This window comes from Aricia agestis, chromosome 6 (assembly GCF_905147365.1).
Source record: "Aricia agestis chromosome 6, ilAriAges1.1, whole genome shotgun sequence".
In the NCBI taxonomy this organism is placed as follows: domain Eukaryota; kingdom Metazoa; phylum Arthropoda; class Insecta; order Lepidoptera; family Lycaenidae; genus Aricia; species Aricia agestis.
Window position 1 is genome coordinate 2,970,161 of NC_056411.1, and position 144,179 is coordinate 3,114,339.

The 144,179-nt window shown below is 36.3% G+C and overlaps 2 protein-coding genes across 3 annotated transcripts; one reads left to right on the top strand and one right to left on the bottom strand.

Annotated features, from left to right (window-relative positions):
• Positions 1 to 3,918: 3,918 nt before the first annotated feature.
• On the bottom strand, positions 3,919 to 80,127 carry LOC121727605. The gene is made up of 8 exons (XM_042115520.1): positions 80,002 to 80,127; positions 34,606 to 34,953; positions 33,214 to 33,695; positions 30,777 to 30,878; positions 29,638 to 29,746; positions 29,163 to 29,309; positions 22,013 to 22,147; positions 3,919 to 4,781 (listed from the first exon to the last, which is right to left on the bottom strand). Exons 2-8 carry the CDS (start codon positions 34,820 to 34,822, stop codon positions 4,657 to 4,659), a joined length of 1,317 nt encoding a protein of 438 aa, XP_041971454.1. The 5' UTR covers positions 34,823 to 34,953; positions 80,002 to 80,127; the 3' UTR covers positions 3,919 to 4,656.
• Positions 80,128 to 88,666: 8,539 nt separating this feature from the next.
• Positions 88,667 to 91,962, top strand: LOC121727604. 2 transcript variants are annotated; one of them, XM_042115519.1, is made up of 5 exons: positions 88,667 to 89,070; positions 89,165 to 89,236; positions 89,318 to 89,401; positions 89,790 to 89,873; positions 89,966 to 91,962. In XM_042115519.1, exons 1-5 carry the CDS (start codon positions 88,980 to 88,982, stop codon positions 91,825 to 91,827), a joined length of 2,193 nt encoding a protein of 730 aa, XP_041971453.1. In that variant the 5' UTR covers positions 88,667 to 88,979; the 3' UTR covers positions 91,828 to 91,962. The 2 variants fall into 2 exon arrangements, with proteins under 2 accessions (XP_041971453.1, XP_041971451.1); XM_042115517.1 differs by having other exon boundaries at positions 89,165 to 89,401.
• The last annotated feature ends 52,217 nt before the right edge of the window (positions 91,963 to 144,179 follow it).

Consider the following 144,179-nt stretch of genomic DNA (forward strand, 5'->3'; position numbering starts at 1 on the left):
TCGATTCTATTGTATTGTAAGTTAAAGCTGTTGGTTTTCCAAAATAAATAAATAAATTTTTGTTACCTTATTGAATGAAACAAACAAACAACATTCCTTATAACTGTTTAAATTACAACAATAAAATAAATAAATTATGTGCCTACAAAATTTTACACCTAAACGTCGAAGCGGAAAAAAGGAGAAAGTTTATCCAAATCCGGGTAACTCCGATTTTATTCCAACACAAATTGTGCTCGCTAACTGAAAATTTTGCAATAAATTTTGATATGAACTTTCATTTACGACTTGGAAATGGCTGGCGAATAATACAAAAAGTTTAAATGACTGTAATAAACTGACTTTTAGATTAGATTGTTTCGATTTATCTTTTAATCTTGCATCGTAAAAACTTTAGAAACTAAATATCAAAAGACCGTCTTCATACTCAACTACTAGAGCACAGTGCGCACATACAAGCGTGATTACAGATAATTAGGGTTCCGTAGCCAAACGGCAAAAAACGGAACCCTTATAGGTTCGTCATGTCTGTCTGTCTGTCTGACCGTCCGTATTTTTAGTATAATAATAATATAATTTTGTGCGTGGAAAATTTCTTTGTGTCAAAAAAAAACTAGAGTAAAATCAGTCCACCCGTTTGGATGCGATACCACGGACATACAGACAGACAAACAGACAGACAGACACGTCATTTTATTTTATAACACCCGCCTTTTTGTCGGGGGTAATAAACTATTCTAAATGAGTTTTTTACTTACTGTTTACTTACCTTTTTTTTTACTTAAGTTCTTCTGTGTAATATTTATGTGATACGTAGGTATCACATAAATATTACACACAAGTAGTAGTGTGACACAGAATAACAAACAAACAATTACAGGCCGATTGCGCTCATACCGGCTTTTTCCAAAATTTTCGAAAAACTGATTAATGAAAATTTATAAAATTATTTTGAAAAATATTCTGTAATATGTAAAGAACAAACAGGCAGGCAAAAATAAGTCGATAAATTATTATGCTTTACATGATTTTATAAAAACTATTCTAATAAATCTAAACGATAAAAATACCATATGCGCGTTGTACATGGACCTATCAAAAGCCTTTGATTTTGTTGACCATAAAATATTATTAGAAAAATTAGCCTCATACGGTGTTAGAGGAAATGTATTAAAATTAATAAAATCGTATCTTAGTAACAGAAAGCAGTGTACTCAGATCAAAAAAAGTATGTAATCTTAACCTCACGGAGACAGACTTATCACCAATTGTAGGAGCAGAAATTAGTGTTCCCCAGGGCGGTGTCCTAGCCCCAGTCTTGTTTTTAATCTATATTAATGACTTACCCAGATCAACTGACAAAAAAATGGTACTTTTTGCTGACGACAGCACACTAATCTTTGCAGGAAAAAATGAAAGCAGTCTAGAAAGCGATATACTTATTTCCCTTGACAAAATTATTAATTGGTTTAAAAGGAACCACCAAAAAATAAACTTAGACAAAACACATTTAATGTATTTTAAGAACAATTATTGTAAAAATCATTGTATAAGGGCAGATATAGATTATATGAACTCTACCATTAAACAAGTGTCAGTTTCTAAGTTTCTAGGGATTTACGTAGACAGCCAACTAAATTGGAAAGAGCATTGTAATTATATTCAAGGAAAAATTAATAAATTATCATATGCCCTATACATGCTACAAAAGATTTTTGGCCTCACAACACTTAGAAAAGCATATCTAACGCAAGTCGAATCATTATTACGATACGGAGTGGTATTTTGGGGCAATTCTATTGACAGAGACCAAATATTTAAAGCTCAAAAGAAGTGCATAAGAGCAATATGTAAAATAAAAATGACCGACAGCTGTAAGACACACTTTATAAGTCTTAAATTATTAACATTCCCTTGCTTATATATTTTAGAAAGTATAACGTTCATAAAATGTAATATATTACATGAATTTGAGTTTTTTAAAAGTCACTGGAATAGCCACAAGATATGTCACCCTAGTAGCAAAACTGCGTTACTAAACAAGAGCTACCTAAGTATGGCGATCCTTATGTATAACAAGCTACCAAAAGATGTTTTAAAGATAAATAATATACAACAATTTAAAAACAAAGTCAAGGCAATTTTGTTAGAAAAAGCTTATTACGATGTCAGAGAATTTTTAGCTGATAATGCAATTGTTGTGGAATAATAATCATCGGATGTACTAAAATGATTTAAATTTATTTAATATGTATTGTTTTTGACATAAGTAATATGAAGTGTAATAACAAATGATTTTGTGATTCTATATAATATTTCGTACAAAAAAATAAAATTTATACATTATTATATAAATTACAATATTTGACATAGATATTCAATGAAATATTTTACCAGTAACTTTGTAAGTAATATAATATAGAATAATGTAATTGTACTTTGACAATAATAATAATTTGCATGCCTCAGATAGGCTAGAATAAGTTGCACCTCTTGTATTATAATTGTAGATTTGATGATTTAATTTGAATAAAAAATTAACTCCAAGCAAATTATTAAGTTAAGAGTCCGAAATAGCGACTTAAATCAAAGTCATTAAAATGGCGAAAACATTGCAATGTCCTGTAAAATTGTGTTGTATCTCGTAAACACAATATTATGAAGGTTCATTCATTCATTCAAGGTTTATAATTATTAAAAACAATTTATTTTATTAAGTAGCAGCTGCGCACTTTAATATATACACGAATTTAATATATTGCGCGAAACACAGCGCAAGCGCTGTTTCACGCCGGTTTTCTGTGAGAACGTGGTATTTCTCCGGTCGAGCCGGCCCATTCCTGCCGAAGCATGGCTCTCCTACGTATGACGTGATTGAAATATTATTATTTCAAAGCTAAGTTGTCATTTCGTAAAACAGTTTTTTGTCATTTTCTATATAAACTGCGATTGACAATATCTGACACTTTTTTGTCAATCGCGGCTTACATAGAAAATTACAAGTTTTTGACAGGGAGTCAATGACCGCCACAAATATTATAGTTTCCTTTTAAGTTTAGTTAAAAAAAAAATGAAACGGACTTAACCAGTTTATACTGGCACGTATAATTTAATTTGTGTAAGGGGTTCAAATAAAACTAAAAGAGGTTGGCACGTTAAATTCAAAATCTTATTTATTATCCCATGACAATTAATTTTATTCATATTTATGTTTTAAACATGCATATTTCACATTTTATTTACATTTATAATTATTGTACTCAATTGGTATACATTATAAACTGCGTTAAACTATAAATTATTTTACATTTTCAAATCACCATAGTATAGTGTTATTTCAATCGATATAATTTTTACATTAGTCGAGTTAGTATGATAATAATAATAGTCTATTAAACTTAGAAATTAAAATATGTAGTAATTAAAAACTAATACTTAACAGAGACATTTTTATTGAAATCGAAAAGTGAAATAATGCTAACTTATTCTAAAACAAATATTGCATGACAAGAATCTATAGATTCGATGCTTTACATAAATCAGTGATAATATGTCTTTATGGTATGTATACTGCAGAGTCTAGATCAGCTATTCTCAAAGTGTTCTCCGCTCTGCAAGGCCTTTTAGGGGTTCCACGAGCGATAGATACTTACATTGCTTTTAGAAATGACACCAGACACCAGAATGGAGGCAATTCATTCAAAATTTCCTCCAAATTTTTTGGGGTTCCTTTAAAAATTTCACTTCTTAGAAGGGTTCTGACAAAAAAAGTTTCAGAACCACTCTTCTTATAGAGTCTAGCTGATGAACTAAATATTCCACATACTGTTGTGTTATTTAATTTAAATACCAAGTACATAACAAATATTTTCACTATTTAGTACAATTATTTTTATAATATGGTTAAATTGGTAAAAAATAGCTTTTTTTGTATTGGATCACTGTACACAGCACTATAAGCAAATTAGTTTCTTTTATTTCTCCTGTAAAAATCTATTTTTTATATTAGCGCTTCGATACCCGGGGCCAGCGATAATATTATCACCCATTTATTTAACATCGTACAACTTATGTATTATTGAAAATGCAGTTAATTTTAAACGTATAATGACAGTTAATCTTGTTGTTTAGAAATCGTAAATATCAGGAACCACAAACAACGACGAAACTGGAATCCGTGTTAGTTATGTTAACAAAATATAAACATATTACGCTAATCGTGTCGAAATGCCTGGCATTTTAAACAAAATGTATTTACAGTGCGCGTGACAGAATGTAATAAAATAAAACAAATATTAAAATACTCACAGGGAAACAGAATTGTTTAACGAATTTTATTTAATCTCTGGTATTTATTAAAACGACGAAAAGAATTCAAATTGTTTTGCTGTATATTGTAATACTATTCCAAACGTGATTGTAATTAAAAAAAAATAAGCCACGTTTTCCGTTCTATCTCGCAACAATAGCAAAACACAAACGAACGTTACTCATCCGACGAAATAAACGAATAAACGAATTTCGATGACAATAATGAATTATCATTTTAATTAAACACAACAAAAGGCGGACAAACAATGCAATCGTACAAAACACGTATATTTACAACTAAAAACACTTACAGAAATATACAATGTTCATTTTTATTATGAATCGTTATCCGACCTCTTGGAAGCCATGATTCATTATTAAAGTTAATGATATAAATACAATTAATGATACGGTCAAGTGGTCTCGAGCGCTCGAGTTGTTGCCGTGTTGCATTGCAGCCGGGGTCTCACCTGAAAAAAAAATACATTAAAATATATTTTGCTTTAAAATATGAGCATGACCGGTGGGTCTAACAGAAAAATGGCGTAAGATACGTTTGTTTCAAGTATCCGGGATATCAGTAGAATTTAAGGGGCAATAAGATTGACAGCGTACTTGTTTCTGGTATTCATAATAATAGTGTGGTCGTCGGCAGTAACGAACCGGAGATATCTTTGTACAGCTGGTTTACGGCCGTTCCCAATATTCAATCTATCTCTGGTTTTGCCCTACTAGAGATAGGAATAGCTCACATTAGACATTAGAGACATATACTTTATGTCAATTCAATGTTAGCTGCGATCGATTGTACTCGTATGTCAAACCAGAGATAGATTGAATATTGGGAACGGCCGTTAGTGTTTAAGTTCGAGACAAAGTCGTTGAAGAGACTGACAGAGCACAGGTCTGCTGCTGCTGTTGCAGAGGTTAGCACGCAGCGAGCCTGACTCGCTAACGTTCGAATCGTGTTAAATTATAGTTTCATGCAACTTCGCAGTTGCCACAATATATAAGGCAGGAAAAAAAGATGTCTGTGGCATGTCCCTAGCCAAGACTTTTTTTGTCGCTTCTGTATAGAATCGCCGATCAAAATGTATGGAATTGACATTAGAAGAATCGAACGTCAAATTTATTTTAAAGAACGCTTGTCAATCCCACACAATATATTGATCAGCGATGTTATAAAGAAGCGATAAATAAAAGGTCTTGGCTACAGGCCTGCAGGGCAATCGCGTTATTTTTAAACGTTTCAATTCAGGTTCACATTTACTTTGGTTGTGGTTCAGTTACGGTTTGGTTCCGCTGCGTCTGAACAAATTTCAGTATCGTGCTAACGTTCCAACCGTAACTCAACCTTAGATGGAACTCGAACGAAGCACAACGTTTGACCTTTAGACAGACATTGCAGCGAACCAATCAGCGCCCTTATGATTTAATTTTGATTGGCTTAAATATGGACAAATTTTTTCCGATGCGTTAATTTGTTCAATTGACAAATTGTTGATTTACGGATGAATATGATACGAGTGAAGTTGTTTTGGTACTAGTTATGAATGTTACTTGGAGTTTTTAGTTTATTATTTACGTAGGTGAATTCTTATTGTTTTACTATTAGACGACCTCTGTGGCTCAGTGGTGAGCGCGTCGGTAGCTCAAGCCGGGGGTCGCGGGTTCGAATCCCGCTGACGGAACAAAATTTTCAATGTTCCCGGGTCTGGATGTGTATTAAATATGTGTATGATATAATAAAAATCTTAAATATATGTATAGTATAATAGTATTAAATATATTTCCGTTGTCTGGTACCTGTAACACAAGTCCTTTAGGTACTTAGCACGGGGCCAGACTGACGTGGTGTGAATCGTCCATAGATATATAAAAAAAAAAAAAACTATATTTTACAAACGCCGTACTAGTAATTGTAGTGACTTGTGTTGTGAGATGTGACTTGTGACAAGTGTTTTGTGGCGCGGAAAACATTTACGTAAAGAAGTAATGTCAAAATTCAATTCACGTTTTAACAAACTCAAATAGTCCGTAGTGTTATTTTACAGCTTTGAAGTAAAACATAAGCTTATATTATAATTTGATTATAGCTTATGTTAAATTTTTCCATTGATTTTCGTCAATTTAACACACCAAAATAAGAAAGCCGGGGGTCGCGGGTTCGAATCCCGCCGACGGAACAAAAAGTTTTCAAAGTTCCCGGGTCTGGATGTGTATTAAATATGTGTATGATATAATAAAAATCTTAAATAATATGTATAGTATAAAAGTATTAAATATATTTCCGTTGTCTGGTACCTGTAACACAAGTCCTTCAGGTACTTAGCACGGGGCCAGACTGACGTGGTGTGAAGCGTCCATAGATATTTAAAAAAAAAAAAACGCTTCAGAAACGTGCGAGTATATTATATCAACTTTTTGTTTTGACAGCGTTTGCGCTTAGGCCGAGGTTCAGTAACGTCTCAACTGGCTGTCAAAACGTTAGCGCGATACCGAATCGTACCAAAAGTCTATCAACGTCTGAGTTTCATTTGCGCTTCAGTTGAAAAAAATTAGCGCGATTGCCCTGCTGAGCCATTAATTAGCCAAAATTTTTTCGGTATCGCTTTGTTATAGAAGAACCAACCAAAATGTATGGAATTGACATAAGCGTTCCTTAATATGACGTTGATGTTTGACTCATCTTATGTCAATTCCATACATTTTGATCGGCGATTCTTTAAAGAAGCGATAAAAAAATCTTGGCTCTGCCTGGTCTGTGTTCACCATTACTTTGAAGGTACATGAATAATCAGCATTACCGCATATTCTTCCTGGTATGAGAATATTCATTACAATAAAAGTTCGGCTTTCGGTCACGTAATGACAAAACGGTCGACCCTAACAATTATTTCTAATATCGATATTATTGATACAGCCCGACTGAACCGGAGATGTAATTATCTGATACAGCCTTTGGGTTCCGACCGACTGAGTACTTAGGCGTCTGTAAAATTACTATAATAATTGTGTAGATGTTTGGGAGAATTATTCAGAGCGGATTCGGATCGGTAAAGGTATTAGGCACTAAAAACGGCCAACTACGAGTCGAATTCACGAAGGGTTCCGTACCGTTATAGAGCAAAAAACAAATTTAAAAACACAAATATAATACAACATAAAAAATATATTTATGTACAGGGTTAAATATTATTTTATTTTTAATATTAATTGTTGTTATAGCGGCAACAGAAGTACACAATCTGTGAAAATTTCAGAAGAATAGCTATAGCGGTACTTGAGACAGACAGACATCGAAGTCTCAGTAATAGGGTCCCGTTTTCACCCATTGGGTACGGTACCCTAAAAAGGTTATCTGTTTGATGTCTACACTTAGTCCTTCATATAAAATAGTCGTTATACGACACTGTATTACTCGATAATGCTACTGAAACAATTTTATGTATCTAGAATCGATAGTGGGGATCATTGAGCCATTCAGACAGAACAAAATTAATACCACTTTCGATCCCAACTTTCATATTTTTATTTGTAATCTTATGACTAAACGAAGAAGGGTAAGAGAGAGATCAAATTGTTTCGCAAGCAAATTATTGTAGACTTACTTCGTAATTTGGTTGGGTTATGTCAAGTCGATGTTAGTCGTAATCAATCGCCTGATATCTATCACGATAAAGATTAAGGCTGGCCGCATACATACGTGTTCCGATTTCATTTTCCGTATTAGGAATTCCGTGACACTAGAGCAAACGTTCGATTTTATCACGCGCAAATGGCTTGCAGCCGGCGCGTTCGGAAACTTTAAACGTATGCGGAATTCGTTACGTTCGGAAAAAAAATAATGTTTTGTGGCAGTTAATGTAGCGTTTCTACTGATTCCATGCATTCGGATTTATGTATACGGGAAATGAATTCGGAAATCAATAACGTAAAACGTGCGTTTGCTGCCAATATTATAACTTGATTACTAAAATAATGTTAGACAGAAAGTTATTTTAACAAAATTCCCAAGAATTCAATTTTCCTTCAAACCAAACAAAATTGAATTAAGATTTTTTCTGCTTTCTTTTAAAAATGTTAAACCGAAAATAGCCAAATTGTATTAAACTAATTGACCCAAAAGGCCACTGATTCGGAAACGTTGGAACAGATCAAGTCCTAGATCAAGAAGGAAAATGAGCCGCCTTTTGACGTAATTTGATTTTTTACTTCCAATACAGTCTTTATTCCAATACAGTGTTCGTAATTTAATTTGTGAGTAAAAAAAGATCGGTCCGTTCTGAAATCCTTCTGCTTTACGAGTCCGAACTAGTCGATAATTTCTTCATCATCATCAGATAACAACCACTCATTTATCACGGTTAAACACTAAAATAAAACCGGAACCTGTTACTGAACACAACGAATTACATACTTAAGTCACAATCTAAAAATCTCAGTTTTGACATTACAGTTAGATGATTTAACCCTCGGTGGGTTAAAAATTTAGAATATTAATATGAGGTTCTCCTAACTCTTGGTGGTGCAAGACATGATGAGAATTTAACTGCGAAGTATAATTTAACTCAGAAAGTTAACCGTGATAACCCAGTCTGGCGCAAGTGGGTCTTAAGCGGTTAAAGCAATTTTAATGTGTACGTACATTCGTTAGGTCCGAGAATAGGTTTTTGTCTACTTTTATATTGACAAGTACTACAAATAATTTATAATATGACAAAACAACATTTGCCGGGACAGATAGTTTTTTTTAATAAAAAAACTATCTGTCCCGGCAAATGTTGTTTTGTCCTGCATAACTTTTGCCTTGTGTTTTTTCGGTGTTAATATAATACCTAGTGTCAATATTATTGTTGTTTTAATTTTTAACATCATTTTTTCTATGAAAAATATCAACGGAACACTAAATAGCATTCAAATGATTTTTCTGAAGTTAATTTCCTTGAAATTGATAGCGCCGGCGATTTGTCATTGAGAAAAAATGTGAGATCTAATTGCGCCAAATAGCCACTGAGTCGGAAAGCAATATCCGCCACTGCAGCTCTGATATCGACTAACTAAATCTAGTACTCATTTCTAGTGATTTTAATTGACATTTAAAGTGAATTTAAGCGTTTTTAATAAAATAGTAAATGACCGACAGAATATGCTGATTTTGATAATTTTATGAGGCAAGAGATTTGGGTCTATGATAAACCAAATAACCACAGATGCAACATTTTACGGGCCAAATCTCATGACGTATTAGCGTTTGCCTTGAAGTTATATAAAATTCAAATATTATGATTTGTAGATTTGTTAGACTCCGAGAGTTAGACGGTGTTTCTTTAAGGGTTCACCGCAATATGGAACACGTTAATTTATTCATAATATATTTTAATAGTTATATTATCCCATATATATTATCCCAAAATAAGATAGTAGGCAGCGGAACTAGCATTATAATTATAATAAGCTACTTAATAATGTATATTAACTACATAACTATGCGGGATTTGACTTGGGAACAATTCCCCGCGGCCCTGTCAGGGCGGCCTGTCGGAAGCAATAAACTCAACATTTGTGTACCTATAACTTTAACCATTCTCTAATTATAGATATAACCAGAGATTTTCATGGAAATTAGGTTATTTTGTAAATTTAGTGGTAGCTATCGTACAATGATACGGAACGTAAATAAAAGTCACTTAAATTATTTTTAACTTTAGAAGTGCTCTACTTTAATATTTCGTCTGTTTGGTACTTCATATCTACTAGAAGTACTAGATAACTATACCAAAAGGGGGACCACCAGGATAATAAAATAGAAAACACAAAAAAAGCATGTAATAACCAAAGACACGTGTTATTTGCATACGCTTACGCACACATGCTTATGAGAGAACATTGAATGGCATGATCTTTCTTACGTGATTGGTCGACTGACCAAGTTTAACACGCACATCTAAAAATTTTCGAAAACTATCTATAATTTTATTATATATCTGAATTTCATGAACATAACCAAATCTTTGGTAACATATCATAGGGATGCTTAATATAGTGTGCCAATATTTATGAGTCCTGTCAGATTGGAACCAAAACACACAAATGGAAATAATTGGAAACAAACACAAAATAATATTTCATTTTGTTTTCCCAAGGCCATAATTCATATTTATGTCAGGCAGTCTTTTATTTTCCGATCAGGTAGGTGACTCGTCGAGCTGTAATACTGTGACGAACATAACATATTTTAAGGTCCCGTAAAATTTCGCCCAACATTTTTGGGGTGAGATATTGTTTTTCCTTGCTTTCTATTGCTATACACTGGTGATTTTGATCGGAAAACATTTTTATGACTGCTATGACTGTTATACATGTTACTAATGTAAAACAGTTAAAAAATATATGAATTACGAGCTTTTGCACGCGGTTTCGCTCGCGTTAAGAAGTATTATTATATACAAACTTTCATCCCCTATTTGAACCCCTTGGGGTTGCAATTTATCAAAATCCTTTCTTAGCGGATGCCTACGTCATAACATCTACCTGGTGCCTTACTCCTGAAACTGATATCGATTTCGATTTTCGATTTCAACGGTTTATTGACATTTTTTAGACATATTTTAGACGAGCTTTTGCCCGCGGCTTCGCTCGCGTTAAGAAGTATTATTATATACAAACTTTCATCCCCTATTTGAACCCCTTGGGGTTGGAATTTATCAAAATCCTTTCTTAGCGGATGCCTACGTCATAACATCTACCTGCTTGCCATATTTCAGCCCGATCCGTCCAGTGGTTTGGGCTGTGCGTTGATAGATCACTATGTCAATCAGTCAGTCAGTTACCTTTGAGTTTTATATATATAGATATCAGTTATTATTCTCAAACTTTTTATAAATTACAATATATGTAACTATGATAGAAAATCTTATTTTAACCTATCAACCCCCATAAGGACAATAGAATAACAATTGTTTTCTAAGAATCCGCGATCGAAAGATAGTATAATATTGGGTAATGCATTTTAAAGATCTAACAAATTATTAATCTTATACCAAAACCAACGCACAGTAACGCACAGTCTATATTACACACATAATCAAAAACTAAATCAATAATAGTGACTTTTATTTACGTTCCGTATGTAAAAGTCACTTAAATTATTGTATGGTATAAAAACTATATTATTTTATCCGTGACAAACTATATTTTCCTAAACAACTTATTCCAGAATATTGCTTACAAATCAAATTTTACTTCCTTCTTTCCTTCGTTTACTTTAACAACGTCAATATACTAGGATGTAGAAAAAGAATTTCCATAAAGATAAAGAAAATATTTTATTGGAAAGACATAGAGTCTGATCGCCCAAGGAGCTCTGTGTAAACGTTGGTTGCATTTTCTTATTATAAAAGAATTTTCTTATTGCCCTATTACGGTGGAAAAACATCACAAAATGTTATCATAATCATTGTCTTATTTTCATAATAATGCAGTATATTTCTTTGTATTATTTTAACAAGTTTTTCTATATAATTATATAAAACTCAAAGGTGACTGACTGACTGATTGACACATCAACGCACAGCCCAAACCACTGGACGGATCGGGCTGAAATTTGGCATGCAGGTACCTTACTCCCGAAACTGATTTCGATTTCAACGGTTTTTTGACACTTTAGACATATACATATAAAAATCAAAGGTGATTGAACGGATCGGGCTGAAATTTGGCAAGCAGGTAGATGTTATGACGTAGGCATCCGCTAAGAAAGGATTTTGATAAATTCCAACCCCAAGGGGTTCAAATAGGGGATGAAAGTTTGTATATAATAGTACTTCTTAACGCGAGCGAAGCCGCGGGCAAAAGCTCGTTCATAATAATTTTATTACCTCTTTAGTCTTTACAATCGAACCGATGAAACGATATTGAAATACTTAAACCTAAAACGGAACGGGAGTATGCTTCTTTTAAGGTCGGTATTACAGAAAGTAATTTTGAGAAGTTATGTGAACCGGATGTGTGGCCTCTTAAAGTAGAATATAGCGAATGGATTTGGTTTCGCCGCTCAACCAAACCAGCCCAGCTGCAAACCGAATAAACATCTCAACATTTTATATCAAAATGTCAGAGGGCTGCGTACCAACTACCAAGACTACGCAATTCCTGTCATTTTTGGAGTCGTCGGGCGCAGATTTATTTGTAATAACAGAGACAGGATTAAACAGTGCAATAGAAAACGCAGAATTTTCACTTCCCGGTTACCGCGTCCTGAGGTGCGATAGGGCAGATGGGCGGAAACACGGTGGCGTACTTTTAGTTGCTAAGCCGCGCTACGAGCTACGCCAGGTGATGGTGACCGATGTTGATGTTGACGCTCATAGCTTTGAAGTTATTTGTGCCACAGTTCATACCCAAAATAGATTTTTATTTGCCTGTTGTGCAGTTTATATTCCGCCTCATACTGATGAGAGTGAGTACATGGTAATGTTTAGTGTATTAGAAAAAATATGTATAAAATATGGTAAAAATTTCGTTATAATAGGCAAATCGCCTATTATAACGAAATTTTTATTTAACTTGCTTTCGTGTAATATAAATGTAAGTAACTACTATGAATACTTTATGGCCTTTGGTGAATTCATTCAATATAACGCGGTACCGAACTGCAACGATCGTCAACTGGACCTGGTACTGAGCGCGTTCGACGGCGTCTCCGTGAGCGCGACGGACGAGGGGCTGGAGCCCGTGGACGCGTATCACCCGCCGTTCGCAGTGCGCCTCGAGCTAGGCGGCCACGCGCCGCCCCCCGAGCCTGCGCGCCCGCCGCCATCACTCTCTCAGATAGCAGCGGAAAGTAAGCGTTGGAACTTTAACAAAGCAAACTTTTTTCGATTATATAATTTACTAAATGACATAGACTGGTCTGAAATGTACAATTTAAGCGATCCTAATGTTGCGTTAAATCTTTTCTATGACAAAATTTATCAAGTTTTTGACGTGTGTGTTCCACAGAAAAAATGCTATTTAGATTCTAGAAAGTATCCCCCTTGGTACACTGCTGATATTATCAAAGATGTTAAACAGAAGTACGAATTACACAAAAAATACAAATCGAGTAAATCGCCTGCAGACTACTCGGCTTTCTCTTAGTGTAGGGCGAGAGTAAAAATTGAGACGGTTCGAGCTCATGATCGGTATTGCGAAAGGATACAAAGCCATCTGGCGGCGGATCCGCGGGCCTTTTGGAGTTACGTGAAATCCAGGAAAAGCAATTCGAGAACAAATAAGTTAGTGAGAAATGGTCGGCAATTGACCGAGCTCAAAGCCGCGAATGAGTTCGCTCGATATTTTTACTCTGTATACAATCCGGAGCCGCCGGAGCTGAGCGTGGGGGCGGTGAGCGCAGCGGCGTCGTCGGCGCCGGGCGCGCACGTGCAAATCACGCGGCTACGCCCTGGCGACGTGCACCTCGCGCTCGACCGCCTGCCGCCCAAGCGTTCGGCGGGTCCAGATGGTATACCAGCATATATTTTCAAGGACTGCTGCAGAGAGTTGAGCCTTTGACATACTTGTTTAATACGTGTATAGAAACCGCGCAGTTTCCCGAGCGCTGGAAGCTATCGCGTGTTGTGCCGGTACTGAAAGGCGGGGGTGGCCCCGAACCCAGCGATTATAGGCCAGTGGCGATCCTCTGTACTCCAGCTAAGGTTTTTGAGTCGGCCATTCATCGTGACCTGTATACTCAGGTTTGTAGCCAGTTGAATGACGCTCAGCATGATTTTCGTCCTGCGCGAGGAACGACAGGAAACTTACTGGACTTAATGACGCATCTTGTACCTGCTGTAGACGCTGGTGAACAGGTAGATGTGGCATACTTTGATTTTAGGAAGGCATTCGACACAGTCGACAATGACATTCTCTTGTCAAAATTGGCTGAAGCAGGTTGCGCCCCGCATACCCTGGCTTTCTTTGCTAACTATCTGCGGGATAGATGCCAGTATGTGGATTGTGGCGGATGCTTTTCTGAATCGTATTTCACGAGATCTGGAGTGAGTCAGGGCAGCAATTTAGGTCCTCTTCTGTTCATTTTAACTTTGAATGACCTACTTGAAGTTGTAAAAAAAACGATAGCCTTACTGTTTGCTGATGACCTTAAAATCATAATGAAAATAATAGAGGACGCTGATCACATAAAATTGCAGCAGGATATTGACAGGATTGTGAAGTGGTCCATAGACAATAAGCTGTACTTCAACACGACTAAGTGCTGCGTATTGTCGTTCAGCCGCGCTCGCTCACCTCATCAGAATCAATACTGCATAGAGGGAACACCACTAAAACGTGTCACTGAAATTAAAGATTTAGGAGTCAGCTTCACATCCGATCTAAACTTTAGAAAACATGTAGTTGAAGTATGTAAAAAGGCTTACCGCAATTTAGGGTTTCTGCTACGGCAAGCGCATCACTTCTCTAACATCGCAGCTTTGAAAGCCCTCTATGAGGCTCTAGTGAAAAGCCACTTAGAAGGCAATGCCGTCATTTGGTCCCCGTACGAAGACAAGTACATTAAAATGCTAGACCGTATCCAGAACAAATTTGTGCGTTTCATATACCTCAAGAGGTGCGGGGCTTACCCAGGTTACCCTTTACTGTATCCAACGCTATTTGTTCTGGGTATGGTCGGATATTACAAATTAGAAGCTAGGAGGGAAGTAGCTTTAGCTACTTATGTAGTTAAAGTTTTGCGCGGTGAAACGCACAATCCAGCTGTGCTGCAAGGAGCCAGACTGAGTGTGCCGGACGGGTACGCGGAGCGGCGGCGCCGACCGCCGCTACTGGAGGTGTCACGCGCGCGCACCAACCTGCTGCGGATGGCCCCGCTCACGCGGGCGCTGCGGACGCTGAACACGGTCGCAAACACGGTCGATTTGTTTACGTGCTCATTGAATGAGTTCACCAAGGTCACATATTGTGTAGCAAGTAAGCTAGAATATAATTTTATGTAAGTAATAGTAACGCTCTATTGTATTAGGTTTTAACCTGTAATGATAGTTGTGATTTGTAATAAATAAATAAATAAATATTGATAATAATTGTTGCAGAGATGTTTTTGAGCCCTGGAAAAGGCCGTACGACTTTTTATCAGTAATTATTTAGAGCTTTCCTGCTTGTCATCCGACTAGGGGTGAGTTTTCACAGGAGCATCGGTGCGAGTAATGTGTTTTTGAAGACCAAAACAATCACTTAGCACAGCGATTATATTGAACCTTAAAAAACATAAACACAAACACTGATCATTCTCGAGATATCGAATTAAACGCGTTTCCATCGAAATGACCTTGAGCTGACCTCAGTAGAACCCCTCAAATTGGAGTTAATGCTCAGAATACACCCCCTATCGATCCTTAAAATCCCTAAACTATGTTCGTTCATGTTTATTTAACCCATTTTGAGCCGTAATTTTATTGGACTATATCTAAGGCTCAATTTAAATCCGTCCGCCCAAACGCGCGGTTTGGCGGTTATACCGCGAGATCATAAACAAATGTATGTAAATGACAGCGCAACATGGCTATCAAATATCCATACTAATATTATAAATGCGAAAGTGTGTCTATCTGTCTGTTACCTCTTCACGCCCAAACCGCTGAACCGATTTTGCCAAAATTTGACATGGAGATACTTTGAGTCCCGGGAAAGGACATAGGATACTTTTTATCCCGGAAAAATGTACAGTTCCCGCGCGATTAACGATTTTAGGCACAACGGAGTTGCGGGCGTCATCTATTACTTACATAAATCGTAACATAGCTCGTGTTCTCGCGGTATAGCGGCCAAAACGCGCGTACGCGCTATAAATTCAGCCTTAAATAAGTGCGTGGACGTTATTGTAGTAGCCCAAAAACATTTGCAATTACCGACTCTTAATTATACAGATAGAATAGATGTCACGAGCTTTTGAAGTCGTGACCCAATGGAAGTCGAACTCGTGTTGCCCTTTGTCGGCTAACTTTGCCGATATTAATTGAAATCTCGCTGAACAGTGACAATATCGAATCGGGATATATTTAGATAATTGATTAGTTTACGGAAGTCAGTTTGTGGAACTGCTAATTTAACTAACTTAACTGATGCTATTTCAATGTTATTAAGTGTAAAACGAAGGAAAATTTCATTTTGAATACTTTTGTTGGTAATACTGTAAAATATTCATCGTTGGGGAAACAATTTTCATTTGTATGGTAGACATTTAAATTGTAACTAGCTATTTGACCGAGATTTGCTCGGTATTCGATAAAACACGAATAAAATGACATTTTCTAAAAATGATTCCTAGCTAGATCGATTTATCGCCCCCGAAACCCCCTATACACTAAATTTCATGAAAATCGTTCGAGCTGATTCCGAGATTCCAATTAAATATCTATCTATTACATATCTTATATCTTTAAACGAGCAATTCTTGTATATATATATATATACAAGAATTGCTCGTTTAAAGATATAAGATATGTAATAGATAGATATTTATAATAGAAACAGACGTTCACTTTTAAGAAACTTTTAAATTAGAAAAAACTACTTTCAAATGATTAAGGAATTGTTAATTCTTTTTGACTGCAATTTTACTACCGCTGAAATGTCATTATCACGAGATACCCGTACATTTTGCCACGATGAAATCATCTTGGTGTTCTCTGTTGTTACGTACGTTTTAACGTAAGAAAATTGTACCTACGTCAGCTAACGGCCGTTCCCAACATTTGATCTATCTCTGGTTTTGCCCTACTAGAGATAGGAATAGCTCACATTAGACATTAGAGACATATATTTTATGTCAATTGTGAGCTATTCCTATCTCTAGTAGGGCAAAACCAGAGATAGATCAAATATTGAGAACGGCCGTTAGTCATTACTCATTCAGTACATAATTGTACAACATAATGAGCTATAATAATAAGTACCTGGATGACCGAGCTTTGCTCGGTATAGCAAACACTCATTGACTTCGTCACATTTAAGTAACAACTTAATAACGCCATCTACTGGTCGTTAAAACAATTAGTTGCTTACAAAATAGTATTATTATTCGCAAATATATGTCAGGAAGAGTAATATTTTTCAGTTTATCGATTATCGATAAAACAAAAAATAAAAAAACACATTTTCTGAAAATAATTCCTAGCTAGATCGATTGATCGCCCCCGAAACCCCTATATACTAAATTTCATGAAAATCGTTGGAGCCGATTCCGAGATTCCAATTATATAGATAATATATACAAGAATTGATCGTTTAAAGATATAAGAAGATTAATGATAATATGGCAATAATTAATAATTATAGAGCCATACATTACCGCCCTGTGTCAGACTGATGTGTACAGCTTAGCGCCTATGTTGGCAGGTGATAAAAGATCAAACACGGCATTACCACGGTAAATATCCATATTAATATTGGTAATGCAAAAGTCTATTTGTTATCTCTTTACACTAACGCTGCACTGATTTTGAGTCCCGAGAGAGGACATAAATAGTTTTTATTCCGGAATATTTTACGGTCCTTGCGTGATAAACGATGCAGGGACCGTAAAATTCGGTGCAACAAAGTTGCGTGCGTCATTTAATCTTTTTATCCCAACTGTGGTATTACTATTTTGTTTGAGTACGCCTCTGATTAAGTAAGGCTGATGTCCTGCGATGTGAGTTTTAGAGTGGCAAGGCCATGTTTCGCCACGAATGGGCTGGCACGGCCGGAGAAATACCACGAACTCACAGAAAGCCGGCGTGAAACAGCGCTTGCGCTGTGTTTCGCCGAGTGAGTGAGTTTACCGGAGGCCCAATTCCCTACCCTTCCTTTCCCTATTCCCTTCCATACCCTGTAATGCTATTCCCACTTAAAAGGCCGGCAACGCACCTGCAGTTCTTTTGATGTTGCGTGTGTCCATGGGTGTCGGAAGTTGCATCCCATCAGGTGACCCGTTTGCTCGTTTGCCCCCTTATTTCATAAAAAATAAATAAAAAAAAAACATTTTTGAATTGTCGCTTCAGCGATGATATTTGATACGTAAAGCGGTAGCTTTGTTACTAGATCAGATTAGCTGGCTTCGCTTCATTAAGTATATTAAACTAGCTATTTGACCGAGCTTTGCTCGGTATACGATATAACACGAATGAAATGACATTTTCTAAAAATGATTCCTAGCTAGATCTATTAATCGCCCCCGAAACCCCCTATATACAAACTTTCATGAAAATCGCTATAAGAATTGCTCGTTTAAAGATATAAGATTATTAGATCGGCGACAACGACACTAATCTTCGAATAACGATATTTTTCTCAATATTATATTTTCTAATCTTTTCATTCGGTCGATACATCAATGCACTGCCCAGTGCCCATGGATATATCCATACTAATACTATAAATGCAAAAGTTTGTGAGAGTGCATGTCTTTACGTGTAAACGGCTGGAGTGATTGATGGATTTTGGTATGGACGTAGATGATATCCTGGATGAACACATAGGCTACATTTACTGCGGAAAAAACATCTTATCGGAAATAACTCAACTACACTACTAAGCTTGTTATAATATAAATTTAGAAGTGCTTTTAGAAGCGAAGTAGCATTTAGCATAATAGGCTGAAATAGGATAATAGCTCTGCAATGGTAATTTATTACAGAACGAGAAAAAACAGTCTGAGCTTGCAATCGAAGAAGTAAAAATCAATTTATCACTCGCCTTCAAAGGGGATCGCGAATCGGAGCGTTCAATAGAAACAAGTATTATATGGAGGTAAGAGACTAATGGTTTAAAATCTAAACTGTCGAATTTCGTATAAACTAAACAAAATATCGTTTAAGCGACAGTTTTATGCAACTTTTTTGGTTCGGTGCAGACGGACCACTATTTCTCAACGTTCATATTCACAAACGGAAAAATATATTACACGAACCCGCGTATATAATATGGCCGCTTAATTTTACTTCTAACCCTAAGTTAAACTGGAGTTAACATTGAAACCTGACGTCTCGATGTAATGAGTATTTTAAAATGATATATTCAAAACTGAATTTATTTTGTTACACAAGAAGATGCATGTCGAATTAACAGAATTGCTGCTCGCAGTTTCGGGCTGTCTGTTCCAATTTTTATGTTTCATTTAAAAGTACATATTAGTTATCATCTACTTTTGTTTGTACAGTGTGAACTGAAAACTTACGCGCAAAGCTTCCGTAACGGAAAGTGTGAGGTATCTTTTTGAAAGAACAACGACCTGAATAAAATAGGATTATTTTGTTCAACGATTGACAACGTGTCTATAAATATTCTGATGTGCAACAATTGATTTTAGTCGGACTATTTACTATATTTGATAGTAGCCCCCTCTGCTCTGACCTTTGTACAATATTCTCTACTGTCGCGCTGCTGGTCGCCCGTCTACGCGAAACTAAACAAAATATAGAAAAGCGACAGGTTTATGCAACGCGGCTTTTTTTGCACCACTTTTATGCGAGGTGCGTATTTTTACAATAACGTTGTATTTTATTTACAACGTACAATTTTATTTAGGTTACATTTCATGCTCGCTGCCTTCAAAATGTTCGTGTTATTAGTACAGAGTACTGCATTCGTATATTTCTGTATGCATCCGTTACTTACTTCCGTCAAATTAATTTTTCAGTACAGCAAATAGTCACTACATTTTACATGCTATTTTACAGGAAATGTTTAATAAGCAAATATGTTTTACTACTGTTTTACTGTACAGATATTTACTGGTTCTGTTTGCTTAAAATCTCTACAATAAAAATGAAAATAAAGTGTTTATAGAGTGGTTAAAAAATAACCGTATATGCTCAAACATTTTTGCGCTTAAAAATACAAAAGGTTAAGAAGACGTGTCCTCTTAAAATCTACAACAAAATTTCTTATTACGGTACGATGCTACTGGCAATACAAACTCAGAGCACACCTCTTTTTGTTACTCAAAACTTCTGTCCCTGGTGGTTCCAAGTCGCGGAAATTTCTGCAAAAATCTCTAATTCAGTCCCATCGGGTTGCTACGTCATAGTTGAACAAATCTTCAGCCACTTCAAACCTCCAGAGGTTCGCTGGCAAAACTTGGGCCGTACCAGCACGTATACGACGTTCTTCAACTTTAATTAAGACTATTTTTGCGTTAAACTTAGTGGACTAGGTTCAAGTAAAGTTACGTAGCTCTATACAGTTCGATGAAAATGTTTTGAGATTATGTTGAAAGTGTTATTTTGTGTATTTGTCTATCGGATAAATTGATATATAATCAGTCCTCAGACAGACAGACAGACATGTTAATTAAGTCTTGATCTGTCGATAGGTCTTGACATAATTCTGCTAAATTACGTAGCTATAATTACACTATCTGCCTGAGGCTGGAGTATCGAAACCAGCCTAACAATATTATGATTATGTTGCTTACTATTGCCTTGTTATCTCTTTTTACATGCGTTCAGGTATTTCTAATATTATACTGCATGACTGGTGAGACATGTTCTATACTCGAGGATGTGATATTTGGCTATTATAATAGATGAAAAAAAATATATAAAAATAATATCAATTGATCACTGAGTAGTAGTAGCATGGAAACCGCGCGCGAGAAGGGATGCGGCGCGGTGTTTTTTTGATGGTTTACGCCGCAGCGCCGGTCGCATAGTATGCCTACTTGCCTAGCCACGTACCTAATTTTATTACACAGTTATAATGAGAATCGAGTACAGAGTACTCTCCTTAAGTATTGAACATGTCTCACCACTTACCAGTCATGTTCTATAAATAAAAACCCTCATATTTATTTTTGCAAAATATTTTAATCGTTAGATATGTCCTACTGCGCCTACATTGTAACGCGCTTTGTACGGAGTCTCGTATTTCTCGCACTCTATTTTTTGAGCCAAAACAATTTGTCGCTTTACGAGTAAATCTGCAAAGGCCGAGACTTATGGACGGAAGCGTGGGTGGGGTTCCTCGGGCGTTAAATGTTATCGCTACTTTGGTTTACGAGTTGGGGTTCCGGACAAGGAAAACTTTTCCATCTGTTTATGTAATATATTTCGGTTCTTTTAAGTTACAGAGAAGGAAGTAACACGGCATTCTATGGAATAAAATATAGATGAGAGTGTTGCATTTGAATTTCCGTGTGTATTAATGATTTTAATTTCCTATGAAATGAAATTTTACTAGGTGAAACTGTGAAACTTCAAATTGTGCAATATCAGTTTTGCTAGTGCTTAGTTACATTCGCTAGTTTCTATAGCAAAGTTGAAAATATTACAAGCACCAGGACCGACTTAGCGATGCCGTATGCCTAATTCCATATAATATATTTTATGATAACTAAATTCGCTGTCAAAACTGTGAACTTTGCTACGTCTCTCCACGCCGCTTTACGCCGCTCTACGATGCACTACGATGTTCTACGTCGCCGTGTAGCACTAATCGCTACGAAGTTCGTAGCGCTACGAAATGTCTTGCAAATTACTTATGACTAGTGCGGGGAATACACTAGACACATTAGCCAGACTGCCCGTGACAGTACTACACTGCATAGGCCTCATATTATTGGAGCCTGTCGGAGATGACCACGGATATGTCTGCGGGCATGTTCGTCTAGTCACTAGTGTATCTTCTTATTATCTCTTCATAAAGGTTCATCTATACTCACTCTGCACAACATGTACGGTGACGGAGGCGGCTTTAGCGTTAGCGGGCACGCAGGTGTAGTTGCCGGCATGTCGCGGCTCCGCCTTGCCGATCACCAGCTCACTCGTCTGACGACCGTTGTGGACACTGACGCCATCTGTGATGAAATAATTATTATTAATAACTAGCTATCCCGGCGAACTTCGTGTCACTTTAAAACCTTGCCTGGACTTCAAAGATTATTTTAAGACTAAAATTAGCAGAATCGGTCCAGCCGTTATCGAGTTATAGCGTTTCTAACACAATTAGAAATGCAGTTACGCAGGAGTAATTTTATAGTGCCCAAGTGTGTACGCAGTACACAAGAGTCTCTATTCCTTTACTCTCATAACCAAGTGGAACGGACGACCGATATGACGACATCACGATTATAACAAAGATTACACAATTAGAGGTACAGCACAAAAACCCTGCTGAGGGTTAATTAACAATTTAGATAGCAATATCACCAGGTGCATTTAAATACACTTCGTCTTGCAAAGGATCAGTTTAACTCGCGACGTCGCGAGGCGTTGCGCTGCATTTTGAACGAGACATTAAAATTTGGAACATGCAGTCCTACACAGCGTACAGCAAGTCTGTCAATTCTATCCACACTGTGCACTTTTAAATTTCTATTTTCTTCATCAACTTTCATATTGGCGCATTCAATAATGAACGCAACGCCAATATTGTCATTTTTTAAGATTTGGATACGGTCAGAGGGCATGCGTCGCGGGCATGTCTCACGTTCGCTGTTAACTGCGCTATAACGCATGCCCTTGACAGACAGAAAAAGGCACAGTGTGGACAAAGCTGATGGGTATCTTCTTGTGTAGTAAATAACTTTACGTTATCACGTTCTTAAGCTGATCCTAGATCATATAGCAAAATTGTTTGCTGTTTGATGGAAATGGCGTATGACAAACGACCACAAACTAAGATTTCTGATCACTATATTGACCCGGCTAAGGTACTGTCTTCATTTTTCTCTGGATCTTTTAAAGATGTGTTAATACGTTTAAAGTGACCTAACTCGTTGCAGTATCATAAACTTATATTTACACAAAACATGGGAGAGCCATGCTTCGGCAGGAATGGGCCGGCTCGACCGGAGAAATACCACGCTCTCACAGAAAACCGGCGTGAAACAGCGCTTGCGCTGTGTTTCGCCGAGTGAGTGAGTTTACCGGAAGCCCAATCCCCTACCCTATTCCCTTCCCTACCCTCCCCTATTCCCTTCTCTTCCCATCCCTACAATCCCCTGTTACCCTATTCCCTCTATTCCCTCTTAAAAGGCCGACAACGCACCTGCAGCTCTTCTGATGCTGCGAGTGTCCATGGACGACAGAAGTTGCATTCCATCAGGTGACCCGTTTGCTCGTTTACCCCCTTATTTCATAAAAAAAATTCAAATAACTTTACTATCTGTAACGGAAATTGGTTCACCACACATTCTCCGCACCCACCACTACAGCGGTATCAAACCAAAAAAACCCTTTTGATATGATTTCGTGTATCCCGGGTACAATTAAGCTGTCTTAAGACCCGTGAGGAAACCCTTGTAATAGGAAAAATTGTGTTGCTATCTAGCCAATCGCCATTTAAGTCTCAGAAAATAGTCAAGTCTCTATTGTGCCACAAATAGATACTAGTACTAATGATGCATCTTCTCATTGCGTATGATGGCCCTTATAATAACTATCGCGGACAATGGGATCAAATACATCTGTAACTACCTCGAGAAGAAAAAAGATACCCTTGTCCAACCCTTATTGGATCGATCGCCTAGTCTCTATTTGTCAAGTTCCTGCCTCTTACAGGTCTCTAGAGATCTGAACAAGTTTTTCAAGTTGCAATTTATTTTTGTAAGTTATTGGCTTAGAATAAAATCGGCAAAGTGCGAGTTGGACTCGCGCACGAAGGGTTCCGTACCACAATAGAGCAAAAATAGGCTGAAAATTGTATCTTTTGTATGGGAGACCCCCTTAACTATTTAATTTATTTGAATTTTATAATATCTAATAATAATAATATCTATGGACGCTTCACACCACGTTAGTCTCGCCCCGTGCTAAGTACCTGAAAGGACTTGTGTTACGGGTACCAGACAACGGAAATATATTTAATACTTTTATACTATACATATATTTAAGATTTTTATTATATCATACACATATTTAATACACAACCATGACCACAACCATGAACTTTGAAAACTTTTTTGTTCCATCGGCGGGATTTGAACCCGCGACCCCCGGCTTGAGCTACCGACAGCCTACCCACTGAGCCACAGAGGTCGTCGAATTACATTTTTACTAATTTTAATATTAGTAAAAATGTAACTAAGTATTTTATGAATATTTCAAGTGCCTATGTTGTGCCATTATTGCTATCGAGCAAAAAATAGCAATAAATCACCTTTGTTGTATGAGAGCCCCCCTGAAATATTTAATTTATTTTATTTTTAGTATTTGCTGTTATAGCGGCAACAGATTTACATAATCTGTGAACATTTCAGCCTATAGCTAGACTTCTGAATTTTATAATTAATTTTATAACCGCTATTATAGCGGTTCTTTAATTACAGCCTGGAGACAGACAGACAGACGGACAGAAGGACAGACGTTGAAGTCTTAGTAACAAGGTTCCGTTTTTACCCTTTGGGTACGGAACCCTAAAAAGAAATTTGAGGCCATAGAAAAACTTTCCTATTTATCTTTAGCCTATGCGCAACACAAACATTTGCTGAAAGAACATCAACATAAATGACAAAAACATAGTTAATGTAAACATGACGCCATTGTTTGACGGTTCTACAGCTTAGTCACTAAAAATTTTACTCAAATGGTCTATTACTGCAAACATTTTCTCAGCGGAGTAAAATAAAAGCAAAATATAAGCAGGTAGTGAGATACTGCAGAGAATTTCAGCACATCTAAGCCACTATTCACGTAAAACTACTTCCGTACAGGAACAAGACCGTTCACTTGTTTCAAATATCCCACGTACGCGAGACGAGTGCGGAATAAAATCATTTTAAAATTCAATCCGGCTGTTAATGTTGTATCAAATTTGATTTTACGATAGTCTAAGGAGGTTTAAAGGTTAAGAGCAAATCGACGACAATAACGATCGACGATAATAATATATGTCGCTAAATATATCTACTTTATTGACAGGGCTACGGGTAGCTTAGTAAACTCCACGTTTGTCCCACGCGAAAAACATACCATCCTCATCACCTTGATGAGTGGCAGTCTTCCACAGTGCGTTTTTCGCGTAACTTTCTGCCGCGCACTGTAAAACTCTGGAATGAACTGTCACCAGCAGTATTTCCGGACCGATACGACCTGCAAACCTTCAAGAAAAGAGCGTATTCCCTCTTAGAAGGCCGGCAACGCACCTGCAGCTTCTGATGTTGCGAGTGTCCATGGGCGACGGTAGTTGCTTACCATCTGGTGACCCGTTTATCTCGTTTGCCCACTTATTTAATTTAAAAAAAAAACTAAAAACTTGTTTAGCTGGTAGCAATCCATATCTTACGGTGGGTTGCACCAGAGGCGTTGTTATAGTGAAGGTTAAGGTTATCGTCAAATATGGCGTCCATTATGGACTTTTACTAAGGATTTGACAGTTCATTTGATATTTTGTTATGGTTAAAGTTATAGTTAAAGTAAGTTGCTGCAATCCTGCGAAAGTGTATAATCTGTCTTTCTATATTTTATCTATCTCTCTATTACCTCTTCACGCCCAAACCGCTGAACTGATTATGCTGAAAATATGTTGCATGGATACTTTGAGACCCGGGAAAGGACATATAATACTTTTCATCTCGGAAAATTCCCTCGTGGTAAACGAATATTGACTCAAGTGTTTTAGTTGTTGGATTTTAGTTAAACTTTGTTTTTATTATATTTTAGAATCCACAAAACGAGATCGATCTGTGATCAGTCTTGCGAACGGGTTTTTAGTGTTGTAGAACGAGTTAGGAACGATGTCTTACAGTATATAACATAAATGACGTAATAAATTAATTCCAGTACAACGATATTCGGAAAAACATCTAATTCCTAGGCGTTGTGCTATCGCGAACAGTACCAATCTTTCAACAGTAGAGTATTTTTAAAAGTTTACAAAAAATGTGTAGAGATAACAGTACAAAAATGTAGAGATAACATATCCTATCAGTCGCTTGTATGCGTTTAGCTCATATAAGTTACAAAGCGATCCAGAGCCAATTCTCCGACCATTCGATTGAAAATGGAAATAGTATTGTTTCCAGTGTCTATGCCGAAGAATTAGGTCGTCTTTGCCTTCTTTTTTATATTTGTTACAAAACATTGACAAATGGCATCTTTGTACTGTGCTCCAGTTTTATTTACATACGTTACAAAATATTTTCTAATAAGGCATTTCATATATTATTATACATTTAAAATAGGAACATTTCTGAAATCTATTTACTTCATCATGCTGCACTTTAAGAACACTAGTTATTTGACCGATAGAATTGCTCGTTTAAAGATATAAGATTAGGTAGGTCCAGCGTAATATTTTGTTGATACTATGTGAATGTGAAAAATTGGTTATTATATAAATAATACAATGGTTGCAGTAAAAATATTTCATAACTCAACTCAACTCAAGAACCATGGATGTATCTTTATTTTTTTTATATTAATTTAAATAAGAGTAAGTAATTCTAAATCCATACTTTACATACTATTACTTACTAATCTTTAATCTTCAAACAAGCAATTCTTGTGTATATTATATAATTGGAATTTCTGAATCGGCTCCAACGATTTTCATGAAATTTAGTATATAGGGGGTTTCGGGGGCGATAAATCTATCTAGCTGGGAATCATTTTTAGAAAATGTCATTTTATTCGTATTTAATCGAATACCGAGCAAAGCTCGGTCAAATAGCTAGTATTATATAATCAGCTTGGGAGAATCACATGACGTGGTATATTCCCTGCGTAAACAAGAACATGAGGAGAATAAATATTTTATTGCTAAACATATTCAAGTTTACACTTCTATCCAAACCAGACTCGAATTTGCACAAGAGCCATTTGGGACTGGCAGCAAATATCCAGGAGGAAAACGCTGCGAAATAATATATTTTCATTCTAGAAGTCATGTATGTATTAATGGCATCTATAATAAAATCATAAATGCGAAAATGGGTCTGTCTGCCTGTTACCTCTTCACGCCGAAATCGCTGAATCGATTTTGCTAAAATTTGGTATGGAAATACTTTGATTCCCAGGAAAGGATATTGGATACTTTTTATCCCGAAAAAATTTTCGGTTCCATCTTTGCGATAATATATAATTTTGATTAGTTTATAGTTACAGTAATCTTCAAAGGTCGCAATTCCTTATATTATACTTGAGCGCCTGATATAAGTTATTTTGTCCCTATAGTAAATTATATACAGCAATGCAGCATGGTAAGCCTAGTCTAAGCAACGTCTAGTCAACACGTCTGGGACCTTGTGTGGACGGACCACGGACCACGCAAGAACCGTATATTTTTCCAAGATGAAAATAATATCTTATGTCCTATCCCGGGTTTTAAAGTATATCCATATCAAATATAGGCAAAATCATTTTACTGGTTCGGACGTAAGAGGGAACAGACAGACAGACCAACAACTTCGCACTTATACCTAATATTAGTATAGATGCAAGTCTAATTATTGCTATAATTTAAAGCATTTAAGATTGTAGCAATTTCAATTTTATTTACAATAGTATTAATAGTATTCCATTTATTTTACAATAGTAAAATTAATGAAATAGAATAAGATAAAAATTCCTTCTAATAGAAAAAACTATCAGTTGCTACTTCTTACGATGCAGTCAAGTTGCGACAAATACCGTCGACTAGGCTACTTTGTAGTCAAACAGCTGATAGTAAACTTTTGGAAAGAAAATGGCTTGGAAAAATTTTATAGAATAACTATAAAATTTCACCTAAATCAGCGTGCAGAATATAACTGGAGTAAGTAAAATCAGTATGAGTTGTAAATATTATGAATGCGAAAATATTAATTGTTTAATACTCTTATCGCCAATATCTGAACCAATTTTGATGAAATTATTTTAAATCCTTCATAGATTAAAAAAAAATTCATCAAAAAAAGAACATAGTTTTCTGCTTGGGAAAATATCATTAAATGATTTTTGCGCGAAAACTGTGAGTACTCTGCGGCCATGTCGGCCAACGGCCAACGGCCAACATACTAAATTACTCATTGTGTTTGTACGATCCACGTCATTTAGTCGAATCATGTCAATTCAATGTTAATTGTAATATCCTAAGATCCGACCGTAAAATCCTGCATGAATCGTTTTTTTCGATCAAATATATTTTCAAATAATCTTGAGAACGTATAGAATGGATTAATGATGGGTCGCCTTGTTAAAAGTAGCCGCAAGTACCTCTAATTGAGCAAAATGAAAGCCCGTAGTACAAACTTGCGTGTATTCAATAGAAAAGTAAGAACTAAGAAGGAATGACATTGAGGAATGACAGGACACTACGCATAAAAATGCCTGTTAAATAAAAATAGCGGCGGGTTCTCGTCGTCCTCAAATCCTGCCAGGCATATTAATTGTATGCCTGAACATTTGTCATATACAAAAGTGATGGCAACCCCAGTTTGCGGCTATCGTGTAACTGGCAACCTTGGATATTCATGTAAGTACAAAATGCTTAAACCCTTTAATTTGGTATCAAAATTATTAAAAAAATCGATGCTTCAATTTTGATGAAGAACTATGTCTGTTTACGGGCTAGGTTGCGGCCGACTTAGAGCTGGCAACTATTTTGTCTCATCATTTTCTTTCAAATGATGTAAAATTTACTGAAAAAAAATATACATGCAAATTATGCATTTATCTCATGAACATTAAACTTAATTAGAGATACTTGCGGCTACTTCTGACAAGGCAACCCAACATTAATCCATTTAATACGTTCTAAAGATTATATTAAAATATATTTGATCGAAAAAAGCGATTCATGCACGATTTTACGATCGGATGGATCTATTGGCTGGGTTTGACATAACGCGACCAAATGGCGTCAATAAAAATCAATTTCTTCATGGTACTTACTCAGGTCATAGTTGATCATCCTGTTCTCGAAGTACCAGAACACGTATGAAGGGGGTTCCGTAGACCGCTTCACGATACACACCAGCTTCAGCATGGAACCCTCGTGGATTATCTTCTCTGACTCGCCTACGATTTCCGCGTATGCCGCTAAAAGAACAACCATAAAATTATTTACAACACAAAAAATGACAGAAGCTTAAGAAACACAGGTGCAGAAGTTAAACACAGAGATGGATGCAATCGAAATTAAAACAAGTGTATTCCAGAAGTATAGATTTTTTATCACTTGGACTCCTTAGTTTCCTATTGTTGCGATTATAATAATATTATTATAACTTATATGGCTTTCAGAAAAATAAAATGTTTCCTTGAAGGACAGAAACATAACCCCTAATTCTTCTAGTAACAGCTGACTCATATTTTCTGATCCACGTATTAGTTACAAAAAATTTGCCTTCATATGGTTTAAGCTTACCGACTAGGACTAGTTTAAAAAATATGCTGGTGGGGGGATGTGTGGGCACTTGACACTCATAGTAGCCGCCGTCCGCCGACGTCGCGAACCGGATGTGCAGCGCCCAGTCCTGACAAAAGAACAACACATTTAGAACACGGGTGGAAAATTTGGAAAATTTCTAGTCTAACACGGTCACATTAACTAGACGCATGGTTTGTTGACGTCATTATGGAGCGGGCATGTTATTGCATTCCAGCGATGCGTCAAGTTAATGTGACCATGTTGTAGTCACAATGACTTGACAACGAATTCTTCGAACTTTTCCACACAGAGCGCAATGATGTAAACTATATACACATCAGCTTTTCACTACCAAACATAAAAAGTGAAAGTGAATTGATTCTATTATTAATTTAAATAATATTATACTCAGAAAAAGTTTATTAGAATTGTAATACAATTTCATTGCAATTTATAAATTCGCATTTGCACACGAATTCACTTTCAAAGTCTTTATGATATTTATTTCTTCTTCATTCAACAAAACTATTTGCAATAATTAATTATTGATTTATAATTAATCATATTATCAAACAAAACAACATGCTAAAACGGCTGATTTGATACTAAGATATTATACTCGTATTATGGCCTTTAAAGAAAGAAAAAATATAAACGCAACAACTTACAAAATATGGCCACTGTTAAGCATTTGTGTACTAACCCACAATTTTTTTGTTGAATTCTATGCAGTCTTTTTCTAAATGACCTAAAGAACTACAAAACTGCATTCATAACTTAATACGTATTTTTATGGGATGATACACAATTGCTTAACAGCGTCCAATTAAGCCGACCCCTAGACGATCAATATGTATTGTGCAATATCACGCTTCAACTTTATCGAACAATTTATTTGATAATTAGATTGAAGGCGCGTGATGTTCAATATCAACCCTAGACGGTCAATAATATTAACCCATCAAGCCCCATAAGCTCACCGGTGAGCGAGACACAATAGAATAGCAATAGATTTCCAAGAATCCACGATCGAACGATTAAGCAATACTATTCGGTTATTGATATATAGACGGTCAATGATATTGCGCAATAAAATTGATCGTCTAGGGGCCCGCTAAAGTCCAACTAAAAATTACCTTCACATGTCGTCCGTGCGCTGAAAAGAACCTGCTATCGGCGCTGTAAGTGACGAGACCCACCGACAACAGCGAGTAATCTTTCCTCCGTATCCACGTGACCTATAAAACTCACATCGATTTAATCCAATTCGCTTTAAAGTTTCATGACGTCATAAAACGTTAGCTTTAATAATGGAAATGCCTGATTATAAAGTCGTAAATTATAAAAACGTACGACGTATGTCTGGAATATGGATCATAAATGTGAGTCAATTTAGATTTAAGTTGGATATAATTTCATGTATGAAGCTGGTGTAATACTTTTTATTTCACTTCTAATAACATTACTTGAATGCTAAACTTCAATTCCACAAATCAAAATTGAAAATGCGTTGGTTGGACTGCTTTGGTCTTTATAGTTTTAGAACGTAAAGTTCGTTTCAGTAAATACTGACAAATATTATTCAACAATATTATATTATGACTAGCTGTCCCGGCAAACGATGTTTCGCCATATACAGCATTTCATATTATTTCATTGAAGTGACTAAATAGGTATGTCACCATGGCAACGTCCATCGCTATCCCGTCGCACAAACAATGGTCGCCGTTAGTCTCAACTCGTATTATTTATTCAACTAATGCACTTATCAATATAAAAAGGAGCCAGTAGCCGATTCTCATACCTACTGAATATGCATATCAAATTTAGTAAAAATCAGTAAAGCCGTTTCGGAGGAGTATGGTTACTAACATTGTGACACGAGAATTTTATAAATAAGAAGATGAAAGTTTTCCATTATTTCCTTTAAAGAACTGATTATTATAGTGCGTTCAGTTTGATGGCCACATATCGTAATGGCCAATGTTAAAGGACTGACTCAACCATAGAGATATTAGTGGACTCAACAAAGGACACTAATTCATTAATTTTCCGACACGATAGTGCATTAATTGCAATACATGCAAAAAGATTAAATTCAAGTTGTCTAATTACCCAGAAAAGCTATTCAATCAGTTTGGTAGTCTTCAAAATTCAAAAAGACTATTATAATGCGGTCTTTATCTTTTTATACCTTTCCATATCCTGGATTTATTTCAGATTCCATTAAAATCTAAGGAATCATAAATGCAGGAACGGCAAACATTTTATTCCCTAGTAAAGTTTTGATGATAGATTTATTTCACTTCTGAAACTAGTCTGTAGTAAATATGGCTCCGTCCGTAAAGATAACTGTATAATAGTCGGTAAATATTAGATATAGTAAAAATATACAACCCAAATCCAACTGGGTTATGGCGTACAGAAATATTTTTGTAATTAAATAAACAAAGTTATTTGCTTCAAAGCTTGGTAAAATTGGGGTTTACTCAGTGAATGACAAATAGAGGACTTAAAAGCAGTTGAAATACAAATCTGGTAGAATCGCAATTATTATTTTTCGTTGTTCTGGGCTAACGAATAATTATTTTTGTACCAAGCTTCGCTTATTGTGCAGGATATTTTATACGTGGGAGAGCCATGCTTCGGCACGAATGGGTCGGCTCGACCGGAGAAATACCACGTTCTCACAGAAAACCGGCGTGAAGCAGCGCTTGCACTGTGTTTCGCCGAGTGAGTAAGTTTACCGGAGGCCCAATCCCCTACCTTATTCCCTTCCTTACCCTCCCCTATTCCCTTCCCTTCCCATCCCTACCCTCCCCTATTATCCTATTCCCTCTTAAAAGGCCGGCAACGCACCTGCAGCTCTTCTGATGCTGCGAGTGTCCATGGGCAACGGTAGTTGCTTTCCATCAGGTGACCCGTTTGCTCGTTTGCCCCCTTATTTCATAAAAAAAAGGATTTTTCATGAAAAATATTGTAGTTTTAAGGTATACAGCTTACTGTAATATCTTATTTTATATTGTGTTAAAAACTTGAAAAATATTTTTTATGTACTATCAGAGAAATCTATACATAGGCAGATGGCGGAACTACGTAATTTTGCCAAGTGTAGCTGACAGATCACGATGAACATTGACTTGACATAACCCGATTACACAATTTGGCTCAATTAACGCCGCCACGGAATGGAATGGAAACGACTTCTTGCAACGAAACAGCACATAGCACAATTAACTTTATGTCAATGGTTAATACACAAATTAAGTACGAGCCAAAAATTTAGAGGCGTCTTGATTAACGAGGATTCTTCGCCACCGTCTATGGAATCCGCGGGAAGTGGCGCGTACGGGGGGAAGTCTCGTTGTGTAAAAGATTTATATAAATGGGATGTCCTCATGCTTACTAGTGAATTCACGGGAATGCTTGAGCATTCCACAGAATTCCCGCGTCATGAAGCGAAATTGACTCTTCCATTCCGTGCCATTTCGCGGCGGTGCAAATTGAGCTTAATGATATATTATCCTTACCAATAAAACATCAAATTAAAATGTAACAACCTAAAATGCTTACCGTGTTTTCTGTTATGTCACTGACTTCGCAATGAAGTACGGCTGTTGTTCCTATTTGAGCTATAACTGTGGTACAGTTGTCGGTTAAAAATATACCAACTTTTCCACCTTTTCCACCTAACTTATTTACTCCCGACGCTGCTGAGTCTCTGTACATTTTCTTAACTTTATTTATAGATTTAGACAGCGACGTCTCGTCTATATCTAGAACGACTTCTTTATTTCGATCGTGATGGTTGCTATTATATTTCTCTTGATTTGCTATCTCTTCGTCTATAATGTTGTCTATATATATAATGTCCTCGTCATTACTGTTATCTAGTACTGATGATAGTCGGAGAGGTTTCGGTAGTTTGGGGTAAGGTGTATACGTTGAGGCACTAGAGGAAAAAGGCTCCGTGGAATCTTCACCATCAATGGTCGTATAGAGGATGGTTGTCTGAGTGGATGATGTGGTTGTTGTGGTTGTTCTTCTTCTGTGACCTGGAATTTTAGTAGATATTAGCCCTGATACAAAAAAAAGTCTTAGGGCCTGTTTCACCACTTTCTGATAAAGTGCCTAATAGGTTATTCACAACTTCTTTGACAGATTCTCCATACTTGATCAGTCAAGTTAATTGGTGGATAGCCTTATCAGGAAGTGGTGAAACAGGCCCTAAATGTACTATTAAAAAAATTGATTCATTAGCAGATTATGGACTCATTATTTTGGTTAGGTGAGTCACACTCTAGCAACTAGGCTTCGCATTATCCGGTTAAATTACATAGGCGTGCCATCTGCCAATGAATCAACTTCTTTAATAATACAATCAAACCAAAGCTTGTAGCTTTTATCGAAAGTACCACGGTGGCAAATATTGTGCGAACACCTACACCAATACTATTGAAAAAATATTCATCATAAATTTTCTCGAAATAAAAATATATAACGACACACTGATGGATGTAGGGACGGGAAGTCCGCTCTAGATGTTAGAAATGATTGATTTCTACTGTAAAAATGAAATGCTAAAATGAATATTTTCACTTCAGTTCTTATATTTGCTTTCAGTTTCTCTCGTTGTGAACTGATTGTTGGCGTTCGTCGTGTATTTGCTATACCGGAATAAGTACGCTAGCGAGTAATGCAAAACGCTACTTAAAAAGTTAGATGCTCTTTAGAAAATTAAACTTAAACAATTTAAGAGTAACTCGGGACATAATCTAAAGTCTTATGGGGGTGTTTGGGTTTGTTTTGATGACAAGCGCTCAACGCGTTTACAACTAAATACAATAAAAGTACTTTTTTATTTTGGTACAACGGAACCCTGATGGGATTCAAATCCTATTATGGACACGAGCTCTTGACATTTGTATTTGGAATTCATCTTATGAATAGACATGAATAAAATACCTTTTTTGTGGTGTCTCGTGAAGTTTCCGAAAACGCTACCCAGCCTCTGCTGATTTCTGGTCGTGCAGAGCTCCAACGATTTGAGATCATCGGCGTTCTGCGCGACCATCATGGAAGACCGCTTCGACTCCATAGCACCCGTGTTCACTAACAGCTCCGCTTCAAGCAGTAGAACAATAGTTGCATAGAGTAGTTTTAGTTCTTTACAGCAAAACATTGTTTTGGCACTATGTGGGTCACATTTGGGCTAGCGTTTCACATCGCGTTCCACTTAAATTTATTGTCATTATAAGGTTGGTAGTTCGCTACCTCGCTTCGAACGATGTTGCAACCTTTAGTGTGTGCATTCTGTAACAAATAGAAAGAGTTTGGTTAATTTAAAATATTATAATTTAGGTATAATGTACACGCAAATTTTTATGCCCTCAACTTAAACCTGTAATGATTTTGGTGTCGTTACCAATAATGTATAGAATCCGAATACTAGGAACAGGTATTTTATTATAACGTAGTAAGTACTATATTATAAATAGAGACTTGAAAATTTAACAAAAAAAAAAAATTGTTAAGAAAAAGTGAGATAAAAGCTCTACGATGTTTTTGCAAACCACTTCTAACATAATTTTCGTTGATCCCATCAATCTCCAAGCGGCACCCGGCTGTCGCATAACAATTGAAAATCTATTGTGTCTGGTATGAAAAAAAACCTACATTTACACAGTTTTCATTTACAGACTACCTCCAAATCAAACAAATGATGCTCAAAATATTAAACCTAGTACCATATTCTTCAAAGCTTTATGTATTGCCAATAACATTTTCATTTTCAGTTTTTGGGAGTGGAATAAGTTTTTATCCGTCCTCAGTACTCACGTTAATAGGGCTTAGGGCCGTTCGGCTAATAGGACGGGTCCCTTAATCCTCCACCAGCAGTAACGCGTAATTGGTTACTTCTGCGCTTGTTAATCAGACCGGAAACTCATAAATTGTAATAAGATTATGATTAGATATGGATGTCGCCGGCGGCTGTTTAAAAAAACCTGTAGAGACAGTGGCAAGACCTAATTTTGATTTTTGCAAGAGGCCCCCTGATAGATGACGTAAGAGGATTTTGTTGGGAGAAATAATTTTTGACACTCAAATTTTTATTTATAAAAAAAATATTAAAAATATAATTATTAAGTATCAAAACTAGGGCCCGCGGCCTCAGGGGTTGCGAGGCCATAGGCAGTGACCGACGTCGTCCACGCTAGGGTTGCTGAGGATTCCTCTTCCTCTTCCTCATAATGAGGAAGTTCCGCAATATTTTGGGTTCCTCAACCGTTACCGCATCCTCATAAATAAAAATAAAAAAAATCCTCTTCCGCTATCGCTTCCTCAAAATGTAGGAGGAATTTATGAGGAATTTTACTGCGCATGCGCCAGAGCGCGATGCCGGACCGAACGGGCGAGCGAGACCTCCCCTCTCGCCACCCGCGCTGAGCAAGCTTGCTTGTTTGTTTTAATTTTATTGACATAGCCACAGAATATATATTAGTAGTACCAAACATAGCAAGCGTTGTTTTGTTTACGCGTGTACGCAGCTACGCAGTGCGAATAATCTAATAATTTGATTTCTTTTATCGAAATGAGACCGAAGTGTAGTGCTATATCAGGGGTTCCCAGACTTTTTTTGTCCACTGCCCACTTTGAGAACAAAATATGTTTTAACACCCCCATTGTTTCACCTACTTTCTTTTCCTAATTTAAATTAAGGAGCTCTTGCCATAAATTTGTCGGTAATATTAGCCCCCCCCCCCCCAGGCCTCTACAAAACACCGCCATTTTTTCTGAGTTTCCGGTCTTAGTGTCACAAACCCAAGTGGAACGGATTATGGATCGTTTTGAGCGTTTTGAGAAAAGTTTAAAAAAAGAACTATAATTTTTTTTATACATAGGTAAATTGAACTGAACTTGGATATTATCCTTTTCTTCAAGTCGTAAATAAAACTAATTTTATTGTTTATAGTTTATTTATATACATACATTTATTTTACAAATAAAATACATAATATTATATTTGTTTCGTTTTTAGTATTACATTTTTTTACTTAAGTAATCATATTTTAATATAGTTAAACTTTTATTATATTTGAGTTTTCACATTGAATCATATTTTAATAACAAAACCACATACTTTGAATATTGACTATTGTCACAATATACATATAAACGTTAGGTAACAATACCGCATAAATGCTTAGTCAAGTACGAGTAAGTAGTATTAATTATTATATTTTATAAGAAATCATTTGACCTTTCATTTAAGTAAAACAATTTATTTTCCAATCAAAATATTTCACTAAATGTTATTTAATTTATTTAAGTAATTTAAATATTACATATTTGTAATGAAATAATATAAAGTTTTTTTGTCTCTACTCTCTCCTGAAAACTTTCCGAACATGGCTTTCGCGATATAGTTACGTTAAAATTAAAAAAAAAAACTAGAACGCCCACTTTGACCCATCTTCGTCAAGGGTCGTTTTGAGCGAAAATGATGACGTCATGAGTGACGTCATAGCCGCGATCAAAACGACCCCGGTCGCCAAAGGGAACGGCAGAAGGGGACGTTTTGAGCGTTTTGGTCAAAATTAACGTCATCTGGAACGCAGCCACTATATGGACGTACTTCCTCTTCCGCTTCCTCATCCGCATCCTCTTCCTCAAAAAAATATCCTCTTCCTCATCCGCATCCTCTAAATTTGCGCGTGACAATTCCTCTTCCTCCTCCTCTTCCTCATAATCACTTCCTCAACAACCCTAGTCCACGCCTTACGCCGCCTCTGTAGCGGGAAATGGACTATCAGAGAAGTTGATTCCTAGGCAGATGGAGGATTACGTTTATACGTGGGAGAGTCATGCTTCGGCACGAATGGGCCGGCTCGACCGGAGAAATACCACGTTCTCACAGAAAACCGGCGTGAAACATAGCTTGCGCTGTGTTTCGCCGAGTGAGTGAGTTTACCGGAGGCCCAATCCCCTACCCTATTCCCTTCCCTACCCTCCCTTATTCCCGTCCCTTCCCTTCCCATCCCTACCCTTCCCTATTACCCTATTCGCCCTTAAAAGGCCGGCAACGCACCTGTAGCTCTTCTGATGCTGCGAGTGTCCATGGGCGACGGAAGTTGCTTTCCATCAGGTGACCCGTTTGCTCGTTTGCCCCCTTACCTCATATAAAAAAAAACCCATCCCTGTCGGATCACAGCTAACATTGAATTGACATGCCGACCAAATGACATAGGACCGTCAACTGTCTATGAATCGATAACTTCGTTGGTGCTATCGAAGAAATTAATTCACAGGTCGATGGGGAAATTACGCAATTCAGTCGGGTTATGTCAAGCTCAACCAACAGAGTCGACTTACATTGGCCTGAAATAACCCAATCAAATAAAACAGGTACGCCACCTGCCTATGAGTCAATTTCTCTTATAGTACGAGTACGTTTCCTCACAGTATTTCATTTATAAAACAGCCACGGGCAACATCTACTTAACTATAATAAAAACACCAAATAAAGTGGTTACTGGTTACGCCATAAGACTACTTTATTTAGTCGGTTTAATGCCATTTCACTGTTATTTTATAAAATTGCCTTAAGATGTGCGCGTTTTCTGCTGTAGCGTCTGGGAAAATACGCAGTACACGCGCACGTTTGAACGCCTTCGAACTGAGCTTGTTATAACTCGAACAAGATAGATAGATAACGTGGGAGAGCCATGCTTCGGCACGAATGGGCCGGCTCGACCGGAGAAATACCACGTTCTCACAGAAAACCGGCGTGAAACAGCGCTTGCGCTGTTTCGCCGAGTGAGTGAGTTTACCGGAGGCCCAATCCCCTACCCTATTCCCTTCCCTACCCTCTCCTATTCCCTTCCCTACCCTCCCCTATTCCCTTTCCTTCCCTACCCTCCCCTTACCCATTCCCTCTTTAAAGGCAACGCACCTGCAGCTCTTCTGATGCTGCGAGTGTCCATGGGCGACGGAAGTTGCTTTCCATCAGGTGACCCGTTTGCTCGTTTGCCCCCTTATTTCATTAAAAAAAAAAGAAGATAGGCCCGCCAAACGCCTATGAATGAATTTCCCTGATGAATGAATATTGAGGTACACTATGTTCAACAAGAGCGTAACCGGCAAAATTAATGTTAGAAGTTAAATAAATGAAACAAAATTTATTTTATATAATTGTTTATTTATTACTTTAAAATGCTTTATCACTAATATGCGGTCCAGTCCCCTCTACTATGTATTATGGACTGACATCTCCGAGGCATATTTTTGATTAAATTTTCAGCGTAGTCACGGGACAATGTACTCCATATCGCTTTTATATTGCGACTTAGCTATGCAACGGTTTTTGTATTACTCATCCGTAGCTTTAGCTTCATAAGCGCCCAAACATTTTCTAACGGGTTTGCGTCTGGTGACTGTGATGGCCAGTCTAAAACATCAATACCGTGCTCGGTCTTCCAGGCGGTGCAGACACGGCTTCGATGTTCGGGATCATTGTCCTCCTGTAAAATCCATTTTTCGTTTGGGTTTCAGAATATCGTTTCACCTACTTGCTCACGAATGGTCTTGACTTCCGCATGTATTTGGCAGCTTGAGAATGCGACATTTTTTACCCTTTTGGGTGCAAGCAAAGAAACACTGCTTCATATCGTGACGCGACGGCGGCACTCATGGCGAATAACGTGTCGTCAACTCGGCGCATGCGCACAGACTCCTTTGTTTTGTGCTAAGCATTTTAGACAAAGAACCACTGAACGTGTTTCAGTTGTTTTTTTTTAATTTGGTTATGATTTTTGACGTAAAATGCCGGCTACGCTCTTGTTGAACACACTGTAATTGGTACTAACCAATTAGCTCAATATTTCGAATATTCAATTTATTTCATTACGTAACACTGATTGCAAAACAATAAAACACTTTTAATGCTAAAACAATAGTTCGACGTTCAAATTTCGCTTCTTAATTACTGTATTCGTATATTTTTTGGATTCCATTAAAATAATTGGGACTCGAAAGCTAATTTGTATTGTAAATTTTAAGTTACTATAAATTTCAATGTGTTGCTAATAATAATCAACTAATAAGACTATATTTGAGGTACTCTGTTTTTTATCAAAGCAAAATGTATGTTTCCATGGTATTAACCAATCTTTACACTTTTTTGCGGAAAATATCTAGTTACTAATTTATTATCATAATATTATTACTTCACACTTTTAAAGCATTGGACAGTGGCGCTAGATGTAGAAAGGTTCAGAGCATAATATTAATATGCAAAGCAAATAGAACTATGTAAGTTATTATTTATCATTATGTTACATATTTTATTTTAGTTGCTCTGAATATGAAACAAAGTTTCTAGACAAGGCTGAATCACAAAATATTCTAATTTATGCATAGAATATCTTAAGGCGAGGACAAACCCCATTTTGTTTTTTTTTTACTCCTGGTTTACCTAGTTCCAATATAATAAAGAAATGTAAAAAATATGAGATATAAATCACAATATTTAAAAGGGTTTAAATCATAAACATTTTAATAAAACGTAATACTTTTGCTGTAATTAATTTACAAACTCACCTCCGACAAAAATCTTTATCATCGAAATATTATAAGTATTAACTAGGATAACATACATTTTAATTGAATAAAGTGTTAGTGAATCTATATTAGAAAAGTCTGAAATGAACAATTTTTTTTCTTAATATTTGTTTCGAAAGATATTTAAAAAACACATGAAAAATAGAGAAGATCCGCCCCTAGTAACTACAATTTTATGCTAAGCTAAAATGAATCTTATTGCGATGCCTATACCTTGCACACAACCAAAGACCAATCTTTGGTTGTGTGCAAGGTTATCGTTTTGGATTGAGATAAGTCTTAAAGGACTTTATCGTAAAACGATAATGCCGACCTATAAGTTATATCATTTTACGATAAAGTCCTTTAATAAAAAAAAAAGTCTTCGCCAGTAAATTAAGAATTGTACTAAAACTTAACGCTACTTAACAATTCAGTTAGCAAACCATAAATAAAATGCCAGCATTTATTATTACAAGCAAAGTTGCGAAAAAATGATTTATATGACGCATAAAATCCCTAAAAGGGGCTAAAATCTTAACTTCCATTTCAGTTAGAAACTTCTACTCTACTACTCAGACGTTAAATATTTACAAAGAAATGAAAGCATAAAATTCCTAGAAACATAAAAACTGTAGTAAGCCTTTTGAAAGAGTTTCTCAGAATTACTAAAAAGAGAACTTATTGTGGTTTTTCTCATTAATTCATAATAATATCTTAATATTTTTTAAACAACGTTTAAAGTCGGTGCGTACGTGCGACTGCGGAAAATTCCTTTGCGCAAAAATTCGTTCATCGCGCGGGAACCGTACATTTTTTTCGAGATAAAAAGTATCCTACATCATTTTCCGGGACTTAAAAGAGTACGCCAGCACTATTTTTCCATACAAACATTTTCATGGACAATTATGAGTCTAGACAAATGAATTTTATACAATATTGGGATCTGTTAAATCTATGCCTCTACGTTCAATTTTTTCTAAATTTACTGATTAATAAATAAAAAATATGACCCTTCAAAAATCGCAAAAAATGAATGCCCCGTACCCCGTCCACCACCCATAAAACAAATTTGAAAGATATTTAAGATAAAATAAAAACGTGGAGACATCGATTCACTCTTCCTGAATATAGTAAAAAAAAATAGATAGGATAATTAGGAGGAAGCAGAAGACTACGTTGCCGCGATTTACTGTAGCTGTCTCTATCACAATACACGTGCCGGCGCAGGGTGAAGCGTGATTCGTTTAAATTCTACTGCGCGTTCCCTCTTAAAGTATCTATTTAATATACGAAATTTCATCAAAATCGGATACGCAATTTGGTCATGAAGACAGACGGACTTTCGCATTTCTAACATAAGTAGGAAGTATGGAATTGTTATGAAATTATGTGTAACACTGTACTTGTTACGAGCCTGGCGTAAATAAATAACAGACAGACAAATGGTATGAATTTGAACTTCTCCTTCTTCCTCCGCTTACTATCAACAAATACTTTAATTATTATTTCTCCACTTGTTTTCTTAAATGTAATCTTTTGCTTCAAGTAAATTATGAAATCAATAGATATCCCGCGCGGCTTCGCCCGCGTAAATTAGGAATTTTACGGAAACCGTACATTTTCCCATAAAAATAGCTCTTATGTCCCTACTCCCTTCAATTGGTCTACTCTATATCTGCCAAATATTGCCATAAAAATTGCTCCAGTAGTTCGTAATTTCTAATATTTCCCCCGTTTTTCCCACATTTTCCTGAGTTTCTTCGATCGTTTTAGTCTTAGCCTATAGTCTTACTCGATAAATGAGCTATCTAACACTGAAATAAGTTTTTAAATCGGACCTGTAGTTCCTGAGATTAACGCGTTCAAGCAAACATAATCTTAAGGTTTATAATATTAGGTAGGTATAGATTTTTTTTAATTATTATCGCTTGACAAACTCGAGTCTCGATCTAAAAGGCTATGAAAAGTACCAACAACATGGTATAATATGGTAGTGATGATGATGATGATGATGTTGATGATTAATGTAATTTGCATAGTAGCATATGCTTTCCGTTCTTAAAACAACGCCGAAACTCCCAAACTTGTATCTATAAAGAATCAGGAGTTCTCTCAGCACCTTCCGAACCACGATATACCAGGTATATCTCGGTGCAAAATCTTACTTGTTGGTAGCATATGCTTAGAATACTTCTCACGAAACCGAAGTCACCACATGTTTTCCTATAAATTTTGAGGAGTTCCCTCGATTACTTATGAATCCTTCATCAGATCACCACTTTTGTGAATATAATACCAAACTGGGATGATACCATTTATACCAAAAGAAAAATTTTGAAAATCGGTTAACAAACGGCGGAGTAATCGTTGAACATAAGAAAACGAACATAACACCTCCCCCTTTTTGAAAGTCGGTTAAAATTGTAGCCTATGTGTTATTCTGATGCTATATTATTGTAAAGTTTCATTAAAATCCGTTCAATAGTTTTTGCGTGAAAGAGTAACAAACATCCATACATCCACACATCCACACATCCACACATCCATACATCCATACATCCATACATCTATACATCCAAACAAACTTTCGTCTTTATAATATTAGTAGGATACTATCGACAACAGCTTTTCGTAAATACGGCAATTTTGTATAATATAATATGAGGTAGTGGAAATATAAATCCGACATTGCAACAGCCACACTTGCTGCTTAATGTATCTCGTCTGCGCTGAGCCTTAAGAGCCCCCCAGACTACAGACTTTTAGCCTGCCGATAGTTTGACCAAATTGGAGTTTCAGTACATTATTATCGGCCGATACATATCGTTCAGTGTGCGCACTTTCATACATCTTCGTACTGATTCATTCGATCAAACTATCGGCTGACTAAAAGTCTGCAATCTGCGGGGTTCCTTAACGTCTATATTGCTGTGGCGTGTTTGAAACTATTTTTCTTTTTCTCCTACAGGTGCGGAACAGCCAAAGAAATTCCGCCTTTATTGGTATTGTTCCTTTTGTTTCCAATTTGAAATCTTTGCATTGTATAATGTCTTTTCTTATCTTTTATATTGTGTTGGGGATTGTGCCTCAACTAATTATCCAAATGGAGGTACAACACTTTCCTTTATAGGATATATTTTCAGGCAGTTACTTTTATGTATCTACAGATACATAAGCGGATCATTTTTTTTTCAGACTTTCAAACGAGACAATATAAGTGCCAATAAGCAAACTATAGTAGGGCTTATATAATTAAAAATGACTACCTTGTATCTATTGTACAAAATTTCTCATTTATATCAACTAGTGAAGTGGTGGGGTGTCATTTCAAATTAGACAAACTCTATTGTTATTGTAATTTTGTTTATTTATCATGCTTTTTATCTCCGATATCTCCTAGATCATTCCTGATACATTACTCGCAAGCGAATTCGTAGGACATAAAATCTCAGCTTCGCCATCTTGATTTAATGCACGTCCTCAAGACGAATGCAAAAGCAATTTATAAAGGAATCCTGCAAAATAGAGTGTCCTACATTTCGTGCGTTAAAACTCTCGCAGAGGCGCCGGTTTTATTTAGAGCAGCGTAAGAGGGCGCTAGTGTAGCTCGCTGGACGTGTCATGTCAAGAATTCTCAAGCTAGCTGCTAGAATAAATTCTGCAATTTAAATACCGCCTTTAGTTCTTACTTATTCTGCATAAATGTTAATAAATTGGGAGGTAAATTACACTTTCATCTTGGATTAAAGCTTTAGTTGTGTGCTTTGACATGAACGGGTGAGCTATTTAAATGCTACTTCATAGGATACCACAGTGAAAAGTGTACCAAATATTTACTGGAAGGATCACTTCGTATTGCTACTTGACACGTGGATGAAAGGTCTTATATTTTTCAATGACCAATTCAAAAGTTAACTTCGTTTATTAAGCAATAAGATACACGTTTATTACGTGGGAGAGCTATGCTTCGGCACGAATGGGCCGGCGCGGCCGGAGAAATACCACGTTCTCACAAAGAACTAGCGTGAAACAGCGCTTGCGCTGTGTTTCGCCGAGTGAGTGAGTTTACCGGAGGCCCAATCCCCTGCCCTATTCCCTTCCCTACCCTCCCCTATTACCTTCCCTTCTCTACCCTCCCCTATTACCCTATTCCCTCTTAAAAGGCCGGCAACGCACGTGCTGCTCTTCTGATGCTGCGAGTATCCATGGGCGACGGAAGTTGCTTTCCATCAGGTGAACCGTTTGCTCTTATTGCCCCTTTATTTCATAAAAAAAAGGAGAACTGACCGGCTTGACGCCTGTGCTATCTGCAACGGGCAGATATTGCATGGCTGGATTTTCCAAAGGATGGCTCATTTAAAAATGCATCACCACGCAACGTTGCTATGTGAATTGACCCCTACTCCTATCAGGTGAATCGTCTGTTCATTTATTGTTAAAACAAAGTCATCGTACCAGGTGATATTTCATTTTGACACGGCAATTACAAGCCCATTTCAGTGAGAATCAGATTGTGAGCTCATTGTTACCAAATATGGTCATTAGGCAACAAACGTCGCTGTGTCGCGATAAATGATTACAAAAGGTCGTAAGCATCATTAGCAGATGACATTGACCTACCTTCTAACGGCCGTAAATGTGTCAATTTTATGTATAATTAATATTTTCACAAAAAAATCTGATATAAACGAAAAAAGAATTGGAGCCTGCAGATTCATTCATATTCGCAATTATCAATTAATAATTGCGATTATGAATGAATCAGCAGTCTCTAACTTTTTTTCGTCGTTCGAATACAGTTTGTCCGGGTGTTTTTTTTCTGTCTCTCATAAAGTGAAGAGTGGCAAATCTTCCGGGTGATTCGTTACTTATTAGTAATTTTTAATTAATAGACTCTTAATAAATAATAAAGCATTATTATTATATTTATACTATGCTGGCCCATTTCTGCCGAAGCATGGCTCTACCACGTAAAAATTATTATTATTTTTACGTGGTAGACCAATGCTTCGGCACGAATGGGCCGGCTCGACCGGAGAAATACCACGGGCTCACAGAAAATCGGCGTGAAACAGCGCTTGCGCTGTGTTTCGCCGAGTGAGTAAGTTTACCGGAGACCCAATTCCTTACCCTTCCCTTCCCTATTCCCTTCCTTGCCTCCCCTACCCTGTAATCCTATTCCGTCTTAAAAGGCCGGCAACGCACCTTCAGCTCTTCTGATGTTGCGTGTGTCCAAGGACGACGGAAATTGCTTTCCATCAGGTGACCCGTTTGCTCGTTTGCCCCTTATTTGATTTAAAAAAACTTTATTAATAGTGTATATATATTTGAGTTACCGTATATTAAAGATATTGTTTTAAATTGTATGTTATAAAAATTGAAGCATCGTTTTTACCTACATATTGTATGCTAAGTTGAATGATAAACTAGTATTTTTTATATCCAATAACTCGAAATAGCCTGTAATGTTACAAATGTCTGTTTGCCTTGACCAAAATAGCTCTATACAATACCATATTTGCCCTGAGATTCTAGCCACGTAAAAATTTATGAAGGTCTACCCTAAAAAGTATGGCACAGTAAAAATTCTATACATTGCCATATTACAGTTTGTTTGTTTTGCTCATCGGGAAATTCATCATCAATGAGATACGTGGTCAAAAGCTGATAAAAATTATTGTCATTTTGATGACGACCTTGTCACTCAAGAAATAAGTAAACACGTAACAGAAGTTTTTTTTATATAATGAACTCTATGTCGTACTGACTGTAAACGTGCTCTCTCACCGGGAGCATTCGCTTTTAATGTAACGTTACAGAGTCGAGCATCACATCAGTGAGTCATTTTGTAATGATACAAAACCGAGCATTATAATGCGCGTAAATCAAAGTCGAATATTACATTACACGCGAATGCTCATCTGTCAGGGAGGTAGAATTGTAATGTAATGCTCAAAGTCGAATCTAAAACGTTACATATATACGTGAAAACTCGCGGTGAGGGAGCACCTACCAAATGCACGTGGGTAACGAAAGTGCTGATAACCAGAATTCCCAATCCGAAACTCGTATTCCATTCTATCTTGGCATTTGCTACCACCTATACCAGCTACTGAACGTTCCCTAGAAAGAATAAAACAGCGTAAATATAATGTTCCCGGCCCATTTAAAAATTCGCACAATTTCAAATTAAGAATGCCAGAGACAAGCGGAACAGATTCCAATTTGGCGGCTCATTATTTCGCAAATGAGAGCCTAAGTGGCTTATGTGTTTCGAATTAACATACGATAATGTACAGTCGTTGATATATGCGTCGGTAACTCATGTCGGGCTGTTTATGGCTGCGTGTTCAGGTATGAGCGATGTTGTGCGCTGATTACTGTGTACTAGTTATGTATAAGTTATTTTGAGGTTAAAGCAAAGATAGAAAATTAGCGAGAATAATAATATATTGTAAGATAATTGGGATTGTAATGAAAGTGTTTCCAAAATAGAAGTTAGGACAATCCATACTTCCATAGGTACTTAGGTACTAATATTATATATTATACGAAAGTGTGTCAGTCTGTTACCTCTTCACGCTCAAACCCCTGAACCGATTTTGCTGAAATTTGGCATGGAGATACTTTGAGTCCCGAGAAAGGACATAAGGTTTTCATGAGATAACGAATTTTGGCGCAACGGAGTTGCGGGCATCATCCAGTATTGATATAATGTTATTTTAATGTGATGCGTGTAATGTTAAGGTATGGTAAGTTCTATCTTTAGGTAAACAATGCATTCGCCGTACATAAATTAATCATATTGCTAATGAAATTTTCCGTGTCACTGTACATCTTCCGAGGGATTAAATAAAAGATATCGACGTTTTGTGTCAACTGTACAGCGGCGAGAGGCTGATATATCGTTCATCGTTACATAACACTCAGTGTACAGTCGGAAACACAATACACAATGTCAGCTTCAAAAATATACAAATATAGGTACAATCCCCTAGTGCCGCACGGATTTTTTATAGTTTTTTCTGGCATATAATATTATACTATATAGCCTTTGATGTAATATTTTTACTCTATTCTATGACACAGAAAGTAACACAATATACAACAAATATATTTGGCACTAGTGGACTGCCGCGGTAAAGCTATAGCAGTTAGCAGATAGTCTACACGCATACGTCTAGTCGCACCCACACAAACACCTTGACGAAGTCTGTCAAACTGAAACGACGTTAGACGAGTGTTAGGTTTGTTTTCATTACGGATCTTCACTCGGTCGCTGCGCTCAAAGGCCAAAGCCTATTCGTCAGGGAGCCCTGGAACATTTTTTTTAATTACTAGCAAGCTAATATTTTGTGAGTAGTTTTATTTTGATAAGACAAATAACTTTTTTATCTACGAAAAATCTTGAAAGTGGTAGCTAACGGAGATAGAAAGGATTTCATAATATTTTGATATGATGATCCTAAAATATGGATTGTTCTATTTGTAGGACAATGCTACTCTTAAATTATATAACTATTAACCTACGAATATACAAAAAATCAGCTGGTTAGGGTTCCGTTTTAGGGTTGTGTAACCAACAAAACTTGGTGGACTACTGCACTTTTCCATCCATCCTTTCTATCTCTGTTAGCTACCACTTTCAAGATTTTTCGCAAATAAAAAAGTTGTTTGTCTTATCAAAATGAAGCTACCCACAAAAAATTTGCTTGTTAGTAACAAAAAAAAAATGTTCTAGGGCTCCCTGACTATAATATTGTTACGTGCTAGGGTTCGAGGATTTGGAGAGAAAGACCTGGTGACTCTCTTGAAGACTTTATTAACACTGTACTAAACACTAGGTCACAACACTTAGCACTAAGTCCAAACACAAATCACTAGGTCCAATCACTAAGCACTATCACTGTCCTAGGTCGTAGCCAAGTCGCAGGTTTCACTGGTTCACTCACTATTGATCACTCCGAAATCGCCTTGATGATCGCTTAGATTGAACTGAATTGCCGGGCGTGCCTGCGGCTCTTTTTATATGGCGAGACGAATTCCAGAAATTTCCCGATTTCACGTAAACAAGTAAACAACCGTGGGAAATTTCTAGTAGGCTCGGGAATGTGCCACAATAAAACTGCCGTCCTTGCGATAGTGCAGTAGGTTGAATTTAATTTAGACCTTATGGACTCAGTCATAAGGTCTAAATTCAAACACGCTAACAAATAAAGGGTAAACACGTAAACAAACATTGGACCTTTTTAGAAGGTTCGAGTATGTACTTGCGCACCACGTGTCCGTATACCATGTACCGTAACACTACTCCCCTCTTAGAGATGCTCGTCCCGAGCATCATTGTTACTGCCATGGTATCGCGCCAGACGGTCTATGTGTACCACTTTGAATGTCCCTCTTGGTTGCTTTTGAATCCTGTAAGTCACATCATTCAATCGGGTAACCACTTTGTATGGGCCGTCCCACTTGGTCTGCAACTTTGGAGATTTGCCTTTTCGGCGAGTTGGGTTATGCAGCCACACCAGTGACCCTTCTTCGAAGCCGCTTGTATTCGATTTCCGGTCGTATCTGGTCTTCATGTTCTCACTTGACTGTAACCCATTTTCCCGAACCATGGCGTGTATATAGCGCATCTTTTCCCTTAAATCGCAGACATAATCTGGTACGGTCTTTGGTTCTTCCGGTGATCCTCCTGTCAAAAGGTCTACTGGTACTCGTAGTTCTCTACCGTAATTGACATACGCCGGGGTAGCTTTTATGCTCTCATGCTCGGCGGTACGGTACGACAGAAGGAAGAGTGGTATATACTTGTCCCAGTCCTTTTGTTTGTCATCTACCAATTTCACCAAATGCCTCTCAAGGGTCTGGTTAAATCTCTCAACCATTCCATCAGACTGTGGATGGTACGCGGTGGTCCTCGTTTTATGCATTCCCAAAATTCTGCACACTTCCTGGAAGACCTGCGATTCGAAATTCCTGCCCTGATCGGAATGGATTTCTAGAGGCACACCAAAGCGAGATATTACTTCTTCGACTAGCTTAGAAGCAACTGTTGTAGCTTCCTGGTTTGGTATGGCGAACACTTCTGGCCATTTGGTGAAGTAATCCATGACAACCATAAAATACTTGTTTCCTGATTCCGTTACAGGAAATGGCCCAGCTACGTCAACTGCGATTCGTTCCCACGGTGCGCCAACGTTATACAAGCGCAGGCTCCCACGGCTTCTTGTCTGTGGTCCCTTCACTGCAGCGCAAGTAGTACATTTGCGGCACCAATCCTGTACATCGTCTCGACAATGCAACCAGTAGAATCGTTCTCGCACTTTTGTTAACGTCCTCTTTACTCCTAGATGACCTCCTGATACGCCACCATGCATTTCACGGAGAACATCCGGTACTCTCGTACTTGGGACAACTATCTGAAGATGGAACTCTCTGCCGTTGGTCTTCTCCCATTTCCGGTAGAGTATTCCGTTTTGAAGTATCAGACTGTCCCATTGCGCCCAGTACGCCTTAGTGACAGCGCCAGTGGGTGCAACCTCACTCCAGATTGGTTTTTCATCACCCCGTTTCTTCCATGTGATGATATGCCGAAGGTCGTCATCTGTTTCTTGAGCCTCCCTCATAGCATCATTCTCCCATGGGCCCAAAGGACTTGTTTTCGTTAACTTTAATGTTACTTCATTAGATTCCTGCTTAACACAATGTTTGCAGTCTTCCGAACACGGCCTTCGCGAAAGTGCGTCGGCATTCCCATGTGCCTTTCCGCTGCGGTGTTCCGTCTTGAAGTCATACTCCTGGAGTTGTTCAATCCATCGAGCTACTTGGCCTTCTGGGTTCTTGAATTGTAGTAGCCACTTCAAGGCTGCGTGATCAGTTCGCAGTAAAAAGTGTCTGCCGATGAGATACTTGCTGAAATGTTGTAGCGTCTTTACGACAGCCAAGAGTTCTCTTCTTGTCACACAGTAGTTTCTCTCTGGCTTAGATAAAGATTTGCTGAAATATGCAATTACAACTTCTCTTTCACCCTGTTTTTGAGATAACACCCCTCCAATGGCCGTGTTGCTTGCGTCCGTGTCGACTATAAACTGACCTTCAGGTTGTGGATACCCCAGGATTGGTGTTTCACACAGATGTTTCTTTAGTTTCTGAAAAGAATCTTCGGAAGTCTCGTCCCAAATAAACTGTCGTTTATCTTCTGTCAGTCGATGTAATGGCTTGGCTATCTCTGAGAATCCCTTAACAAAACGCCTGTAGTAGGAGCATAGGCCGAGAAATGCCCGCACTTCGGTTTTGTTCTTAGGGGTTGGCCAATTTTGGACTGCTTCTAGTTTCTCCGGGTCCGTCTGAATTCCATCACTGGAGATAACATGGCCGAGATAGTTCACCTTACTCCTGAATAAACGACACTTTTTCGGATTCAACTTTAATTTGGCTCCCTCTATTTTGGCGAAAACTCGTTCTAAGTTTCGCAAATGGTCTTCGAAGTCGCGGCCAACAATGATGACGTCGTCCAAGTAGACTAAGCAAGCCTCTCCAACTAAGCCTGCCAGTACACACTCCATGAGTCGCTCAAATGTGACAGGTGCGTTGCACAATCCAAAGGGCATGACGTTAAACTGCCATAAACCTTTACCGGTGGAGAAAGCTGTCTTCTCTTTGTCTTTTGGATGAATTTCCACCTGCCAGTATCCAAATTTCAGGTCCAGGGTCGAGAACCATTTCATGCCACTCAAGGTATCCAGAGTGTCGTCAATTCGAGGTAATGGATAACTGTCCTTCTTGGTGACATCATTGAGACGTCTGTAGTCCACACAAAATCTTGTACTGCCATCTTTCTTCTTCACTAATACAACCGGTGAGCACCACGGACTTGCAGACGGTTCAATGATCTTATGCCTTCTCATGTCCTCCAAAAGGCCTTCAACTTCTTTTTCCTTTGCAATGGGTATCCGTCTTGCTCGTTGACGAATTGGGTTCTCGCTTCCGGTATCTATCCTGTGCTGAACCATCGACGTTCTTCCAAGGTCGCCTTCCTGACTGGAGAAGATATTCGCGTGGCGTTGTAAAAACTTCTTAGCTTTCATGCCCTGCGAATAAGTCAGATTACTCTTGCAGTCATCGAGTAGTTCAGTCACTATTCCATAGTTGCTGGTGTTTGCTGAGTCTGAGCCTGTGATCGAACTACACTTTCTCATCCAGACAACTTCCTCGCACTTTCCAATGACGTCACCTTTGTTCAAGCAGATCTCGCGATCAGCACTAACAACCTGCTTCCACTAACAAGGGTTCTCGCCGTCATCAGTTTTTGCGCTGATGTCTTGGTAGGTGTGTCTTCGATCAACACGCATCTATTCAACTTCTTCTTTCCAGCTGGCGGTAGTTTCACCAGTACCCGAGCTTCCGCACGTCCAGGTATTATGACTTTCTTTACACATTCAACTTTCCCGCAGGCGCCTCCAAGGATGAAAATTTCTTCTTCACCACACTTGAAAACTCCGTCAGCGACATTAATTCTGCAGTTGTGCTTCTTCATGAAATCCAAACCCAAGATGCAATCATCCATAATCTCAGCCACGATAACGTCATGAGGGTATGAGGACTCCCCCACATTAATCGTAACTGACATTTCTCCCAGGACGGGTATTGGCTGACCGGAGGCGGTAAGAAGCCGACAGTTAATTCTCCTCTTGTGCCTCCTTGCGGCTTTTATCAAATTTGGGTTCACTATTGTTCTAGAGGCTCCTGTGTCTAGAGTCATTTTGCAGTCTATCCCGTTAATAGTCCCCTGAATCACCAGACTATTCCCGCTACTTGCTTGGGAGACAACCGTTATTGGGGCTTCCTCCGTGTCAGCCAGCACTCGCCCCTTAGTCCTGGCTTTTATTCGTTTCCCTGCTCCCGGACAGGGGACGAAGCCCCTTGCTTCTTCAGCTCCTCCATTTGTTCCTCGAGCCTTTTCATTCTTGCCATCTGGGTCTCCTTCTGCGGGCAGTTGAGCTGAAGATGGCCCCTCTCGCCGCACTTGTAGCACATGGCTCCAAAACTTTTCTTCGTGGGAGCCTTGACCTCCTTGACTTCCTCAGAGACCTCGTGGATCTTATGGGTCTGTCGTATGTCACGGCGAACAGCCTCGACTTCCAAAGCATGCGCCAATGCTTCCTTAAGCGAGGTGTGGTGACGAAGCCTCACCGCAGCTCTGACCTCCAGATCCCTGATTCCGTCGACAAATGCTTGCACAATATTCGTGTCGACCATCTTGGCGTCAGCTCCTGGGTGTGCCTTCTTGACGAGTTTTTCAATTTCCAACGCCCATTGTTGTAATCCTTCTCCTGAGCGTTGGACTCTGTCACGAAGTTGAGCACGGAACACGTGCTCCAGGTGTCGCTCCCCGTATCTGGATTCAAGGGCTTCCATCAGGTCTTTGAACCCATTTCCTGTATGTGCTTCCAGGACTGACAAGGCTTGCCCTCTGAGCGCGACAGTGAGAGCGGTCAGGCATTGTTCGTCAGTCCATCCGTTGGCAGAAGCAACCGTCTGGAATTGCTGACGATAAGCGTTCCAGGAAGTAGTACCGTCGTATGGTGGCACTTTAACTCTTGGTCCTTGTACCACTACGGAAGCTCCACTAGACGCCGCGATTCCTGTGGTTTCCAGGCGCACTACTTTCTTCTGTAGTTCAGTGAGGCCGGTTTTCACATTTTCCACATCCACTCCTAACCCGGTAACGCGTTCGTCCATTACGTCGACATCTTTACGAAGCTTAGTCACCGTGTCACTAACATCCTTTATAGCTCCAAGTGCTTTTTCTTGGAGGTCTTTTTGCTGCTCTTGTGATTCTCGAATCGCTCTGATTTCAGCCTTCTGAAATTCTTGCAAAGCGTGAATTAACTCAATTATGCTTTCTAATTGAGGAGCCATTTGAGGGGCCGTAGAAACAACGGGTGTGGCTGGATGGATGGAGCTGGTCGACGGGGCCTGAGCAGGCAGGACTTGAGTAGGTGGAGCCTGGTGGGCGGGGCCAGTGGGCGTGGTCTGAGTGGGCGTGGCCTGGTGGGCGGAGCCAGTGGGTGTGGCCAGAGTGGGCGTGGCCTGGTGGGCGGAGCCAGTGGGCGGAGCCAGTGGGCGGGGCTTCGACCAAAGTGGGCGGAGCCTGGTGGGCGGGGACAGTAGGTGGGGCCTGTCCCTCAGTGGGCGGAGCTTGGTCCCCAGTGGGTGTGGCCTCCGCAACTCCTCTCTCGGAGTCAATGGCAGCAGCTCGCTGCGCCCTTGTCCTGACACTCCCCTTGAAGTCCTCTCTCGGAGTCAATGGCATCTCCAAATCTCACTTCCGACACCAGTTGTTACGTGCTAGGGTTCGAGGATTTGGAGAGAAAGACCTGGTGACTCTCTTGAAGACTTTATTAACACTGCACTAAACACTAGGTCACAACACTTAGCACTAAGTCCAAACACAAATCACTAGGTCCAATCACTAAGCACTATCACTGTCCTAGGTCGTAGCCAAGTCGCAGGTTTCACTGGTTCACTCACTATTGATCACTCCGAAATCGCCTTGATGATCGCTTAGATTGAACTGAATTGCCGGGCGTGCCTGCGGCTCTTTTTATATGGCGAGACGAATTCCAGAAATTTCCCGATTTCACGTAAACAAGTAAACAACCGTGGGAAATTTCTAGTAGGCTCGGGAATGTGCCACAATAAAACTGCCGTCCTTGCGATAGTGCAGTAGGTTGAATTTAATTTAGACCTTATGGACTCAGTCATAAGGTCTAAATTCAAACACGCTAACAAATAAAGGGTAAACACGTAAACAAACATTGGACCTTTTTAGAAGGTTCGAGTATGTACTTGCGCACCACGTGTCCGTATACCATGTACCGTAACAATATTGTTACGGTACACGGTATACGGACACGTAGTGCCATCTAGCAACAAACCAGCGAAACTTACCGAGGGCACACAGACAACATAAATCGCCTACTCGATACTAGATGGCGTTAGGTGTACCTACGAGTATTTTCTAGAAATATCCCATACTTGTTTACGCACATCTATGTTATTCTGGGATATTCCGGAAAATTCTGATATTCGATCCGGCCCGTATAAATAGTCGCAGCCAGTCGGGCCGATAATTCAGTTCAGTTCGAACGACTTGACGACAAGGCGATTTCGGAGAGACAAGTGAGTGAACCAGTGAAACCTACGACTTGGCTACGACCTAGGACAGTGATAGTGCTTATTGTTTTGGACCTAGTGCTTTGTGTGACCTAGTGTTTGTGAATAAAGTCTTCAAGAGAGTCAGCAGGTCTTTCTCTCCAAATCCTCGAACCCTAGCACGTAACAATATGCAATAGCTTAAAAATAGTTTTCATAAAATTTGTCGCTGAGTGTACCAGATTCGACAAATGCAATAATAGTATCAACGAATTACGGTGGCGACGCGAGGCCTTTCAATACAACAGATCATTGTATAATGTATTTTACTCGGATTTCGCTCGCAAAATGTACTTTTCTTTACATTTCCTGGTACACCGAACTATATCTCGTCGGTAGCGTTAAACGCTTATAAATACAACAAAAAATTGTGGGTTAGAGCACTAATGCTTATCAAGCAACCATAATATTATATTTAAGTACATAGTTGGTAATTTGGTATCATAAATAATACTAGTGCGGAAACACTAGTAATGGTTTATGTTACACTGTATTAGATTATGGTTGAATTTCACCAAACTCACATAAAACTTAGTTTTATAAAACTTAGTTCCCATTGAATGCGTTCCTGCTGCGACGTAAATCTCGTTTAGTTTCGATTGGATTTCACAAACTTCTTTTGATCGCGATTATTAAATCTAAGTTTACGTGACGTCACGCGATTATTTTACATGTTTTCATCATTTTAAAGCCTTTTCGCGTTAATTTAACCACAAAATAGCAAGAACAATACATAAACTAACAAACGCATGTGTCAAAACTGTCATCTTGACATTTCTTTTGTCTATGTTTTTCGTTCCGCCATGACAGGGCTTGAACGGGTTTTATGACGTTAAACTTCGGACTTTGGGCGTTCAAAAGATAAAACTCGGATTTGCTGTGAACGCGTTCAGTTTATGCTGGTGAAATGCATTTCGATGTTATAATCGCGTTTATACGTTTTGAACCGGTTCAGAGTGCTTTGAACGCGTTCCATTTCTTTGGTGAAATCGCCCCTAAGTTTATGATTGTATTTTCTTTAAAGCTTATTAAATAAATAAAACATATATATTATATATATTGTAAGAGATCACGATGAATATAGCTTAAAGATGGAGACAACAACTTCGTTGCACCAAAAATCGTTTACCACGCGGGAACCATAAAATATGTTTCCGATGTAAAAAGTATCTTAAATAAGAATATTTTATGCAAAATATCTCCATGCCAAATAACAGCACTATGGGCGTGGAGATGTAACAGACAGACAGACACACTTTCGCATTTATAGTATTAGTATGGATTGCATTACATCATTGCATTGCATCCTCGTTTCAATATGAACTATTTTTAATTTTTCAACTGACTATTTTTGTTCTATAAATCTGTTACTACATTTTTACTTCTGTTGCGCGAAGTCGCAGCACGGCACCTGATCGGGCTAATCCAAGCTTCATCAAACAAAGCGACGTTCACATTAAGTATTCATACATTACGTTCGCATTACGAAAGAAATCCATTTACAAAATTACTGTCACAGTTATAGCTTTTTGAACAACGTAATATAATTACTATACATTAGACTACAATAATAAAAATATGTTTTGTATAGAAGATGAAGCGTGGAAGAACCGTGAACTTTGTATTACTCCAATCGTTTGCGAACATTTCAAAACTTAAATTAGCCAAGTCAGTTCAACCGTTCAGACTGATATACAGGTTTTTAGGGTGAACACCGTTATCCTTAGAGCCCGTCAAAATGAACAACTTTTTCTATGACAACAATGCTGGGAACTCAAAAAAAAATGCCGTCTTCATACCCCTTTTTTTTTGTTTTTTTCGCCGAGAAAATGCTTAAAAGCATGGGGGTCCTGCCCGCAAGTATGTGGGTCTCTGCTGCGCCCGAAAGATGATAGTGGACGTAGCCCCTACGCACTAAAAACTTGGCGGCACTCCACTATTTGCCCTAGGTGGGCCCCGGGATCACGTGAGCTTACACCACGGCTACGCCGGCGAGTGCCTGCTGCTACAGGCTCTTCTCTGTGTGGCCCAAGGGCCTTCCACGGCCGAACAAAGGCCTCATGAGGCTTGCATAAGCCATTGCTATAAATGTCGCGATGCACAGGAGTACATTGTGTAACACGACCAACTCAGGGAGTCTTCTGCTCGGATCGGTAATTTGTATGGGTATGACGACGGATTTTTTTGAGCTCCCAGCATTGTTCTCATAAAAAAAGTTGTTCATTTTGACGGGCTAATATTTTGATGGTTTTAAGGATAACGGTGTTCATGCAGCACCCTTACAAATTGTAGTTTTTAATTAATTTTTAACCGACTTCCAAAAAGGAGGAGGTTATATTATGTTCGGCTGTGGAGATTTTTTTTTTTAATTTTTATTTTTGTTATTTATACAGTGTGTAATAAAACTAAGTGATAATACTTGGGTGTCTATGACGGGACCCGTATATAGAGTTCGCTATGAAAGTAGCAGCGCTAAAAGAGTAACTTTTATTTTCACCTTTGTATGGAAAAAAATATGACGCGGGGGCGCTTGCCCATACAAATCACAAAAAATGCTCTTTTAGCGCTGCTACTTTCATAAAAGAGGGAGATATACACCCTTAATTATTATCACTTAGTTTGTTATATCTTGTATACAAGATGTAAAAAAAAGTGATAATGAAAGGACGGTGGTCGGTGACGTACCAAACTTCTAATGCTAAGTACTCACATACGGTTTTGCTCGATAGTTTTACTCCAAATCGAGCAGTAACCTCCGTGTGGACCGCAAAACTGACAGCTCGAAGGCTCGCTTCGAGCCGGCTCGATGGAATTACATATATCAAATATATCATTTCCTTCGATTCGGAGTAAAACTATCGAGCAAAACCGTATGTGAGTACTTAGCATTAGTCTGAGCGGGCTGTACTAGTTTGTGATAGCATTAAGCCGTAAATCTAGAACATCAGACAACGTATATTATATTATGTAATGCATCATTGATATTGCTACACACAGAGCGCATTACACAAGATATTGTAGTGACTAATGTTCTGTGAATATTATAAATACAAGATAGGATGCAAAGTCACATTGCTTTAATCTTATATATAAAATTCTCGTGTCACAGTTTTCGTTGCCATACTCCTCCGAAACGGCTTGACCGATTCTCATGAAATTTTGTGAGCATATTGAGTAGGTCTGAGAATCGGCCAACATGTATTTTTCATATCAAAAATTAACTATATGGCAAAACAACGTTTGCCGAGACAGCTAGTAATATATAATATTATATACCTTTGTAAAAGGAAAAACCAGGAAATGTGTAGAAAAACAAAATACTTAATAAGTAATTAATAAAAATGGCAATAGGCTACTTTTTTTAGGAAAAAGTACGGTTACTGTTGGCTTTGCGGAAATCACAAGCAGCATCTATAATATTACTAGATGACACCCGCAACTCCGTTGCGCCTAAATAAGAACCGTACATTTTTCCGGAATAAAAACTATCCTATGTCCTTTTCCGGGATTCAAAGTGTCTCCATACCAAATTTTAGCAAAATCGGTTCAGTGGTTTGTGCGTGAAGAAGTAACAGACAGACGGACAGACATACGGACAGACAGATGGACAGACAAATACACTTTCGCATTTATAAGGGCATGTATTTAAATCAATATCTGTATATTCCCTTTTCTCGATCAAAATATTTGAAAGTTTCACCAAAAATACTGATTTGCACACTAATTATGCACCCTAAATAATGCGAATTCAGCATACTATTTAAAGTTATTTGCGAAACTGTTGTGGCGGTACCCACAATTCGCCTAACATTTCTGCATCGCGCTATCAAGTTTTCTGAGCGCGTCAGTATATATACGACAGCTGAGATGTATCACGTGGGCTCCGGCCTGACCGAGCATAACACCTCGCTCGGTCGGAAGATCTTCCTTTGGCCTCCACGCATTATCCCACATTGGTGACCCTCGACAGAACACGCCTCCTTCATCATCATCACTCCCCGCCCCTCCGCACCGCGCCAGCCAGCATCGCCTCATCGGGTACATCGTCCACTAGCCGCAATGTACCGCGGTCTGGGCGACTCCGCATCGGCATCATCGGGCTTTCTCACTACACTGACCGGTCAGCAAGCAGAACACATCTCTCCTGGTTAGCACGTAGCATCGGCCCCGCACGGCAGCTTATCCGACTCACTGGATCCCGTGCAGCAGCTTACAGTTCCGACTCACTGGGACTCACTGCAACAGTTCCGACTCACTGGAACTCACTGGCATTGGCGACTCAAGCGACAAGACTTCAAGATTCGACCTGCAGTCTTCGGGGGGGAGTGATGTGGCGGTACCCACAATTCGCCTAACATTTCTGCATCACGCTATCGAAGTTTTCTGAGCGCGTCAGTATATATATACGACAGCTGAGATGTATCACGTGGGCTCTGGCCTGACCGAGCATAACACCTCGCTCGGTCGGAAGATCTTCCTTTGGCCTCCACGCATTATCCCACACTGTGTTACTGAACGAATAACTATTATTAAAATAGTATATCTAACAATTCCTTAGTTCAACTAACATACTACAACTTTTTAAAGGAAAACCATCACCTAAATTACTTTTAAGAACATCATTTATTCTAAATAAAACCCAATTTAATCTGTTATGTTCATATAATTAAGAACACATAAAAATCATCAAGTGCTAATTTAACATGGACTAAACTTTGGCATAGTGAATGGTAAATCAGTTTATAAACAATAATAATAAACAATCAGCAAAGAGCGAGTCGGATTCGCCCACAAAGGGTTCTTTACCGATATATTGCAAAATAATTAAGCCTCCGGCTTAGGAATTGCACCCTACATCTGGGTGTTTCACAAAAAATAACCACGATGGCTAAGGCGGGAGCTACGCTGCGCTATGCTCCAGCCTTAGCCCTCTAACCTAACCCAATCAAGTCGTATTGGGCCAACATTGCTATTAATTATTTAAGAATCACTAATAAATTTGTTAACCCATACAATTACAATACTGTAGTGAATTTTGATAATTTTTAATTTTTATCAAGAAACCTTGAATTATATAGTTTTGGAATGATAAAATCTTTCACCATATCTCATCATAATTACCAAAAATCTTTGTCGCTAACACAGAAATACATCAAGATATCTCTGTGGTAGCTAAAGAGTAAAGAGCGAGCGCAAAGGAGTGAGTGCGGCGTTAGATGAGGAGGCCCCAACATGTTTTTCAGTAAAACAGACAAACAAAAAGAAAATAAAGTTAGGTTAAAAATATTTTAGTTGCACGATTTATCAATTTGTAGACTTGTGATAATAGAAATGGATTTTATTGTGGTGCACCTTTCGATATCGTTTTTAGAAATTCCGTTGTAAGATTGTCCAATTTAGAATACAAGTTAGTATTTTTGATAAACAATTTAAATTTTAGTTTTACAAATAATATATTTGATGTATGAACCATATTTTTGGTGTGAATTCGGTTATAAAGGTCGTCTCGTTTTGTATGATGTTTAAGTTTTTTTTGAAGGACATGTTCAGTTAATCAATTTTTTTTATCAGCATTAGTTTTTCTGGTATGCATTCAGTTAATTAGCGGAGTTAAGGTAGTGTGCTGCAAAATTATTCTGATGTGCATTTAATAATATCCCCATTTATAATAATATTAGTATGGATGCGGGACATAATATGGAGCTGTTACAACCACTTAAGTTAGACCTGTTTTGGATTTTACCGGTTCAGTTTTGTATTTTTTTTTAACATGTTCCTTACCTTTGAAACACCGAACTATAAACATTTACAAGCTGTTTATACAGTTCTAAATTATTTTTTTAGTCTCAATTTTTCTTTGTCGGCCAAACACAAAATTTTACATTTCTGCAAAATGCTAATGCGGTTTTAATCTTTTTTTCGGTGTGTGTAATCGGTGTTTCAAAGGTAAGGAACATGTTAAAAAAAATACAAAACTATACCGGAAAAATTCAAAACCGGTTTAACTTAAGTGGTTGTAACAGCTCCATATTATGTCCCGCTGCAAACTTTAGGTATTTTCACACATCCAATTCCGATCTCTGATAATTAGATACTCACATAGTAATATTAAAGTTACGTTGAATAGCCTACGCGATTACATCTAAGTTACGTAGCAGTGCTACGCCGTAGCGCGCTACGCAGCGTAGCAGTGCTACTCCGTAGCGCGCTACGCAGCGTAGACCCTCTACATAATTTGCTGAACTATAACAGCCGTCATACATTATGACTGTACTTGTGTAACCTTGTTAAGATATTGTATTCAAAATTTAAGCATTAGTATTTATAATTGACGCTAACGACCCCTAAATTAACATGTTTGCGTCCCTTTCTACCCCCAAAATAGCGTCTCTTTCTAATTAAGATTGTCAGAAACACAGCCAGATAATTTTAATCACGCCTCGTCTTATCGCCTGAAAGGCTTCAACACATTTAATTTATTTCAAAATCCGTGGGACGTAATTAAATTGTAGTGACGAAGGTAAATTAGTGGGATCTCACAGTTTTTGAGTCGAGTTTAAATGCTGAATGCAGCGAAGGGTCTAATTTCCTTAACTTCTCTTTCAGAGCCAAATTACTGCAATAAATTGACCCACTATTTTTTGTGCTACGATGAAACAAACAAAAGTACCTACTCGAAGATAGGAAAGATATTGTGTTTGTCCCTTTGTAGCGTCTGATAAAATGATTTGATTCTAATGCATGATAATATGACACATGTTTTGTTATAATAGTTTGATAAACTAGACTGAACTCAACTTTAAAAGCAGTGTAATTTGAGTAGTCAGCTATACTTTTGAAATTTGATTACTTATAAAATGGTGCGGCTGTGTCTTGGTATAATAATATTATAAGCAACTATGCTAAATTACCATAAATTTATTCGTTTCACTCTAAGCCGGCCCCTAGACGAGTAATTTTATCGTCAATATCACGCTTCAATTTTATTGAACAGTTTATTTGGCAATAGGGATGATGACAAGGTCAAAGATTAGCGAATTTTGTTAATAAAATAAAGAAATCTCGGTAAAAAATAATATTTTTTACCGAGATTTCTTTTTTATAATAATCTCGATAAAAAATAATATTTTTTACCGAGATTATTATAAAAAAAAGATAAGCGAATTTTTTAAATAAAATAAATAAATCTCGGTAAAATTTTTTAAATTTTTAACCGAGATTTCTTTATTTTATTAACAAAATTCGCTAATCTTTGACCTTGTCATCATCCCTATTGCCAAATAAACTGTTCAATAAAATTGAAGCGTGATATTGACGATAAAATTACTCGTCTAGGGGCCGGCTTAGAGTGAAACGAATAAATTTATGGTAATTTAGCATAGTTGCTTATAATATTATTATACCAAGACACAGCCGCACCATTTTATAAGTAATCAAATCTCAAAAGTATATTAAGTGTTCCCAAAATTTCAGCTTGATAGCATTTGTATTTTTTTTGTTATGCGCCTTCTAATTTGGATAATCAAGTCATTTTTTTTTTCAATAAATGTTCTTAATATTTATATACCTACTATTCGATAACTTATGCAATTCATAGCAACTTTTGTTATGAAAACACTCTCATAAACGCAATAATTAAAATAACTACCAAACAAAATTCTCTCCCGATGCGTACAAACTGCGAAAGAGTGACGTAATTATTTCGTAGCACTTTGTATGGAGCGTTTCCGGCAGGTCTATTTTATGACATGTTTGAATTGTCATATTATCTTGGTGAATTTTTAAGCTATCAGAGTCATTCTTTCAGCGATGTTTCTATTTTTTAAAGGGTCTTTCAATTACCAATAAGAAAAATCTCATCATGCCTATTAGAACGAAGGCGCGCGATGTTCAATATCAACACTTGACGGTCAATAATATTACGCAATACGTGATATTGACAATAAAATTGCTGGTCTAGGGGCCAGCTTAGGGCCGATTTATGTGTGGCCGCCCGAACGCGCGGTGTGGCGGCTACACCGCGAGATGACAAGCAATTTTATGTAAATGACAGCGTGTCCGCCGCTATTTAAATAAATCGTTACGCACCATTGTTTGTGATATCGTGGTGTAGCGGCCAAAAAGCGTTCGCGCGGACGTATACAAATTACAAATCCAGCCTAAAAGCAGTTTCATTTTAAACAGTTTTTTCTAGCTCATACTATGGAAGTAATTCAATATTTTTATTTGGCTATTTACCACATTGGTCTAATTGCCACGTCGTGTATAGTTTTCCAAGACTTACTTGTGTCAAAGGGCATTATTATAATATAGTATAGTAAAGTGAAGCGATGTGAATTTTCATCAAAGTTCAAACAGGTTCGTCTGAACCACAATGTTTTGACAAAATCTATTAGGCATCAGGAAATTTGAGACCCGACCCCGAGCTGATATAAATTAAATGTTAGATTGAATTCATAATCATCATCAGGCATTTAAAATTCGGAAAAATGAGTATTACGCTTAATAATATTGACTACAAATATTTTAGGTTTTTCTTTTACTACTATAATATATTTGAAGTCCATTAAGGGCCACGCCACAACACTGCGTTGCGGCGTCGCATGGCAAAAGCAACATCGCACAGAAATGCGATGCGATGTCAGAGCGCAAAATTTCATCGGTAATAGTCACTGTCGCATCGGAAATTTCCACGATGCGTTCTGCGGCGTCGTAGATTTTTACGATAAGACGCCGCAACGCAGTGTTCTAGCCTGGCCCAATTCACATTGGGCCAGGCTAGAACACTGCGTCACATGAAGTGGATAACAAAAATTTTATAGCTTATGACCAGTTGCTAATTTTTTCTCTTATAATTTGAACGAACCTTGAAATTCACCTACTTTATGATCTAGCTTCATATCTAACTATACAAAAAAACCACATTTTGGTGATTTCAAATCTTCCGAAATTTTCCGGCTTTAAAGCAATTTATACAAAAAGCGTCAATTTTCAAATAATTGTTTGATATTCATTATTTCATCTACTTACGTCTTCATTTGTCGTTTATATCGTAATATATCATACTTACGCAATATGATGGATATTACAGGAAAAGTAATGCTTCCAGTAAAATAACAATAAACGTTATTGGTATATCAATTCCAAAGATTGTACTTTAATGTTGCACGCATCTCGGCTCGATACTTTATTATTTCATAAAATAATATTCACCGATTTATCGGAACTCCTGCACGAAATGAACGATAAAACATTTAATGTTGCCATACCGAGGGATTCATTTTAGCAATATTTCTGAAGTGCCTATAGGCCGGGAAGACTTCGGCTAAAATGTCAATTTAGGACAAGCTAATTTTTGGAACGTAAGTCGTAACTTAATCTTATCCCACGTTTCATAGCGAAGAAGAAACAAGTTTATAAAATTGTTTACCAAATTAAAGTAAAGGCGCAAACATCAGGTAAGAGTGTTAAAATCAACTTAGTATTTAAATAACAATAAAAAACATAAGCCGCTGAAGTGATGAATAATTTGAAATTGTGCTTTTTTTTAGAAAATTTGAGGCTTTAGAAATGAGTACTCGTAGAAGTAAAAAAATGTGGATATATTAGCCATAAGAATTAAGATGAAGTAGGTAAGTTACAAGGACTGTTTAAATTATTAGTAAAGAAATGATGCTCTGATGTTTTAAAATGCAAGTTATCCACTTCTCCCTCTTACGTCTTCAATTAAGACGATCCTTATGTGCGATGTTTCAGATATATCTTTCGTATCCTACAATAGTAATTTAACATTTAAATTCACAGAATATGGCGTAGTAACAGCCCTTACAGTAGTGAGGCTGTAGGGCTCGGGGCTATGTGCCAGCGTATAAAAGGATTGTCCGTATTTATTTCGGACTTTCTTCTCTCGTTTCTATTGCTTTCAACGAAATAGAAAAAAGTAGTTTCAGCTCTTGTTGTTGTTCGAGAGTATTTTTTATTGGTCGTGGTTCGCATGAAGTTGTGCAGTTTTAATTGAAGACGTAAGAGGATGAATTGGATAACTGACATTTTGTAACGTAACAGCAATTACTCACTTTTTCCCGTAGACTGTGAACAAACCTTGAAGTTTACATATTTGATTATCTAGATTGTTGTCAATATATCGGGCTATACATAAAATGCACTTTTTTTTTAATAAATTTCCCGGTACTAAAGCCTCCATATATTAAAAAAAATCGTCCAAGTGCTAGTTGGACTTGCGCACTAAGGGTTCCGTACCGTTATAGAGCGAAAGTCGGGAATTTTTTTTTTAATGAAATAAGGCGGCAAACGAGCAAACGAAAGAAAGCAACTTCCATCACCCATGGACACTCGCAGCATTAGAAGAGCTGCAGGTGCGTTGCCGGCCTTTACCGGCTAGATAACCATACAAGAGTTTTTTTTAACCCTATTTTTCCCGATATCAATAATGGCAGCAGGAAAGTACTTAAATCCTAAATTAAATTTCTACTTAAATATAATTAAAAATAAATTTTAATAAAATTAATAATTAAGGGGTCGCCTATACAAAATTAAAAAATTTCTTGCCAACTTTTGCTATAAAATAGTACAAAACTCTCTGAACGCGAACACTCGCACTTGGCCGATTTTATTATTTAACACACTCAATAGGTATTTTATATTCAACTTATGAGCTGACTAGTCTTGATACTCGAAACAAAGTATAGCTAAACGTAATTGGTACTTGAGCTCGCTTAACTGTAGAGAGCAATCGGATAGTCAAGGCCGGGGAAAGGCCGGGCCGTTGTATATTATTTATGTAGGATGCCTACATGTACTATCAGAGTGTGGTTTTATAATTTATAATGACGCGTCTGCCAGCGCCGTTGGTAAGCGTCGCGGTCCACAAGCTTTGAGTGCCTTAGATCGTTACATAGTGAAATAAACCGCGCGGATGACCCGCGCGGACGGTGTTTTGGCCGCGCTGTTCTCATTGCGACTGTACTAGGTGGCAAACCGCGTGGCACTGAACTCGTTTTATAGTTTCAAGCCGGTCATCCGCGTGCTTGCGAGCCGCGCTTACCACCCGCGCGGACGGTACGCGTCACTGTAAAACCAGCCAGAGAAGTTGATTCCTAGCCGGATGGCGGACCTCAATAATTTGGTCGCGTTACGTACATCCGATCGATCACAGCTAATGGGCGTACCGAGGGGGGGGGGGGCAGGAGGGGGCAGCTGCCCCCCCCTGGATCATGTTGACGACCCTACTAAGCATATTATCTAGTACTTTTAACTATAAAAATTAAGAGAACGAATTTTTGCCATTTCTTTGCAATACAATATTTTTAAACTAAAAATTAATAATTTTTCATTTTATATAAACACCTACCTTATAAAAAATCTGATTTGCCCCCCCTGGCCCAAAACCTGGGTAATTTGCCCCCCCCTGGCCCAGAACCTGGGTAATTGGCCCCCATTGATACGAATGCTGTCTGTACAATGTACCATTCTCGATGGTACATTGTACAGACAGCATTCGTTCAAAGATAAGAGTCTGAAAAGAAATTTTCCAAAAAAAATATTTACAATGCAGAATTATCAAAGTTTCATGAAAATTTTCTTCTGATAATTCTGCATTACTACAGGTAATAAAGAGCAGGGTCGTTAGTCGAATTATAATGCAGTTGCATGGTTTCAAGTCAAATTAAATGTATTTTATCATAATACATTTAATATTATTTTGTAAATGATGCCGAACAGTTTGCAGTAAAAAGCTGAACCTTTAGCAATGTTATTCGCATGTCCAAACTGACAAAACCAAAACGAAAGCGTATAATGAAATGGACTTATATTAAACTCATTATTTATTTTAATGTACAATTATAAAAGCGAAAGTGTGTCTGTCTATTTTTTCACTCTTAAACAACTGAACCGATTTTGCTGAAATTTGGTATGGAGATCCTTGAGTTCCGGGAAAGGTCAAAGGATACCTTTAATCCCGGGAACATGTACAGTTCCGGCACGGCAAACAAAATATGGCGCAATGTTGTAAAAGTATTATACAAATTAATATAAATCTCATTACGTATAACTTAATCTTGTTCGCGTACAAGCTACGAAAATCTCAAACTAAGAATAAAACGAACTTTGTACCTTTTATTTTTGTATAAGATAGAATATTAGTAAGACCCTGTATATAATGGTAGCCAGATGTTTTGTATCTAATGTCTTTAATAAAGAAAATATCATGGCTATTTAATAAAATCAATTTTAACCGTTATGATCTTTGCGATTTTTTAAAACAATTCTACTAACACTAACCAAATATTAACACTGTGCGTGACATTACAACTAACAGTAAATATTTTTATCTAGTACTCTCAGAGAAGTTGATTCCTAGGCAGATGGGGGATAATTGGTCGTAATCACAATAATCATTGAATTGACGTGATCCGACCAAATGACGTTGGTCTGTCAACTGCCTAGGAATCAATGTCCTCGGTGGTACATTAGAAGACCAGCCAAACAGACAAATCATTTTGTACGTCTGTATGTACACAGAGTGGAAAATTAAGATGGATTTCAGCTCTTATAAGGAATTAGAAAATACGTAGAAATTTTGTAGTAAAACTTAATCGCTTAAAGGCATTGAAGTATAAATTTAGTTATTCATTGCTTTTTTAAACGAGGCATAAAATAAATATTTGTTTGTGAAGTTTTGAAACTAAATTAAGGAGACGACTATCTAGTCGTCTCCTTAATTTAGTTTCAAAACTTTAGTGATGATGATCATCTGATCATCATCACTATAGTTTGTGCCATTGCCATTTTATGATAGCTGACATGATACAATTTTAAAAAATGAGACAAGGTTCTCTTATATAATACTATCTCCGTCGCTAACAAAACTCATATAATATTGTTAAACACACACATATACTCATAATATAATATTGTTAAACACACATAGATACGTTTTAAAATTGTATCTGTTCTGGGCACCTATTTTCATAAAATACAAGCAATCTTACGTCTGCATTAACATTGAAAAGTTTATACCTCTATTTTCAACTATTAAGCCGTGATGTGTACAATACATGAACACACAAAACGCTTTAAAACACGAATGTAATGCAAAATACTTTTATTTCAGTCCATGAAAATCCGAGGCCGCGCCGTGAATAATAATAGAGATCTAATAAGGTCACAAGCACAAAATGTGTCACAAGTATGAAAAGCTATTTCGGATTCTTACAATGTAACAGGGGTCCGGGTGTCACGGAGTCCAACTGGGGTCACGAATTGTTCAAACGCCAGAAACGTTCAACTTTTTTGATACCATGAACGGAGGATTGTATTAAACTCAACGTCACTGGCTGAAATGATTTTATTTTTTTTCTCCGTTTATTTTTAACTCCGTTGCGGTTAATTTTTTATCGCGCATTTTTCCGGGATAAGGTATCCTATGTCCTTTTCCTTTTTGTACTAGATTATGCCCACAACTCCGTTGTGCCAAATTTTTTTATCGTGCAGGTATCCCACATTTTTCCGGGATAAGGTATGTCCTTTTCCGGCACTCAAAGTATCTATTTATTAAAGTTCAGCAGTTTGAGCGTAAAGCGATAACGGATGGACAGATGACACACTTTCGTAATTATAATATTAGTTTGGATCTTATATAATTATATATATTATATATTTAATAGTAAAATTTAGTAGGCATAAACTCTTCGATCTAGAGAAGATAAGCGCTGAAATAACCAGGAATTATAATATTGTGTTCTTTTTTATTATTTGTAGATTTTTCTTGAGTTTAGTTGCGACAGTGCCAGCAGATCATCTGATTGATTGTTTGACAAAAATAAGATGGCCGTGTAATAATTCGGTCCCGCGCCGGCTTTTTTGTTCTTGTAAGTTTATTCATTACACTGGGTTGTGACAGCGTCCTTGTGTATTACGTACACACTTGAACACTATAAAAGAAGGCCTGCGTATACAGCTTGCTTTTGATAAAACAGGTCACCGAAAACGGTTTTAAAATTTTTCTAAGAGAAACTTGAGTAAGGTTCTCGCTATTTTAAAGCAATACTGTCATTTGTTAGTAAGTTTAATATGAAACATTCATCTTGGGTTGCCATATCTAAATTCCAAGCAAGATTAATTCATTCATGGCAAACTTAAATTATTGCGTTTAGTTTCCCAACTTGTGGAATACTGTCTTCACATTCAATCAGAGCACGAAAATGCACTTAAACTTTGCCCGTATTAGCAAAACAAATTGGCAGAAATTATAATAATATTCGTAATCATTATCATCACCTGCCCATCACTGAAAGTATTTGTCTATGAAACTAAACTAATTTAAAAACATCCACATTTTATATCAAGACAAGAAGTACTTTACCTGAAAGGGTTTTTGGGACCATTTCGATGATTAAAGGAGTGAGCACTCTGAGACGGGCCGTGCCGGGGCTCAGCGTGCCGGGGCTCACTCCTTTACGGTTTGGAATAGATGTTGATAATACAATTTTAGCTTGTATGAATTTTTTTCCTTCTGTCCCGAGTTCTGAAATCTTTGTTTTAACTGAAAACCCTTGTTCTCAAACGCTAAGATATAATATCTCACAGGCAAGAAAATGTGATCTAATTGAAATTAAAGAAATATTATGACTGAAGTTTATTGGCAATTTAAATTTATTAATATGAATATTATGTTTTGCAACTTTATTTCGATTCATAAAGTTAACCTACGAGAAAATAAATATTGTATACAATATTACAGTTGATGAAATAACATCAAAGCATTTCGATTACATATTAAGATAAGTCGCTTAAACCGTATAATATAATATCGCTTAAGCAGATTAAACGGGAATTAAGCGGTCAGCGATAATTGCAAGGAAATGGTGCAAGACCAAATGGACTTCACATGTTAACTTCAATTAACAGACTACTGTTAGTGGTGATGTATCGCGTTTTTGCATTAACACTGTAGACTGCGCTATTGCGGGTATATCCATCATGACATATTGTATTCTATATAGTTATTTTAAGGTATAAAAAGGGACCTTGAGATAGACATTTAGAAATTATCATCATACTATGAGAATCGGACACAATAGTTACAAAGACTAAAAATTATCATGCTTCGGAACTACCAGACCATAATTTTCGAAAATTATGATTTTGATATAGTTTTAATTCAGTCATGGTATAATAAAACTACAAAATAGTATTCTCATAATAAAGACGCATCCCTATAATTGGTCAAAACTCCATGTATAAAATTCTCGTGTCTCAGTGTTAGTGCGCGAACTCTTCCCAAACGGCTCAACCGATTTTAATGAAGTTTTGTATGTACATTCGTTCGGCCTGAGAATAGGTTTTTATCTACTTTTTATATTGATACTAGAAATAATTTATATGGCAAAACAACATTTGCCGGGTCAGCTAGTCATATGATAACACTATATTTTTGTTTTTAATAGCATTCGGAATGGATCAAAATTGTATATTATGTTGGCTTAAATATCAGAATAGGTCGCAAAGTTTTAAAACTAGTTCTTTATTGTAACTGTCGTGGAATCCGACACAGTTAAACAATAGTGAAACGAAGATTGGATGCGCATCGGTTCTTTGCCAGTTGGCTCCTTTATATATAACCTTTTTACAACTATTATAAAGTTTGCTTTTGATCTATCAGGTTTTCGTTTTATAACACTACTAGATGACGCCCGCAACTCCGTTGCGCCAAAATAAATTTGTCGCGCAAGAACCGTACATTTTTTCGGGATAAAAACTATCTTATGTCCTTTATAGAGAGACAAAGTATCTCTATCGGTTAAGCGTTACCTCTTCACGCTTAAACATGCGTGAAGAGGTAACAGATAGACACACTTTGGTATTTATAATATACTAGAATCTAGATGTTCCGCGCGGCTTCGCCCGCGTAATTAAGGAATTTCACGGAAACCGTAAATTTTTCCGCAAAAAATAGCCTATGTCTCTTCAGATAATTAATTCATGTATGCCAAATAACATAAAAATTGCTTCAGTACTTCTTAAGATAATAAGCAATTTGAAATAATTTCCCCCGTTTTTTCCACATTTTCCTCTATTTCTTCGCTCCTATTAGTCTTAGCGTGATAAAATATAGCCTATAAGCCTTCATCGATAAATGGGCTATCTAACAATGAAATAATTTTTCAAATCGGACCAGTAGTTCCTGAGATTAGCGTCTACAAATAAACAAAATCTTTTTTTATTTGTATTTGATATTATAAGCTACTGACGGCAAGATGAAAATAGGAAATTCCAGTCGACAGATTGGGTTTCAAGGAACATTGATAGCAATGAAAAATTTAATACAAGTGTGAAACCGCTTTATGTCAAATAGCACTTACAACAGCACAAATTCACAACATAGTGAGGCCAAGCTGAAGTAAGATCTATTTGAAAGCGTTAAAAGGGCCTTATAAAACTGCAGTCAAAACAGAGAGACGTTAAAGGGAACTTCATACTTTTAATGGAACAATTATTATGTTTCTCGATTCTCGTTTTAAGTTCAAATATTATAGGTTTGAATATATATTTTCTTACTAAAAGTTGCGCGGTGGCTCCGCCCTCGTAGGTAACCTCGGACCTCTATACAAGGTGTTACAAAACTAAGTGATAATACTTTAGGGTGTAGGTATATGTGACCTTAGAGTTCACTGTGAAAGTTGCAGCGATGTAAGAGAAAAACGATTTTTGTAATTTGTATGGGCAAGCGTAGGTACTCGCGTCATGAATTTTTCCAAAGATGAAAAAAAAGTTACTCCTTCAGCGCTGCCACTTTCACAGCGAACCTAATATGGGACCCATACACATCCTAAAGTATTATCACTTAGTTTTGTTACGCCCTGTATAATACGGATTGGGTCAGACACACCTCCTAAGCCAGGTACCTATATACGACCTTAAACTGGCCTGCATAACTAAATACTAACGAGTTATCGATTTAACTTTAAATAGATATTGGCAAACAGCAGTTCTACCACGTGTAGCCTATGTAGAGAAAATATAGAAAGAAGTATTTGATTGCATTATCTTATCTTATATCTTTAAAAGAGCAATTCTTGTACATAATAATATATAATTGGAATCTCGGAATCGGTTCCAACGATTTTCATGAGTATACTTATAGGGGGTTTCGGGGGCGATAAATCGATCTAGCTAGGAATCATTTTTAGAAAATGTCGTTTTATTCGTGTTTTATCGAATACCGAGCAAAGGCTTGGTCAAATAGCTAGTTTAAAATGATTAGTAAAGAATTTAATATGGTTGTTTTAGCTTGTCCGTTTTTTTCTGAAAGGTCTAGACTCTAGTAGTCTACACGCATATTTAAAGTCACAAATTATACGTACATACAGCAAGAAGAAGGGATATTATTGCATAATGTACCCTAATTTTTAAATGATACAGTGTCTTTATAGTGTATTTAAATGATACAGTATATATTTTATAGTGTATTATTATTGTTAGCAATATTACGCGAAATAAATCTTAACCTGCAAGTGATGAGTGTATGCATAGACATGCGTTACAGCACCTCCCTCCTTTCCCACACTGTTTTAAGCTATGGATTTCCGCAAAGTAACGCCTGATTCTATTAACTACAGTGTCCATAGTAAAAAAAAAAACATTAGATACCCCTTTACTTTTTGTGAAGCGTAAAATTAATTAACTACAGTATCCATAGTTTAAAAAAAACATTAGGTACTACTTTACTTTTTGTCAAGCGTATATTATATCAAAGACAGCAATTTTTGTCCGTCATCTAACGTTTCCATTATCCCAGACAAAGATAAGCCTTAAGCAGACCATGACTTGTCTAGTTATTCATTGTATAAAATTTATACAATGAATAATTAGACAAATCATGGTCTGCTATATTTTTATTAGGTTGGGTTGCACCAACTAACTTAACTACAATGCAAAATGTCAAATCTTTGGTTAAAGTTAAAAATAGACGCCATCAAGACGCCATATTTAACCATAGAGCTCGACAAGGTTTTAACGCTGTCATCATACAAAAACGCCGCTTAACTATAACCATAACTTTAACCTTAACTTTAACTTTAACCACGCCTCTGCAACTGCAACCCAACCTTAGAAGTTAATTTAATACGACCTTCACAAAGTTCCATATAAAAAAGAAAGTTATTTAATAACTAGATGATGCCTGCAGCTCCGTTGCGCCAATACTCGATTATCGCGCGGGAATCGTACATTTTTACGAAATAAAAAGTATCCTATGTCCTTCCCCGGGACGCAAAGTATCTTTATGCCAAATTTCAGCAAAATCAGTTCAGTGGTTTGGGCGTGAGGAGTTAACAGACAGACAGACAGACAGATAGACACATCTAAATATATAAAACTCAAAGGTGACTGACTGACATGGTGATCTATCAACGCACAGCCCAAACCACTGGACGGATCGGGCTGAAATTTGACATGCAGGTAGCTGTTATGACGTAGGCATCCGCTAAGAAAGGATTTTGATCAATTCTACCCCCAAGGGGTTAAAATAGGGGATGAAAGTTTGTATATAATAATACTTCTTAACGCGAGCGAAGCCACGGGCAAAAGCTCGCTTATAATATTAGTATGGATAATTACTTTAATATGGCCGTACCTAAACTTATATAGATACGTAGTTTAAGCCTCAGACCCTTTACAGAAGTTTTATGTAGAGTCCTTTATTCTACTATATTATGTATCCCTTAGGACTACCGTCTCCAAGTCGAAGCTCTCTTCGAGATGTTTATTAGTCTGTTGGAACTATAGGATTATAAAATAATGTAAGTTTATAATGAAATCGTTAGGGATTATTATGAAAGATTGTTGGTGGCGATTTCTCGTAGGAACCGTGCATATGCGCACCAAAAAAATTAGTCTTCTCCTTTGCTTACTCTATAACTGCAATTTTTATCAAAATCTGCTGAACCGTTCATTCCTGATGACAAAGTGCGAGCGAAATAATTATTGTGTGTGAAATATAACAAACAGGACAATTTTCAGCTTCAAAACATAAGGTTGATGACTTATCCCGAAGTCATTGTACCTACGTGTCAAGTTTCATAAAAATCGGTTATTGGAGTAATCGGTTATATATCAGAGCAAACTTAAAATGAGTAATATTTATATATTACTTTTATATATATTATATAAAAGTAATATATAAATATTACTAATTTAATAGTAGACATAATATTAATATGTAAGTAATATTACAATTCTAATTTAAAAAAAACGTTTTTAAATACTATGTAAGGTAAATAGAGTTGTGACGATAAATAATTTCCGATATCCAAACTGCGCATAAACGCAAACGTCAAATAATATTTCACAAACGATTTCCCATTTCATCTCAAAAGAACGATTCCATTTTGACACCTTTCAACGAACTCCCCCGAGATAAAAACGCTAGCCTCATACCTAGCGATAAATTGAAAGAGACATAAATAATATGAGCTTTAGTCTGTTCGAAGAGCTGTCCTATTTTCTATTCCACTTGGCACATGCGACCTCCCATTTTTCTAACTTTCCGCTTATCGAGCCTCTCGCAAAGGATAACTTTATTTTGCAAGCCTAAATTCTTTAGGCGGGGCTTTTTTATGCAAAACACGTTGAAACGTCAAAACGGGGTTACAGCTACAATTCGTTACAATAATAAAGGTTTAACACTTAGATTCGACAGTTGAATGGTTGTGAAGAGAAGTGGAACATAATATTATTTTCATCGTATACATAAACGATAGCAAAATATTATTTTCATCATAATACATTAGAAGATGAACTAAGCCGCCCAAATCAATGAGAAAATTATTGGGATTTTCTCAAGCATGTAACAAAACAGAGTGATAGGTGACGTGTATAATAACTGTGTAATTATGAATCCCTTGTCATACCAGTGCAGCTGACAGTTAATCTGTAGATAAAGGTGCCAAAGCCCAAAACCCGGTTCTATGTTTATCTATAAATTAATTAATTATAATTAATAATTTTGTTTCTGTTCATAAATAAATAAATAAAAAATAAAATACGTTTATTTCAGGTAAAATATAACCCATAGGAAAATTCTTAAACTAGCAGGAAATGAATGTTATTAATTTAAATATTTGCTACCCTCTGGTGCACCGGATACATGCACGTGTGCATGGACCCAGTGCTTCAAGAGGGGGTTGTCCAGCTTATCACTGAGTATTTTCAGGATGATGTTGGGGCTGCCGCGCGTTCGGAACATCAGCGATGCAATGCGACGTCGCAACACGGTGTGAAAACCGTCAGTTCGTGCGTGCGCAAACATCGCCGATGCACTATGCCATCGTGGAAGCCCCACCAACACCCTGAACGCATCATTATATTGTACCCGGAGAACGTTGATAGCCCGCTGCGTATAGCTTACCCACAGATTGCAGGTGTAGAGTGTTTGACAGAATGCTTTAAATAATGTAATTTTTACATCTGTACTAATAAAAAATATATTTTTTAATTTGAAAAAATATTTTACCATTTAAAGACCTTTTAAGAAATATGTAAAATATCTACTTTACACCTATCTCTGAAAACAGGATTGATACGAAACTGAAAAATTCAATGCGGGCTCGTAAACAGTGAGATACTACAAACATCGACATCGACAAACTGGGACCAGGGTCGATAACTGTCAGCAAACAGTTTTTTCTCATTTTATATCACGAGTTCCGTTTAAAAAGTGCTATGGAATTATTTTATTTTCATATCAAATCTAAATATAAAAAAAATGGCTAGTAACTGTCCTGTAAAACTTAAAACAACGGGACGGATCAGGCATTTTTTTTGGAAGCGTGTAAATTTTAACACTACATTCTTAATTAATTATTATTATAGGTACGACTTAACAACGTAGCAATCTTGATTCTTGGTAGCTCGTAACAAATAAAAGTAATAGACTGGTAATTAAAAGTTATTATAAGTTTGAAGTTGACTTATCGCTAAGTTTTATCGACAAATCAACGACTGAACATCACTATTACATTCATAATTCACTAGAGATCCAATATATTTTGTAATGTCACGTTAAGTTTAAACATTAATTATGTACTGAGCCTGAGCTATTACAATTTATTTGGTAACGGAAAACGAAAATACTGTAAAAGCCAGTTTAAGAACTATTTGAAACTAACCTAAATAAAAATCGTCCAAGTGCGAGTTGGACTCTCGCACGAAGGGTTCCGTACCATTATAGAGCAAAAATTGGGAAAAAATGTGATAATATTTTGTAAGGGAGCCCATGTTAGTTATATTTTATTTTATTGAAATTTTATTATTATTTATAATTAATAACATTATATGTAATAATAATTATTATTAAATCATAAATACAACTGAGTAAGTCTTGTATATTATGAATATTTCAAGTGCCTGCCTATTGCCATTAAGTATATTATTATTGATATCTAGCGAAAAATAGCAAAAAAAATACGTTCGTACAAATATACTAAATCTATGAAAATTTCAGAAATCTAGCTATAGCGGTTCTTGAGATACAGCCTGGAGACAAACAGACGGACAGACAGTCGGAGAGACATCGAAGTCTTAGTAATAGGGCCCCGCATTTATCGGTACCGCCCCGGCCCCGCTATTTGGGTACGGAATCCTAAAAAGATTTTTTATTGACCACAATAATTATAATGAAGAGTTTATCGAATACTTTATGGATATTTAAAATTATTTACTGGTGTGCAAACGTTAAATTAAAGTCCTTACTTACTAAAGTATCCCGCAGTAATCGACGGTATGCTATGTCCGTTCCCGTTGTCTATTTTATGTCTTAGCCCAATTGTATTAAAATCGGCCTAGTAGTTTTGGAGCCATACGAAATAAACTTTTTCTATTTATAATTATTATATTATTATCATAATATTATATTTTAATCTACGCGATATATTTTTTTAATGAAATAAGGGGGCAAACGAGCAAACGGTTCACCTGATGGAAAGCAACTTCTGTCGCCCATGGACACTCGCAGCATCAGAGGAGCTGCAGGTGCGTTGCCGGCCTTTTAAGAGGGAATAGGGTAATAGGGGAGGGTAGGGATGGGAAGGGAATAGGAGAGGATGGGGCAGGGAATAGGGTAGGGGATTGGGCCTCCGGTAAACTCACTCACTCGGCGAAACACAGCGCTAGCGCTGTTTCACGCCGGTTTTCTGTGAGAACGTGGTATTTCTCCGGTTGAGCCGGCCCATCCGTCCCGAAGCATAGCTCTCCAACGTATATATAGGTAACTTAAATAATGAAGACTCATAACTAAATTGAAAGATCAGCATTATTATACAAACCACTATAATGTCACGTAATCAATGATTGCTTGTACACAAATATAATGTACTTATTGGTATTTAGTATTTACATTACCTTCATGAAAATAAGGTAACAACGATAATTATCATAAATCATGATAGTATATTTAATTAAAATTCAAAAATCGAAACACGAATTAATCGCATTAACTGCAAAATTTTTCTTTTTAATGCAGCCAGTATTTTTCTAACGATAAAAACTATTCCGCTCTGGAAGCATACACGGAAATCCTTCTTTATCTACCGCAAACAGTGTTGGTATTTTCCGGTCTGGTAGTCTATGGTTGCAGTGTTGCCAACATGTTGACATAATTTTTGCATAAATAATTGTAAGTTTTAAATGGCGCTTTAGGTGTTTTGTGGCGTGTTTACGACTGTGGAGTTTATTTAAAGCCTTTTTATGCGTTCATTTTACAGTTCTGTGGCTTTAACAGAGCGAAATAAATGTTAAGTGTTTTCAGTGCACTGTTCCTATTTGTTGAAATTAAAATACAGATTAATATAAAATCAGTTTATCAGTTATATTTTACAGCTTAAAATATATTATGTGCAAAATAAATTAACATAGAAATATTTAAATAGCCTGCGTTTTAAAAGCTTATAATATCAAACATTTTAATGTAAAATTTATTGTTAGCTAAAAAATAAAAATACAATATTAAATTATTCTGTTACAACACAGTCAAAAAGTTTAGTTCTCTTTAAATAATAGGTTGAAATTCAGCCTAAAATTGGAAATAAAATGGGCGCAACCGAAATAATAATAATCTAAATAATATTTTGATATAAATCTCTTAGAATACAAGCCAAAATGTTTGAGGAATAACACAACAATTTATTTTTGCTATACCTTAGGGTAAACACAGACGGCCTGACAAAAATAAGAATAGTAACAGAAAGATTCTAATATTAAATGATCTGACCAAATTTCCCCAAGGGTTTGTCAAGATTAAATTGTTTACCGCCATAAATAACAATGGCGTTCGCTTATCGACCATTTTGTTGACTTTATCGCAGTGTTGCAAATAAATTGAAATCTCCCCAAACTAAGGCAAAAAGAGAGATTAGAAAAATTTCATTAACATTTTTGTTCTAATCACATTCTTGCTTTGAATGATAAATTTATTCAAATTTTTGTTTGTGTTATTTATGGTAGCTGACTAGAATTAAAAAATATTGTTGTTCATCACAAGAATATTTAGCATTTTATGAGGGCGACTAACCCAAAAAATCATACATCGTCCTTCTCTCTTCACACTCACGCCCGTCTTTCATATGCCAATTGCCAAGTGAAAAAGGACGACGCGGAATCATCGCCAAGTTAACTCGATAAATATACAACATTTTAAAAATCCGCCAGGTTAGTGTCTCAACGATAGAGTTTTATACAATGTATTAACTTAGTTTAATGCGCGGTTATGGCAATATATGAAAAATTCGTTAAAATCAGATGCATCTTTGTGATTTTATTCTATCTAGAAAATTTTAAGATATCGTGTTATCGCTCAGATCAAATTCTTGCAAATATAATGTAGTAATAGATACTATATTTAGAAAAAGCAACAATTCGGGGCTTATTTTCAAGTATAAAAATGACTTGTTAATCGACAATTATTTTGGGTTAGTCGCCCCCTTAATGTTTTCTTTCGGGTTATATAAGTAAAGTCTGTGGGTTAGGACTTAGGTCACTTAGGCAACATAAGATATTTAATTTGCAATGCCTAAAAGTGAACAATCACTTACCATGGCACCATCCTGGTTAATCGCGCGGAAACCGTATTTTTTTTCCAGGAGTCATCCCGGAAACATACTTTGAGTCCCGGAAAATGATATTATAGGTTAAGAAATATATGTAAATAAATTAATTCCCGGGTAAAAATTTTGGTATGGAAACACTGAGTTTCCATACCAAAATTTAGCAAAATTGGTTCATCCGTTTGGGCATGAAGAGGTAACAGATAAACACACTTTCGTATTTATATTATTAGTATGGATGTGTGCTCGGCACTTCTGTAAGTCAGAAATTAGTTTACCGCATGTTAGCTGTTATAATGTATACTAGCTATTTGACCGAGATTTGCTCGGTATTCGATAAATCACAAATAAAATGACATTTTATAAATGGTTCTCAGCTAGATCGATTTATTGCCCCCGAAACCCCCTATATACTAAATTTCATGAAAATCGTTGGAGCCGATTCCGAGATTCCAATTATATATATATACAAGAATTGCTCGTTTAAAGATATAAGATAATATTTAATTGCACTAGAAAGTAAAAACTATTCAGTAAAAGCATATTGGATAGTTTTTAGTACGTACAACAATATTACTTAGCATGGATTTTTACACCAAACTTGGTTTAAGTGTAAACTGTAAACGCAACAGAGTGAGGAAAATCACACATTTTTCTTTTTTAATTTGATTTCAGTTATATTATGGAATACTCAGATAAAATCATTAAGTAATTATAAATTTTAACAAGTTTTCTAGAAAGTTTTTATTACTAACATCCATACTAATATTATAAATACGAAAGTGTGTCTGTCTATTACCAATTCACGCACAAACCGCTGAACCAGTTTTGCTGAAATTTGTTATTTAGATACTTTGAGTACCGCGAAAGTACGTGGATACTTTTAATCTCGGAAAAATATGAGGTTCCCGCACGATTTTATCGTGCGGGAACGGATTCGATGTAATTTAGTTGCTGGCATCAAGTAGTCTACTATTATGTTAAGATAATGTGGGCAGTAAAGCTAATAAATTTTCAGAGGCTCTAAAAATTTTTTCCGTCGAGAAATGTAATGCCGTAGCAGCTGTCTTTTGCACTGTGAACAGTGAACACATTACGCAGTCCGTGTACATACAAAAATCCGCATGTCCCATTCACAGGTTATTCACGCTTATTTACGATAAAATTACTTAAATAAAATAAAATAAAAATATGAACTTGATAATATAATTAACTATTTTTTTATCCATTTTATGTTATAATCCATTTTATGTTATAACTTATAATATATAGGTAGAAAAACCCCGTTTTTAGAATATTTTGAGCAATAATAAAGTTAAGCAAAATTTATAATAAATATAACTTAAATATTGTTGTGCACGTGGCGTATAAATTTTTCGGAAACCGAAAAATTCCCAATTATAAAAATAATATGTACCTTTAATCAGTCCATCAAAAGTGTCACTCACTTTACACTCGCACAAAAGTGTACACTTCACTCTCACTTCACAAACACGTAGCGTATCGAATTTTGAATTTCGAATACACGTCCTTCCGTCGGGCAGAATCAGATCGCACTGGCAAGGGTGAGCCGGCGTGCGAGCGAGACGGACTATACGAGGGAGCTTTCGAACTATCCATTGCATTTCTCTGAATAAATAATTTCAGACTTTTTGGGGACATCTCTCACAAATAATCTTTGTCCGCAGAATTCAGCTTTTCACGTCAAAGTCGTCTTAGAAAATACAATTCTGTATGATATTTTGCTGTGGTATTTTTCTACAAAAAGGTCGCTTTTGACGGAATGACTTCTTATTTCTTTGATTCTAAAAATAATATTTAATAATAAGTATGTTTTTTTCCCACTTTATTGCATTGTCATTACTCATTAGAAATTACAATACCTTTTTTATAATATTATCTTATTCGTCATGTTTTATAATAACAGTAAGATTTCTCTACTCGTAATATTCGCATATTTACATGATAATTGATGTAAAAAGGTTTCAAAAATAGGTAAGAAATCAACTAATCTCAACTAATTAATAATTTCGTATTATACTAACCTGCAACTGCTTAGTTGCAGGCCCATGTTGGATGCGAGTAGCAGGAGATCGGTCATCTTGGCGTTCATTGAGAGAGGCCTATAGGAGAGCAGTGGACGACTATAGGCTGATATGATTATACTAACCAAGGTTGATAGAGGGTATTTTCAACTTTTCCTGGGAAGTGTACTGGTACAAACAAAAGTTGTCGATTTTCCGCATAGACCTGATCTACCTATACGAGGGGTAGTATCTATAATACTACATATCTTAGTATTTTTCAGATTTTGCGAAAAACCGGGAACTAGAATGAAATTCAGAGCATTCTAGTGTATTCGTACTGTAATGCGTTTTCGTTTTTCCAGTAGCAATCAAGCACTGGTTTGGAATAATATAAATCGGCCATTTTTTGTTTTGACGAGACCTTAAAAAAATAATCTTCATTATCATCAATGTTGTATTTTGTTGAGTACCCCTGATATTTAAAGTATAAAATCATGAATTTAAATAAAAAATGTTACCTGCGAGTTGCGACTGATTTATAATATATCAAAACGCAAAGCTATGTATGTATGTATGTATGTTTCTTTGGCATTTGTTAACCGACTGAAAGGACACGGTTTTATGCTGTTTTTTAAATATTTTTAGAGGAAAAGTTTTTTGTATGTATGCTTTAGATATTTTTTGTTTTCGCTCTAGGTTTGACACTGTGCACAGTAGCGCACTTTTTGCGGACCCCTAGTATAGAAATTTAAAAGACATCTAGTTATACAATACAATACATATTATTTTTTTATTATTTATATGAAATAAATAATAATACACCATTTTATTACTTCAAAGTTAAGAAAAGGCTACTTGACCTATATTCAATTTCATTGAACAAATACATATTTCTAGTAGAACTTGGCCTAGGAAACCGATTATTTATAAATAAAGTCGATTTGAAAATATGATTTTATGAAAATAGGATTTGTACTGACGAAAACGCTTTTGCGGTACTTCCGAATTGGATGTGACGCCATTCTATTCGTAATTTAATACCTATCTTTTATTTATCGCGCTCGTTATATGTAAGTTTATTTGTACATAAATAATAAAAATAAGCCTAGAAAGATTTGTAAAATATATTTTCTTGAATAATTCAAATAAAACATCAGTTTTATAATATATTATCTCCATTTATTGGAGACGGGAAATGAAATGGCCAAAACTTTTCTCCAAAAGTTTGCAACATTACAAATGATTTCTAATTTCTTATTTAATTCTATTATAATTTTTGGGCACTTTTAGACGCGTACATTTAGCATATACAAAATTTTCAATAAAGAGAGCTTAAAATACAAAACGTATGACGTCACACTATGGCGGACAGTGTTTCCGGCGCCATTTATAAGGCATACTTTTCAATTAACATTTTTATGGTTTTCTACTGTGTAAAACATTAAAATATTAGTTTTTTTTTGTAATAATGAATGATTATTAAGCGATTAGCATGAAAAAAAAATGAGGTCAAGTAGCCTAATGTGTTAAGTACATTTTAAAATATTTTAACACATTAAATCTAAAATTCACTTAAACTTTTCTATAATGTAAAATGTCACCTCGGGGAGTGTCAATATTTATCTAGCAGGAGACTTACCCGGTTATCGGTAAGTCTCCATAAACTTGCTACAGAATTTAGCTTAAAAATGTCGCCTAAATATCATGTATGCGATTAGATGGCTCCTCGCATAATATTATGTAGCTGAGCTGATATTGAGTTGGTACTTATCATAATACTTTTTGCTATAATATGTTCCACGTGTAGGTATAGTTTTTTTGGGAAGCATACATATTTTTCCTGTGTTGAAAATAGCCTATGTAGTAAAAACATTATTATTTATTATTTGAAGCCCGTGGCCTTGTGTTCATTGCCCCTAAACTCTACAAAAGCATTCCCCTTTAAAAAAAATCCTTTTGGGCCGATATTTCAAGTGTAAATATAAACCATTTTATGTGATGATTTTTAATAAGAGTAAATTATTAGGAATTGAAAAATTTTCGAAAATGACAGTTAAACAATTGGATAAAAACATTTTTTTTATTCCTTATTATATCGTCTGACCAAAAACATACCTGTCAAAATGGGGCCAAGTTCCTATCGGCTAATTTTTGGCCTATAAAAAGAGTTGAAATCCAATCCAATGCCAAGTTTAGATGCACTTCATCGATCGTAGTCATCTTCATCAACAAACAGCCTTATCCATAATACGTCTAATTCAACTTGGAAGGTTTATTTAATTATATAAGTATTATCTAATTATACAATTGAGTCAAGTGTTACGTTTAGCACAAAAACCTGCCAAGTTCCAATTTAGAAGTATTATGGATTAGGCTGTTGATGAATATGATTACGATCGATGAAGTGCATCTAAATTTGGCATTGGATTGGATTTCAACTTTTTTTAGGCCAAAAATTAGTCTATAGGAACTTGGCCCCATTTTCACAGGTATGTTTTGGTGGGATTTTAATATTTTTTTCAAAAAATCATACTTATTTTTTTCTTTTTGTGCCGCGTCCAATATCACTTTCGATAAATGGCGCTAGTGGTATTTGTTAAACTATCAATAATTATAGAAGCCAAATTTAGCTATGCAGTGTGCATTATACATGACAATATTACCCCCCTCTCATCCTCCCACCCTCTTCATCGTATTCTCGTTGTATCACTGGTACATAAGATTTTTTGTCTAAAATTCGTAGATGAGCCCACTAACGCTTGACTGATTTCTTAAATTTCTTAAGTTTTTGTTAATCTGCATACTTAACACACGACCTGTGTGTCAAATTTCATAACGCTCATGCTTGACCGACTTCTTAAATTTCTAAATTTTTTATTAATCTTTATTTAACACACGACCTGTGTGCCAATAACGATAGGACAATTGGAAGAGGCCTAGAACTTTCGATTACCGGTCAGTGAGTGAGTGAGTGATTGAGTCAGTGCCAAAATTAGCTATTTTAACAGGGATATATGTATATTTTCAAGATCTATCAAAGCTTTTTTTTTTTTTACATGGGGAAATGCGTTACGCATCCCCGGCGGATTGGGGACATCGGCCGGGGTATGTGGGACTCTCCGACGAATTACCCACTAAAACCCCATGGTGCTCCACTCACCGCTTAGGCAAAGTTACGGGCACGATCAACCCACCGCAACATCAAAGCTATACCTATAAAATTGGGTATACTGCTTAAGTACTTGTATATAATTTCGTAGGTTTAAAAGTGCGTCGAAACGGTTCGCGTAAATAGTGCAAGGAATGCGTGCGGCCTGCTGGAACTTGGCCTGCGCACTTCCGTGCGCTTTGATATTTTGAAAGGAAAAATATTTCAAAATTATGTTATAAAAATATATTTATCGTCGTTATAAACATTTAAGGACAGGCTCGATGTAACAAGCAATTGTTCGGGAGCTCCACACAATTTATAGGGAAGCGTAAAATAATAACAAATTATTTACAAACGTCGTCGCGGGACCGAGAGAAAATTTTTGCATACTGGCGTAAGGATAAGCTACGTCGTCTACGCCTTACGTTTTTAGTATCCTAATTCCTAATAAAACGCGAACATGGGCGGATTGTATTGAAGCGGAAAATCCGAAGTTAGATGCGATGCAATGCTATACAAATTTAAATAAAAACTATAACTCTAATTCACCCAGTTAAATGAATCAAATTTAATTTTTTAGCTTAAAATATGCAATAAGACTTTTAGCTTAACTTAATAAAAATAAGTACTTAAAAACAATTTTACATAAGCATTTAAAACCACTTTTTGTCAGATACATCAGCATAACATTAACGTTTACGTATAACGTAACACATTAACGTAATTATGCAATAAATCATTATTATTATTATTATTATTGTAAAATCATATTTATATAAGGATAAAATATGATTAAAATATTATAAAATGGCCAATCCTTTCTTTGAAAACATGGGAATTTACAATATTGTAAGCGGATTTCGCGGAAAACAGCCAAGACTTTTGATTTCAGACGTTGAAGTTGAATAATTTTTTTATCGATACTATTTTTATTATTTTCAAGGACATGAAATATTTATTGCAAAAATTTACCAAACCCAATAAAAGGGTGGGTTGCACCAGAGGCGTAGTTATAGTAAGTGTTAAGGTTATCTTTAGAAATGGCGTCCATTATAGACTTTTACTAGGAATTTGACAGTTCATTTGACAGTTTAATATGGTTAAAGTTAAAGTTATAGTTAAAGTAAGTTGGTGCAACCCACCCTTACACTTAGGTGTCTCGTGTCGTCATGCCGGAAAATTCTAGTTTCAAAATCAAGAACAATATTAATTAATAGTCTCCAAAGACCAGCGGGGCTAAAATGGTCACATTTAGCAATTCCTCTCAATCAATTCAGCAAATGAATTGTCAAAACTGTCAAACTGACAAATATCAAATTAGTACGAATTACTAGACATGGTACCCTTGTTTGTTCATTACGCCATCTTTTATAGCAGAGTCTACTCCAACACACTCTGACATTAGCGATTCACAAAGGAGCCATAATTTAAAAAGAAGAAGAATTGCAAGCAGACTTGCATTTTACGATTTTAAAAAAGTGAATCAAATACTGATTCATAATAATTATGACTCTCCAAAGCGACCATTTTAGCCCCGCGCGCGCCGCGGCACCGCCACTAACAGCCATTTCATTACAATATAAAACCTCCAACTCCCAACAAACACCGCGTACCTCTTCCCCGCGAAATCTTATTCCAAATAAAAATCGATACATCGATTCGGGCTCCATCGTACTATTCTAAGAATAAGCTTCAATTTTTCTTAATTGAATCGCTTAATCTAATTACTTTTGGAAATTAAGTAAAAGAATTATCTTAGAGTGCCGTTTCAAAATAATTGAAACCGTAACTTCGGTGACGAAGGCTCAAATTTTAATGCGTGCGATGTGCAATTTTGATTACATTTTAAAGAGCCAAGGATGCGTTAGATTTTCTAAGCAATTTGGATAAAACCTTTCTGAGAACATAAGTGACAGTTGTAATTTTTTTAATTATTTAAATCAGCAGACCCCTCTGTGTTACTCAGAATTGAACAAAAATAATTTAATGAATAATTTGATTAACAACGACATTTGGATGTCCGCTGCAAACTTTGAAACTAAGTTTTAAGCAATACGTTTTAAGCGTACGTCGTTTTTAACGTCAAGTGGAACGCGGGGTTTAATAGTAAAGTATTGTAAATTTGTAATATGTATATTTTCTAGTCAGGCATAGCACACGATTCACGAAGGGCAAAATTATTATCTCTGACGCACGTTTTAAATAAATTCTGCTCTGTTCAAAAAAATATTATTATAATTAATTATTATAATACATATTAATATTCTCTCCTGTAATTAAAGAAAATATGTAATGTCCTTCAAAACCCGTTCCCAAAACACGTTTCTAAAACTTCTACGGAATATCACTAATGGCCGTCCTATTGTGTTAAGCTTTTGCCGTGAAATAATAATCGATATTAATTGAAACATTAAATTCTCTTTGTTCTTCCGGTTCCTATCAAAGCACAATACAAAAGAGGAAAATTAAGTAAAATTAATTAATTTAAAATATTACTGCTTATCCTGGTAAATTGTCTTAACATTTTTAATAACGAAAAAAAAATTAGATCGCTACAAGGCTGTTTTGGCGGATGACAAAAATATGATTAGCGGACGCATTCAGAGACATGATGATTAAACTTCAATTTAATGACGAGTAGCACAGCTATAATAATGTATGGGACTTAAGAGGATACACCAGGGGCGAGAAAAATTGAAAATGTATTGCTGTCTCACCACTCTCAAGTCTCCCACCGCATAGCGCGATAGAGACAACATGACAAAAGTACTAATAAAAGAACAGAAAATCTTCGATTCGTTGTCCGCTGATTCCTTCTCCAAAACTTGACCGATTTAAGTACTTTTTTCATTAAGAATTAAAGCAAGGCTTGAGCTGTGTTCCTATGTTTTATTTTTTTTTTGTATATTTTAGCCAGTTTTGTTTTCTGGGTGTTTGAACACAGAGGAAAATCTTGCCATTTTTTGGGTTTTTGGACGTTTTATTTTTTTTAATAATAAAATAATGAAAAAAAAAATAAAACATAGGGACATGCTAATAGTGGCCATTGATATTCAGGAAAAAAATCATAACTCTACCGGCATTATCCAGGGAGGAAACAGGGGACAGCGTTTGTATGGAAAAACGGCGGTGTGGACTCCTCTTAAGTAGAAATCTTTATTTTATTACAGTATAATAATATTTGTCTCTGGGTGCGGCAGTAACGCTATCATCTTGTAAAAAATCACTGCAGGGACAGCAGTAAACTTACGACTTTTGTACTTACGACGGTCAATGTGATTTAAGTATAATTGAAAACGTGAGTGGAAGAACACAATAACTAACAGTATTTTGAAAACTACCGTTTGTGCTTGGCTTGAATGGAGGCATTAGGGCTGGTAAAATGATTTGAAATAAAAAATGTGAATTTCCTGTGCAGCCAGATACAAGCCAGGTGATGAAATAGATAAGTTACAAGGTTTGTTGAAATTATAGGGGAAAAAAATGAGTAAATGTCTGTATGTTACAAAATGTTAAGGTGTACCTACTCGGGGAATCGAGATACCGGTCATAGACTCCATGTCAAAAAACTTGTAATTTTTTATATAAACCGATTGACAATGAAGTGTCAGATGTTCCTAGTCTAAGGGCGATATCGTATTTTTCATACTGGATAACTTAATATGAAGCATATCACTTGGAACTCATAAAAACTTGGAGATTATTTTTAGAGTTACCAAAAGGTTTTCCGATGAATCTGTAATAATCTGTATCTTTATAAGTGGTAAATTTATTCTAAAATATAATATAGTACGAGCATTTTTCGTTTAGCGCCTAGACTAATGCTATTTTACAATGCTATTTGGACTTATATAGCTCCGATGATGGTTTTGGTATTTGCTACTGCACTTTTATCAGCATAAATGAATGCTGTTTTTACTTCAGTACGTTTCATCCTACAATTTGAGCTTATATCGGTATATAGGATCATATTTCGTGGCCACTACTGGATTGAGACTCCTATAATAGCTAGGAACAAAACTGAATACACTCAGGAGTAATTAATCTAGTAACTCATACTTCTGTCCGCCTATAGGATAACATCTTAGGAACATTTAAATCCTAAGACTCCTCGAGGAGCATCTACCAGGATAGTATACACTGAGACGCAATCACTCATGGTAGTTATAACCTCATATAAGCTAATATTTTATGGCCATTATAAGTAAATTAAAGTTAAAGTACTGAAAAACATTTATATTTCTTGTATGATTTTACATTACTTTAGAAGTGATTTTATATTATTTTATTATAATATTAAATATAATTTACTTAAATATGATAACATCACTTAGATTATATCAGCACGCAGTAGGATAAAATGTTCTCTATATAGATTTATCGCATGTCGTTAAAAGCTTAGATACACTCATAATGGCATTCCATAGTAGTGTTATAGACTAACTCATCTCAAACAATCCTGGTCAAAACTCTTATAGGTGAAAACACGCTTTATATGGTTTTGTAAATTCTATTATAGGAATTGAAGGGGTGAGTGGACAAAGGTGTTATCTGACAAAATTTAAAAAATATACTTTTTCGAATGAACATAGGTTTTATGTGATGATAAACCGAATGATGAACTAAAAAAGCGCAAATTTTCATTCTTTTCAGAAATACAGATCTTGACAAAGGTGATATCTGACAAACACGTAACATTACCGAACTGCAAATGTGGTATGAGCTGATACATTTTCGAAAGATCAATAACATAAATACATTTTGAATAATATAAGGTCATATCTACCAATGTGCCTATTGCATATTCGCACGCATAACACGATTTTAAGTTTAAAAAATAAACAAAGGTGTTATATGTTCTTTATTATCTTTGTTCATACTAAATTAAATAATATTTTTTTAAAAATCCTTATACCAATGGTGATTTTGTCTTTAAATTCCATTGTTGGAATTTGTCTAATTAAAAAATTTTTTTTATTGTTTATGGTTGAAGCATTTTACAACCTTTGTCACATTTCCGATCACACTTTTTTTGACAATGACATTTCGTTCGATATCCCGCCTTGGTTTGATCCCATCCCGCCAAACGGAACGAATTAACGAATGACAGTTTGATATTGTCAAAAAGTTTCATAACTTCGTGAGACGTGAGATTGTTTTTTATAGTTATAGTTCTGTTATTATTTGATTGTGTAGATAAAGTGTAGATAAACCACTATGTCATTAAATTCACGTTCACGGCAAATATTGAGTTTAGTGTTGAGCAATGAAAATACAAGGAATACAGAAAATGTGAGCTGCGAGACAGGTTTGTACTACTTCAAAAAACTAATTTAGTTTATATAAAAAGGCATTAGTGTTGTATTTTACATATTTCTGTCCTAAAATATTATTGCTTTCAGCTTCCGTCGATCAGAGAATTAGTCATTCAAGTGATTTACCAAATACGTCCAGTACAAACGACGTTGCAAACAGTAAGTATGGAAACTTAATTAATTGTAGTATTCTGTGGCAAAAAGACATATTTTTTCACTACCTTTGTTGCTTACTTTCAGATACTGAAAATATTCAGAATGATTGCTATGTCCCAACGAAGTGCCATTCTCCATCTATTTTAGTTGTCGATCACATTGAGCAAGGTTAGTAAAAATGTAGTGAATTTGACACATAATATGTGTAGTAGTATATTAGTAGTTAGTATATTATACTAATTATTAGCCATTGTCTGTGACTTTGTCGCGCAGGATATACCTATATAAAAATGTATTTGCTATTCTGAAGTATAAGCTACCACTGAAAATTAATGAAACTACAATATTATTGAACTTTCATTAATTTTTAGTAGTTTTGTGTGAAAACATAATAAACATCCACACATTCTATACTTATAGGGGTAGGTATAACTATATTCAGGTATTTGGGATTATATTGTATTAAGTATCTAATTTATTATTACTAAGAAAATTAATTCTAAATGACTTTGTTTAAACTATTTAGTGATTATAAAATTGTTAACTTTTTTTATAGGTAATGAAGACATTTGTAATAACCAGGATACACCACAGGAATATGGTTCCCAAGATAGTGATGATAATAATAATTCACCTATTTGTAAGTATTCGTTCCATTTACCATACTAAAAGTATACTTTATTGGTATGATTTGTTGAGCAGGATTTAATTTGTACATCAATTTCATTTTAGCACCAGAAGAACCCTACAGTCCTGCTAGTACCGATCATGAATATATACCATCATCTTCATCAAACGATATTTCTGCAACTGAAATTCAGGAGGAATCTCCAATGACCAACAATATATTGCAACCGAGGAAGAGAAAAATTTTTCAGTTAAAAGAAAAGTTATCTAAGAAGAGATCAAGAAATGAAGCTGAGTGGAAACAAAATAGGAATAGTATTTTAAGACAGGAAGGCAAAGCTTATGTTACAAGGAAGGGTAAAACAATGGAAAGTAAAAAACCAAGGTTTGGTATATTATGCAAGGAAACATGCAAATATAAGTGTTATGAAAAATTTTGTGATATTGATTGTGCATCTCTCTTTTCCCAATATTATAGTTTAAAAAATAATAATGAAAAGAATATGTATCTTTCAAAATTTATAACAGTTGAAAAAGTCAAAAGAGCATTAACTAACCCAAAAAGGCAGAGATGCACAACTTATACCTATGTTCTACCAAAAGGAAGTACTAATATAAAAGTTTGTAAGACTGCATTTTCTAATATGTTTCAAATCGGTTATAGAAAGTTAGCAGTTATTCAATCAAAAATTAAATTAAATAATGTTGAAGCACTAAGAGATCAGAGAGGAAAAACTCATTCTTACAGGCACAAGGTAGATGTTGATGTAGAAAATTATATAAGCAGTCATATTAGAAGTTTTCCATCTGAAAGTTCTCATTATTCTAGAAATCAAAATATCCACAAACAGTACTTAAATCCATTACTTACAATTAAAACTATGTATTCAATGTACACAAAAAAATGTGAGGATGAAAATAAACCTACCAAATATTATATAAAGGAATGCACATATAGAAAAATATTTAACACCAAATTCAATCTTTCTTTTAGGCAGCCAAGAACAGATGTTTGTTGTAAATGTGATTCAAATACTCAAACTGAAGAACATATTGAGAACTATAAAAGAGCATTTGAGCTACAAAAACTGGAAAGGGAGATGGCGGTGTCTGGACAAAACATGACATATATTAGTTTTGATATGCAGCAGACACAGCCGCTTCCTAAAATTCCAGTATCAAAAGCTTTTTATTTAAGACAAATTTGGTTCTACAATGAAGGTATACATATAGTTGATAAAAATGGACATAGGTCCTATTTCTGCACTTGGACTGAAGACTGTGGAGGAAAGGGCAGTGTAGAAGTTCTTAGTTCGCTTTTTTACTGTTTAAGCAAGTTAGCTAATGTAGATAGTTCCCAAAACTTGTTGCTATGGTCAGATTCTGCCAGTGGCCAAAATAAGAATCAATACTTAATTGTTTTGTATCAGTACATGATTGCACAGAAATTATTTGTATCCATTGAACATAAATTTCCAGAGGTAGGTCATACATTTCTTGATTGTGACAGAGATTTTGGCCGTATAGAAAAATTATTGAGAAAGCATGAGAAAATATTTACTCCTAATCAGTATAGAAATATAATTAAAAGGGCATCTAAGAATAACTCTATCATAGAAGATATGAATCATCATTTTTATGATTTTACCAAATTAAAAAATGATTTGGGCATAGTTATACCCAATACAAATACATTAAAACAAAAAATTAACTTTAAAGGGAATGTAAAATGGATTCGCCATGAAGATTATGGTAGATATTTTTATAAGACCAACTATGACCCCTACACACCATATTTAGAAGTTTCTCTGGTAAAAAATCCTAATATTATCCCGGAAGTTGCCTTGACATGTAATAACCAAAAGGGTAAAATCTCTAAAGAAAAAATAGCTGATATAAAAACACAGCTTGAGTACATTGAAAAAGAGTCTCAATGGTATTATATAAACATTTTGAATAATGATTAATTTTTATTATTGATAGTGTTACTTGCCAACAAGTTGTAACTTCACATTTTTGACCTAGACCTTCTAAGTTGTAACGTTTTATTTATTTAAATAAAGCTTTTTCAAGTAATAATCGTTAAATTCTTTTATTTCTAACATAAGACCTTTTTAAGTTCATATAATTTAAATATGATTTATATTAAATTAAACAAAGGTGTTATGTTCCTAATTTATCAATATTTATAAAACTAAAATAATAAATACCTTTTTATGTATATTATCTAATAAATAATGATATATTCAAGGCAAATAAATACTTTGGTTTTGTTTAAAACTTAAACCATATTAGTTACATCGATTAAATATTTTACAATTTTCAAACACCCATAATCCTATTTGAACTTTTTGTTAATTAACACCTTTGTCCACTCACCCCTTCAATTATTATAGCTTTTATTATATTTTTAACCTAGGACGCATAATAAAACCTTATGATATTCCTTAACTTGCAAATATATAAATATCAACAGAGTTTGTTTTTATCTGGGCAATGTGGAACCCTAATTGGAAACAATATGGCGAATCTTCGGTTTTAACACTTGCTTATATAGAACCAATATTACTTATAATGGCCCTAAGTCGCACTTGGCAATGCTCACCGAGAAAATGGCGACTGTCGATGATATTTTCATAACAAAATATTAAAAATTAAAATGTAAAGAAGTAAATTACACGAGGCGCTTTAAAATTTTAACTAAAACTATGATATAATTTTCAGAAAATTCACATTCCCCATCGAAAATACAACAAATTAACAACAAATTAAAAACAATTAACAACAAAAAGCTATTGATTTTCTACTATATTATATTTCTGATTACAATGGTTGACATTCATTTATATAAAATTAAAATTAAAAGTTAAGTTTTGACAGTTCCTGGACTCACAGAACATAATTCGACTGTTCTCAAAATGTGAGCTTATAGAAGCATTGCGAGGCTTGTATTAATCTCACTTTTTCCTATAATTTACTTATATTGGCTTTCGCAGGATTAATTGCACTCACGTAATTCTATTAAAGGAGAAATATAGGCGTAAACGGCATTGAAGCGGTCCATTTTAAAAACGATATAAGTAAAATTTTACTTATAAAGTGGGCCCTTTTCTAGACTTATATGTTGATAAAAGTCTCTTATAGTCCTATGGAATTCACTCCTGGAGATAGTATAAAAACCACTTTTGCTGGTTGGGTAGTTATCGTGTTCTTAAACGTACGTCTTAGTTTTTTGTATAATTTTGTGTGACAGCTGCTTCGCATTCTTGCCTCGTATGTATCACAAGATTCTAACCTGTTCCGGGTATTTTGGATGCGTCCAGGGGAAAAAATTGTTGTCCCCGATTTCCAAGTTACGTCTTTACGATTTTATTAATTTCAAAATTCATAAGAAATCGCTACTCTCAATTAACATAAAATGAAGTTTATGAAAGTAGCAATTAGAATAACGATATTACTGTGAAGTCGGAACTCGGTTGAGTCGGTAATGTGATTCAGATTTATTGATGGAATCTCAATGAAGCTGTTAGCTGTCTTTGGGGAGATCATGAATAGTTCTTAGACCATCCATTAGTTGAGGCAAGAGGTTTATTTTTCATTGAATTTTGTGTGTGTGTGTGTGTATGTTTGTGTGTGAGTATGCGACTACATTTTACAAATGAAGAGGAATTTTAGACTTGACCTTTACTTCTTGCTACCTACCTTGGCTCAGTATAACAAATCGATTAAAAAGTTAGATCGTAAAGCTTCTTTATCGCGATATCTTTTTTTTAGTTCGTTCGAAGAAAAAAATTGCGATCGAAGTAGAATCAAGATCGACATGGGATGATTTTAAAATCGAAATTGAATCGGTTTCTCTGTTCCTGGTGCACAAATCCGCGAGGTCATAAGCAGTTGTATGTAAAGACGTGTAGCCGCTAAACCGCGCGTTCGGACGGACGATAAATCGAGCCTAAGGGCCCTTCCACACGACGTTTATTTACGCTCGTTTGTATCGATACAAACGCAAGTTGAACGTGAGGAATGTGATGAATGAAGTGAATCCGACACGTTCTAAACTCTATATCTGCCAAAACGCGCAGAATACGAGCGCATCAGAAACGCGCGTCGTCAGTGCTCAAAATTACGTCGTGTGGAAAAGCCCTTAGTCGTAAGTTCGTAACACTGAACACATTAGCGATTTGCAGGCGTTTCAGAGTGAAGCGATTGTACTAAATGATTGCTCACCCGCATAGGTATTGTCCGTGTGATAATTCTCTTGTGGAACTAGAATATTATACCACTTTGCCCCAAATTATTGGGTATTGAATATCGTTTATCTTCTTCGAAGAACAAACTCGATGTTAATGTTATATCTTTAAACGAGCAATTCTTGTATATACTTATATATATAATTGGAATCTCGGAATCGGCTCCAACGATTTTCATGAAATTTAGTATATATGGGGGTTTCGGGGGCGATAAATCGATCTAGCTAGGAATCATTTTTAGAAAATGTCATTTTCATCGAATACCGAGCAAAGCTCGGTCAAATAGCTAGTGATAATAAAGCATAGTACGGGAGCCCTAGAACATTTTTTTTTATTACTATCAAGTAATTTTTTGTGATTAGCTTCATTTTGATAAGACGAATGACATTTTTATTTGCGAAAAATCTCGACAGTGGTAGCTAACAGAGATAGAAAGGATTTCATACCTTGAATTGATGGTCCCTAAAATATGGACTACTTTATTTGTAGGACAATATTACTCTTCAACTATATGACATATATTCCGTTATAGGGTTCTGTAATCAACAAAACTTGGTTGACTACTGAACCCTAAAACGGAACCCTTACAAGCAGATTTTTTGTATAATAATAGGTTAATAGTTGGTAGTCTCATTCAAAATGAAGCTACTCACAAAAAATTGGCTTGTTAGTGATAAAAAAAAATTGTTCGAGGGCTCCCGTACCTACTAGCAAATTTCAGACAAGGAAATAATTCATACTTAAAACGATGCAACGGCACAATAAAAGCGGCTAAAGTTTTTCAGGTTGCATATTGTATGCTTACCGTCAGTAAAAATAAAAATAGATCAAAAGAAAAAGTAACATCCATCTAATATTGAACCATAAACTATTTCTGCACAGGAAATATCTAGTACCGAGCATCCTGAAGCTTTAATCATTTATACTCAGTTTACATCCCAGGAGCCATAGCTATTTCAAGCTATTTCATTAAAAAAACCGCAACAAGCGTTCAATCTGCCAGCCGCGAGCTGCGCTAAATAAATCAGGCATTTAGATTGGAATAACCACTCGGGTATCTCATATCTGTACATGCGTGGATTCCAACTATTTTAAAAATAACATGTTTTTTTTAATGAAATAAGGGGCCAAACGAGCAAGCGGGTCACCTGATGGAAAGCAACTTCCGTCGCCCATGGACACTCGCAGCATCAGAAGAGTTGAGGTGCGTTGCCGGCCTTTTAAGAGGGAATAGGGTAATAGGGAGGGTAGGGAAGGGAATAAGGGAGGATAGGGAAGGAATAGGAGAGGGTAAGTAAGGGAAAAGGGTAGGGGATTGTGCCTCCGGCAAAATCACTCGCTCGGCGAAACACAGCGCAAGCGCTGTGTTACGCCGGTTTTCTGTGAGCCCGTGGTATTTTTCCGATTAAGCCGGCCTATTCATGCCGAAGTATGGCTCTCCCACGGAAAACACACGTAGGAAAATTTTGACTTTATGAGTAACGGATATTCCAAGATGAATAAAAAAAACTTTCTCGTCTCACTTTGCCGCACTCAGTGATGAATATTAATTACTTAAGGCCATCCCCTAAGCAAATAACCTTGACCATACATTCAACCGTTGCCGACATCGCACAAAAATCCTATTTCTTTTACTTATCTTAGTTCAAAATTGCCCTAAAAATTCAAACGGGGATTAAGTAGTTAATGAAATTGTCTATCTATTGTCGCGTGTTTCAAATAAACGTAAATTGTAAATACTAGGAAGATGCTAAGAGTACGATTGAATTTTAATAAATTGGTACGATATTACTTTGGAAGATAATATCATGAGTATAATGAAGAAAAATAGTACATTAATAACGGGGAAAGGAATGTAAATATACTCAAGATTAAATTGCTGTATTTTTATTATATTTTTGTAGTTTGAGTTAATAAGGCTCTAAATACGGTAAATTACGGTATTTCCGTTGGGGGAGCGCCTTAACTGTAGCACCATACATTATCTGTCAAACTCTTCATTAAATTGAAGTTTAATCATTATTAAATGTCTCTGAGTACGGCAGTTAGTATTTTAGACACTTACGCATTTTTAAGCGAAGACAGTGTATTCACTTTGATTAGTATTACGTGCAAGTGATTAGTAATCAAGAGAAAGCAAGTTTGGACAGCGATTGATTAGTGCAAGTCCTTTATTTTCTCCTAATTACTAATCATCTGCACTAATCACTTGCACTCGCACTAATTAAACTGAATACAGGCCCTCATAGGTACTCGATGTTTTGGCTAATTTGAAATTTCCAGCAGGCCGCGGTCGTGGACTAAGATAACAGATGTCTAACTTACTGAAGCTATTTGAGCCTACACAAATATTCATCAATTTATTATTTGTGTTCTGATCCTTGTCGTAAAATCGGCTTCATAAATTCGCAGAAAAGATACGAAAATAATGAATTCCCAGCATCAGATACAATGTCTTAGCGTAATGAGTCCAATAAATAAATGAGTCATTTCGATCGACGGACCGACCACCTGCTCAGATATCTCATAATAATATCTGCACATGCGAGGCAAGCTTCAGATATTTTTAGGAAATCTTGTAGCAATGCGAAAACATAATAATATTTCGGATGAAATAATAATTATTAACATGCTGAATTTACTCGCTAATATTTGGTAGAAAGAAAGTATTTACTACCTATACTGTACTCGGCGAAACATGGTGGTAGCGGTCATTGACAAAAAACTTGTCATTTTCTATATATGTTACGCTCAAAGACCGAAATCGCTCAATGAGCGAAAAAATGGCTCTCACAACGCGTTGTGGTCGCAGTGAAACAGCCACGACGCGAAATTCGCGTCGTGGCTCTAATAAAAAAGGCCACGACGCGTTCTGGCAAGCACAAAAAGACCATAACGCGAAATTAGTGTCGTGGCTGATATGCTATTCGTTTTTCTTGATTTGTTCTTGATTGATTAATCGTCCATAGGTATGGAAGATTATATTTGAATTACCACGCCTACGGTACTACAAAATATTTTTTCTTGTACTAAATCACTGCATAACGTGTTTATCATTATTATTTATAAAATATCCATAACCAGCGCCAGACAGACAGACAGTAATAATATTAGCACGGATATTATGGAACTATGGATATTTTCAAATAAAAATGAAAAACACGATAAGCAGTGATTTAGTAAAAGAAAAAAAAATTTTTAGTACGCGTGGTAATTCAAATATAATCTTCCATACCTATGGACGATTAATCAATTAAGAACAAATCAAGAAAAACGAATAGCATATCAGCCACGACACTAATTTCGCGTTATGGTCTTTTTGTGATTGCCAGAACGCGTCGTGGCCTTTTTTATTAGAGCCACGACGCCAATTTCGCGTCGTGGTTGTTTCACTGTGACCATAACGCGTTGTGAGCCATTTTTTCGCTCATTGAGCGATTTCGGTCTTTGAGCGTAACATATAAACCGCGATTGAATATCTGACACGTCTTCAATGTCAAAGTGGTTTATATGAAAAATGACAAGTTTTTGACAGGGAGCCAATGACCGCTACCGCCATGTGTCGCCGAGTACAGTATAGTAACTATTCAATTTCATAGAACGCACACTAGTTTCGGTACTAAGTTATATTATTTCAAACAGTAGTATCCAACCAACTTCAGGTTAACGTTTTTAGGGTTCCGTACCCAAAGGGTAAAAATGGAACTCCATTACTAGGACTTTGTTGTCTATCCGTCTGTCTGTCTCCAGGCTGTATCTGAAAAACCGCTATACTTCTGAAATTTTCACAGATTATGTATATCTGTTGCCGCTATAACAACGAAAACGAAATAAAATTAATATTTAAGGGCTGCTCCCGTACAACAAACGTGTTATTTTTTTTTTTGCTTTTTTTGCTTGTTTTCAATAATGACAATAGATAGGCAGTTGAAATTTTCACAGAATCCTAAATTATAAATGTCTTTTAATATAATCAATAATGAAATAAAAATAAAATGAAAATTTAAGGTAGGCTCTCATAGAAAAAAAACCCTAATTTTGGCCTATTTTTCTCTATAACGGTACGGATCCTTCGTGTACCCTTCGTGCGCGAGTCCGACTCGCACTTGGTCAATTATTTATGACCATTGACATAATATTATTATGACGAATACAAGAGTATTGAATATAATATATTTGTATTGTAATGAAATATAATTCGGGTAATAGTTCAGTTACAAGAAAGCCTTCGTCTCTGGCCGTAATTTCGGTCCGGAAATCATTAATGCGACCAAAATAGCTTAAGAAGAGTCCATTTTTCCATACAAACGTTATCCCCTGTTTCCTACCTGGATAATGCTAGTAGAGTTATAATTTTTTTCCTGAATATCTACGGCCACTAATACAATGTTACTGTGTTTTCTTTTTTTTCATAATCTAATTATTATATAAGATATGAACGTTCAAAAACCCAAAAAAACGGCCAGATTTTCCGCTGTGTTCAAACATCCAGAAAACAGATTAGGCTAGATTTTATAAAAAAAAAAAAAACATAGGAACACAGCTCAAGTCTTTTTTTTATATTTAATGAAAAAAGTACTTAAATCGGTTAAGTTTTGGAGAAGGAATCAGGGGACAACGAATCGTTGATTTTCTGCAGTTGTCTCTATCGCGTTCTGCGATATAGGCTTGAGGTAGGGGAGACAGCTATAGATATTACACTTACTTTTTTTTCATTTCTCTAGCTCCTGGTGTAGCCTCTTAAGACAATGCCAAAGTTAGAATAAAGTGATTTCTCAGTATTATACCGAACAGCATCAAATCAAAGCGGGAAGTAACAAGCTACATTTGGGTTGGAATAAAAATCAACAGACCAGTGATAGCTTAATTGTTTTAAGGCAAGACTCAGAGTTCAGTAATCTTTATCCGACTAGATTGGGAAAGTTGCTGAACTTAAGGTAATTTACTGAACAGTAAGAGTTCGGGGTAATCAAATTCATATGAAGTCAGATTCAATGTAAACTCCCCGCTCAGTAAAGTTTGGGGTTCTTGAATTGGGGAGTTGAATATATTCGTTAAGAATTAGTTTAAATGAAATTACAAAATTTGATTGTCTTATAATGCATAATATTTAGTCGTTTCTCTGATGAAAGTAATATTATTTGATTCAAAAATTATTTATAGTTTACTTTGATAAATATTAGAACTTAGAAAAATAAAATAATTTCGCGAAAAAGTGCAAAAATTTTTTTTGACAAGTTAGAGTACCTGGTTGAAAGTAATACTATTGCTTGAAGCTACTAAAGTAGCTACAACAATTTACTAGACAGTTATCTCTTATTTAATTTATTAGTAAATTCCAATTTAAAATAAATGATGAGAACATCGTTTATCTGAAAAAAACAGAAACCACTTTTAAAAAGCCTCAATCCATCCTTTGGCTGGATATTTCTGGCACTATAAAACTTCCTCAACTTTTATATAACCTGGATATGTTTTGGTTATATAAACCGTTTGCTCCGTAACAGACGGACGCTCCTGACCCAGTATACAACGTCGCACATTCCTTTATACTTTTAAAACACAAAAGAGAATCGTGTTAAAAAGAGATATTTTATTTCGTGCGAGAGTACTCGCCTGTTAAACAATTAAACTACATTTAAAGCAAAATAAAACCTTCATTACTTTTTTACGAAGCTGTAAGCTTTCCTTGACGTAGGTACATTTCATTGGTTTTATGATACCACACTCTAGTAAACTTATCCACACTTCCATACTAATATAGGTATTTAATATTATAAATGCGAAAATGTGTCTGTATGTCTGTCTGTCTATTACCTGTTCACGTTTTAACCGCTGAACCGATTTTGCTGAAGTTTGGCATGGAGATACTTTCACTCCCGGGAAAGGACATAGGATACTCTTTGTCCTAGAAAAATGTACGGTTTCCGCGTGGTAAACGAGTTTTGGCGCAACGGAGTTGCGGGCGTCATCTAGTACTCTATAATCTTATAAAACAGATTTTTTATGTAATTAGTAGGGTGGCTGAGGATTCCTCTTCCGCTTCCTCATAATGCGGAAGTTCCGCAATATTCTGGGTTCCTCAACCGTTACCGCATCCTCATAAATAAAAAAAAAATCCTCTTCCGCTATTGCTTCCTCAAAATTTAAGAGGAATTTATGAGGAATTTCACTGCGCATGCGCGTCGCGTATACGCACAAGCCAGAGCGCGATAATTGTATATCATTCACTCATCTTTTTTTGTGTGCATGTGTTGTGGATGTTACTGAACTCCTCCTTAACTGCTGGACCGATTTTGATGATTCTTTATTGTGTGTGTTTTGTGAATGGTTTAGATTCATAGTTTGGTCCACTGGAAAATTCCCTTTTAATTCTTTTTTGTGTAATGTATAGTACCTAGTTATGTACAGATAGGACAAAGGCTTTTGGGTTGGGTCCGCTAGTATTTATAATTTCCTATCATCCTATTCCTCATCCGCTTCCTCATCCGCATCCTCTTCCTCAAAACATATCCTCTTCCTCATCCGCATCCTCTAAATTTGCGCGTGACAATTCCTCTTCCTCCTCCTCTTCCTCATAATCACTTCCTCAACAACTCTAGTAATTAGTCACAAATATAGGGGAGACCATGGGGAAGGGCTTAGCTACTTTTAGCAGAAAAATGTACGTTTCTCGCGCGATGAACGACTTGACTTGACGCTGGCGGAGCTGCGCAAAATGTCTTCTCATTATTATTCTTCTTAAAAACAGGTAAAAAACCGAATTTGATGATTTCATAAGCATTATTGGGAATTCGAAAAAGGCAAACGCCTACCTAAATATCCTTGTTGTTGTACTTATACAAAACTATCCTGTTGGAAGCGTTTCTTCCAAGCGATGTTTGTTCTTTGACACTTTTGACAGTTCCGCTACGTGTCAAACTGACGGAAACTGCAAAGTTCCCTGTGCAGTGAAGTAGATAGTAAATTTATCTGTTAAAACAAAAGACAAGCAGTCTTTTGTCTCAAAATCGATAAATAATTGTGTGAAAATAAATACATGAAATAATAATAATAATATCTATGGACGCTTCACACCACGTCAGTCTGGCCCCGTGCTAAGTACCTAAAGGACTTGTGTTACGGGTACCAGACAACGGAAATATATTTAATACTTTTATACGATACATATATTTAAGATTTTTATTATATCATACTCACATTTAATACACATCCAGACCCGGGAACATTGAAAACTTTTTGTTCCGTCGGCGGGATTTGAACCCGCGACCCCCGGCTTGAGCTACCAACGCGCTCACCACTGAGCCACAGAGGTCGTCAAGTACAATGTATTAATGTAATATTAATAATATGAATATTGAATACTACGTTACAAGTTGCTGCCCATCACAATTTTTCCGAAATTTATTTATAGGAACCGTGCAATTTTAGGGGTAAAAACTATTTTATGTTAATTTGCAGGACTCAAAGGATGTGCAGTGCAACGTGCATACCAAATTTCATAAATTTGGTTGAGCATTAAAAAGCATAAAAATCATTAATATAGATAATAATAATAATAATAATAATAAAACATTTATTCATGAACTATGGACATTACACCACACTACATTACTGGAAAAAAAAAAACAAAAAAAAAAAAACACAACAGTTAAAATGATGTTGACATGGCAATACAAAACAGTAGTCTAATATGAACTGTAACTAGCCTAACTAAGAATGAACAAAAAATAAAAATAAGAAAAGTAGCAAGTAACAAACATTTCAATCATAACTTCGCAAGCAAGAGTGGTATGGTAGATAAGTGTGATCGACTTGATAACAAAAATATTAAAGCAGCATAATATTATATTCAAGGTTAAGGGGTCAATTTTATAATTCATTTTTATACTTGAAAATAGGCCCCGAATTGTTTCATTTTATAAACATAGATACTTCATTATATTTCCAAGAATTTGATCTGAGCGAAAACACGATATCTTAAAAATTTCTCGATAGAAAAAAATCACAAAGATGCATCTAATTTTCACGAATTTTTCATATTTTGCCTTCACCGTGCATTAAACTAAATTAATATTCTAACACACTATTTATAATTCTATCATTGAGACACAGACCTGGCGGTTTTACAAATGTTGTATAGTTATCGAGTTATTAAGAAAAAACTAACTTGGCGATGATTCCACGTCGTTCCTTTTAACCGACTTCCAAAATGGAGGAGGTTATTTTATGTTCGGCTGTGGATTTTTTTTCTCACCTGGCATAATATTATTATGAAAGACGGGCGTGAGTGTACAGAGAGAAGAATTATGTTTGATTTTTTGGGTTAGTCGCCCTCTTAAGTAGTGCGGGGACATTCCGTTCCGGGTCCCGCTACTAGACTACTACTAAAATATTATGTCATAAAACGAACTCACGATCATCGTATCTATTTCGAGAATTCGTAGTATTCGAGTTAATCTCTTGAATAAAATTTATGTCAGTCCCCTAATACTTTAAACATCTCGCTAAACTGACTTTCATTCGTTTTTTGAAGCGCTCACCACATTTTAACGATTGCCCCCAAATAAATACGGTTTAGGGCGGCTAATTCGAATTTACGTCTTTTTCGCGGTCGCCGAAATAAAAATAGATAGGTAACGCCTGGAATGGCGCCCTTACTTTTTATAGGCCGCGTGCACATTAAGCGTTTTTATTTGTTTACTTTTCTTGGTTTTGAGCTTTTGAGTTTTAACTTTTAAAGACTCAATTACGGTTGTTAAGGAAATAAAAAGTATACTTATATCAAAGACTTCTATTTAAACTGAGAATTTTTTGAATTATGTATATTGTATAATATATACATAATATAAAGCTACAATACTAATGTCATCTGGTGTGATTAACTTTCTGTGTAGGTATTTTATTAATGTTATTTCTTCGTCTTTGAAATTCTACACTTATATCTAATTTATAAGGTTTTTTGACAGGAGTTTCAATCAAGTGAATAGATAAAATCCCAACAAAAATTTTTTTGAAACCGGGCATTAATCGTTTTACTGAACATGGCTTAAATATTACTTTGCATGTTTTTATAGTCGTAGTTTTTGAAACCCTTGAGACATTTCTCAACAGTTGCGGCAAAAGTCGTGTAGTACGAAAATAGCTTAACAAGAAGAACAGCTTCAACACAGTTTTAAATAATACGTTAACCGTGCGCAAACTTAGCACAATCAACAGTTATGACTTGTGGATAGTAAATACCGGATAATCCATGAATGACATGGACAGCCTCAGGTTCAGTGTTCACTTCACATTGAATTGATTTATTTGTATTAAACATATCCACCTGTCCGTCTGTCCGTCTGTCAGTCTCTCCGTCCGTCTGTCTGTATGTCTCTAGGCTGTATCTCAAGAACCACGAATTCTGTTTCATTAAAATTTGTCAGGACTTTTTTACGAGACTGAGGCCGCAGGAAAAATATAGTCTTATAAAACCTATAAAACCTCAAAACCCACATAACTAGCTCGAAACAGATTATATTATGCCGCCCTAAAATAATATAATTAGTCATAAATTATACTTGAATAAGACACCCTCATTCCAATAAGCCATTAATTATTATCTACTTTCAAAAACATAAAGCGGCCGTAAATTAATGGGGAATATGGCCGTAAATAAGTTTTATGACGTCACCAGGTTCTAAGAAGTATTACAATAAAACTCTGCGGCCATAGATTATCCAGGGTGCCATTGATGGACTATTACAGCGGCAGAACGGCCGGGAGAGGGCGTTTATTATGCACAGACAATAAAACAATGAGGTGTGACCGTTGCGATTTCAATTTGCCGCCATTTTGCTTTTTTTAAACGTGGAACGCCTCTGTGAGTTTTTTATTGAGATATTTCTAATTCAATGTAGCTTGTGCAAGGATATAATATTTTATTTGTAATTTTCTTTTGATTTTATCTATCTTTTATAAATTACTCACCTTAATTATTTTTATTATTCTATGTAACTATTTATTTAAACAGCAGTGCAGTCGTGCCACTATTGACTTTGAATGCTTGTGATATCTTGGTGTAGCGGCCAAACCGCTCATTTACGCGGACGCATATAAATTGTATAATACTGTTACGTGCTAGGGTTCGAAGGAATTGGAGAGAAAGACCTGCTGACTCTCTTGAAGACTTTATTCACTAAGTCCAGGTCACACAAGCACACACTAGGTCACAACACTTAACACTAAGCACTATCACTGTCTTAGGTCGTAGCCAAGTCGCAGGTTTCACTGGTTCACTCACTATTGATCACTTGTGTGAAGTCGCCTTGATGATAGCTCGAAACGAACTGAATTTCCGGGCCGTCTACCTGCGGCTTTTTATATGGCGAGACGAATTCCAGAAAGTTCCCGATTCACGTAAACAAGTAAACAAGTATGGGAACTTTCTAGGAGGCTCTAGCATGTACCACCTAGCGCCATCTAGTTTCGAGTGGGGGATTTATGTGTAGTGTGTCCCCTGATCAGTTTCACTAGTTTGCCGCTAGATGGTTCTGTGTGTCCGTAACAATACAATAGAGCTGCTAGCTCTACTCGCTTTCAGTTACATTATCCAACGTTTGACAAATCACGACTAAATCAATTTATCTTATCGCGTGTATGGCTATTCCGCCGTCATGTCGGGAACACGCGTTCTATTAATATCTAGTCATTTCCGTAATGGAAAAACTACATAATGAGAGGACACTGCTATTATATCCGTTTTGATACAAAAATGTTTCCGTGAATCAATAAATCTGCACATTGGGCCGGTTCCACTCGCCTCTAGGGCTCCGCTGTATCTTAAAAAAACCCAGGTTATTAATTAGGTCCATCCCTCCGTCCGTCAGTCTGTGTATTTTGAGTACTTCTTGTATGGTAAAATATATTTTGGATTATGAAATGATTATCCCAAAACATGTGAAAGAAAGTAGAGCCGAGCTAAACACGCAGAAGCGTGGCCAGTCAAGTTTTTTTTTTAATTTCACACCATCGTTTTAGATCACATCTAACGTCGGCTTTTTGGGAATTCACCAGTCAATATTCACAGAATGGGCCGGCCCAAATCCTTTCCGTTAAACTTAAAACTTTCTTACGGCTTCAGTTTCCATTATGCTAAGGTGTTTATTATAGTTTTAGTTAATATTCATAAAGCGGAAGGGTAGAACGTGTTTGCAGATTACACAAACCATGGGTATAATCGCTTAATTATCATACCCGAATAATCTTCGATAGGTTTCGCAAATAACCTCACACACAATAGTTTGTATGTCAAAGGTTGGATATATAGTATCTGTATACAATAATTATTATTGTTGTTGAGGGCTCGGAATATTCTGAATCAGAAGTTCTGATTAATCATGTTGGCTTGGTTGACTGGTTTAGTGAGTTTTTAAATTCCTTTTTGCGTTAGTAATTTGATTTAATACTTACTAAATTATTAGTAATAGATTATTTTCTATTCTAATATTATAAATGGGAATGCGTGTCTTTTTGTCTGTTACCTCTTTACGCCTAAGCCGCTGAACCGATTTTTCAGAAATTTGGTATGGAGATACTTTGAGTCCCGGGAAAGGATTATACCCGCTCGATAAACGAATTTTTGCGTAATGGAGCTGGAGTTGCGGTTATTATCTAGTGGTAATAATAAACGCACAAAATGAAAAGTGATGATAATAAATAAAGTTGTACATTATTAAAATATGATGATAGCGGAAACAAAATGTGATATTAATATCTAATATTTTGATAAAATATGTATATTATGCACTAAATGTCATTTAAAATAACCGCAATCGCCACCGTTAAATATTTAAAATAAAAGTTAAAAAATGTTTGCTTTGATGCATATTAAAATATTGTCATACTGGCAAGTGGCGATTTTTATTTACAAGCCAGTGAAACTGAAATACTCTTCTAGTCTCGCACAATTTTCGTCGATGATGAATTTCAAAAATAATTACGTCAACGTAAAGCATTATGGGAATTTCGTGAAAGCCCTTCTTGATTATGACATCTCCGACACGGTGTCAGCGTAAACCCTTCTGGCAGGGCGGACACAGGTTTCCATTTAACGACTAAGCCCTTAAGCCCGTCAACCGCACTTATAACGCATAATATTTGTGACATAAACAAGGACCGAAATTGATTGGGTCCGTGAGCACAGAAAATGTTGAGCACACCTGACCTTGATGTGCCAATTTTTTTATAAGGCTTAGGCTGCGTTTCCAACAAATATGTGTTGCGAGGAATGTGTTTTTGAGAACCAATAGAATCGCTTCATTGACGTGAGCTTGCCATGACATCGCTCAGCGTGGCGATGCTATTGGATCTTAAAAACACATTCCTCGCAATTACACATCTCTGGTGTAAACGCAGCCTTATATTGTATGAGTCTACGCACCAGATATTTTATGTAAATTTTAAAGTCATACCAATTTTATATAAATAATCTATAATATTATCTCATTTAAAGTTTAAAATGTGTAAATTATGGTTTCATTAGATAACATTGTAACGTGTGACTAGCAAAGCTAATTTTCAATTAATATTCTCGGCAAAGAAGGCGAAGAAATACTTTTGCGCCATGTCACGGTGACATGAAGCTTAGTCACTTGGTAAACTCGCGAAATGGATTATGGAAGACACACGAGGTATTCCAAGAAGGCCACGAATTCTTATGAAACTATTTGCAAATGCTTGGATGATGGATCGCATTATGCATTTGCGTTACAAGAATACACGTCTTTACTTTCGATTTTTGAGGTTTTTTATCAGGAGTTTATCTATTCAGTAGGGCTTTTGATTGGCTAGCGTGAAACATATAACCAAACAACAAAAACATTAAGAAGATGAACTTTTTTCAAAAAGAAAAAACTCAGAAACTAGACATTTTCTTTTTTTGTGTATACTTGGCAATAGCCTGTGCTAAATTTCTTTCATAGCAACGAAAGGGTAAGTTTCTACCATTTTCTACTTTCTAGTCCCCCGACCTTTTTCAGCGTAAACTAATAACGCATCACGTTTCGTACATTATACGAACATGATATCTTGCGTTTGTATCGTATGGATATTTCGGTAATTAATTTTGTAAAGGTTCAATACGTAATTAATGAAACATTGATATCATGACCGGAGCGTGCATTAAAATATTTGATGTGAATGTCGGCGAATAGAACGATAAATGATTATAAGTTACCAATTCAATGCAATATCTATTATTAACACACTTTTATTAGCTTCACTTGTAACTGTGTATGTAAGAAAATCTTGGAATCTTAATTTGAGCCCCTTTTTTTGGCAAACGAGCAAACGGGTCACTTGATGGAAATCATCTTCCGTCGTCCATCGACACTCGCAGCATCAGAAGAGCTGCAGGTTTGTTGCCGGCCTTTGGAGGAGGGGGTAGGGATGGGAAGGAAAGGGAATAGGGGAGGGTAGGGAAGGGAATAGTATAATAGTAAGGGAATAGTAAACTCACTCACTCGGCGAAACACAGCGCAAGCGCTGATTCACGCCGGTTTTCTGTGAGAACGTGGTATTTCTCCGGTCGAGCCGGCCCATTCATGCTGAAGCATGGCTCTCCCACGTTCCGGTCTTCGATAAGGATGAAATTTTGCACACGCGAAACACGTGAAATGCTCGATATATTTACAGTCATCAGAACTCAGAAGTTCTCAGAAGACTGTAAATATATTGAGCACTAGATGTCCCGCGCGGCTTCGCACGCGTAAATTAGGAATTTAACGGAAACCGTACATTTTCCCATAAAAAATAGCTCTTAGGTCCCTACTAATATTACCCCCGTTTTTCCCACATTTTCCTGAGTTTCTTCGGTCTTACTCGATAAATGAGCTATGTAACACTGAAATAAGTTTTTAAATCGGACCTGTAGTTCTTGAGATTAAGGCGTTCAAGCCAACATACTCTTCAGGTTTATAATATTAGGTAGGTGTAGATTTTTTTAAATGATCGCTTGACAAACTTGAGTCTCGATCTAAAAGACTATGAAAAGTACCAACAACATGGTATAATATGGTAGTGATGATGATGATGATGATGTTGATGATTAATGTAATTTGCATAGTAGCATATGCTTTCCGTTCTTAAAACAACGCCGAAACTCCCAAACTTGTAACTATAAAGAATCAGGAGTTCTCTCAGCACCTTCCGAACCACGGTATACCAGGTATATCTCGGTGCAAAATCTTACTTGTTGGTAGCATATGCTTAGAATACTTCTCACGAAACCGAAGTCACCACATGTTTTCCTATAAATTTTGAGGAGTTCCCTCGATTACTTATTGATCCTTCATCACATCACCACTTTTGTGAATATAATACCAAATTGGGATGATACCCCTATATACCAAAAGAAAAAATTTGAAAATCGGTTAACAAACGGCGGAGTAATCGTTGAATATAAGAAAACGAACATAACACCTCCCCCATTTTGAAAGTCGGTTAAAATTGTAGCCTATGTGTTATTCTGATGTATAAGCTATATTATTGTAAAAAAAATATATATATATATATATATATATATATATATATATATATATTTTTTTTTACAATAATATAGCTTATATATAATATTATAAAGGCGAAAGTTTGTATGGATGTATGGATGTGTGGATGTATGGATGTTTGTTACTCTTTCACGGTGGTACCCGTAATGTGGTGCGGATGTGGTACCCGTAACACAAGTCCTTCAGGTACTTAGCACGGGGCCAGACTGACGTGGTGTGAAGCGTCCATATATAATATTATTATTATTATATTATTCTTTATACACTTTTTGTTCGTTATATTACACCCTACAGCTAAATTGAAGATTCCTCAACTAGCCAGTAGCCACTTCATCATCCGATCACTCCGATTTAAAATTTTACTGAAAAGAGTTTTAAAAAAGTCTAGTAGCGGGCGATACCATAAGTCATTGAGAAAGCGGCTATAGGTGGCTAGCACTGATCGGACTCAATATATCAAACGATGGCAGGACAATAGGGCTCGCTAGGGCTGCCACTTAAGGAAAATAAAAAATGGGAAGATAGTCCAAAATGTACTAATGATTTAAAATTAATGGTTTATCTGTCTATCGGTCTGTCTGTAAGTCTGTCGCTTTTACTTCTTCACGCCTAAATCGCTGAATCGATTCTGATGGTAATTGACTATGAAAATACTTTAGGTTTTGAAAAAATACGCGGAATAATTTCAACTTAAAACGAATTGCAAGGCAACTAAGTTACGGACAACGTCTAGTTGACGCAAAACCTGGGACGGCCAGACTTTACTCATTTTGGAAAAGCTGTAAGTTTACCTGTTTGTGACCTTAACAGAGGTAAGAACGACCAGCAACTATGGAGTTTTGGTCGCGGTTACTTTAGGAGGTATCCAGGCTCCAGCTCTTTCTCTTTCTGGAAGGTCAGGTAGCCCGTCACAACTGGATACCTCCTAAAGTAACTGCCACCGAAACTCCATAGTTACTGGTCGTTCTAACCTCTGTTAAGGTCACAAATAGGTAAACTTTCAGCTTTAGAAATTGAAGAAAGTTAGGCCGTCCCAGGCTCTTACTCTATAGTTTAAAGCAAGGCTCGATATTATATATAAGTAATGTTAAGTTTATGCCATAATAGTATCAGCTGTTTCATTATAAATCAGTACTTATTACAAAATTCATAAATGCCAACAAAGTTCGATATGATGAAATGAGTAATTGACAGAAAGTATTCCTATATTCAGTATTCGCTTATTAATATTACCGAGCCACAAGCCAAAAATAAACATTGGCTTAATGTCTGACGTTGTATAATATGCACTGTCAGAGAAGTTGATTCAGTCAGATGGTGGACCTACGTAATTTGGTTGCGGTATGTCAAACCCAGCCGACGGATCACGACTTATACTGAATTAACATAACACTCCCAAATTACGTAGGTCCGTCATCTGCCTATGAATCAATTTCTTCAATGGTACATAATTACATAGGCATCCATTATACAATCATACAAGCGACAATCAATTCCGTCAATCATGAATTATGTTTGACTGATGGTGACTGATGGACTGATGAATGGTATAGGACGGTCACTCAGTTCTCTTCAGTTTTATGTCAGTCAAAGCCAAAATTTTCAAAGGTATACGTTTCTGATTGTTTTTCCTATTTTGTCAGATGTGACAACACTCACTCAAAATACGTGACTGATGCATCACAGTTGCATGAAGCAAAAATCAAGATATCCAGATTTTCGTCAATCAACTTCATACAACCATCAGTCACTGCATTACACGACAGGTTATGCATCAGTCACAGTCATGACTGTGGTAAAACTGACAGCAAAACCTAACGTGTATTCATCGCAACAATCATTTTTATTAGGTAGTTTTGAGAGGCCCTTTTAGTAAACGATCATAATATAAAATCGAATCAGTTTTCTGTACATAATATTTTTTTTCGGACCAATACGACCTACTTACTTCGAAAAGAGACCATATTCCCTCTTAAAAGGCCGGCAAGGCACCTGCAACACTTCTGATGTTATTAATGTCCATGTGCGACGGTTGTTGCTATTCACCAGGTGACCCGTTTGCTCCTTTGACCCCTAATTTTATACATATTAAAAAATACGTGTGGGAATTGGGGACTGCAGCGGTAAGGCATTGCATAGCATTTTTTATCAACTTATGCAATTATAATTCGCATATGTCTAGTCGCACGCACACAAACATCGTGCCGAAGTCTGCCGACCTGAAACGACGTTAGACGATGCAACCCCCACGGTCGGAGTGGGGGTGTTAGGTTTATTTTCGTTACGGAATTTCTTGTATCAGTTGCCGGGCTCAAAGCCAAATAAAAGATTCTCGAAATTGATTTAATATCACCACACACACAAATATGATCAGTACACGTCACATTAATCACATAAATGTGATGTGTTTTATACGTGGGAGAGCCATGCTTCGGCAGGAATGGGCCGGCTCGACCGGAGAAATACCACGTTCTCATAGAAAACCGGCGTGAAACAGCGCTTGCGTTGTGTTTCGCCGAGTGAGTGAGTTTACCGGAGGCCCAATCCCCTACCCTATTCCCTTCCTTACCCTCCCCTATTCCCTTCCCTTCCCATAGGGATGGGAAGGGTAGGGGTCCCTACCCTTCCCCTATTATCTGATTCCCTCTTAAAAGGCCGGCAACGCACTTGCAGCTCTTCTGATGAAGCGGGTGTCCATGGGCGACGGTGGTTGCTTTCCATCAGGTGACGCGTTTGCTCGTTTGCCCCCTTATTTCATAAAAAAAAACGTGTACTAATCATACGGATCGTGGCAGCCCTAGTATTTCGGAAGGCTTTTGTCCGTCCGTCCATTGTGACTTACTAAATTAAGATGTTACCGAAAATAATGGAATCTTCGCCTATACGTTTCATTAATAATTAATTTATCTGCCCACGTCGGTGGAGCGAAACCCTTAGTATAATGAATGATTAATCTCCTCATTTATTCATCGCCTCAATTTTGTAATGTATTGAAAAAGTTTTTAATTCTTGAACCTTTTTGTAGCTAAAGTAAAAAAGTCTAATTTTCTGTATATGTAGCAGAAAACCGTGAAGAATAATTTTAACTAGACTTCTTAGCACCAAATTTCTTCGCGGGGATCCTACATTTTTATGCAATAAGAAACATTTTTATCGGATATACGAGAATATTTTTTATTGCAGAGCAATTTAGCAAATAATATACTTACTATTGATCTGCAATAAAAAAAACTATTAGATAGAGAGTTCGTACGTTTTTATTTTCAGTGTTTATAGTTGGGGAGGGGAAGAGGGGATATCGGGAGTAGCTCCAGCTTGTCAGATTAAGCTTGTATAGGCTTCCGATATGTGTCTAGTTATCATGGTATAGAAATCAGATTTCGCATGTGGTGGGTAATTTTTTTTTTACATCGAAATGTCATCGGATCTGTCAGATTAAGATACTGGATGTTTAGTATACCCCAACGAAGCTTCCATATAAAGCACTGCGATTCAAAGGTTTGGTAAGCCGGTAGGTACATTTTAAAATATAAAAAAATAAGCTTCATATTTTCCTAAGCTTGGCAGATATTTTATTTTGCACTAAACTAAATGATTTAGTCCTTGCTGTCTAAAATATATTTATAACTGACTTAAATAAGCAATTTTCTGAATATATTTTCTTTTTTAAAACTTAAAAATGGCTGCAGTTTCTGAACCCACCACTAAAATAATCAGTTATATCTAATGTACAAAACCTACTAAGTCTCCATGACGCTCGAGTGACTACAAAAATAGCACCCTCCCCTCCTCTACTATAGGTGTTCCTAAACTTAATTTTATGCCATCGAGGTCAATTATTACGTAGCAGACATAATAATATTGTGTCACAGTAGTTAATACTAATTGGTTGCTCTTTCAACTTCCTTTACTGAATCAAATTGTCGGATGATGTTACATTTTGTGTCCTTTCATGTAATTACCCCTTTATAGCTTAACCTTCACTGTATAATGTACTTTATTAGTCATCAATAAGGTTGAAATTCCAACAATGCGACACGCATTTGGTTCTTACCGTGAAATATCGTTTGAAAGCGTAACAGCAATCTGTCGGTACGTTCTGCGAAATCTATACCACCCACGGTCGTGTGATTATGGACTCTATGTGCGGGCAGGAAGGTCGATTTTGAGTTACAAAGTGATCTACACTCTGCGATTTGCGGTTGACAAACGGTGAAACAAATCGTGCCATCAATTACCGTATAGAAGTCAAAAGTTCACGAGTGAAAAAGTATCCCAAAAATTTAAACCCAAAAGTTTCAACCAAAATCTGTAAAGCTAATTTATTAGGTAGTAACCACTGTGTGTTATCAAAGTGTACATTATTAAGAGCCCATATGACCCTAACTTGACTACATACATTAACCTAGATCTCAAAATCTGTAAGGTCTAGAAAACTGATTTTCTGACACAAGTAACTTCAGTCCATAAAGATTAAATGCTCAAGACGAAAACACGATTACTCAAAAAATGCTCGATAGTTTCTTTTTTACAAAAAACCTTGTTTTAGACACATTTTTGCTTGGATCTTCGAAGTTTGCTGTCTTTTCTTTAATATTTTTTAATATCTAAAAAGGTATTGATAAAACCTAAATTTGCTCAAAACACTTTTTTCATAATCATTATAGTTCGGTCTTTTATTCAAGTAAAACTAACTCGGCGATGATTCCGCGCCGTCCTTTTTCACCTGGCATATGAAAGACGGGCGTGAGTGTGAAGAGAGAAGGACGATGTTTGATTTTTAGAGTCAGGTGAGCTCTTAAGGGTGACTGCACTAGAGGCGTTGTTATATAATTAATAATACTATAGTTAAGGTAGACGATAACCTCGGAAAAAATTGAAGTAATGATGAGAATCCATTCTCAGCATTCGTTTGCACCTCTGTACTTATTTATTACAGAAACACCTAATTCCTTTGTAAAGACTAAAGACGTAGTACGACCAATTTACGTATTCAAAACAAATACACCTATTTCCACGTCATTACATACGTATTTATTTGCATTGAATAATAGTTCTACTACAAACCGACTTATTTCCAATACATGATACGAGACTAGTTACTAAGGAGATTTATTTCTATTTCATACAATATCTGTATAGTAGAAAAATACCATAATATTGAATTGTATAGAAATATTGGAAAATTTTCAATGTGTGAGAACTGGATAGGTAGTATTTCCGGTAATATACCAAAGTGACTTATTTCCTGCTAATTCTGAACAAAGTGACTTATTTCCAAATTATCTAGTTAAATTTTCATAATATAAATGAACTTTAACATTAATGCACTAGTGTCAGAATTATTAGCTAAATATACGATTGTCTTTACGATGACATAAAAAATTATGTTCTGAAATAAACAATAAATCACATAGGACGTTTTTTGCAATTATTAAAAAAATCGGATAAGGCGGAAACAAGTCTTTTTGAAATGACACTCCTCAGCCTGCTATGTTGTTATTACTTTTAGTTATTAATATATTTTATATTACATTATTGAATGGAATTTTAATTAAATGTCTAATATCAACATAATATTGCTATGTGAGATAGCTGGCATTTGTTCATTAAAATTTCTAAAATTTACATCATAATAATAATTCGTTTTTATTATAATCGCTTCAAGCATACCAAAAAAAGTTTATTTTATTGCAAAAACATGCAAAAGTCGGTGTGTTTTTACAAATAGCTTTAAAGCGGCTTGAGTGCAATCAAATCATGTAAGCTGCACTTACAAAGCTCACGAGCGAATATCTGAGCGTTAAAGCTACCTTTACAGCTTACCTAGCCAATTGGCACGATCATTGGAGAAACAAGCACGGATCAATTGGGATGGATTGATTTCCATTCGAGTTACAAAAACAAATGAAAGACTAATATTGAAGTTATTTGTTTTAAAAAGCGTCAATTCAACGTGGGAGAGCCATGCTTCGGCACGAATGGGCCGGCTCGACCGGAGAAATACCACGGGCTCACAGAAAGCCGGCGTGAAACAGCGCTTGCGCTGTGTTTCGCCGAGTGAGTGAGTTTGTTGGAGGCCCAATCACCTACCGTATTCCCTTCCCTACCCTCCCGTAGCAGTTCTTCTGATGCTGCGAGTGTCCATGGGCGACGGAAGTTGCTTTCCATCAGGTGACCCGTTTGCTCGTTTGCCCCCTTATTTCATTAAAAAAAAAACAGACCGCAACACGAATCACGATGCGTAGATGCATATTTTCTAAATTTGTATGGATTTGACAAATATGCACTATGCAAGACGTCTCACGTTCCCGTATCAACTCAGTACAAATATTTTAGAAATGCATCTATATAATTATTATGTATGCTATCTCTACTATACTATCATCACTACGCGTCGCGTTGCCGTCTGAATTGACTTTATTGTGAGCGCGGCGTTGACACAAAAAAGACACTATTATTTATAGTGCGTTAATTAATGAATACGTACTTTGAAAAAAGTTGTGACAAAAGAGTAACGCAGACTTTGGTACATTTTCTAAAAATGATTCCTAGCTAGATTGATTTATCGCCCCCGAAACCCCCTTTATACTAAATGTCATGAAAATCATTGGAGCCGATTCCGAGATACTTATATACAGGGTGTAACAAAAATAAGTGATAATACTTTAGGGTGTGTACGTGTTCCTTGTAGAGAGTTCACTGTGAAAGTAGCAGCGCTGAAAGACCAAAAAATTTTTTCACTTTTGTATGGGCAAGGGTCCGAGCGTCACGAGTTTCCCCATACAAAAGTGAAAAATTTTTTTGGTACAACGTGGAACACGTACACACCCTAAAGTATTATCACTTATTTTTGTTACACCCTGTATATATATACAAGAATTGCTCGTAGCTATTGTCATATTTAAGTATCGATGATATGCTCCGAGAATTCTCCAACTGGGGTGTCCTGAGGTGTTCCAGTAATCTATCCTGAATAGATGATAAATATTGTGATTTTCTGAGAATAACCACAGTTAATGAGCAAACATGATGTGAAGTCTACGTTTCCTAGGAAGATACACACCGTACGATTCACGGAAGAGTAGTTAATTATTCCTGATGAACATTAAGAGGGCGACTAACCCAAAAAATCAAACATCGTCCTTCTCTATTCACACTCACGCCCGTCTTTCATATTATGTCAGGTGAAAAAGGACGACGCGGAATTATCGCAAAGTTAGTTTTTTCTTCATAACTCGTTAAAATATATACAACATTTTAAAAATCTGCCAGGTCAGTGTCTCAATGATAGAATTTTATATAATGTGTTAAAATATTAAATTAGTTTAATGCATGGCACGGCATGGCAATATATAAAAAATTCGTGAAAATTAGATAGCCGAACATATAACCTCCTCCTTTTTGGAAGTCGGTTAAAAGGAACGACGTGGAATCATCGCCAAGTTAGTTTTTTTCTTAATAACTCGATAACTATACAACATTTTAAAAATTCGCCAGTTCTGTGTCTCAATGATAGAATTATAAGCAATGTGTTAAAATATTAACTTAGTTTAATGCACTATATGAAAAATTCGTGAAAATTAGATCCATCTTTGTAATTTTTTTGCTATCGAGATAATTTTAAGATATCGTCTTTTCGCTCAGATCAAATTCTTGAAAAAAATAATGTAGTATCTATGTTTAGTAAATGAAAAAATTCGGGGTTCATATTCAAGTATAAAAATGAATTATAAAATAACAATTTAGGGTTAGTCGCCCCCTTAATGTACAATGTACTAGATGTACTTAAGTTCTGCGCGAAAATTCATTTATCGTGCGGGAAAGGTACATTTTTCCGGAATATAAAGTGTCTTATGTCGATTTCCGGGACTCAAATTAGTATCTCCATACCAAATTTCAGCGAAATCGGTTCAGCGGCTTAAGCGTGAAGAGGTAACAGACAAATAGACAGAAGCACTCGTAATATTAGTATGTATTTCCACGAAACAACGATATTCCTAACTTGATTTAAGCCAGCGTCAATATTTCACGCGTCAGGAACTTCTTTATTTCATTACAAGCAGTCCCCTAGTGTTTGGGTTGGCCCCTCCCTTATGGCGTTAATATTGTATGTGGCTCGCCAGCAGCACTGATTCCACACACGCATGCATTTAGATATATCAAGATTGAGGGACGAGAGTGGAGATCTAAGAAGTTATAAGTTAGTAAAACAAGTATTTCACTAATCCTCGTTGTATACGGCCTTAAGGCCGTATACAACGAGGATTAGTGAAATTTCATGTTTTTATTTTCACTACAACTTTGACCAGAAGTAATTATAGGCATTTAAATATTTTTTGTAGCTTTGTTACGTTCCTTACCAAGGTTCCTGACAGCTTAGAATTTTGATTTAAATCCATTTACTACTAAAAAATACTCTTTTTTTAAAGAATGATACTTTCAAAATTTTATTTCGACTAGAATTCAGCGAAAATAAATGCAAAAAAATATTTTTACACAAAAATGTTTAAATTATGATTTCGAAGGTCCTGGTCAGCTTCGTTTTTTAATAAATAATAATAATAATAAATACGTATATTTCCTAAATATTTCAAACACCTACCGCTTGCCATTATTGAATTATTGATGTCAAACAAAAAAGGTCTAAAATCGCGATTTTGCTTTGAATATTCCAGCCCTCTTAAATATTCATTTTAGCTTGTTTCTATTTGTTGTTATGGTAACAACAAGAATACATATTATTTAAAATTTCAGTTCTCTAGCTACCGCGTTACTTGATATTGTTACGTGCTATCCACTGACTCATCTACCAGTGGCTATTTATATGGGCCGAGACGAGTTCCAGAACGTACGAGAATTTCCTTCCATTCCTTTCTAGAATGTACTCGATTCCCGTAAACAAGTGTGGAATATTTCTGAAAGCCTAACGCCATCTAGTATCGAGTAGGGGTTTTATGTTGTTTGAGAGTGTAATATCCCCCGATAAGTTCCATTCGGTTTGACGCTAGATGGCATTATATGTCGTATGTTCGTAACAATATACACCCTGCAGACAGACAGACGGATAGATAGCAAAGCGAAGACTTCCCGGGCCAAGGGTCTCTTTTGGGAACAGATTCCTGAAGATGACAAAGAAAATATGAATATTATTATCTGCATAACTATAATAAATATTATAATCTAATTAAAAACTTGTCAAGCGGGTCAAAAACGTTACCTTGCTGCAAGTAGAGTTTTAGTTTTTGAACTTTTGGAGGGTGTTATATAGATTCCAGGTGATGCTGCAGCGTCAGATACAAGTGATTGTCATGTGGTAGAACAGGGTTAAGGGCTATTTATTAAAGCTATTGCAATAAACCCAAACACAAAAAAATACTTGAACCCTTCTCATTGGGTCATAAAATAAGCTCCATATTTTCCAGCAGAGAGAGAGCTGACGATGATGAAATTATTGTAGCTAAGAACTTTTGAATCTACTTTACCGAATTTTAAATCGACTTCGGTATTAATACTTTGGGGTACGTATATTATATTATAATTTTCACTGTGAAAGTAGCAGTGCTAAAAGAGTTACTTTTGAGTTTCACGTTTCTATGTAAAATACGCCAATATGATAAATAATATAGTATTTCTTTTTAACTATTTTATGGCATATTCATAATGTTGGCGTATTTTCCATGCACAAGTATATATATTTATGCAATGAACTATACAGGGTGTAACAAAACTAAGTGATAATAATTTAGGGTGTGTACATGTTCCTTGTAGATAGTTCACTGTGAAAGTAGCAGCGCTGAAAGACCAATTTTTTTTTACTTTTTTATGGGCGAGCGCCCCAGCGTCACGAGTTTCTCCATACAAAAGTAAAAAAAATTGGTCTTTCAGCGCTGCTACTTTCACAGTGAACTCTCTACAAGGAATACATACACACCCTAAAGTATTATTACTTAGTTTTGTTACACTTTGTATAGGTATGGGTAATACTTTATTTTGTTATAAATACATTGTATATGTATTATTTAGAGGAAATACATTTTTTTATGTTCGTGAGTACTGAGTACAGAATAAACATCATATTTAAATACCTAATACATCATTTTATTATAATACAAAATTCATTAAAGATTTCGTTTATACTCGTATCAAGTGGTGAACATGGCCTCTCTGCTAATCCTTACTCTGTATGTCGAGTTTACCACGTGATCACACTATTTCCGAAAATATTAAAATCGACGATGGCTTGCTATGTAAATATGTACCTTTTACCTACATTGAGCTAGTTTGCCTCAAATTCTAAAACGTCAGTGGCCTATAATCCCGCCTTAAACTGCACATTAATTACTGACCTCACTCTTGGCCAGTTTTTTTAATTGTCAATGCAAACCATTTTCAATATTGAAATCGACGAATAGTTTTTATTATTCGTAGATTAAAATATTATATTTGAAGGTGGTGAAAACATAGATTACATAGATGTTTGATCTATGTAATCTATGTTTTCATTTGTTTTTCACCACTCATCTATCTATTGTAATATCGCTATAGATAGACTAATATGATATTCTCTGTTAGTAAAAGCTGACGCAAATAAATATTCTAGTTAAATATGAAAATATTTTACATTTTCCCAAAAAGTTACATCAGCGAATATGCCGATATTCCCGAGCATACGGCCTTTCTCGATAGAAACTAAATAAGCATAAACTTCTCAGTGATATAAAGGCATTTGGGGCTCTAATCTAAGATATTGCGATAAGTAATATCAAATTCAGTAGGAGGGTGAATATCCAAAATAGTTTGGCCTCGCACTCTGGAATTTTGCATGGAGATAGAGTTCAAGAGGAACTGGATTTGACATTAGCGCATGCACAAGCGTTTATGAAATAGCTATGGGGGCATAATGTTCTTTCACCGAACGCCCTACCGTGATAGGGAAACATATGGCTGAATGCTGTTCAAATCTTTGTTTTCAACGACTTTGATGGCCATAACACTAATATCCTATTTTTAAATATACTCCTGCTATTTGGGGTGAATTTTTTAGTGTTGTTAAAATCACTGAGTTAAAAATAGCCCGGAGGGTGGTGACAAAATGAAACAAAAACTATGTGGTGAAATTGATCTTGTTACATCCAACCCAGCTTAGTACGAAGATTAGCAGGTTGCTGAAATGCGTACGTCACTTTCATGTCACTATTTCCTCACACAGTTCTATACTCTGCCGCCACTTAAATCATTAACTAACTTGAAAACCCACAAGAGGAAAATACAGGAATAAATATGGATTTCAACCCTATACTATTTGCCTAGAAAAAAATAAAATTCCGGAATGTTTTTTTTTGTTGAAGAACTTAAAATTAGATAATAATTTCATGCTTCAATAACTGTCTTCAAAAAATCCTGATAGATTTTTAGATAAATATATTTTAACAAAATACAAGTATCCGTAGACTTTGATAATGTGTTTATACTTTATAAAAATTCAATTACTGATAGTGCTGCTTCTCACAGGATAAACCTATGTGCATTGTACGCCTTAATCACCGAAGGCCTGTCACTATGCGACATACCTTTATCTGACGTCTGGAGCTCAAGCTGTTCAAACCACATTATTGAATTAACATCTAACAATCAGGTCAGCACAGTTGCTCTACTAAAATTGCCCGATGGAAGTTGCTCTAATGGGCAATCGATGGACCAATCGAATTTATGTGATGGATTCAATTTTATTGCCGGTAACTGGTGATGTATTGCTGAAATATGGCCACCGAAAAATATTTGTTTTGGGCCAAAAGTACGCCCAATCCGAGGAATCAATTTTGATTGATTTGGACACTTAATTTTTGGTATTGCACTAAAAATTCAGCCAAGTGCGAGTCGGACTTACAGAGGGTGAGACGCAAGAAGAGTTCCGTACCATTTATATTGATATAGAACCTTAAACTCAGTAATTAATAAGTAAATAAAATAGTAAAATGTAAAAGTAGAAAAGTGACTATACTATAAGAATAGTATTCTTCTTCTGAAGTACAACGTTTCAACAAATACTTTAAAATATGTATTGTAGTACTTCTTAAATACCACTTCAGATTAAAACGTCAATTTATCGTATGCTATTGCGATTAATAAAGAAAAGAGCTAAGAATGAAGCTTGAACTTTAAACCATAATTTCCTCAGAGACGAAGGATTCAATTTTGTTCTCGAACAGTTTTTGCCAGGACGTTTCATATAGGATGTGACGTAAGTGCAACGACTGTTATGGCGTTATGGCTCCGCTAGAGTCACCAAAACTGCACACAAAATCAGGACACATAATATCAATTCAGATAACCGAAAAATATCATTTTTCATTACTATTATCCAAGGGCGTCGCCAGGGGGGGGCAGGGAGGGGCAGCTGCCCCCCCCCCCTAGAGATTCTAAAAAAGTTGCCAAAATTAAATATAATGCAAACAACGACCACTATAATATTAAAATCTGGTAATAGATTGAAAGCTCGTAGTACAAGTGAAAAGCTTCATGTGCTGTCGACTTTACCTACAATTCATACCTACTTTTCTCATATAAAGAGAATGAGAAAAGTATGAATTGTAGTAGATAAAGTAAACTTGCCCCCCCCTGCGCCATCGGCTGGCGACGCCCTTGCTATTATCCTAACGAATAATTTAAGTACGATATTTAGCAGTAGTGGAACGAATTTCGTCAATACAATACTAGTAATTGCCTACAACTTAGTTATTGAATTTTTAGAGGAAACATTTTCGGATATAAAACTGCTATAATTTTCTCTTTTCTTGAACTCAAAGAGTCTACATATCAATTTTCAGTTCAGTGGTTTGAGCCTGAAGATGTAACAGATAAACTGCCACATAAGCAATCCAAGTACAAATTTAATAATAGCATTCGTAGCTTATTTTATCGATATTAAAAAGAGGCTACAGAATATTGTGTTTTTGTATGGGAGCCCCCTTAAATTTTTATTTTATTCTAATAATATTATTAAATATTATGTATAATGTGTACTTTACACATTACTTTTATATTTTTGTTATGGAAATGTGTGAAAAATTCAAGTGCCTCTCTTACCATTATTGATATAGAGCGAAAAAGGCCGAACATTTATCGTATGAGAGCCCCCCTTAAATAGGGGGGGGGGGCTTAAATATTAATTTTATTTTGTGTTCACTATTTGTTATTATAGCGACAACAGATATACATAATCTGTGAAAATTTCAGAAGTCTGCTATAGCCAGACTTCTGAAATTTTCACAGATTTTGACACAGACAAAATTCTCGAGATACAGCCTGGAGACAGACAGACGGACAGACAACGAAATCTTAGTAATAGGGTACCGTTTTTACCCTTTGGGTACGGAACCCTCCGTGGTCTAGTGGTTAGAGCGTCGCTCTCGACTCCGGAGGTCGTGGGTTCGAATCCCGCGTTGGAAACATGTTATTTCCAAGTTTGGTTAGGACAATGCAGGCTGATCACCTGATTGTCTGACAAGTAAGATGATCCATGCGTCGGATGGGCATGTAAAAAGTCGGTCCTGCGCTTGATCTCTCGCCAGTCGTGTCGGTCTGCCGTCCCACTGGGTTATGAGAGTAAAGGAATAGAGAGTGCTCTTGTGTACTGCGCACACACTTGGGCACTATAAAATTACTCCTGCTTACCTGGTCTGGTTTCAGTAAAACCGGCCACCGTCACCGAAATCGGTGTGGAGAGTATTATTATACGGAACCCTAAAAATCAAGAGCACGTTTTTGTTGCATAATTCTACTTTTACGCACCTACCTACCCTCCGGGCTCGGGGAAAAGTCGCGATGTCAGAGGGGTGCGAAATACCCATTTCACTAAATACGGGTAAGGAGTTTTATTTGTTGATAAAAGAGGGATTTTCTGAATATGTACGTGATGTCACGAAAAAGGAAATCATGGGACCAAAAAAGACACTGACAATGCTGACAGCGGCTGCGGTACACAATAATTCCACCGCGCGTTAGAAATAGAGGACTTAGCCCCAATTTCACCAACGTCTGTTAGTGTTAACAGCTTGTTAAAATGTCATGTCTTCTCTTTAATTCATAAGAAAAACGAAAGAGGTAACGTGATACTAATTCGAGCGTTAACTTTAACAGTCGTTGGTGAAATTGGGGCCTAGTGTCTAAACACACTAGGCCGAAGTTACACGGCGTGGCGTTACGCTCGCAATGTACTTTAAATTACCGATGACACACTATTCCGTCGCGTTCCGTCCGTATTTTGTATGCGTTTGACGTAATTATGCCCAATTTACGCCGCGTAACTTTTTGGAAAAGGAGTAATAAGTTTCTAAGCACACTAGTGCTTAGACACTTATTACTCCTTTTCTAACGCCACGCCACCAATCTACTCTTCCTCTGTCTTACGACTTTTCGATCAGTAGTCCTGTGGCAAATTGAACATTTATAAACCCCTCACAAATATAGTGAACACTGCCCCAAAAAAAAGTTTTCACTTAAAAAATATCACAACATTTGCTGTAAAAGTTCAGCAATCAAATATGTTACTAAGTTTACACTAATTACAGTAGCCTACCAGAACTTGCTTTGTTTCTTTGTTTCATAAATATAAAATTACAATACTATTTAATAGACCTTTTCACTTTAACCTGTCCTGCGAAAACGCAAGACCTAGTATCCCTAGTAGAGACGGTCACATTCTTCCAAGTATTGTGTTCTTCTGTACGTTTGACATGAATGATGAGGCTGCTTTTTATGGAAAGTACAAACGAATCGACGGCAGCTTTAGAAAATTGTTTTGTTACCTTTCGCAGCCCCCTACTGCTCGGATTTTTTTCTTTTTCTGCTCTTTTATTTCAAGTGCCGATAACAATACTCACTCACGCTGACTAGTTTTTATTACATTACTATTTTTCTTATGTTAGATGATGTCCGCAACTCAGTTATGCAAAAAATAACCTTCAAGAAGGGAGCGTATTCCCTCTTAAAAGGCTGGCAACGCACCTGCAGCTCTTCTGATGTTGCGAGTGTCCATGGGCGACGGTAGTTGCTTTCCATCAGGTGGCCCGTTTGCTCGTTTGCCCCCTTACTTCATAAAAAAAATGTTGCTTATCGCGCGGAAACCGTAATTTTTAGGGTTCCGTACCCAAAGGTTAAACCGGGAATTACTGAGACTTCGATGTCTGTCCATCTATCCGTCTGTCTTCAGGCTGTAATTCAAGAACGGTAATAGCTAGAGAGTTGAAATTTTCACAAATTATGTATTTCAGTTGCCGCTATAATAACAAATACTAAAAACAAAATAAATTAAATATTTAAGGGAGCCCCCATACAATAAACGTGATTTTTCAAACATTTTTTGCTTGGTATCAATGATGACAACAGGTAGGCACTTGAAATTTTCACAAGGGCCTTAATTATATGTGTAATTTTATAATTAATAATAATACTTAAATAAAATAAAAGTTTAAGGGAGCCCCCCTTAAATACAAAAAACACAAATTTTGGCCCATTTTTGCTTCCTTCGTGCGCGAACCTGACTCGCACTGGCCGATTATTTTAGCAATGCCTTTTTCCGGAACTCAACCATGCTGTCATTGTTCATGCCATGTTTCGTCTAAAACGGTTCAGCCGTTTGAGGGTGAAGAGGTAACAGACAGACAGACAGACACATTTTTGCATTAGTAATTAGTATGATTATATTTTTTGAGAATTTTCGATACAACAAAAGTAAAAGATGAAATGCAACTTTGTATTTACAACGAGTTATATTAAGTCATATTAAGTAACACGAAGTCAATGAGTGTTTGCTATACCGAGCAAAGCTCGGTTATCCAGGTACTTTTTAGTTAAATAAACATTTATATATTATTAAGTAATTCATTCGTTAGAATAACTTCACTCTCGTATATTATTTTTTACATCTGTTTCTCATTACATAGGGCCTGTAAGTAAAATATTGTTCTAAAAGTCTTTGTGTACATTGAAAAAGCAAGAACAAAGCCGACTGATTAATGTTAAAATAAAATTCAATCAACTTTATGGGTTTTACAATGCACAATGGGCTGAAGTTTGAAACGTTTATTTTGGAAACGAATTGTCGTGAAGTTATCTACAGTGTACTTTGACGGACAATTATTGGGCCAGAGCGGTATATAATAACTCTTGTTGTGAACGTCAATAAGAGCTATTGTCAGTTTCATGTGACACGAAAATAATCAAGTTTAAATTATGTACAGCTCGACAAGGCTTTATATTCCCCGCGTTCCAGAGGACGTTAAAACGCTTACGCTAAAGACCGTAGTTTTTCCCGTTCCACTAGCATGTGGGCGTCAGTGATACAAGCCCAAGTGGAACGGATTATGGATCGTTTTCAGCGTTTTGAGAAAAGTTCAAAAAAAGAACATAATATAATATTTTTTTATACATAGGTACATTGAACCGAACTTGGATATTACGATCCTTTTCTTGAAGTCGTAAATAAAAGAAATTGATTATAGTTACAATTATTTTACAAATAAAATACATAATATTACATTATTTGTTTCGTTTTTAGTATTATATTTTTTACTTAAGTAATCATATTTTAATATAGTTAAACTTTTATTATATTTCAGTTTTCACATTGAATCATATTTTAATAACAAAACCACATACTTTGCATATTGACTATTGTCACATAAACGTTAGGTAACAATACCGCGTAATGCTAAGTCAAGTACGAGTAAGTCAACAGGTACAGGAGAGATGAAAATTAGTATTATATTTTATAAGAAATCATTTGACCTTTCATTTAAAACAATTTCTTTCCAATCAAAATATTTTATTAAATGTTATTTAATATATTTCAATTAAATTATTATTTGTAATGAAATAATATAAAGTTTTTTCGTCTCTACTCTCTCGTGAAAACTTTCCGAACATGACTTTCGTTACGTTAAAATTAAAAAAAAAACCTAGAACGCCCACTTTGACCCATCTTCGTCAAAAGTCGTTTTGAGCGAAAATGATGACGTCACGAGTGACGGCAAAAGGGGACGTTTTGAGCGTTTTGGTCAAAATTAACGTCTTCTGGAACGCAGCCATTATGAACGTGGGTGACAGGAGCGCTGCTGGTAAAGGAGAACTGTCAAACACAATATGTCAAAAATGACGTTTTTGTATGATATATGCGCCTAGTTCCTTTTCTCGTCACGTTCATATAAAGCCTTGTCGAACTGTATCAATATTCAATTTATTCTTCAAATCTATATAATACTATTACCTAAGATCCAGCGCTAATCAGATCTTTGTAATTTTATAAAAGCTGAATTTTTTTCTATAAAATTTTGAACCTACAATATCAGAACACTGTCAGAAACGTTGTCAAACGCCGAACAAATCTTTTTGTTTACTGTATATATTGGTGCTGCTGTCTAGCATCAAAACATTGTCGAATTATTGGTATAGTAATTTAAAAAATATAAATTCGATTCTTTAATTTACTGGCAAAATAAGTAATACAAATTATGAATATATCAAATAAAATCTTAGTACAAAAATCCACAGAATAAAACAAGCTTAGTAATTTTTATCGGATTATCAATTAGTTATTCTGAATCAGAGAAAACGGTTTGACAATGTCACTTATGCAAATTGATGAATTTTGTATAGATTCGTTAGCTGTGTCAATGATGTCTTATTCGATGCTTAAAAAAATCTCTCGTACTTAACTCCTTCTCTTACGGCTGCTCAGGACAACTATATCAGAAGTGTATAAGTAGTTATTAGTAACAATTGTCACAATCTCTGATTTTGCACCAATAAAGTTATTATTATTGATAAATGATTACTTAACTTTAATTTAATGAAAATATCTATATAAATAGAGTTCATGTCAAAACCTTCAACGGTTTGGGCTTTGGATTGGGCGTGAGGAGGTAATAGATAGACAGACTAACTTTCGCATGCGTGATATTAGTGTGGATTGCAATTCTAATAAGAATGCTGAAGAACAATATCAGGATCCAATTAAAATTATTAAGTGAAGAATAATAAATTAAAAAAGGTGTCTACCCTCGACATGTGCAAATTAAATAACTTGTAACAGAATGAGTCGTGATTTTCTTCAATATGGCGCATGAATAAATAACATATTTTATAACGTCAGATATTTATAAGTATCAGTTATATTTTATTTTTATTAAATTCTTGAAGATGAACCCTGTACTATTAAAAAAAACTTGAGAGGTGTCAAGGGACAGTCGGAAAAAAGGAAGAAAGAGAGAAAGAGAGAAACACGCGCTACCGCACGGCTTACAACTATATAATTTTTGCTCTACTTGTAATAATATACTGACACTTTTGTGTCATGTCATTGTAATGTTTTCCGTCTAGCCCCCTTTCGCAATGCGCGATAAGGAACTTCGTTCAATATTCAAAGTTCACTGACTGCCATGTGACTTTTCCAATGTAGCAGTGAATACGTGATGACTTCATAATATGAAAACATACTGTAAATTGTAATCTATATATTAATACGTGAGAGAAAAACTTTGTACTTAACCCTTTTTACGAAAAATGGGGAAACGTAGATGCATGAAATTTCGCACAGTTATAGTTTATATGGTGAAGGAGTGCATCGAGCTAATATTATTTTAAAATTATGCTTTTTATCATATTATATATTTTTAACAAATAAAACGTTACACACACTATGACACTACTACTAGGAAAAATGACAGATTTTTGAGTGACAAGCCTATACATACGAATACTCTTTTAATATTTATGGTTAAAGTCTGTTGACAATAAGCTGACAATTTGAAAATGGATTATTGGTTTTTTTAATTTAATTTTAGATACTAATTAGACAATGCTTAAACGGCCAGTCTGAGATCAGAGACAAGAATTGAAAAAAAACTATGATGAAGTCAATATTTTTTACAAAATATAGGTAGTAGTCCTAATGTCGTTGCTAGTACTAGGTCGAATTTCGACCATTGGGCGATCTCTAGTTGATAATAATTTTGTGAATGAGCATGCAAGAAATTCGACAGAACATAAGTATTATTTTTTATGGAATATGGTTAAAAACTCAAGCTATGCGGATGTGTAACGTTTTTTTCATGACAGCAAAGTATATAATATTATAATTAAGTACCTGGATGACCGAGCTTTGCTCGGTATAGCAAACACTCATTGACTTCGTGTTACTTAATAACGCCATCTAATGGTCGTTAAAACAATTAGTTGCTCACATAATAGTACTATTATTCGCCAATAAATGTCAGGAAGAGTCATATTTTTCAGTTTATCGATTATCCATAAAACACGAATAAAAAGACATTTTCTGAGAATGATTCCTAGCTAGATCGATTTATCGCCCCCGAAACCCCCTATATAAGTACTAAATTTCATGAAAAGCGTTGGAGCCGATTCCGAGATTCCAATTATATATATATACAAGAATTGCTCGTTTAAAGATATAAGATATGGATTTAGGAATAAATTATTTTTATCATTACATAGATAGATTTAGTATTTGCCAAGTGTCACTTTTTTCTCGTTTACGATAAGTCGCACGACAAATAATTGTCCCGCCGTGTAAACGTCCCCCACGTACACTCTATAAAGGGGAAGTCAAACAAATAAGCGGTTTTGTTAGTAATAATTGTACACGTGTCTGTTATTATTTCAAGTTATACGATAATATAATTACAACCATAATTACTCGGTAGTCGGTATAACGCTTTACAAAATCGTTTCTGTAATTTCATGTTAATTGTACTTTTGAAGTGGACTTTGACTTCAATTTGGACTTCAATTTGGATTAGTAGAGTATGACTAAGGGCCCTTGCACACGGCGACTTTTCGGAGCGATGGTTTTTGCGTTTTGTAGCGATGCAAAGGCTTGTACTTTGTGCCGTTACTGATCGCGTTTGTTTTGACACGCGATAGTATCTTGATTGAATCGCGAAAAAGCCACAGTGTACAAGGGCCCTTAGGGCGTTCACTCTTTTCCATTCTATTGTTTCAATCAATTGCAAATGGGCTGGTTTGTGATGATGTTTGTAAACCGCATGTGTATGTACTTCGCGTGCCATATCCCTATAATGGACACGTTTTTTATCATCGGTACGTCCGCGTCACAGTAAGTAGGAAAAAAGTGGCACGCTCGTTTTCATACAAATGGAGGGACATGCAGTATCTATCTTGATCTATGTCTGTGAATATAAGGCACCCAATATTTTCCACCAGGATTTTATTCTCAATTTATGTATTTTAATGGAGTCGGTCCAGTAGGTAATGTACGAAACTAGCGATTAAACTTGTACAATGTAGAGGGCAATACGAACTTTATATTACCCGCTCAAAAGGCTACATTATTCTGCTTTCAAATGTGTTATAACTTTAATTTGTGTACAACTTTTGTAGGATAATATGTTTTGTAATAAAAAAAACCCTCAAAAGTATAGCTAGCTTAATCGTAACTGTAAAACTTGTTATAGTCTGTGGCAGTCTGTCTCGAGACAAAATAAAAAAATGCTAAGATTAAACTAAAATAAATATATATTATCAATGTGTCCTTTTATCTTTAGTATACTTACCTTAAAATTGTTAATATACATTTTTTTTTGCATTTTAATTAAGTCGCGTTGAAATCGATTTGGTAAAAAGAATACAAAATGTAACTTAGTACCCTTTTTCATATTAATACTGTAAACATTTAACATTAGTGTAACTTCAAAAAACCTTTAAAATTGATGAACTATTTCCTAAAAATGTAAGACTTATGTTTAGGAAATAGTTCATCGTAAATAGAGCGTTTGAGAAGTAAGGAAGTATTAAAGAGAAGTATTGTTTGTGAATACGGGTGTGAGTTACACAAGCGATGCTCCACCCAAAGTGTCGTAACCCAAAATTACGACAAAAACGGAACCATATGTATCATTATTACTGAGATGGGTATTAATTTGTTAATACACGGGTTTGTTCAAAGGGGTCGCTATTCCGGGGTATAAAGATTAATATGGGGTACGTGCCACCCCAACAGCAGTAGCATGGGGCGCATGGCTTATTTTAATTTTAGAATAGCATTAAGCGATGTTAATGTATACAATAAAGGAAATTTAACGAACTCAAGTCATGTTTTTGTGTATATTTTTTAAAAGAAAAGCTTGTATAGTGGCGCGGCCTTGTGCTGTTTTTGGGATGGGATTTTTTGTTTAATTCGTATCGGAAGTCAGGACACGACACCTGTTCGAAAATTCTTAAACAGTGGGAGACTAGAAAACTTTTATAACGGAAAGAGGCACAATGAAGCATTGTCAAAATAATGCCGATTGTTATGTTGAGTATACTTCATAAAGTATCTGAGAATAGTTCATATTTAATATTTAATCAGAGCGAGCAAAGTGAGCCCTAGTATATCCCACAACCGGAGCACTTTTGTGCTACATTTTACGGAAAAACTATCACGTTTGATTTGTATTTAACATAATAAGTTATCATCGGTCGGTCATGGTTTGTTACTATTAAAATATTTAAAAAACCTGCTTTAAAGATTATTCCCACGCAGAAAAATGACGCGAGCCCTAACAAAGCTCGGCTTTTATACTAGTTAACAACTTAACTGTAAAATTAGTGTACCAAAAATATGTTGTGGTTACTCTTATCAGTGTTTTGCTTACACACAGATAAGTTTGTGATGTAGTCAATACATCTTTCCAAACCAAATCCCAAATCCTCCCCCAACAATTTACTGGCCACTGTCATTATCTCCCCTCTAACTAGAGTTCATTTGAAGTTTTTTCCCTGAATAATCCTTATGGCGTGCATTAACGAAACATACGTTTAGAATACTTCCGAAATGTAATGAAAACATAACCGCCTTCCATCCAAATAAGAGTTTTTTGGTTGAATTGACGTACCATCAACGCACATCCAGTCGTTAGTTTTATGCCTAGGTTCCCCTACTACTAGTTGAACTATGTGATTTAACGCCTAATTGTATTGGGGTGCCACTGATGAGACATGACGTGTGACGTACAATGACAATATCTAAACTGTCATAGACGACGATGCACTGGCGCTTATTTCGGAACTGATCGAGTACGACGTCGATTCTAGATGGGCACTGGCCAGTATACTGGGGTTTATATCGGAGCAAACCCAATGTTTTTCTTGCCATAAAATTTTTGTGACACTAAATTTCTGGGATATTGGCCATACTGGGTTTTATTTCAGAGCGTACCTTATGTTTTTATGCCACAAAATTTCTGTGATACAGGCCAGTACACTGGGTTTTATTTCGGAACACATCCAATGCTTTTCTTGCCGCAATATGTATGTGATACAAGCTAGCATGCTGGGGCTTATCTTGGAACATACTCAATATTTTTTGCCTTAAATTTTCTGAGTTACTGATCCGCATGTTATCAACAAGCTCCACTGACCACGACTACGCCAGCAATATAAGTTTGAGCGGAATTAGGCAAACTAATAGCATCTAATCCCTGCTCCGTATGCATGAAAACCAAATCCAATGATAATGGCACGATTTTAGTTCATTGTGCATGTGCGGGGATTTGCCGCCTCAACGTGTTTGTACTTACAGCGACACCGATATACAATCATAGATTCATTCATGCTAATATTTTAATTGTCTGCAGCCTGCCTGTAAACTCTTTTTTTTAATTTGGTACGAAAGAAAAAGAATGGACGTACTAGATAAGACTAGGGAAGCAGCTTTATAATTTTTTATGCTACAAAAGTTTTGGAGCTAGCTTACTAAAATCACTAAATCCTAGTAAGTATATTATCTTTTAGGAGCGTCCGTGGCCTAATGGGTAGACTTTGATTCGCACGTTTGGAGGATGCAGGTTCGTACCCGGGTGGAGGCGGGTACCTATGAGACATTTTCTGATCTCAAGTACATAATACGGACGCTCGTACGGTGAAGGAAAACATCGTGAGGAAACCCGCACATAGTTGGTCCCAGACGTATTGACTAGTTCTTTCCTCTGGACTAGGCCGACTTTGATGCGAGAATGCCGTATGCGCTGGGGCAAACCATACGGACATTTAAAAATCTTGTCCCAGGCACTACAGTATTTGAGGAGTGGTTACTTCGCTCTGAAAAATACTGTAATAAATCATCCATAAAAAAATCTAGGCCTTTACATCCAGTAAAGGCCTAGTTTTTTTTAGTACCTCTTTTACTCTAAGGCAAATCAAGGAAATCAAGTTTGGGGACCGGTTTTTGTGTTAAGAATACTAATATAGCAGTACTAGATGCCCCGCGCGGATTCCCCCGCGTAAATTAGGACTTTTACAGAAACCGTACATTTTCCTATAAAAATAGCTTATATCCCTACTCTCTTCACTTGGTCTACTCTATATCTGTGCTTAATATTGCCATAAAAATTGCTCCAGTAGTTGGTAATTTCTTATATTTCCACCGTTTTTCCCACATTTTCCTGAGTTTCTTCGGTCGTATTAGTCTTAGCGTGATAATATTTAGCCTATAGTCTTACTCGATAAATGGGCTATCTAACACTGAAATAAGTTTTTAAATCGGACCTGCAGTTTCTGAGATTAACGCATTCAAGCAAACATACTCTTCAGGTTTATAATATTAGGTAGGTATAGATTTTTTTAAATTATCGCTTGACAAACTCGAGTCTCGATCTAAAAGACTATGAAAAGTACCCATAATGACCCTGTTATGGGCTCATAAGTTATAACCATGGGACGATGCATGGTATAATATGGTAGTGATGATGATGATGATGATGATGAATGTAATTTGCATAGTAGCATAATATGATTTCCGTTCTTAAAACAACGCCGAAACTTCCAAACTTGTAGGTATCTATAAAGAATCAGGAGTTCTCTCAGCACCTTCCGAACCACGGTATACCAGGTATACCTCGGTGCAAAATCTTACTTGTTGGTAGCATATGCTTAGAATACTTTTCACGAAACCGAAGTCACCATATGTTTCCCTATAAATTTTGAGGAGTTCCCTCGATTACTTATGGATCCTTCATCAGGTCACCACTTTTGTAAATATAATACCAAATTGGGATGATACCCTATAAACCAAAAGAAAAATTTTGAAAATCGGTTAACAAACGGCGGAGTAATCGTTGAACATAAGAAAACGAACATAACACCTCCCCCATTTTAAAAGTCGGTTAAAATTGTAGCCTATGTGTTATTCTGATGTATAAGCTATATTATTGTAAAGTTTCATTAAAATCCGTTGAGTAGTTTTTGCGTGAAAGAGTAACAAACATCCATACATCCACACATCCATACATCTATACATCCAAACAAACTTTCGCCTTTATAATATTAGTAGGATAGGATAATATCCTATGTACATTTACATCTTTAACGAATTTCAAATACGCATCTATAAAAATCATTACAATCCAAAACGTACAAAAGTGTAAAAAACATCAATGAAAAAAGTTCACAGTTTTTAACGAATATCACGCGTACAAGTTTGTCAATTAGTCGCGTCGCCGACACCCTAAAAGAGGGTTCTGTAATCCCCGACCCCCGTAGGTCATGGTTAGCGGTCGCCCTGAGGTTACCCTATACCATCGATATATAATACAGCATAGAACGGTAATTTTTATACATTGTATACTCCAAAATATATGGGTCTAGTTAGAGTGCTTTTGCACTACGTCCAAATCCGATTCAAACACGAGATTCAAGAATGTCGGAGAGAAGTGAGACATCTGAAGCCGGATTTGGTGCGTTAGCTATCTTAGAAATAGCTGTACGTCTAGTCCGAACTGTATTTTCTTGGGTACCGAAGGCGTTCTTATTGCAATATACTTAATACGATAACTAGGGCAACAAAAATTGTTTAACCAGTCCGCGTTGGTATGTATTTCGTAGGACCATTTTTTGACTCGGTTACTCTTCCATGGTATGACAATATTCGATGCCCTACCCTAAGGCTTACATCGTGATGAGTAATAAAATCGTGATGAGTAATAAAAGTAGAAGCTATTTTTGGTAATTTAAATCAGAAATAGTTGTGGTAACTTTAAGTCGGTTTTATTGAAGAATGACATTGGAGTAATTATAACATACATACTATGTGTAAGTGTATACGTACTGTACATATTTTTACACACAGATGAAACCAATTTCGGTATCGTTTGACAGCTCGAGATTGTTGCTCTATTCCGCTAGGTATATTAACTTTATGGCTCTACTATATGCTCAGCCTTTGCCCGCGGCTTTTTAAGCTGACACAGACATATTCGGGAAAAAAACATATTTTCCAGAGTCTAACCAATACAATTAGGAAAATATCATCAGGATCAATTTTTTTTTTTCAGGATAAGCTGAGGGCGACTGAGGGTAGTGGCGCTGATGATGATGAGGCCAGGTAAGTAGTGAATTAGCTATTTATCACACGCGTCGGCCAGCATGACCTCCTTTCCGCGTTTCATTATTTACGACACTGATACTACCACAGGCTAGGGGTACTTTATAGCCAATAAAACCCTAAACTATTATCCGAAGTTCTGTTCGATCTTGATCCTAGCTTAAATGTTTAACTATACAGAGTTTTAGTCTGTCGCCTACGAATCATATTTTTTACTATTCATAGTCTGTCGCATACCTAGTTCAGTCATTTACCTAGATAGGTTTTAGGTATCTTTAGGTACAGCTCTGGCACTTGGAAAATTATCAGTATATTTTTTTTTAATAAAATAAGGGCGCAAACGAGTAAACGGGTCAAAAGCTGCAGGTGCGTTGCCGGCCTTTTGAGAGGTAATAGGGGAGGGTAGGGAAGGGAATAAGGGAGGGTAGGGAAGGAAATAGGAGAGGGTAGGGAAGGGAAAAGAGTAGGGGATTGGGCCTCCGGTAAACTCACTCACTCGGCGAAACACAGCGCAAGCGCTGTTTCACGCCGGTATTCTGTCAGCCCGTGGTATTTCTCCGGTCGAGCCGGCCCATTCGTACCGAAGCATGGCTCTCCCACATCAGAAAAAATGACACCAGTGTTAAAAGCAGATAAATTTAGAACCACACAAACTAAGAATAATATTTTCTTACTGCTCTTGAATACAAAGCTAAAGCCATGTAGTAAGTAAGAATGTAAGAGGCTGAAAAGTCTATATTTTATAAAGGAACAGTTTATTTTTGTACCCTTTTGAGACAATTTTCACAACATACAAGGCAAGCATAACTGAATTAGAGCCGATATTTCTTTGTAAAAAGTACTTACATAAAAACAGACAACCAGACTGTTTCTGATTTTAGAATTAGTGATATTAATAATTGCATTTTACATGAGAATCTAGATTTAGAACGTTAATGTATAATATTACCGAAGCAACTCACATGAGGCAATAAGAGAACCTGTGACATGTATATTTTATTAGTTTACTCTGAATAGAGACTATTTTCTGTATAAGCATGCACCTTGCGTGTATTATTGTGTATTGTACCAGGTATTTAGAAAATATTATCTTTTAGTGTGCACTGTATTACAGTTCTTTGTTATTTTTCACCTGTGGCCATGTTGAGTGCTTACAAGTGCTGAATTTTATATAAATAAAATGTATCATATTTGCAAATGGGTTCTTGTCATTCTTTCACTGTAGAACGAATTTTTATAAGATTCTTAGACTTGTAGAGTATACAACGAGATATTTTTTGTCTCTTTTTATTAATGAAAAAATTGTATTTTTTCATATTTTAAATGAAAAAGTTTGTTTGTCTACATTTAGTGTATTTACTCTATCGTGTAAAACGCTTTCTGGAACTCTATAACGGAGATTTCTGCGAAATATAACTGGCAAAAGCTGCTATAACGTAACTTTCGATATAAAAGATAACGCCAGGTCACCACGTACGTCCAAAATGAGAAGGGCTAATGAAAATTAATAGTGCCTTCATACTATGACCAAAGGGCGATATTGATTGATGCTAAGGGCGGATAGTGTAACGCTCATAAATTATTCGTTGAATATATTTTGAGTAAGCTGTATTTACGACAAAGATTATATTGCTGATTATAGTTCTGGGTACAGCTGAAAAACTGTCTACAATATTTTATATAATAATATTATATTCCTCATAATATTATGACGACATCATATTATTTCTAATAGAGTAAGAGCCGGCGATAACTCAAACCGCAACCGAAACTCCATACTTGCTGGTCGTTCTTGTTTATATAGGGGTCATAAACAGGAAATCTTTCAGCTTTTATAAAATCGCTGGCTCTTGGGCCATTAGGATTTTTGTAAGAATTTATGCTAGTAATATACTGAGGCTGACAACACACCTGCAGCTCTTCTGATGTTGTGAGTGCCCATGGGCGACGGTAGTTGCTTTCCATCAGGTGACGCGTTTGCTTGTCTGTGCCATTATTTTATAAAAATGGTCTTTCGTAATTCTTTCCAGACTTATCCAATACAAAATCTGACATCTCAATATTAGACACAAAGGGTTTGTATTTTGAATGTACTTACCTACCTTTCTGTATCTTTAAAAAATTTATTGTACGAAGTTTAGCCATTGTGGTTCCTGATAAATCACAGCTCTGTCAGGCGTACCACCAAAAATAGCCGACAATCGATACTCAGAGGCCTTCGAAATGTAGAGCCAAGTCATGACGTGGACTGTCGATCGCTGCGAAATCGTCAATTATTGCAATTTTTCAGGGTTCCGTACGCAAAGGGTAAAAACGGGATCCTATTACCGAGACTTCGATGTCTGTCTGTCTGTCTTTTTTTTTTTCTTTTATGAAATAAGGAGGCAAACGAGCAAACGGGTCACCTGATGGAAAGCAACTTCCGTCGCCCATGGACACTCACAGCATCAGAAGAGCTGCATGTTCGTTGCCGGCCTTTTAAAAGGGAATAGGGTAATAGGGGAGGGTAGGGGAGGGAATAGGGTAGGGGATTGGGCCTCCGGTAAACTCACTCACTCGGCGAAACACAGCGCTAGCGCTGTTTCACGCCGGTTTTCTGTGAGAACGTGGTATTTCTCCGGTCGAGCCGGCCCATTCGTGCAGAAGCATGGCTCTTCCACGTATAAATGTCTCTAGGCTGTATCTCAAGAACTGCTATAGATAAACGTCTGAAATTTTCACAGATTGTGTATTTCTGTTGTTGCTATAACAACAAATACTAAAAACAAAATAAAAATCAATATTTAAGGGGGATCCCATACAAAAAACATAAAGGTACGGAGCCCTTCGGGTGTGAGTTTTTCTGGCAATTGGCTGATTTTATTTTGTATTTGACGCTCATAATATTGTGTTTTCAATGCTGTATTTCATAACAATTAGAATATCATTAGCATTTCTCTAGAAAGGAGGTAAATTTCATAACTTATGGATAAAGACGAACCTTTGTGTATACGTTCTGTTTTGCCTCGTTTGACTTTCAAACTTTATATTTACTTGATGTGAAAAATGCATATAACAATATCTGTGGTCTACTTTATATCTGTGGCAAGTGTAATCAAAATCGCTTTCAAGATTTCGGAACCTATACAATACAAACAAACCCTATTACAGAGGTATTTGTTTAGACAAATTATTATTATTATAGTTACACGTCTTTTATAACACTTATTTACTTTAAGACAAAACATTGTCTCGTACGGGATTAACGACAGAGCGAATTTTTGCTTTAAAACAACTTTGAACGTTCCGTGTATCGTTTAAACGTTTTTTGCATGAAATTTTGTACATTTTTAACAATTCGTTAATGCTCTTTGTTCTACGGAATATATTTGTCGCATTTTTATTGTTTAACTTTATGTATTTTTAACGTTTCATAAATATGTACGGCACGCTCACGGTCAGCATTTTCATTTTTCCGTGGAACTTTTTATGAAAGTAAGGATTGTTGATTTTCGGTTTTTGAGATTGACTTTTATGGAATATTTAATTGCTGTATTATCAAGTGTTGGTAAATATTACATGAGATTGATTGGTAAACCGTTTTAATAATATATTGTGGTAGTTGGCAGTGTAGTTGTTTAAAGATTTCAATATTTAAAGAGTTTTTGAGCATATTATAATATTATACTCGGCTACTAATCAACATGGCTATTGGCTAAGAAGCAGGAAAAAAGTAGATTTTGAAAAGTCACACAAACCTGTGATACCTTGACACCTGGGCTGTGACAGAACTTCGTAAATAGAAAAAGCTCAAGGAACTAGAGGACTTTTATTTCTCAACTTATCAAGCTGCCACACTTACCACTTCTTACATACTATACATGTCGCAGCCGACTGGTTTAAATAGCCGTTCAATCAAACAGCTAGCCCTTTGACTGAACAACGCCATTCAATCACACGGCTATACGTCGTTTAGCCGACTTGTTGACTACAACGTTCAACGCTACAGCTAGACGGAGGTCGAATCTTGAAGTCTTGTCGCTTGAGTCGCCAGTGCCAGTGAGTTCCAGTGAGTCGGAACTGTGAAACTGCTGCACGGGATCCAGTGAGTCGGATAGCTGCCGTGCGGGGCCGATGCTACGTGCTGACCAGGAGAGATGTGCTCTGCTTGCTGACCGGTCGGTGTAGTGAGAAAGCCCGATGATGCTGATGCGGAGTCGCCCAGGCCGCGGTACATTGCGGCTAGTGGACGATGTACCCGATGAGGCGATGCTGGCTGGCGCGGTGTGGAGGGGCGAAGAGTGATGATGATAATGAAGGAGGCGTGTTCTGTCGAGGGTCACTAATGTGGGATAAAGCGTGGCCGCCACAAAGGAAGATCTTCCGACCGAGCGAGGTGGTATGCTCGGTCAGGCCGGAGCCCATCTGATACATTTCAGCTGTCGTATATATACCGACGCGCTCAGAAAACTTCGATAGCGCGATGCAGGAATGTTAGGCGAATTGTGGGTACCCCACAATATAATTTGGGAGAATAGGAAAACTTTTTGTATTCTATTGAAAGATTATTCTCGGATTAAGTTTAAGGGGTGACCAAAAATTTAATGCAATAAGTAAAATTAAAAAATTCTGAGGCGTGTTTTGTGACGGTTGCCTGCTGCTGCCGCAGCACGGTCACAGTTCTAACCTAACCTACTTTTGGACTTTCTGGATTGTGTTTGTTTTTTTTTTGGCGGGGGGCTGCGCCCCCCGAGCCTCCCTTTTATTTGACACGTACGAATGAACATTTTTACGTTTTTGAGTATTTTGGTTGAATGGACATAATATAATTATATTATACATACCTTATATACACAACCTTAAGCTTCGCCACCTACATTCGAGATTGAAGAATACATTTTTATTTCGTTCATTTTACATGAGTAACTTCAGTGCTTATTTTGTTAAGCGTATTTTACTGTAACAATGTAAAACATCGCGTATTTTGTATATTCTTAAATATTTTTGAATGGAGTGGCCCAGAGACGGATCTGCTGCGAGAATCTGTAGAATTCGTGTTTCGATTTCAACATTGTGGAAACCGCTTTTGTAAATACAGCTTATGCCAGTGTTGCCAGCGTTAGATATTTCGCAATTTCTGGAGAAATAATTGATACTTTCTGTTAAAAGTGTTGTTTAATTAACGTAACTTCGTTGTGCTAAAAGTCTATTACGGTGAAACCGTACATTTACTGAAATAAATACAAGACAATTATAGGGCTCAAGCATCTGTATACCAAATTTCATATAAAACGGTTCAGCCGTTTAAGCTTGAAGAGATAGATAACTCATAGACAAACGGACTGACACACGTTTGCATTTAACTTTTTAGTTTAAAGGATAATTATAATCATAGTACTATATTCATAACAATACCTGTATAATAATTGAGGAGCTGTCAAACAAAACCATATTAGTCCGCGAGAAAAAATTACACAGTGGCTAAAAAACTACCACTACTACTATTGAACTAATCCGGTTTTGTTTGAAAGCATTTTAAAGCCTTTTTAACGGGTTTTGATTGAAATATAATTAACCTTTAAGTAGTGACGTGGGTGTCCCACAGACGGCGTGTTGACAATTTTCTCCGTAATTTAGTCGTTTTAAATATTTTTCACCCGCGCGCCCTGCTAGCTTCTGGATTTGCGATTCCCATTGGCCTGTCGAGTTCGCATTCTCGTCGAGTTAACAGTTTTACGTGTATGGTGCTTTGGTGTCTGAGAGACGTAAGGTCAGTATTAGTGTATTTATTTTTTTGGACGTCACCTCCTGGTTTGTGTGTTTATTGTGAAGTGTCTCATGAACGTCACGTCACAAAATGTTCAACTGTTTTAGATGGATGAACCAAGTACTTCTGAACGTAGCAATAAAAGAAGAAAAGTGACATCTAGCACGGCTCCATACTTTGATGACACCATACAAACGTGGTTAGAGCAAGACTTTGAGAGTGATTTCAGTAATGTTGATGATGAGCAAGTTGACCCGGATTTCCACTTGGAAAGTGCTCATGAAACCGAATCTGAGCAGTCCGAGCTTGAAGAAGATGAAAACATATTGCTTATCATATCTCAGACACGGAACTTAATGGAACAATTACAGGCAGAAAGATCTTCCAATCCTGGATATCAAAAATATTGTTTTGGCAAAAACGGTTTTAAATGGTCGGCAGAAGAACCTATAAGTAGATCGTGTCGAGCCACAATATTGTTGAAATACCTCGAATGCAGCCCAGATTATTTATTAGTTGTGAGAATCTGTGGTATGAACTTTTTTCTCATAATATAATCGATTAAATTGTTGATCACACTAATAAAAAACTTTCTTAAGTTCGTGACAAGTTCAAAAATCTTAATAAAGTTACCCAACAGATTGTGAAGAGATGAAAGCTTTCATAGGACTCTTCTTTTACACTTTCGTATTCAAGTCCAATCGTGAAAAAACTATGTGTGTTGACTGCGCTGAAATGATTTAAAATTCTGAGTGATATTATATCATATTTTATTTTTCTTATGTTAGTCATTATTTGTTAAGTCATTTAAAAGCATTTACGTTTTCTTTTTTTCCTAACAGTTCTAAAAATCTAGTGTATAAATCAAGTCACAATTGAAATACTGAAATTAAATAGAGCCTATCTAGATGCAAAATAAATGTTGATGTTGCATATATTTTCTCCGTATTTTTATTTATATTACTCCAGAATACCTCTAAAATATTACAAATTATGAAATAATCGTTCATTTAAAATATATAAAGTTATAGGTAATATGCGAATCCGTCTGTGAGTCGTCACTACACTACATATTACTCAACATAACCACGTCAGTACTTAAGGGTTAACAGGAATTGACGCAGATGGGTCAAGAGAAGACGATTCGAAAAGAATATACTTTTGCACTCTGGTGGACTTGTCCGGTTTTGTTCGCCAGCTCCTCAATTGTAACACGTTCCTATGGAGCTATCTACCGACGAAGCCTATCAGCGCCGATACAATATTGAGCAAGTTTTCAATGCCTCTGTTGAACTTATGAAAGTCAAAGTAAACTGAATAGCGAGGAGTGAAGAGGTATCAGCTTCACCAACTTTTAAACTTACCGTATTCTTGTAAATACCTGTGAGTAAAGTTATGCAAGTGGTAACGAATATTGTTGTAGCTCAGATGAGATGTGATATCAATTTTTAATATTATAAATGCGAAAGTGTGTCTGTCTGTCTGTTACCCCTTCAGGCCCAAACCGCTAAACCGATTTTGCTGAAATTTGGTATGGAGATGCTTTGAGTCCCAGAAAAGGACATATACATTTTATCCCGGGAAAATGTACGGTTCCCGCGCGATAAACGAATTTTGGTACGATGGAGTTACGGGCGTCTCAATTCTCAACTCAATGACGATTTTGACGATGTATGAAGTGCTATATTATAGAGGTAAGTACTGGCTAAGTTCTATATCAAGAATCTCACTTCTGGGCTGGTACCGACTTCAAACTAATTAAAATTGAGAAATTGGTTGAGGTTTAGTCGAATTTCGAAAAAGGCACTAATGAAGAATAAGAATTATTTCATACTTTTTAGATCATATTTTTAAGAATATTGTTTTTACTTTGGAAGTCAGTTTAAATTTTTTGTTAAAAAGTAATAATTTTACAGATAGTTTTATAGGGTCTTCAAAATATTACTTATCGTCAGAACTCAGTCAGTTTGTACATCGAGGTAGTCCATAAAATAAACTTGGAATCACTATAAAAATCACTGAAGTAATAATTACTAAGGTTGGGTTGCACCAACTAACTTTAACTATAACTGTAACTTTAACTATAACTTTAACTACAATGCAGAATGTCAAGATTTGACATTCTGCATTGGTTAAAGTTAAAAATGGACGCCATCAAGACGCCATATTTAACCATAACCATAGAGCTCGACAAGGTTATAAATGCACGTGGCGAAAAAAGGAACTAACGCTGTCATCATACAAAAACGCCATTTTTGACAGTTCTCTTTTACCAGCAGCGCCCCCGCCCACGTTCATTGTTGGACCAGCTGTCATCTGTCAATTTCTCCAGTCAAAGTTAAGGTTAAAGTCAAGTTCAAGCTAAATTTAGCCTTAACTATAACCATACCTTTAACCTTAACTTTAACCACGCCTCTGCTGCAACCCAACCTTAATTTTTATAACCCTGAACACACCGCCGCATTCACAAACCATTGTTGGAATCTTTTTCACGCAAAATTAATTACTTTCTCAACCTTTTGTGGCTAATCTGTCGCATCGCTGATAAGAACCCTCGCATTTAATTCACTGATATAACACGCCACGCGCCGCGACGCCAAACAATGGCGAACGTGCCCGCGAAAGATGTGCCAACGTGATAGGACCAATTTACCGAGGACCATCCAGTATTGGAAATTCGGATGCTTACAAAGGAGGTTTTTATCTGTGCGATTATGTATTTGAATATCGCGAAGGTTAAAACGTAGGTTACACGCTCAGTTTCTCATCAGTTCAGTCCATCAATCTGGTAAGATTGACGCGAAACTGAACGACTAACCAGTTGAATACCGGACTGATCATTACTTTATTATGTACTATTTAGCCATCAATACGTCAAAAATTGAACGTGTAACCTACGTCTAAGAGCTGGGGTTGAAAACAAAACAACCACGCCAGACTACCTACTTTAATAGCTTTCTACTGTTTTTTAACAAGTTAAGCATTTAAAATACCCATTCCCTTTTTGAGCAGACATTGTTAGGACCTCATAATATGGAACTCCCCTAAGCTATCATTTCAACGTCTTTAAAGCAGTAAAACTGTATTGTCCCCAAAATATTATACCTAATTTAAATTATATATTTACAGGAGCTTTTGCCCGCGGCTTCGCTCGCGTTAAGAAGAATTATTATATACAAACTTTCATCCCCTATTTGAACCCCTTGGGGTTGGAATTTATCAAAATCCTTTCTTAGCGGATGCCTACGTCATAATATTGTGGCGATACCCACAATTCGCCTAACATTCCTGCATCGCGCTATCGAAGTTTTCTGAGCGCGTCGGTATATATACGACAGTTGAAATGTATCACGTGGGCTTCGGCCTGACCGAGCATAACACCTCGCTCGGTCGGAAGATCTTCCTTTGGCCGCCACGCACATATCCCACATTGGTGACCCTCGACAGAACACGCCTCCTTCATTATCATTACTCCCCGCCCCTCCGCACCATGCCAGCCAGCATATCGCTTCATCGGGTACCTCGTCCACTTGCCGCAATATACCGCGGCCTGGGCGGACTCCGCATCGGCATCATCGGGCTTTCTCACTACACGACCGGACAGCAAGCAGAGCACATCTCTCCTGGTCAGCACGTAGCATCGGCCCCGCACGGCAGCTATCCGACTCACTGGATCCCGTGCAGCAGCTTACAGTTCCGACTCACTGGGACTCACTGCAACAGTTCCGACTCACTGGAATTCACTGGCACTGGCAACTCAAGCGACAATACTTCAAGATTCGACCTCCGGTCTTCGGGGGGGAGTGATGTGGCGATACCCACAATTCGCCTAACATTCCTGCATCGCGCTATCGAAGTTTTCTGAGCGCGTCGGTATATATACGACAGTTGAAATGTATCACGTGGGCTTCGGCCTGACCGAGCATAACACCTCGCTCGGTCGGAAGATCTTCCTTTGGCCGCCACGCACATATCCCACAATATCTACCTGCATGCCAAATTTCAGCCCGATCCGTCCAGTGGTTTGGGCTGTGCGTTGATAGATCACTATGTCAATGAGTCAGTCGTCACCTTTGAGTTTTATATATATAGATTACATTACTCGTTTTAACTTTGCGTAATCACAGATTACCATTACGCGTTACCACTAATCAGTATTTAGTATTTTACCACATTGCTGCAATATCCGACGAATTTCCAAATCCTTTCGTTACATAGGCATGTACATACATAACTAAGCATTCAATAGTAGCCTAACGTCCATGTAAATCAACATAGGCGTGTTGTAACCATATATCGTCTATGTTGATGTTGGTATGAAATCGGATAAGCTAGGCACAACCATATTTTTGAGCTTCGTAGATGTACACAA

Bases quoted from the DNA above. Each gene is read 5' to 3' on its own strand.
- LOC121727604 (XM_042115517.1), top strand. From the start codon at position 88,980: ATGTCATTAAATTCACGTTCACGGCAAATATTGAGTTTAGTGTTGAGC. The intron at 89,071-89,164 runs GTTTGTACTACT...TATTGCTTTCAG, and splicing joins AAATGTGAGCTGCGAGACAG to CTTCCGTCGATCAGAGAATT. The intron at 89,874-89,965 runs GTAAGTATTCGT...ATTTCATTTTAG, and splicing joins TAATAATAATTCACCTATTT to CACCAGAAGAACCCTACAGT.
- LOC121727605 (XM_042115520.1), bottom strand. From the start codon at position 34,822: ATGTTTTGCTGTAAAGAACTAAAACTACTCTATGCAACTATTGTTCTA. The intron at 33,696-34,605 runs GTATTTTATTCA...CTAAAATTCCAG, and splicing joins CACGAGACACCACAAAAAAG to GTCACAGAAGAAGAACAACC. The intron at 29,747-30,776 runs GTAATTTTTAGT...TTCTTTTGTCAG, and splicing joins CGCACGGACGACATGTGAAG to GACTGGGCGCTGCACATCCG.